At 51.8% G+C, this 121,896-nt stretch overlaps 2 protein-coding genes across 2 annotated transcripts; one reads left to right on the top strand and one right to left on the bottom strand.

Moving 5' to 3' along the window:
* The first annotated feature begins 12,900 nt into the window (after positions 1 to 12,900).
* On the top strand, positions 12,901 to 60,979 carry ASB2 (ankyrin repeat and SOCS box containing 2). The gene is made up of 10 exons (XM_052659566.1): positions 12,901 to 13,141; positions 26,622 to 26,898; positions 35,253 to 35,351; positions 38,836 to 39,002; positions 39,835 to 39,990; positions 42,182 to 42,427; positions 46,201 to 46,372; positions 53,158 to 53,722; positions 54,891 to 55,044; positions 60,297 to 60,979. Exons 2-10 carry the CDS (start codon positions 26,693 to 26,695, stop codon positions 60,431 to 60,433), a joined length of 1,902 nt encoding a protein of 633 aa, XP_052515526.1. The 5' UTR covers positions 12,901 to 13,141; positions 26,622 to 26,692; the 3' UTR covers positions 60,434 to 60,979.
* A 5,115-nt stretch (positions 60,980 to 66,094) lies between these two features.
* On the bottom strand, positions 66,095 to 68,040 carry FAM181A (family with sequence similarity 181 member A). Its single transcript, XM_052660175.1, has 2 exons — positions 67,798 to 68,040; positions 66,095 to 67,063 (listed from the first exon to the last, which is right to left on the bottom strand). The coding sequence occupies exons 1-2, from the start codon at positions 68,038 to 68,040 to the stop codon at positions 66,095 to 66,097; spliced, it is 1,212 nt and encodes a 403-aa protein (XP_052516135.1).
* Positions 68,041 to 121,896: the final 53,856 nt, after the last annotated feature.

Genomic DNA, 121,896 nt, shown 5'->3' with positions numbered 1-121,896 from the left:
GTGGTCCCCCACCCACCGCTCCCCCCATGTACAGGGCTGGTCCTCTACAATGCCCTCCTCAGCCGTCTCCTTCCTGAGTCCATGGCCTCCTCTCTCTGCTGTATGGAGTTGCGCCCTAACTCTGAAGGCCCAGAATGAAGTGGGAGTCACACCCACCCCAAAATTTCATCCAAGTATTTCCCAACCAAGACCCTCTTTCTCTGTCTCTCTTCCTCCCTCACTCCCTCCATCTCTCCCCACTTGCTCCTCCCAACACCTCCCTCCCACCACCATATTCCTTGCTCTAGGCTGTAGAAAGGAGAGAAACTTCCCCAGTTGCTCCTTGCCATGGGAGAAGACAGCCAGCCACCCACAAGCCACCTCACCAGACACTGGGTCTGCCGGCACCTTGATCTCAGTCTTCCCGGACTCCAGAATCCTGGAATCTGTGACAGCCCCGCCCCAAACCTGCCAGACTTTAAGGGGTGTCAGCGCAACCTGGGAACCTGGGTCGCTGACTGAGAAGCAAGGTACCGATCCCCTGAAATGCTGACCTTGGACCGATATAGGAGAGGAATAAAGGCCCATCTTGGCAGCCCCAAAGGAAACCAAAGCATCTCTCCATCATCTCCCCCAGAGTCCAAGCCCTCAAGCGTGGCCTGCCCAGCTCTGCTGGCCCAGCGCCTGCCTTCTCTTCCAGCCCACGTCTGCCCTTCCCCACACCCTGCCCTCTGGCCAGGCCCAGCTCCTGTGGTTGCCCAGCTGGCCACCGGCTTCAAGGCCACAGGCCTTGGCTCACACCTCCCCCTTGGCCTGGGATACTCCGCACCCACCCGTGCACCTAGACACTCTGCAGAGACTCAAGGCGGCCTGTTCCTCCTTTGTCGGATGGCCTCCTGACCCCATGCTAACCCCTTCCCCTCCTTCCTGCCCTACTCCTCTCCCACTCTTCCTGACTCGTCTCCCTTCACTCTCCCTACTCCAATTCCTGACCCCTGCTCCCTGCCCCGCTAGGCTGTGTCTCCCCAGGGCTCAGATGTAGCACTTCTACCTCCCAGCAGCTTCTGGCTCCTGGTGGGGCTCATGGCATTTAGTTTGTGCCTCGAGAATAAAAACAGAAATAGTTGCAGTCACTGAGCTTCACACAGCCCTGCCCTGTGTGTGTGTTAGCTGCTCAGTCATGTCCTACTCTTTTTTTTTGTTTTTAGTTTTAGGTTTTTTAAAAAATTATTTATTAATTGGAGGCTAATTACTTTACAGTATTGTAGTGGCTTTTGCCATAAATTGACATGAATCAGCCATGGGAGTACATGTGTCCCCATCCTGAACCCCCCTCCCACCTCCCTCCCCATCCCATCCCTCAGGGTCATCCCAGTGCACCAGCCCTGAGCACCATGTCTCAGGCATCGAACCTGGACTGGCAATCTATTCCACATATGATAATATACATGTTTCAATGCTGTTCTCTCAAATCATCCCACCCTCGCCTTCTCCCACAGAGTCCAGAAGTCTGTTCTTTATCTCTTTGTCTCTTTTGCTGTCTTGCATATAGGGTCTTCGTTACCATCTTTCTAAATTCCATATATATGCGTTAATATACTGTATTGGTGTTTTCTTTCTGACTTACTTTATTCTGTATAATAGGTTCCAGCTTCATCCACCTCATTAGAGCTGATTCAAATGCACTCTTTTTAATAGCTGAGTAGTATTCCATTGTGTATATGTACCACAGCTTTCTTATCCATTCATCTGTCAATGGACATCTAGGTTGCTTCCTAAACAACAGTGACTTGTGACCCCATGGGCTCTAGCCTTCCAGGCTCCTCTGTCCATGGGATTCTCCAGACAAGAATACTGGAGTGAGTGGCCATGCCATTCTCCGGGGGATCTTCCCGACCCAGGGGTTGAACCCGAGTCTCCTGCATTGCAGGTGTGTTCTTTACCATCTGAGCCACCAGGGAAGCCCAACCCTGCCCTAGACCTACTCGTTTAAGGCTTATCCCAACCCCATGAGGAAGGTGCTCCTTATGGTTCTGGACTTGCATTTGAGAACCTGGGGGCCCGAGGGGGCTAAGCCTCCTAGCAATTGCAGGGGGGTGGGGAGGGGAAGACAGACCCTCAGCAGACCACCCAGACAGCACCTACTCTAACGTCTCACCAGCCGCTCTACAGAACCTGCCTGAAGGGTGAAGGGACAGACCACCGCCAATCCTGGAAGGTCCAACACAGTCACGTGCAGACAGGTGGAGTGGGAATGGGGCACAGAGAGAATGAGGCTGCAGAAGGCATGGGAGAGGGGCTGCCCGCAGGGGCCTTGGAGAGCCCACCAAGGCGCCCAGGCAGCACGTGTCAGAGGCAGCCTGTTTTGATTCTCCCAGGATCCACGTGTCCCCGGGGGACGCAGCACCCTCACTCCGACAGGTACCTGACGGCAAGGGTCCGGAGCCAGGCCACTGGGCACTGCAGCCTGGAGACTATCTTCGGGCCCCAACAGTCCCCTCTCCCAGGACGCGTGGCATGGCAGACACCTGATCCTGCTGTTTAGCATTGCTGCTAAATAGAGGGCGGGAGGCCCAGAGAGAGGGACGAGCCTGAGGGGCCAGCTGGCCAGCTGGGGCCACCCACAGGCCCCGCATCAACAAGAGGAGCCCAGGGCTTGGCAGACATCCTCCAACCCCCCCTTCCCTGGCACAGCCCTGCTGCACCCAGGTCACACGCTCTTCAGCGGCCAGGAGCGATGACAGTGCAGTTTGGAGGGGACGCTGGCTGACTTGAGTGGCACCAGGAGAACTGGAGGGCAGAGGGGAAAGGAAAGAACAGGCAGAGACAGCGGAGAGTTTTCCTTCCGGCACCTGTAATAACTGAGTCAACTTGGACTCAGAGACTTGTTCAAAATCATTGTTTTCCCATTTTTTTTTTAAATTTCTGGTTTTGAAAATATTTACATAGGCTTGATTTTGAATTCCAACTGACTTAGAATTTTTATTCTCGGAGAGCAAAGAGATGTGGGTGCAGCCGCTTATGGCTGCTCCTTCTGGTTTCAGAGGCTCTCGGAGTCTGGAGGGGCCTGGGTTCCTACCAGCTCATGGGGCAGTGCTGTTCTTCTTTCCTCAGGGCTCCAGAGAGAGGAAAGGTCTGCATGAGGTCACAGAGAACTTTCCAGAAGGGCCAAGACCAGCACCCTGGTGGGTGGGCCTGAGCTCTTTTCAGAGTGCTAGCTGCCTCTCATCCAACACGTGCACGTGCACAGAGGCACCAAGAAAGAGAGGGAGGTCCAGTACACATTCTTAGGAAAAAAGAGACACTGACAGTTATTTAGTACTTATAAGACTTGCTGCTGTCCTCATTAGTACAGTGGAGAGTATTCCCACCTCTCATGCGGGAGACCAGGGTTCGATCCCCCAGTGGGAAGGCAACACGCCCTTTGGGGCTTTCCTGGTGGCTCAGCAGTAAAGAATTCGCCTGCAATGCAGGAGACGCAGGTTCAATTCCCTGGAGAAGGAAATGGCAACCCACGCCAGTATGCTTGCCTGGGAAATCCCATGAACAAAGAAGCCTGGTGGGCTACAGTCCATGGGGTCGCAGAGTTGGACGTGACTGATGCAACTAAACAGTTCATTGGCCAATGGCCCTCACAACAGGTAGATTAAATTCAGCTCTTCACTGGAAGAAGGTAAGTTATGTGTAGTGTCCAGATGGTCTAAGCATCATCAGTGTGTGTGAACGCACCAGCTACCAGCAGGGACGCCTGGCCCTCGCAGGGCTGAGTTCCCCCTTTCCAGCTGACTGGCAAACCCCAGGCTTCATGGGGATCACTGAGGCTGTTCCTTCTGCTTTGCTCAAACTACGGCTGAATTTGTCTCCGCTGGTGACCTTCAGGGCCGGTTTATGAGACGGGTTCAATAAGCCTTCTTTATAACAGTCTCAAGGTATTTAAACTCCAAACACCTGGCCCTCCTGGTGGCAATTATTCCTGAAATCCAAAGCCATCCTTGGGGAGCAGGGAGAGCCCTGGTCACTCCGAGCAGACCTCTCCCCACCCCCACAATCCTCTTCCTTCCACACACCATCCCTCCAGCCAGGCTTCTCCACCACTGTGCCGTGCACATTTGGGCTCTTAATTCTATGCTGGGGAAGCTGTCCTGAACACTGTAGGGTGTTTGGCAGCATCCCCGAGCTCTCCCCACCAGACGCAGTGGCACCCCCAGCATCCTCCCTTGTGGCTGCCAGACACGTCTCCAGGAATTGTCAATGTTCCCTAAATGTCCCCAGTTAAGAACCACTGCTTTCAACTAACCATTCCCTCTGTCTCTCTCAGGAAGTTTAAGTTAATAACACCTAACATTTATAAGTCTTTATTCTAAAGAATATATACAGTTGTTGTTCAGTTGCCCAGTTGTGTCCGACTCTTTGTGACCCCGTGGACTGCAGCACGTCAGGCCTCCCTGTTCCTCACCATCTCCCAGAGTTTGCCCAAGTACATGCCCATTGGACCGGTGATGCCATCCAGCCATCTCATCCTCTGATGACCTCTTCTCCTTCTGCACTCAATCTTTCCACAGCATTAAGGACTTTTCCAATAAGTTGGCTGTTCACATCAGGTGACCAAAATATATATAGTAGCTCCCTGTTAGCCAAGGAGGATACATTCCAAGGCTCTCAGCGGAGGCCCAAAACCATGGATAGTACTGAATCTCTATGTACTGCTTTTTCCTGTACATGCGTGTGTGCGTGCTAAGTCGCTTCAGTGGTGCTCGACTCTGTGCAACGCTGTGGACTGTAGCCCGCCTCGATCCTCTGTCCATGGGATTCTCCAGGCAAGAATCCTGCAGGGTTGCCACACCCTCCTCCAGGGGATCTTCCTGACCCAGGGATCGAATCCGTGTCTCATGTCTCCTGCATTGGCAGGTGGATTGCTAACCACTACAGCCACCTGGGAAGTGCACATACATTCCTAAGATGAAGTTTAAATTTATAAATTAGGAACAGTAAGAGATTAGCAACAATAAGCAATAATAAAACTAAACAATCATAGCAATAAAGTGAAGTGAAAGTCGTTCAGTTTTTTCTGACTCTTTGCCACCCCACGGACTATACAGTTCATGGAATTCTCCAGGACAGAATATTGGAGTGGGTAGCCTATCCCTTCTCCAGGGAACCTTCCTGACCCAGAAATCAAACCGGGGTCTCCTGTATTGCAGGCAGATTCTTTACCAGGTGAGCCACTTGTGATAAAAGATATGTGAGTGAAGTCCCTCTCTCTCTCAGAATAACTATTGTACAAATTTAATGCCCTTTTCAACTTAACTAAGTACTTGTCACACGCTGTGATGTAACTTCTGCAATTTGAAGTTTGACAGCAAAACTAGCAGCAATTCCTTTATCCTTCTTCACAATTTCACAGATTTATTCTCACCCTAGATCTTAGCAACCTCAGTATACAATTTTTTTTCTCTCCTTATTAATTTGTGTGTTTTCACCATTTCACTTAAAAGAAGGGCTTCACAACTTCTCTTTGGCAGATCCAAATTGCCAGCATCAATGCACCTGCATTTTGGGCTCATTATTAAGTAAAATGGTTACTTAGTGAACACAAGCACTGTGATACCTCGACAGTCAATCTGATAACTGAGATGGACACTAGGTGACCGACGCCCGGATGCGATGGACAAAGGGATGATTCAGGTCCCACGCAGACAGAGCAGATGTGGTGTGAGAGTTCATCTTGATACTCAGAACAGCTTGAAATTTAAAACTTATGAATTGTCTATTTCTGGAATTTTCCATTCAATATTTTCAGACTGCGGTTGACCGAGGGTAACTGAAACCATGAAAGTTGGAACTGAGGGTAAGGTGGGGGCGCCCACTATATATAAAATTTAATCTTTGCAGCTTTCCTGTGAAGCATAGGTACTATCATTTTTTCTCCCACTTTATAGATCAGAACTCCAAGGCTCAGAGAGGTGAAGTAAGTTATCCAAGATCACACAGCTAGAAAGTTGTGGAGCTGGCAGATGACTCTGGAGTCTTGGTTCTTAGCCACTTGGCTCTGCAAGGGAGACCTGGGGCAGTCACCTTACAAGCGATTCTGTGCTGAGTGGCCCCTGCCTGACCTCCTGGAGCGGGAACAAGGAAGCACAATGACATTGACACCCAAGTTGCCTGTGCTTAAGCCTGCAGCTCTTCACTGGAGCTTGTGGTCTGTTGCAAACCACAACCTCCCCACCCTGAAGCACTTTTGGGAGCCTTCAGCAGGTAGCAGGCATTGTAAATGTGCTCAGGGGACGTCCAGCCTGCCTTCTGTCATCTCCCTCTGATGCAGTGGGGTTCCTGCCCACTTGCCCAGCAACTTGGGTTTTTGTGTCCAGGGCATGATGTGATTATCAACCTCTATGGCCACACCATAAGCTTGAGAGGGAGCTGCGGAGAAGCAGAATGAATTTCTGGAAGCTGTGGTTTCTGCAAAGCCTCGCCCTCTCTAGCCTCATATTCCCTTCTCTCAGAAAAAGGATGCTGGTGCAGATGAACCCTGAGGACCTTCTGCTTCGGACATTTATTCTTCTGATCTGTCAGTTCTCTGTGGCACAGAGGTGGTGTGGGTGGAGGTGTCACCGTCACCAGGAGTGGGTGAATCCCTGGAGGGTCTCAGTTCCTCCATCAGGATTATATGCCTCCCTCTTGGATGGCCATTCAGGTGGCTGGACCCCTGGAGGGGCTGCTCAGTGGGGGTGTCTGCATCCCTCCCCAACCCTGGGATGTCAGGACACCCGATCCACTGCCTGCCTCCTCATCAGCCCTGACTGCCTCCCAGAACCCAGGTGCCCCCTCATCACAGCAAGCCCAGAGCCGCCCTGATGACACCTCTGCAATGTCACATCTCTGGCCACTTTGCATTCCCTGAGGAATAAGGCAAAGGTGAAGCGGTCAGCAGCCCTACAGCCAGCTGCCCGGCAGAGATGCCAGGCTGTGACAGCTGCGTTTCTGGAGTGGAGACTTTGTTCCCTGCAAGCTCCACCTCCACAGTGGCTGACCAGGGACCAAATGCAAGAGGTACCTGCCCTCCCTGCTCCATTGCAGTGGTGGAGGGAACGGCCCAGGGCCTGGCCTCAGCTCTGTCTGCACGGTGCTGGGCTGGCCAGGAGAGGCTGGACACGGCAGGAAACGCATCGTCTGACACAGCCTGGCTCACCCCTGGGCAGGAGGGCCGGCCGGCTGCAGGCTCACCCTGGTTGGGAGGTGGGTTGCCTTCCCTCTCACCAAAGGGCGATAGAGAGCTCCCAGCTCCACTCGAAGCATGTTTATGTTCATGGAAAACCTGTTCTCGGCAGCTAACAAAGCTCACTTGAGCTCCCAAGGGTGATTCAGGCATGATGAAATCAGACCCTGGAAGGGGCCAAGGGCCCTGGCCAGCGCAGGGGCCAGCAGCTTCCAGGATGGATCCGTCTAAGGCCCACTCGCTGGTCACCTGAGCCTGCCTGGCCCGTGGGAGATGCCCTCCCGCTCTGCACACACAGACCCTCTGCAGGGGGCAGGTGGGGTGGAAGAAGTCCCATGGATGAGCGTCTCCTGCGTGTGGGGCCTGAGGTGGGATGTTTGAGTCCTGGGATCTCATCTAATCCCCTAATAGCCACAGGAGAGGAGAATCAGTGCTCTCCGAGCCTCAGAAGATGAAAGTGAGATTCGGCGAGGCGCCGGGCTGCGGGCAGGTCCCACAGCAGGCAGGGGTTAACCAGCCGTAGTGCCCATGCTGGGAACAGGACAGGACGATGATAATGGGTTGCGCCAGTGGAGCCCTTTCAGTCTCCGCAAGGAAGACACTGTCTGCACGGGGCTGACAAAGCATGTCCCCACCAGGCCCAGGACCACCCTCTGTTAGGACATCCTCCAGAGCCAGACACTCCCTGGAGAAAGAGCTCACAGGTGGATGGGCCTGGGGCTGCAGGGCTTCTCCTGCAGATGGTTGTGTATCCGAAGGCTGAAGCCTGAGAGTTGAGGTAGAGGCCCTTCCTCTGTGTCTCTGGGCAGGGTAACTCAGTGCAGCCCGCCAAAGGGGACTGGCCATTTGTACAACGGCGAGTGAGGTTTACAGCAGGGAGCTGTGAAGCTGGCTGTCTTGCTGGCCTGTCCTGGCCACTCTTGTCTGAGGGTCAGTCATGGACGATCATGGCTCCAGGAAGCCCCGGGCAGCTGAAAAGAGCCCAGTGTTCCACAGTGGAGTCTGTGTCTTGGATCTGCTCACTGTGATGGAAACCCTTACAAGATCCCGTTGTTCCTCCCTCACATGCCCACGGGCTGTAAGGGGAGGAGGGTGGGATCGGACAGCCCTTCTCCAGTCCCCAGGGGTCCTGCGGGGCCATGACCCCTCATCCTTGGGGGTGTCACCTCCATATCTAGGGTGTGAAGGGGTGTGAGGCTGACCTGCCCTGCTCTCCCATCTGAGGGGTGAGGTCATGCCCTTACTCTGCTCTCTGAAAAAAAAAAGTGAAAGTGTTAGTTGCTCAGTTGTGTCTGACTCTTTGGGACCCATGGACTGTCAGGCTCCTCTCTCCATGGGATTTTCCAGGCAAGAATACTGGAGTGGGTCACCATCCCCTTCTCCAGGGGATCTTCCCAACTCAGGGATCGAATCTGGGTCTTCTGGATTGCAGGCAGATTCTTCACTATCTGAGCTGCTCTGCTCTCTATAAATAAGCAAACGGTCTTCTCTCCAGGAGCCTGCCTTGGCCCCCTGAGCTGGGAGATTGAGGAGGGTCCCGATTGCTCTGGAGGAAAGGAAGTGTTGGTTAGCCACAGCCCAGAGGGCACCGTGCTCATGAGGAAAGGAGGAGGTGGGGGACTTCTCTCTGCCTTCTCCTCGCCCCCTCCTTCCTTTCTGTAGATGCACCTCCCCCCTCCCCCCCAGAACCTGTGGCTTTCGTCTGCCCTCCCCACCCCTGCCGTCTGCCTTTCATCCTCTCCACCCCAGCACTCTGCCCAGGGTGTGGATTTGACTCTTTCTTGTCCCTCTTCATCCCTTGAAACCAAAATAAACTGATATCAAGAGGCAGCCAGGGCTAGGGGCCAGCGCACCAAGACCTCAGGGGTGCTTATTTTAGCTGGTGATGTGCTGTCGCTGGGTCCAAACTGTTCCAAGACTCGGCACTGAGTCCCACATCCCAGTCCACAGCACCCTCCCCCTCTTCTCTCTCTCTCCTTCCTGAAAGAGGTGTCACCGTCATACGGAGAACATGCTGGACTGGCTCCCTCTCTGGTCTTTACTAGGCTGGGGCTCTATGAACTGCCTCCCTCCCCCCAACTTTACTCATCGAATTCAGATTAAAATAAACACAGAGGGAAGCCTGAAAGGCCTGGGGTGTATGTGCATGTGTGTGTGTGTGAGTGTGAGTGTGAGTGTCTATGCAGCCATGAGCCAGGATGAAGCTGCCAAACATGACACAGCCTTTCCCAGTTTAGACCCAGGAGCTGTGTGGCTTTCATGTGAGCCCATATAGCAACAGTCATTTAATGAGCACCAACGATGCACCAGGCATCATTGTAAGCCCTGATGCACAGCAGTGAACAGAAATATTATTCCAGACGGGACAGGCAGGCAATAAATAATGAGTGGCAAATAAATACATCATAACTCTGGGGGAGGGTGATAAGTGCTATGGAGATAAATGAAGCAAGGTAAGGAGCTAGAGAGGGAGGGAGGGGAGGCTCTGTGTGGGATCAGGAGAGGACCCTCCTGGTGCCATCTGTGAGCCCCGGGGTTTTCTCTTGGCCACCAGGCCTTCTTTCCGTTGCCCTGCAGGTTGACCAGTTGTTTGGTTTCTGCTTCTGCATCTGTGCCCCTATTGACTCCTTTCTGTTTCCATATAAACCTTCCCTGGAGGACTATTCCACAGGACCATCTATAGGGCCTTGCACAAAGGCTCTGAATATCCCCGGAGCCAAGACTTTTCAGAGGTTTGTGTAATTTGTAATCTGAGGCACGTAAATGAAAACCTCAGTGAGTTAACAGTGGTGCCCATCAGAGTGGATAATGTGAGAAAAGGTGGAAAATGCCAAGTGTTGGTGAGGACATGGAGCACCTGGAACTCATGCACACAGACCGTGGGAGGGTAAGCTGGTACACCGCCTTTGGAAAACTGTGTTCCTGCAGCTGAGCATACACTGATTTTATGACCTAGCGATTCCTGTCTTAGGTGTTGGCCCAGCAGAAATAGGCATGGATATTCACCACAGACATGTTCTAGAATGTTCACAGCTACAATATCCATTGTAGTTTAAAACTAGGTACCACCCAAAGGACCAACAGCAGCAGAGTGGACCAACTGAGATACATTCAGAGCATGGAAAACCACACAGCAATGGGAAGGAACAATCTGGAACTACATGAAATAATATGGACGGACCTCAGACTACACTGTTCAGTGGGGGAAGACTCTGGTGTGACTCCACTCGTAGGAAGTTCAAAACAATGTGAGCCACTAGCCGTCAGGAAGAGTGGTCACCCTCGGCAGGAGGTGGCAGATGGTTGCATTGAAAGGGCAGGTAGTATTCTCTCTTTGATGTAGGTGTTGGGGCACCTGTGAATTGATGGGATATATACTTGTGATAAGTCTGCTTTTCTGTGGGCATATTGCACTTTAATGAAATGTTTTAAAAAATCAGTGCTGTTCAGGCCTTGCCTCGGATGAATTAAATTAGAATCTCTGGGGTAAAGGCAGGTATGGCTAAGTTTAATAGGATTCTAATGTGCAGTTTAGCTTGGGAATCAACAAGTTAGCCCAACTTCATTTTGGAGATGACTGACCTGTAATGTGAACAGATAGGCCAACCTGGGTCTCAGACTCTGTGGACCTTTATCCATAGCATCAGGCCTCCCACGTGGGATGAGTGAAGGACCAGGGGAATAGCAAATGTTCACCGATTTATAGTCAAAGCTTTGTGGCGCTCCTTGTTCTCCTCCAACATTTGATTTCCTCATTACCTGGGGGATAGGGGCTTCCCTGGTGGCTCAGATGGTAAGGAATCTGCCTACAACAATGCGGGAGACCCGGGTTCAATCCCTGGGTTGAGAATATGCCTGGGAGAAGGGAATGGCTACCACTCCAGTATTTTTGCATGGAGAATCCCATGGACAGAGGAGCCTGGCAGGCTACAGTCCATGGGAGACATGACTGATTGACTAACACTTTCACTTTGGGGAGATAGAGCTACAGCTAAAAGCATCAGTTTTTGCATCGGGCAGACATGGTTCAAATTGCTAAACCATCACTTATAGATTCTAAATCCCCAGTCTCTCCAAGCCTCGGTTTTCTCATCTGTGAAATGGGGGTAATGATAGCACTTGCTGCAAGAGTTGTCCGGGTGCAGCCAGAAGACATTGTCATACATGAGTCAAAGTGTGTCTGGCCAGCCCCCTCCCATTGCTGTCCACACTCAATGCACTTTCTGTTCCCTGTGATGCTTGACCCACAATTCGGGCTCTTAATTTTCAAAAGCTGAGTGCAAGCACAGGCAACAGGATTTGGAGACCGAGTTTCTCCAGCTTTCTTCTCTATGAGGTTTGTCTGGACTAGGAGGGAGAGGCAAGACAGAGGGCCACCTGAGAAGGGGCCCTGTCCCTGCCCACAGCCCAGTCCTCCCAGGCAGGCCAGATCTGGGATCTGTGACATAGAAAGCAGTGGCATCTGTGCCCTTAATCTGGCAGGGATCCCAAGGAAGCAATAGGACTCCAAGGACGCACTCCATGGAACCTGCTAGAACTTCTTCCTGCCAAGAAAAATCCCCAAACAGTAAAAAGCCCTGGACAGCCCCCTCTCCCCTTGCATCCCTATCATGGCACATGGCCTAGGGGTGCTATGTGTGAACTGACCTTTCGGGGTCATCAGCCACAGTGGCCTGGAGGGACTGTTCCAAGTGAGGGTGAGGCTAGTAGCTGGGAGACAGCCTGGGACTCATCATCCCCTCCTGTCCTCAGCCCCAGGTCAGCCTCTAGAACACTGACCCGACTACAGGGCTCCCTGAACTCGCTGAGACTAATTTCCAGATGGAATATGCAAAGTGAGCCATGCTCTGGGGTCGCAAGTCCAATATCCTGCAAGGGGAAGTGGTCTCTGAAATGGAAATTATTTTCCATTTAGAGGAGTGGACCAAGTGACATTTCCAGCTTTCCCGACTCCGTAACCTGAGATCTGAGCGCAGACATGGGCATGTGGGTGCCTGGCATCGTGCATGCTGAGGGCGTGTGCCCATATGTGTGCAGTCTTTGCCACCCGAGGCTAACATTTTGGGCTACTCCATCGAGTCCAGAAGCAGAGAATTTCTTCCCTGGGCCTGAAGGAAGGGCTCCATTGCCGCTGCCCGGGGCTTGCCCACAGGCTTATTTGTTCATTTGTTCCCCTGCCCACCCCACAGACTCCAGCAGCTGGATTCCCACCCTGGGACCCCCAAATATCAGGCTCTGCCACCTGCTAATCACAAAGGCCCCAGCAGTGAACCGCGCATCCTCGCTTCCCTCTTGCTCAGCCCTTCTTCCTCCCTGCCTTCCGGCCTGCTCTCAGTCTCCCTCCGTCCCCTCTTCCTTCCCAGCCTCCCCGACTCCCCTCCTTCCTCCTCTCTTCTCTCCATCCTGTCTTCCCGCTTTTCCGCTTTTCTCTCTCTTCTCTTCCCTTCTCCTCTCTCCCACAATTCCCTCCTTGCTCTTGCTTCCAGCTTTCTCTCCCAGCTCTGTGTCTTACTTTCTGCATCTCTCTCCTCTCTCGCTCCCTCCTGGGGAGTTCCAGAAACATATCCATATATGGCCTCCGTGTCAAGGATCAGAAGTGATGACGTCACGGGAGAGCCAAAGCTCCGAGATGCTCTCCGAAGTCAAGTCCGTAATTGACGCGGCCTGGAGGAGACCAGGATCGTGGCTTCCTCGGTGCAATCTTTAAACAGGAAATCTGAGATTCATAACATCTTATAGTTTGGCTTGCCATCATTGGTCATGCGATGGGCCCGAAATAAACTCCCTGCTTCAAAGGAGAGCGTTTCAGAACTGCCTGGCAGAGCAGTCAGAAGCCCAGGGCCAGGGCTGAAGGCAAACTCAGGGAGCATGTTCTGAATTAAGATACTCTCAGGAAAAATCCTTTTTCTTACCCCTGAATTTTACCCTTGTTTCAGAGCCTAACAGGTAACGCATGCTTTCAACTTTCTTATGCAGAAAGACTGCTTGTCGGGCTGGGACTTAACCGCTGTGGTGTCAAAGTATGTTTGTGTGTCTCCCTCTTTCTCCTATTCTCTTGAGTTATTAAAGCAGGCTGGTGACTTTTATTTTGGATTGGAGGCACAGAGAATCAGCCGTTTGCATGTACTTGTCCAATCTTCCGGAGGATTCTTGCTCAGAGTATCATTCTACTGTGTACTTCTAAAAATGGCAATGCAAAAGGAGTTATCAATGATGCTATTGTTGGTTCTATAGGCCTTGGGCAATGTCTGTATCAGACAAATGACTTTCAGAAATGCTTTTAGGTTGAGGGAGGAGATATTTTCATGCATGGGGGCATTAATTGCATGTGCCATTTATGGAGAGTCTATGGAACATCTATGTATGGGCAGGATTGTGTGTATGTGTGTGGGGGAGTGGTGGTGGTGATAGCAACCTTGGATGCCATGAGCTGTATTTGCAATAACTTGGCATTTAGGAAAGGAAATAGAATCTGCAAACAAAACTAAGATACCACGTAAAGAATGAAAAAGGGTGTGGGTGTAAACACGAGGACACATTCAAGGAAGTGCTGGCCTTTGAAAAGATGGATGGATGTCTCAGATGCATGGAGGGTGGGTGGGACAGGGACCTCCAGCTGGAGGATCAGCTCGGGCAAAGGCAGACAAGCTGGGGTGGGTCTGTGGAGATAGTAGGGAGAGCCGTGTGGTTATAGCAAAGGGTCAGGAGGTGAGAAGTGGTGGTGATGCTAGAAGGGGAAGCTGGGAATGGGGGTAGGCGTGGGAGATACTGCTGCCACCAGACCAGCCAAGAGGATGGAACACATTCTGATCATTTTTGAGCAGAGGAGCAGTGGGGAGGATCTGACTTCAGGCAGCTCCCTGCAAAGCCAGGGGAACGAGGAGGCAGGGAGGCAGAGACCCTTAGGTAAGTCATTAAGGCGTGAGTCAGGGCAGAAGTTGAGCCCCCAGCACAGGATAGAAGAGCTTGCCTCGACAACGGGAAAGTTTATGCACGAGGCAGCTGTTGAGGGAGTTCACAAGCACCCAGGCAGAGCCAGCGGGGCCAGTGCACCAGCCACAGCCCCTGACCTCTGCGGTCTGAGGCCCGGGGCAGAGCGCAGTGGGGCAGGCAGGGGCAGACTCCAGTCACTTCTGCAACAGTCAGACAGGTCCCAACAGCTGATGGCAGGCCTGTTTACAGCACAGCCCCCTCCAGGACTGGCGGCTGCCACCACCTGGCAGCCTTCCAGGTTGCATCATCCATTCTTGCACAAACAGTCCAGCCCACGAGGGCCTGGTAGGAAGGGAGGGCGTCAACTTCTTCCTCCTCCTTGGGGTGGGGACCATGTGTGATCCACCCCTGGTGACCTGACAATGAATAAGAGCACTCGTACCCCTGAGCCTTCACTGAGCATTCACCGTGAGCCAGGTGCTGGCCCAGCGCTTGTGGTAGTTCCTCTCACTGACTCTTCTCCTGGGCAGCATGAATTAGAAATGATGGTCACTCCCATTTCCCAAAGGTGGAAACTGAGGTCCCGAGAGGTTACGGGTCTCATCTAAAGCCAGAGAGCTAGGAGGTGTTGGAGATGGGACTCAAATCCTGGCCTCTTAGCGGACGGGCCTCCAGTGCCCACAGCCTAAGCCATGGTCTCTGAGGTCCCCCAGGGAACCGGCCCTGCAGTAAACAGACCCGTCCTGGCACCAATGAACCATCATAAGGTGCTGTACAATGTGGACAAGCTGAATCCAAAACAGTCTTCCCAAAGGAGGCACAAAAATATCCCTGGACCCGCCCACTGTCCTTCCACTGCTGAGCAGAAGAGGGTCAGGCTTCCCGGAGGGGGCAGCTGTCACAGGACTTGTTTATATCTTTACTTCTCATCCTCAGCACCTTCTTTTGAACCAATTAATGCTTGGGAGTATAAATGAATTGTTAAGAGCTTTGTGGCCGAGCAAAACGTTGTGGGGAGGTGATGGTAGTACTGAACTCATGCTCAGTCGCTCAGTCGTGTCTGACTCTTCATGACCCTATGGACTCTATAGCCCCCCAGGTTCCTCTGTTCATGGGATTTTCCATACAGAAGTCAGGTGATTCCTAACCTGCCTGAATTGTTTAAAGAAAAGCAGACAGAAGAGAAGGGTAGAAAAGACAGAAAAAGTAGAGGGAGGAGAAGAAAAAGATTTAAGCAAAGGCAGGAGAACAAGAGCAAGCAAACAAACAGAAACAAAAAGGAGAAGGATCCTAGCTGATTTTGGAGTGATCTCGAATAAAAGATTTCCAGCCAGCCCTGCATGTGGTTAGGCTGGGTGAGGAGAGAGAGAGGGCTCTGGGAGAGCACCCCTGCCCCACCTGAGACTTTCTCTTCTGGAGCCTGGAGTTAGAGCTTCCAGAACATTCTACTACCCAGGGGGCAAGATGAGAGAGTCCATATTCTCCGGGTGCCCAGAATAGGGCTGGGCAAGGCCATACTTGGGCTTCCTGGGTGGCGCTAGTGGTAAAGAACCTGCCCGCCAATGCAGGAGACATGAGACGCGGGTTCGATCCCTGGGTGGGGAAGATCCCCTGGAAGAGGACGTGGCAACTCACTGCCTGGAGAATTCCGTGGACAGAGGAGCCTGGTGGGCTACACTCCATAGGGTCGCAAAGAGTAGGACAAGACTGAAGCAACTTAGCATGCAGGGCCATACTTGGCCTGCATGTGAGGGCTGGGGCAACAGTGATCAGAGGCTCAGACCTACACCGGGGAGCCTGACCCCTTCTCATCCCCAGCCCAGGCTTCTGGCACAAGGCAAAGCCTGGCATTCGCTAAGCCCTGGGCAGAAACTGGGGCAGGGGTCTTGAGTACTCCGTACATGCCAGACCTGTATGTGCCAGGCTGCTGCTGTGGGAAAAAGTGAGGAGGTGGGCCAGGAGGGGCATGGGAGGGGGCTAGCTGTGCCAGGAGCAGCCCCTTCAGGGCTGGGAGGCAAGAGACACATCCTCCACTTGGGAGGCTGAGCAGAAGGTGACCCATGAGGCCTGGGGACTCAATAGCATGGGACCCAAAGATATGAAATGGAAACTTGGCATTCACTGACGCTTTCCTTAGCTGGTGCTCATGGCCCAGCCTTAGACTGCGGGCCTTTGGGCCTGTGCAGAGTACATGCTTCTCCTTGGAAAATGGAATATTTTCCAACAAAAAAGAGGAAAGAGGTTTTTCCCCCTTGTTTTTTCTTCTTCCCTGTCTCCCCCTCTCCCTATTTCTCTCCCCCTGTTTTGGGGGTAGTCTCTGCCCGCAGTTTGCAACAATCAATACCTAATCTTCTAAAACGTCATCAGGGTCCTAACCCCTGGTGATCAATTCATCCTGATTCAGGCTGGCAAGTGGTACTCAGCTCATTTAGGACAGTCTTGGACTCTTCTGCGTACGCTGGGCACAGAGGGCCTGGGGCGTGGTGGTGTGGGAGCAGATGTAGCTTTGGGCAGGTTCAAATCCCTGTTCGTCACCTCCTCCCTCAGTGACTTGGGCCCGTTGCACCCTGTCTCTGGGCCTCAGTTTCCCCTCCTGGGCTATGGGTCAGCAGTGGTCAGGTAACCTTCAACAGGGTTACTCAGTAACAGGTCAGCTCAGTAACCTCCAACAACACTCGTGCAGCCTCAGAAATCTAGAGTCCTAGCTCCCGAGGGAAGCCGGCAGTGTGTATGTCACCAGCATCAAAGTTTCTGAGATCAGAAGAGCTGGGAGGGGCTTTAGAGCTTTAGAGTCTGAACAAAGGCTCAAATCCTAACAGCTGTGAGGCCCCAGACGCCAGCAGCCAGAGGCTTGTCAGCACAGGTTGCAAAGGCCCACCTTGGGGCTCTAACCCGGGCCCCTCTGGGGGCCAAGCAAGATGGCCCGGATTCCACTCTTCCTCCCCCCAGGGCCAGGTCAGCCCTTAGCAGAGACTTCCAGACTAACCCCTGCCCATTGCCCTAAGCGTTCAGTGTCAGAGTCTGATGAAAACAGGAGCAGGGGGGCTCTCTACTACTTACTATCTGGGTCTCAGTCTCCCCATCTGGGCAATGCGAAGAATCCTCTCCCAGTTTAGAGGTCTTGAGAAGTCAAAAGGTGCAGTATGTGAAATTGTCCAGGAAATGGTGCAGGGACCCATAGCACTGGCTTTTTTTTTTTTTTTTTTTTTATGGAGTGTAGTTGATTTATGATGTTTCAGGTGTACAACAAAGTGATTCAGTTATACACGTATATTGGGTTGACCAGAAAGTTCAGTAGAGTTTTTCCATAACATCTTACAGAAAAATCCAAACGAACTCTTTGGTTAACCTGATGTATGTATTCTGTTTCAGAGTCTTTCATTTACAGATCATTACAAGATATTAAATACAGTTCCCTGTACAAGGTCCTTGTTCATCTGTTTTATACATAGTAGTATGAGCCCCAGCCTTTTCTATGGTTTAGCTTTTAAAGCCTTAGGACCCAGGAAGGGGAGAGATGCTTTAATGTTTTACAAACAGGAGTCTCCAGCTAGAAGTGTTTCCTCAGATTTCCCAGGACCCCTCTGGATCTGGGGCAACAGCAGATCAGAAAGATTAAGCTTCATAAACTTATTGGGCTTCACAAGGAATGGGGTTGAGAATCCTGGGGGCCAAGAAACAGTCCAGGTCAATTCCTCACTTCCTCATATGGCCCCAGGCTCGCCAAGCAGTCAGAGGTTAGGACTCCCTCAGACTGTCATGGCATGTTTGGGAGGCCCTGGAATACATCAATAGACAATTATATGCTTATATAACATGTATGTATATACATTTATAATATATTAATATATGAAAGTGAAAGTGTTAGTTGCTCAGTGGTGTCTGACTCTTTGAGGCCTCATGGACTGTAGCCTGCCAGGCTCCTCTGTCCATGGGATTCTCCAGGCAAGAATACTGGACTGGGTTGCCATTTCCTCTTCCAGGGGATCTTTCTGACCCAGGAATTGAACTCAGGTCTTCTGCATTGCAGCCATACCCTATCATCTGAGCCAAGAAAGCCCCCTTTGAATGTATACGTATGTGTGTGTGTGTTTATATATATAGTCTTCAGTTTAACCTGGCCTTTTATTCAAAGCTTACAAAATGACTAAAATCTGTTGGTTACATGGGATGAGGACTAGGTGTGAAGTCAGAAGATGTAGCCTCTAGTCTCTGCTTTGTCAATTTTGCCCTGCTGTTGCCTCAGTTTCCTCATCTGTAGAATGGGAAAAACAACACCCTCCTCATAGATCTACCACGTGGCTCAAGCGGACAGCATTCAGGAGAGTGTAAATTAACTGCAAGGGCAAGCATTAGGGCTGTGGTTCTCCCAGTGCTTGTTGCAGTGTGTGAAACACAGCGCTTGGCATAAGAGCTGACTCAGACAGTCCACACTCATACCTAAAACACATAAGTCGACCCTGCCTGAAACACTCATCGAGCCCTTACTACGTGCCAGGCCTATTCCAGGAAATAAGTGCTCACTAGACACCCTCTATTGTTTATAGGCGGTCACCTCACACACGAATTCAAACCCAGGATTAGAAGGAGTGGGACGGGCTGTGGGTCCTTCCAAAGTTCCCAGGACAGCAGGTTGTGTATGCAGGAAGGGAGGAGGCAGCGGGAGGGGCCCTGGGGAGCGAGGGATTTGGAAGTGGTGGGCAGAATCCATCCTGCACCCAGGCTGGGCTTGGGGAGGGCATGGCGATCTTCCTCCTTCCCAAGCTCTGAGCTCGTTACTCACCCCCGGCCCGCCCAACAGGGTCCCGCGGGGCTGCCTGGACTAACGTCCCTCCTGATCACAGCTGAGGGGAAAGCGGCTCACACGGAAACTGCCAACCGGGAAGGAGTTCTGGGTGACAGCATCCCGGCAGGAACGAGTCAGAGCAGAGAATCACAGCATCTCAGGAGCGTGGACTAGAGTTAGCAGGTTTTCCTGGGCCACTGGCCACGTGCTAAGCGGCCTGCCCCATGTTTATACATGTCACCTTGTGTCATCTGACTGTACCTCTGTAGACCAGATGCTACTATGTCTCCATTTTACAGAAGGGCAAAGTGAGGCAGAAGGGGTGGGAGCAGCCTGCTTCCCATGATGCGGCCAGCTGGTGGCAGAGTCGGCTTTGAACCCGGGCAGTCAGACATCTGCGGTCATACTCTCTACCAAAAGCAGGGTCTTCTCATCATAGCTGTGCTTCCAAGGTTTGACCCAATCATTCATTCACCTGCCTGTCTGACATTTATTAAGTACCTACTGTGTACCTGGCCTTGGGTTAGGTCCTTGGGTTATGGCACAAATGTGACACGGCCCTCCTCTATGGATGCCTCTGGACGCCCCAGGGAGCCAGGCCCACAGAGGGCAGTCAGAGTACGAGGAGAGGAGGAGTGCCCTTGAGGCAGCTCAGGGCTCCTCAGCCATCAGATCAGGGAGGCTTCCTGGTGGAGAAGCCACAGGAAGGCATCTGGGACAGATAGTGAGTGGACGAGGAAGGAAAGGGAAGGCAGATGAGCAGAGGGCTGGAAGTGGCTTATCTGGGCTCTTACCTCTGACTCAGGTCCCCAGCAGAGTGGAGCTCAGTGCCCTGGAAGATGACTGCCAGGCCCTTTCCTGTCCCCGACACTCCCAGCCATGCTCCCAGCCCCAGTTTCTGCTAAGACATCACGAAGCCACTCTTCCCACCCCAAACAGCCACAAAAACACCACCCCATCTGTGGGAACCCAGGCCCCTGCCAGCTCCCAGTCAGACCCTGGCTGTCAGGGAGCCTGGATTTGTGGGGAGGGGAAGGGACCAGAGGAAGAAGGACCACTTTTCAAATGCTATTATTTAATCTTCACTTCAGTCTTGCAAGCGCCCATGTTTCTATGCCCATTTTTACAGGTGTAGAAACTGAGACCCAGCTTGGAAGAGCACCAACTGTGGATGGGTCAGGCATTGTGCTGAGTGCTTTACTGTGTTAACAGCGACTGTTACCCCCATTTTACAGATGCCACCTGGGAGAGGTGGGGGTTCCCCTGGAGCCAATGTTTGGGGACCCACAAAGGAGGAAAAAAGGGGCCCCTGGAAGCCTCGGTCTCCCCTATTCCAAGCTGGCTTTGGATGGGCCACACGCAAACACTGCTCCCTCTGCAGGCCCCTAGCTTGACTGGCAGGGCCCACTGCACTCTCACTTTCCCTAGGAAAGGGCTATTTTTATCTCAATCAGCCTCCCAGAGGGTCCTGTGAGACTGCCAGCCTCTTTCCTGGACTCAGGCCCAGAAGGTGGCCCAGCCGCCAAGCCGAGGCCTCAGAAATCAAGCTGAGCAGCACGAAGATGAGGAGAAGCTGAGGACAAGAGAGGGGCAGGGCATCACCCAGGATCTCACCTCCTCACCCCACCATCACTCTGCCATGAAGTAGGGATACCACCCTCATGGCAGAAAGCAAAGAATAACTGATGAAGGTGAAAGAGGAGAGTGAAAAAGTTGGCTTAAAACTCAACATTCAGAAAACTAAGATCATGGCATCCGGTCCCATCACTTCATGGCAAACAGATGGGGAAACAGTGGCTGACTTTATTTTTGGGGGCTCCAAAATCACTGCAGATGGTGACTGCAGCCATGAATTTAAAGACACTTGCTCCTTGGAAGAAAAGTTATGACCAACCTAGACCTCACATTTAAAAGCAGAGACATTACTTTGCCAACGAATGTCCATCTAGTCAAGGCTATGGTTTTGCCAGTAGTCATGTATGGATGTGAGAGTTGGACTATAAAGAAAGCTGAGCGCCAAAGAATTGATGCTTTTGAACTGTGGTGTTGGAGAAGACTCTTGAGAGTCCTTTCGACTGCAAGGAGATCCAACCAGTCCATTCTAAAGGAAATCAGTCCTGAATATTCATTGGAAGTACTGATGCTGAAGCTGAAACTCCAGTACTTTGGCCACCTGAACTGACTCATTGGAAAAGACCCTGATGCTGGGAAAGATTGAAGGTGGGAGGAGAAGGGGACGAAAGAGGATGAGATGGCTGGATGGCATCACCAACTCAATGGATATGAGTTTGAGTAAACTCCGGGAGTTGGTGATGGACAGGGAGGCCTGGTGTGCTGCAATCCATGGGGTCGCAAAGAGTCGGACATGACTGAGCAACTGAACTGAATTGAACTGAACTAAACAGGTAGAGAAACTAGACTTCTAAGGATCACATAGCTAATAACCGGCAAAGCTGTGATTTGAACCTAGCCAGTGTCCCCAGAGGCTGTTCCCTAACAGCCCCTCAGGCTGAGGCTGAGGAGTCCCATCCACCTCGAGGAGACACCCCCGTGCCCTTGGCAGCAGCCCTAGCCTGTGACGGGGAAGCAACCGGGCATCGCAGGCTCCCACGCCAACGGCCAGGTCCGGTGCTAGGCCCGCTACGCCTGCGCCCTCTGAATGCTACCGCCACCTCCTCACAACAGTCCTTCCCAGTGTCTCCGTTTTTGCACTGAGGCTTCTAAAGGTGGGGAACTTACTCAAGGCTGAGGATCTCCCAACCAAGTACCAACCAGGCCGAGATCAGATGAGACTGGGCTTGTTCAGGGTGCTGTGGCCGCAGACAGACTGAGGATCTCAATGGGAAACTCAAGAGATGTCAGGTCCCACACCAAAGGGAAGCTCTTCTTCAAGAACCTTCAAGGTCAACTCCCATCTGGGAAACTTCCCCTGCATGGGCTGAGAGCCTGACACCATGCCCACTGTGCAGGTGCCAGGCTGGAGGAGGATGGCAGTATTACCCCTGCCTGCTCAGAACCCCATGAGTGCTGCTTACCTGGATCCGTGTCCCTGAAATTCCCAGAAGGAGCACTGGATTTGAGGTAGGAAGCTTGGGCTCCAAAGCCCTATGTTCCAGCTGCCTGTCCTCATGCAAACCTTTCCCTTCCCCTTTCTGAATCGTAATTGCTTCATCCATCACACCCATGTGTGGGTATCAAGTGCATAGGGACATCAAGTCCTTGTGGAAGGCTTGAGGATGCAGAAGATTTAGTAAGCTAATTCAGCAAAAAACGTTCTTACTTTCTAGGGCTGTTGTCAGGGCAATGCCATGAGATAAATGATAAAAGGGAAAGTCTCTGGATGCGTCTCACCCATGGGGGTCGGGGATGGGGGGTTGGGGAGTCTGGCATTAGCTGCAGGAGATGGCATCACCTAGCTGCCCTCGCCTTCCTAGAAATCTGGTCAGGAAGGGGTGCTCGCTGGAGCTGGGTGCTGTCCAGGTGCCTCTGAACCACCCACACCAGGCTGCAGAGCCAATGGCTATCTTGGGGTGAAGGACTGGAGGGGTCTCCTCCCCACTGCCCGCACCTACCCACCATAGGTAGGGCTCCCACAGCGTGGTGAAGTGGGTTGTTTCATTCCCATTTTTACTGATAAATGAGCTGAAGCCCAGAAGGGGAAGTGACTTGACCAAGGTCACAAAGCTAGTGAGTTGCAGAATTGAAACTAGACCTAGAGTTCCTGACTCTCAGCTCTGAGATCCTTCTACTCCTACCTGGGTCCCTATTCCCCCTGCCTGGAGAATCCCAGGGATGGGGGAGCCTGGTGCGCTGCCGTCTCTGGGGTCACACAGAGTCAGACACGACTGAAGCAACTTAGCAGCAGCAGCAGCAAGCTCCATAACGATGGAGAATCTGTTGACGTGGCCATAGGGACCCCCAGGGACAGAGAGTTTGGGCTTCACTAGCACAGAGCTGACCAAACATCTCAATGAGTTGCAGAAAGTTTAGAACAGGAAGAGCCCTGGAAACCTTCTAGCCAAAACCCTCCTTTTACAATGGGAAAACCGAGGCCCAGAGAGGGACAGGGATGTGGCTGAGGTCACACAGCACTTGAGCGTCAACTTGGAGACTATAACCCAGGTCTCTGACTCTAAGTCCAGTGCTCTTCCCCCTGCCACTGGCCTGGAGCAGAGGGATGCCCTCAGGTGGAGGCATCAAAACATTAATGGCCAGGCACTGGGCGTCAGCACTTCCGGTCAGGGTAGCACCACAGGTATTGAGTCTCTGCCTTGTTCCAAGTCAGGGGTAGAGCTGGACTTCAGGCCTGGAAAAGCCAAGGCAGGGACCTTAGGCACAGGGTAGCGAAGGAGGTGTGGGAAGCAGGGTCTGGCCCAGGCGGCTGTGGGGACCACCTGGCTACATGGTGCCAGTGACAGAGGGCATGATCTAGTCCATCCCGCCATTTAACAGATGGAAAAACCAAGGGCCCAAGAGAGGAAGATGCTCATGGCTGAGCTGGGAAATGAACCCAAGTCTCTTGATTCCTAGTCTTGAGCTATTTATACAATAAGCAAAACCGATGTTGTTGCTGCTGCAAAATAATAACGGTAGAGGTAGGAGATCAGGCGGAACTTTCTAGGCCAGCGGTTGTTACTCTTAGGGCCGTGACAGTAATTGTGTGTGGGGGGTGGGGGTGGGGGTGTGTGTTCAGTTGCTAAGTCATGTCTGAGTCTTTGGGACCCCATGGTCTGTAGCCTTCCAGGCTCCTCTGTGCATGGGATTTCCCAGGCAAGAATACTGGAGTGGGTTGCCATTTCCTTCTCCAGAGGATCATCCCAGGTCAGGGATTAAATCCAGTCTCCTGCATTGGCAGGCAGATTCTTTACCACCGAGCTACCAGGTAAGCCCCGGTAACAGTCATGAGAAGAATATCTACCAAGGACTCAGCCCGTGTCCTCATCCCTTGCCCCTCCTCCACCCCGGACGATGCTCCCCTGCCCCACTTGTGCTTTATGACCGGTCATTCTGCCAAGTGATGGTACCCAGTCCCCTGTGGAGCTCTCAAAAGAAGTGTGATACCCAGGCCACACACCAGAATCCAGAGATTCTGACGTAATGGGTCTGAGATGGGGCCCAAACACAACCCTTTATAGAGAACCAATTTTATATACTTTAAAAGTAGATATATTATTGTGGTATAATGTACTCACAGAGAAACATACAGATCACTTGAATGGCTCCAAGGATTCAAAGGGAACCAACCAATAGTAAACCACTTGGATCAAGAAATACAGGGGACTTCCCAGGCAGTCCGGTGGTTAGGACTTCCCCATCCAATGCAGGGGGTGCAGGTTCGATCCCTGGTCAGGAACTAAGATTCCACATGCCTCAGGGCCAAAAAGCCAAAACATAAAACAGAAGCAAAATTGTAACAAACTCAATAAAGACTTTTTAAATGGTCCTCATCAAAAAAAAAAAAGTCTTAAAAAAATACCGTGTGACTGGCCCCCTTCAGGGTCCCTCTCACTTTGCTAACTCCTAAAGATAACCACTCTCCTTGCCTGTTCTTGAACTTTATACAGATTGAATGGTGTGTGTATATTCTTTATTATCTGGTTTCTTTTGCTCAGTTTGGCTCATGAGACTCCTCCTGTTATTGTGTATAGCGGCAATTTGAGTATTTCAATGATGTATACTATCTGTCACGTGAATATACCACAATGTAGTAATCCATTCAAATGCTGATAGACATTTGGGGAGTTTCCATGGGGGTTATTACGAACAGTGCTGCTATGGATATTCTTGAACTTGACATTTTGTATACAAGTCTCGGACATAGAGCCTGGAGTAGGGATTTGAGGGTCAAAGGAAATAAATATGCTCAGCATTAGCAAATGCCATCCCATTTTGACACTCCTGCCAGGAGTAGGGAGCATTCTGGTTGCTCCACATCCTCTCTAACCTTCATCATTTCCCATCTTCTTCTCTTGAGCCATTCTGGTGGGTATATAGTGGTATTACATCAGAGTCTCAATTTACATTCTCCCCAGATACTTAGGAAGTGAAGTGCCCTTACCTTTGGTGGTTGGCCATTTAGCTGCTTTCTTTGTGAAGTGCCTGGCATAGTCTTTTGAGTATCAGTTATCTAGAGCCACAAGAATCCTACATAACACAGTACCCCCAATAAGAATTCATTCTCAGGAATTCCCTGGTTGCCCAGTGGTTAGGACTCCATGACCTTAATGCAGAGGGCAGGGGTTCAATTTCTGGTTAGGGAACTAAGATCCCACAAGTTACGTGGTGCAACCAAAACAAGAAAAAAAAAAAAAGAGTTTATTCTGGTGTTCTGTGTCTGCAGGTCCATGGGCTAATTGATCTAGGCCAGGCCAGGCTGGGCTACTCAGCTTCAGGCTGCAGGCCCACTGGACACAGCTCCTCTATGCGGGTTGGGCTAAGGCTGCTCCAAGTGGGTTCACTCTGGGGCCCAGCTAAAGGGCAATGGCTCCGGGGCGGGGGGCAGTCCTGGAGCTGGCAGAGGAGTGAGTGTCACTGCACACACGCACGTCAACCGGCTGCTTTATCATGTCCACCAACGTTCATTGCCAGAGCAAGTTACAAGGCCAAGCCCAATCTCCGTGGGGAAGGACAGGGGAACAATCTGCCTTCGAGGGGAAGAGGAAGGTGAATATTTGCTGAGCAAACCAAATTACAGCCCTGGTATTTTGCATATTTTTTGAAAAGACCTTATATGACTCTAATCTTCAATCAAGGCTCAGAAGCACTGACCTAGAGTCACACTGCATGTCAGCCAGTCAAAACAAAAGTCAGGCTTAGCTGATTTGGCCTTATTTCCTTAAAGCAGTTGACTCAAGCAAAGTCCATTTCACCTTTAGGCTTTTTGTTTTTTGAGAAGACAGTCCCTGGAATGAACATGGCAAGTGATTTTAACAACTGATTTTTAACTACAGCAAATGATTCATCTCTAATAATCTCAACTCTAGGACAGGGCAGAGAAGTGGGGAATAAGGTGTTGTGGATAACTGGAAGGAAGGAATGTGAGCACAGTTGTGTAAGTGCCTTGACGGCAGGGATTCTGTCTGTTGGTATCGTTATGTCACCAATGCTTAGAAGAGTGCTCAGTAAATAATCTCTCAATTAATGATACATGCATGCATGCATAGATAGGCTGTCTGGGATGGAAAAATAAACCATGGATGAGTGGATGGTTGGTTGAATACACAGATGTATAGGTGGCTGAGTGGATAAATGACTGGGCGAGGGACAGGCAAATACATCAGAGGTTAAATAGTGGAGAGACGGGTGAATGACTGGATGGTTGGATAGATGGATGAGTGGTTGGGTAGGAGCATGGATGGTTGGATGGATACATTATTAGAGGGTTGGACAAATGGATGGTGAGGTGAACGAATGGGAGGGCGAATGGATAAATGAGTGGATAAGTGGACAGCTAGATCCGAGAGAGGATGAATAATTGGACAGGTGGGTGGTTGGTTAGATGGATAGTCGGGCTGGCAGACTGATGAATAGATGAGTGAATGGATGGATGGATGTATAGATGAATGGGTGATTGGGCAGATCATATGACAAAGTGAAAGGATGAAACATGATTGTGTGATTGCTACAAGAAAGCGTAGCCTTCCCTGTGTATAAACACAGCTGTTTTCCAAACTCTTAGTTACCAGGATGGCTTTGATCTCCTCACAGAGTCTTCTGGTTTGATGCTGGCTCCTCCCTGCTGAGTGTCTCCTGGAGGTGGAGGTGAAGGGTGGAAGAGGATGGCCACGGAGATCAGTGCTCGGGGCAGACCACGTGCCATTGGGCAAGAGGAATACAACCTGTACAGCAGCCTGAGCGAGGACGAGCTGGTCCAGATGGCCATTGAGCAGAGCCTAGCTGACAAGACTCGGGGCCCAGCCACCACTGAGACCACTGTGCCCACACGCGTCAACCGTGAACCCGCCCACTTCTATCCATGGACCAGGTGAGCAAGGGGCATCCAATCGGGTGCAGATCCCAAACACTGTTAACCCAAGACCAAAGTCGCCTGGTCTCTAAGCTGTATTTTCACACTGTAATGACTTACAGTTGTTATCTAAGCTTACTGAGCTCTGAAGGTGCCAGGTACTGCCCTGGGTGCTATACGCACTTTGCCTCATTTTATCCTCTTAAGGACCTTCTAGGAATCTCTATGCTATATTCCCATTTTACAGATGAGGAAACTGAAGCTCAGGGCTGAGTAACTAGTGCAGGGTCACACAGCTGGCAGACTGTGTTGCAGACATTGACCTGTCTGGTTCCGAAGCCCATAGGTTAGTCTTGTATCACTGGCTTTATGATTGGATGCAGTGGAACTGAGGTGCTGACTCTGGCCAGAGTTTACAACCCTCTCTATGCTGTCTCCCTGGAAATACATGTCTGAGAAGCAGGAATATTTGTCTGGCAAAGCTATCTTGCCTTCTGCTCTGGCTCCCCCATCTCGGTATGACCTCATCAATCCCATTAGCCGGACCATCTACAGCAGCGCCAGGTTGCATCAGTAGAATTATGGTGTGGGCCTCAACTGTAATTTCACAGGTGCAATTTGAATATCCCAAGAGCTACACTAAAAAGTAATGAGAAACAGATGAAATTAATTTGTATCTAAAATATTGTCATTTCCAAATGTCATTAATATGAAGCTTACGAATGAGATATTTACATTCCCTTTCCTATCAAGTCTCTGGGAGTCAGTGTGCATTTTCCATTCACAGCCCATCTCAATTCAGACTAGCCACATCTCAAGGGCTCAGTAGCCGTATGTGGCTACATGCTGGACATGTAGCATGTCCAGAGACAGGTCTAGACACCTACCCCCTTCATAGGAGATGAGAGGCAGGGAGGCAATTGGGATCTTAAAACGGCACTGGATCTTATAATGCTCTTAGAGAAGAAGCATATCCATTTTAAAAAACGCTTTTGCTCAGCATGGAGTCCAAGACAAGTGTGTATTTGCAGGAATTCTTTAAAATTTTATTTTTATTATTTTTTTAACACCAGAAACATTTTATAATGGGGTATAGCCGATTAACAATTGGGATATAGTTGTGATTGTTTCAGGTGAACAGCGAAGGGACTCAGCCATACATATACATGTGTCCATTCTCCATGGGAGTAGGAAGTGATATAACAGTTGTGTGGGTGTTACCTTGAGTCATAGGCCTCAAGTCTTATTGTCTTCAACAGCCAGTTGACTTCCTGTGTGACCTCGGGCAAGTCACTTAACCTCTCTGAACCTCAAACAATAATAGTAATAACAGCAGCAACAATAAACAGACTTTCTGATGCTCAGAACCAGTGGATAGGGATGAAGGTGGGTGATGGTACACCTTGACCCTGTCCCCTGATCAAAGGGTGACTTTGGCCCTTCAGAGACTGGACCACTTCTGCCAGGCAGGCTGAGCAAAGGCCTGGGATGCCCACCACTCAGGCATCCCTTCCCTAAAGGGGCAGGCAGGCAACCTCCTCAGATGGAGGCTCCAAGTTACTGAGCTGTGCATAAGGAAGTCCCATTCTGGGACTCAATCTGAAATGCAGAAGTCCAAAGCCAAGATCGTGGTAGCTCATGTTCTAGAAGCCCTGGTTCCTGTTCTGGCTGGTTCAGCCTAAGTCAGACCACAGGTTCCTCTTCCTCAGGGGGATCAGATAGAAAAGCATCCTCCCATCATCCTAGCTGCAGCTCAAACCATGTATCCTGGGGCCACCTCTGCAGCCTTCTCCCCAGTGTGGGAACCACCCCCAGGAGTCCTGGGGACCCTTGAAAATATTAGCACTGGGCCTTGACCTCCTCCTTCTTCTCAGGGTAGAAAGTAGAGGTCCACCATGGGGTGTAAACATTTATCCTGAGAAAAACCTCTCACACAGCAGGGAAAGGGCTTCTGCGGGGCCACGTGGTCCTCACCTAAGACCCAGGCAGAGTCGTGCAGGGCAGGAGGACTGAGCCTGCCTCTCCGCGCCCTGGAGGTGACCTGCGGCCGCCTGAGTTCTGTTCTGCCCTTTTGTCTCTGAAAGGAGGCAGAGCTGCTGGGAAAGCAAGTCCCTTTCATGGGATTTTTAATGAAATTCTCCTCTCCTGCCCTGCAAGCTTAGCCCACAAGCGTTCACCTGACCCTGAGAGAAGCCACGGAAGATGGATGTCTCAGGGTCCGGTTTACATGTGACAACGCAGGCGCTCCGCAGGGCCAGGACCCAAACCAAGGTCTGACCCGCCCTGAGTTTCAGACACTTAGCCAGCTGTGCTGATGCTACAGAGGCCTCTGTTTCCTGTCCCTCCTCCAAAAGGGCCTCCTCCCCACTGAGATTTAGGGTCCCACCCCCACAGGAGACATATGGACTTGCATTCAGACACAGCCTGAGAGTAAGTATAGGGCCCAAGAGAGTCGTTGAGCACATTTATCCCCGAATATCACCGTGTCCGTCTAAGTGCACCCACAGCAGTCTAGAAGGCGGGCATCACACATGCCCTCAGAGGCTCCCCTTGGCCAGCCTCTCTTCTTTGAGCAGGCTCCCCGATCAAGCAGGTTGCATTCTTACTTTCCTGGCTGCTTACTTCGCTGCCCTGACAATGACTTACAGCTTCTATCTTTTTATTTCTGCCGTTCACCTGTGAACTCCATGAAGGCTGGAGCCTCACTCGTCTTCCTTTCTGTGAGGCCCCATGTCTAGCACATGGGGCCTGATCTGTGGCAACACCACAGAGCTCTTTGTAGGCGGATGAATGGGTGAATGCAGACCCGAGTGAGGCGGTGGCTGATTAGACCGGAAAGGGAAGGGGGTGTACAGTGTGTCTTCCCTCTGTCACTAGTGGCTGTGTGACCTCAGGCAAGTGACTTGACTTTTCTGAGCCCCAGCAGCCTTATCCCTAAAATGGTAATAACAAAACTTGCCTAGGCTCACCTGGCACCTTTTCTTACGAAAAGCAAATCAGATGAGGTAGGTGTTGAAGTCCCCCGCAACATCCTGCCACCTGAACGACTTCCCCCCACTTCCTCCCTGTGTACCCTGACTGCTCATCTCATGACAGCCTCCGTTTCCTGGACAAGCTTTTGTGTCATTATCTGGCCTCCTGAGAGTGTTCCCAGTGACACTGTGTGACCTCTTTGGGGACAGGGAACAGATATTACTCACTTTTGTATCCTCAGTTCAGTTCAGTTCAGTTGCTCAGTCGTGTCCGGCTCTTTGCGACCCCATGAATCGCAGCATGCCAGGCCTCCCTGTCCATCACCAACTCCCAGAGTTCACTCAGTCCATCGAGTCGGTGATGCCATCCAGCCATCTCACCTCTGTCGTCCCCTTCTCCTCCTGCCCCTAATCCCTCCCAGCACCAGAGTCTTTCCAGTGAGTGCCTGGCAAAGAGCCTGGATCACTATAGATGCCCAGTGAATGTTGTTATGCAAATCAGTGTACTTTGAATCCAATAAAATTCTCTGCTGCTACTGCTGCTATGTCGCGTCAGTCATGTCCGACTCTGTCGACCCCATAGGCAGCAGCCCAACAGGCTCCTCTGTCCCTGGGATCCTCCAGGCAAGAACACTGGAGTGGGTTGCCATTTCCTTCTCCAATGCATGAAAGATGAAAGTGAAGTCGCTCAGTCGTGTCTGACTCTTAGCGACCCCATGGACTGCAGCCTACCAGGCTCCTCCATCCATGGGATTCTCCAGGCAAGAGTACTGGAGTGGGGTGCCATTGCCTTCTCTGAAAATTCTCTAGAAATACAATTTATTGTTACCTGCTTGTGACCAAAACGGCAAATGAGGGCATAAAGGTCAACTGGCACTTTGGGATCCTAGAAATGAAAGCCAGCTCAGCATTTCAGAGAAAATATAATATTCCCTCTTAAAGTCATTTTCCAATTTGCTTCTCCTCTACCAAAGGGTAAAGGGTTGAACCCTGATCCCTGAACCCAAGGTAAAGGATTTGGCTTGAGTATGTATGACTATCATTTGCCAAACCTTGGCCCACTGAGGACTCTGAATGGAAGACGAACTTCCTATCCAATAAAAAAACAGGATTCATGCTCTCATGAAGCAGGGAGTCCAGGGTTACCGATATGAACCAGTTCAAATGGGTCTAGAAGCCTGGGTCTTCCAGTTTTCAAACTTCTGCATTTTATTTAAGGTTACATTTCTAAGAAGATGAAAGCATGAGGCAGGAACTTGCTTGAGCTGATGTATGCACAGCTGCAAACAATTCAAAGAAGCCACTTTTACTGTACAGTTATGATGTTCCAGCTTCATTCTTGGCACTTGTATGTGAATCAGGCCTGGTCCCTGCTTTCCCTAAGCTTGCAGTCTAACGAGGGCAAGGCTCAGAGGTACACAATGATCGAATAGGATGGATGCAGCAAAGAGGCTTGCTTCAGTGTCAGAGGGACACAAGAAGAGTTGATTTATTTCTTAGTCTAGGAGGTGGGCTTTGCAGGATGAATAGGAGTTCGTCAAACAGGCTAGAGGAAGTGAACCTCTTTGAGCCTCAGTTTCCTCATCTGCAAAAGGGAGCCAATTATATTGCCTTCACAAAGTGGTCTAGAGGATGAAATGAAGTAGTTTGTGCCACGTGCCTATCATAAGACTCAGTACACAGCAAGCTCTCAGTGAATCTTAGCCTTCGATGGGAAGGCAGAAGTTGCTGCAGTCAGAACTTGCGTTCTCCTCTACCTGTGAGTCCTCTCTGGCCAGCCCAGAAAGGATGAGTTGGCCAGCGGATGAGAGGGGACAGAGCTCATGGGCAGCCTGGGCACGGAGGTAGTGGGCTCATGTGAGCTCTCCCTCTCTCTAACCATGAGTACAGAGGGCTGGCTCTCCAGGAATCTGAGGTCTTGGCCTATAACCGCACACCACCAAGACTGCCATAGAGGGTATTACCCTTTCAAAGGTTTTTGTTTGCTTGTTTTGTAATATTCATTGAAATTTATCAAGCATCTACTGTGTACTTCCCTGGGGGCTCAAACAGTAAAGAATCTGCCTGCAATGCAGGAGACTCAGGTTCGATCCCTGGGTCAGGAAGATCCTCTGCGGAAGGGAATGGCTACCCACACCAGTATTCTTGCCTGGAGAATCCCACGGACAGAGGAGACTGGCAGGCTCCAGTCCTCGGGTTTGCAAAGAGTCAGACACGACTAAGTGACTAACACTTGACTGTGTGCCAGACCCTGTACTCGTGACACCTGTGCTGGACGCAGGGTTCGTGTAAGGACCAGATGAGAGAGCAGGTATCAGACGCTGCTTGGTAGGGTGGCAGGCACAGGGAAGACTCTTGTTATCAGCTCCCTCCGCTACTAAGATGCCTGCTTGACACCTGCGTTCACCCAGGTCCAGGCCAAATTAACACCCTTCCTGGGACTGGCCCGAGCATCTTGTAAACTCCGCCAGGACTCACTGAGAAATTAGGGGACCTTGTCATCACTGCCTGGTTCCCCACTCTCACCGAGTCTGACCCGTGTCTGAAGCCAGGATCGGGATGGGCTGGATTCCAGGACAGGGACCTGGCTATGCGGACACACCCCAACCCCGACCTGCCCGCCCACACAGAGGACGGGGGACCCTTCCTGGGCCCCTTCCAGGTCATGACCTGTGCCCACATCCTGTCAGGTCCCTCTCACCTCGGATGACTCAGCCCTGGTGGTTTTCTTTGCTGGGAATTTCCCTGCTCCAGACCTGAGGGGAAGTGGGGTCGGCAGGCTTGAGCAGAAAGAACACGGAACCCAGTTGGGGGCCCCGCATGCTTTCCAGCTCTGAGCACTCACTCTATCTGCCCCTCCAGCCCAGTTAAGGCCTGATTTCAGAGCCCCCAGAGCGAATCCTCCGGCCTCTCTCCCAGGCCCTCCCCTGCAGCCCGGTGGCGGTGGGTGTCCTGGCCCCCCAACACTGTAGGTCTCTGAACATCTTGAGGATCACATCAACGATCTGCACTGCCCGGGGCCTAGTGCACGGCGTGGGACCAGCAGGAGCTGGGAAGGTCTCCTTGAAACAAGCCTGGTCTGTCTGTTTCCTCCTCCACCTGTGGGAGCAATCTGCCCCCTGCCTCCATCCAGGGAGCCGGGAGGATGGAAAGAAGGTGCTGCCCTGAGGCTTCATGAGGGAAAGTCACCGTCACCACCTCGCTACCACCCCCACCAGCCTCACTGTCCCTTTCTTGCTGTTACTTTCATGCCATCAGTGAAATGTCCTCATTTCAGGGTGAGAGTGGGCTGCTATCAATGCTTTTTACCTGGCTAGAATCAGTCTAACAGCAAAAAGTGATGAGGCCACACATGGACCCATGATGAGAGTGACTGGGTCCCCAGGACCTTGCAGATGTAGAAGCCCAGGGCTTTGTCATGACCCCTGGGCTGCGGACTGCCGCTGTGCCCAGAAGTCTCCCCTTTTCAGGGCCAGGAGTAAAGAATATACCTGCCAACACAGGAGACTCGAGCTTGATCCGTGAGTCGGGAAGATTCCCTGGAGGCAGAAAAGGCAACCCACTCCAGTATTCTTGCCTGGAGAATCCCCTTGGACAGAGGAGCCTGGCGGGCTACAGCCCACAGGGTTGCAAAGAGTCAGACACGACTGAGCAACTGAGCACATATACACGCAGCAAGTGCAGCAGTGATGCTGAAGCAGCAGGTCTTGGGGCTGGGGGAGGGGACCCTGGCAGGCCAGGGCTCTGAGCCCCTCCCCAGGACATGGCCTTAGATGTGTATGACCTCCTGAGTTCCCACGTGAGCTCGCTGCAGTGAAAGCTCCACAACCACCACACCAACGAGGGGACCCCCGGTCTGGTCCCGCCTCCTCATTTTGCAAAAGAGGAAACTGAGGCACGGAGTGGGGGGGGGCTTGTTCCCAGTTGCAGGGCCTGTCAGTGTGGTGGACTGAGGGCCGGAGAGGGGCTAAAGGGGTGGGAGAGAGGGAGAGACCAAGCCTCTGGGGAATAGAGCCCATCGTCCGAGCTCCACGGACAGGCAGGCAGCGACTTCGCAGCTGCGTGTGGGCCTGGGGCAGTTTCTCACTTCTTGGAGCCTCAGCCTCCATGTCTAGACAAAGCAGTGGCATCGGCACCCACTCTAGCGTTCGTGGCATCACACTCGGCCTCGTGGTGCTCAGGAACAGGTCGAGGAGAAGGAAGGCGGGAAGTGACGACTGTGCTGCAGTGATGAGCCACGCGGGACAGGTGCTGGCGTCCTGCCCGTCTCTCTGCTCCTCACCCTTCCCCGTGTCCCCACCTGGCTGAGGGTGCCCACAGAATCTGCCCGGCCTACAGTTCCAGCACCTCCGTGGCCCACAGGGGGCTGGTCACCTGTACCAGCACCCTCCCCAATCCTTCAAGGCACCCCAAGAGGAGCGCAGGAGACCAGACTGGGTCCTCTGGGGTGTCCATGGCCCCAGGGCCCCCAATCTGCTGGAAGAGGGGCCAGCAAGCCCTGTTCCCATGCCAGCTCCAACCAATTCAGATCTGTACAGAGGCCACCACCCCTTCTTCGGACCCTCCTGTTCTTACAACAGCCCGGGGTGGGGGGTGGGAAAACGGAGCCCAGAGAGACGAAATTGTGATATGATCAATGGTGGACACGTGTCGAGCCCTGTGCCCGGCCCTCTGATAAGCCCTTTACACCGTTCATGCACTCAGGCCTCACCAGCCTGAATCCCAGAGAAGGGGTACCCGTTCAAGGTCACAGAGCCAGGAAGTGCCAGAGCTGGATTTGAACCCATGTCAGTCTGACTCCAAGCCCGGCCCTCGGGACCCTCATGCATCCTTCTGATGTGCCCTCTGCACTGTTTGTTCTAACCCTGGGATGGCAGGACCCTCTAATGAGGAGCCGGTGAGGTGGGGGTGGGGCGCCGACCTGGCTTGGCGCCCCAGCTTTGCTCTCCTCATCCCCCATCCCAGTGAATTTCTTGTCCATCTCTTGTTGGGACCCAGCCCAGCCCACCCCAAAACTGAGTGCTTTTCATCCTGGGACCTGCCACTGACTACTTCTCACATCTTCTGGGTGAAGAATGTCACCTTGCTTCATATCTGCCTCCCGCGTGGTTGGCTGGGGACGGGGGACCTGGGGCGTGGGGTGAGGTTAACCTCATTGTTGTCTTATATGGTCATTTAAATCTCCCAGGGCTTCCTCCAAGGGCCAAAAATAATCTGGAGACACAGCAGCTGCGTCCAGACACAGGGAGGACCCGGCCATCTGCTTTGGTTCAGAGCCCTGTGTCTGTCTGTCAGTCTCCCCCTCGCTCTCCCTCCATCCCCGTTCCTGCCTCCGGCCATGACCCGCTTCTCATACACGGAATACTTTTCCCTCTTTCACTCCTGCCCTGCACCCTCCAGGTCCGCTGTGTCTCCTGAGAGCGCCCCGACCTCAGCCCCCAGGGGCCTGTTCCAGGAGGTTATGCAGAAATACAACCGCAGCAAGTCCTCCCAGCTGGCGTAAGTGCCCCCCGCCGTGGCCCCCAGACCATCCAAGCTCACTCTCCTCCAGACTGGGGTTGGGGGTGGAGGGCAGGCCCACCGGCCCCAGGATGGGACCCCCCCTCCCAGACACACACCTCTTCCAGGTATGTCCCCCTGAGACTCAGAGGCTCCAGCCAACCCAGGCTTGGTGGTCACAGACTCTATCCTCAAAGACCTGCCAGCCAGGCTGAGCTTGTGATTATCCCCTTGGTGTGCCGCCCCCTCAAATGGGCCCTGTGTACTGGAGTCACCCCACAGGGCTCTGAACCTGGGGACCCAGTGAGAGGGAGACTGGGGAGACAGCCCCAGGACCCCAGAGGCTCAGAGCTGAGGCTGATGAATCTGCTGCTTGTCTGTCTCACTTTCCCCCTGTCATCAGCGTGGGTCTGTCTGAGCACATCCACAAAGCCCACACCCACAAGTTCGGTTTTGCTTTGTTGCTTTTATTTATTAAGCGCCAGGTGCTAAAACGGAGAAACAATCCGAGCCACAGGAGGGGCTCTCTTTGCCTAGTACTAGGATCTGAGCTAGGTGTGTCCTTGAAAATAGCTCTATGCGAGTTCTGTCTCTGCTCCCCGACATAGACCCTAGAAGCAGCTAAAAGACAAAGAGGGGTCCCATTGCTGGAGCCCCTGTATCCTGGATCAGTTACGTTGTGAGGAGGAGGCAATTGGCCAATGCTTTACTTCTTCTTCTCAGCCCTTCGCAAGCCCTGCCATCCCACCTCCTCCTTGGTGCTGCAGGTAGGATTCTGATCGTCTGGAAGAGCGAGACCCAGCTTCTGGTCTCTGCGTGGCTGCCACTTCCTGTGCAACTGTCCACGAGTTGCTGTCCCTCTCTGAGTCTCTGTCCTGTGTTAGGACAGAGTGGCCTCCAGGGTCCTGTGTGGCTTCTTAGTCTCTGATGGTCTAACACCCCAACAGTTACCCCCACCCTCGAGGCGGGCACTTTGGCTGAGCTCACAGACAAGCCAGCGGTGTGTGTGCCTGAGTGCTCCAGGGTCCTTACACCACAGCTGGACAAGACCCAAGCTGGACGGCAGATCCTCAGAGTGTTCTCATGACACTACACACCACCGAGGCCACAAAAACAGCCAGCCCTCATCCTTTCCACTTCAGCCGGGTCCCACAGGAGACCTTCCGGGGGAGACGGGACACCTACCCCACCGGGGCCTTTCCTGACACCAACAGGGGCTGCTCTGGCCGCTCGTAGGAGGAGCTCGTCAAGGTGGCAGTGATGGCGTTGATGGGGACTCCAGGGCTTATCTGGTCAGTTACCCATCGTCCTTGCTGGATCTGTAACTTAACCGGCATCTGTGCTCTGAAGCTATTAATAACCAGAGAGGCTGAGAGCCGGGAGGAAGTGCTGCTCTCGCTGCAGGAAGCAGCTGGGAGGGTAAAGGGGTTGGCCCTGCAGACGTTCCGGGCCTATCCAGGCCCCTGACAGGGATGAGGGTCCTGGGACCAGGCTGGCCTCTGGTCTCACCTCCTCCATCCGGGAGATGGGGACATTCATGCAGCATGTTTCCCAAGGGTGGAACCACAGCAGTCGCGGTCCTCACTGACTCTCTAAGGATGGAGGAAGTCAGCTCCGAGAATGAATGAATGAATGAATGAACAAGTGAAGTGGCTCGGATGAGTCAAGCTAAGCAGTTACCTTTCACCTTAGCCCTGGAATCTTTTTGACGTTGACGAGTTTTAAATTGTGAAGACTTCAGATGTATTAGTCCTCCAGGCATTTAAATCTTGTAGCAGCTGAAAGTTCTAGGGGTGAGGAGAAGGATCTGGAGTAAGGAAAAGGGTTGGGCAGACCCCAGGGAGACACTCACTGTGAATAGTCCCACTCTGCGGGGTCTGTGCTTCCATCTCAGTGCAAATAGGCCCTGAGGTGGAGGTGTTTGGTACACTCTGGAGCGCTATGTGCAGGGAAGGTGTTTAACTATCATTAAAACTCCCATGGGGCTGGCTGCCCATCACTTTGGAGGCCAGCGCTGGATGCCCGAATCCTCTGGTACGGGTCTTGGTGCAGCAGAGCCAGGCACTGAAAGCTGCAGGGACAGAGGGGCGCCCTAATTCTCTGTTGGCCACCAAGGAGCTCCTTGTAAAAGGGACCCTTGGTTTCCATCTGTGAAGGTGAATGAGCTTGCCGTGTTTCTCGTAGAGTTTCCCCCTGTGGTGCCCAACTCAGAGGTAAAGACGTGGAAACGCTCCAGGTTCAAGGGGCTCACAAGGGCATGGAACACAGGCGAGGCCTGATCCAGAGCCCGCATATTTATTTTCATAGATTGATTTGCCTCCAAATAGGGATTCCCCGATAGCCAGTTGATAAAGAATCTGCCTGCAATGCAGGAGACCCCGGTTCGATTCCTGGGTTGGGAAGATTCCCTGGAGAAAGGATAGGCTACCCACTCCAGTATTCTTGGGCTTCCCTTGTGGCTCAGCTGGTAAAGAATCTGCCTGCAGTGAGAGAGACCTGGGTTCGATCCCTGGGTTGGGAAGATCCCTTGGAGAAGAGCAAGGGGACCCATACCAGTATTCTGGCTTGGAGAATTCCATGGGCTATGTGATCCATAGGATCACAAAGAGTCAGACACGACTGAGCAACTTTCACTTTCATGCCTCCAAATGCTCAAAGGAAATCATTGCAAAGTTGTTTTGAATGAGATGCAAATAAAATTCCCAAAGAAACAATAAAAATTCTAACAGGGAAGAAACTGTCTTTTGGGAAATAGAAGAGATGAAGGAGTGAAAGAATTAGGGGTCTGTTTGGTTGGTTTGGTTTTTTGTTTGTTTGCTTGGTGGCAAGGTATGTGAGATTTTAGTTCCCTGAACAAGGACTGAACCTGTGCCCCTTGCAGTGGAAGGGCGGAGCACTAACCACTGCACCCTAGAGAATTCCCTGTTACGGTTCTTAAAATTCTGAATTCTTCTTCCTCTCTCCCTCTCTTCCTTGTATGTTCTTTTTTGCTCTTTCTTTCAAGCAGCAAATATTTATTAAACACCTGTTAAGGACCAGCCACTGAGCTGGGCCCTGGGAATCAAATCATGAGGGATAAAAGAAAGACACAGGCCCTATGGTCTTGAAGCTCACAGTCCAGTGAAGGAGACAGACAGATGGTGGGCGAATGATCAAAGACATGTAAAGACAAGTGATGAGTCGATGGCTTATGACCGGAGGCAGCGAGAGGCTGACACGGGCAGGCAGGCCAAGGAAGCTGTGATGGGGCTGAGAGCTGGAGGGCCAAGGTCAGGCCTGAGGTCAGGGCAGGCTTCCCAGGGCTCGCCTGTGGGGGTTAGGAAGGATTATTCTCCTCATCAAGAGGACATGGCTGCAGGGGCTGAGCACCTGTCCCAGAGCAGCGGGGACAAGCAGGGCTGTGTGATCCCATGGCCAACCCCGCTCCTGGCCCTGCCTCTGTCCGCCCCGGTCCTGAGGAATGACCCGCCCTTTGCTCTTACAGGCCCGTGGACCCCCTGCTAAAGGCCATCAAGGAAGGTGATGAAGAGGCCTTGACGGCTATGATCAAGGCGGGCAAGAACCTCTCAGAACCCAACAAGGAGGGCTGGCTGCCGCTGCACGAGGCGGCCTACTACGGCCAGCTGAACTGCCTGAAGGCCCTGCACCGAGGTGAGGCGGCGGGTTGGGCTGCGGCCACAGGTGGGATTGGGACCCATGGGTGGTGGCACTTTCCTTCTGGAGCTTCAGCCCACAACAAGCATGGTGACCGGGGGCAAGGCCGAGGTATCACCCTGCCTTGCAGAGTTGAAGTCAGCATATTGGAAGGGAGGAGGTGACGTGTCCCCTGTCTCCCCAACTCCGCCCTCCCCACCCCATCCTGCCACCTCTCCAGCCCTCCAGGACAGGAGAGTCTAATTCCCAGAAGAGGACTGAGGGAGGGCTGACTTCTGAGAGTGCCAGCTTGTCCCAGAGTGTTCCAGGGTTGATCTGGTGTGGAAAATACCACAGCTGTGTCTGTGCCCTGCCAAGGCCGTCTCCAACATCTGTGAGATGCTGGGCAACTCATGCCTCCTCTCTGGAGCCTTGACCTCCCCCCAGGCTAGATGCGGGTGGGGAACACTGGCAAGCAGGATCTACCTCTGCCCTCGGGGATCCAGAAAGGGACCCCAGGCAGCCCACCACACGCCAGAGCAGAAAGAGCGGCAGTGGCTGGTGTGAGTGTGAGGGAAGGCTGGGTTCAGAGAAGGAGGGGGTTCAATCAGGGAAGGCTTCCCAGAGGAGGTGGCATCTGGGCTGGATTAATATGACCGGGAAGCTGAAACAGCCCTGTTGTAAGTGGCTGAATCCAGGACCAAGAGGAAGAAGGCAGTCTGGTTGGCAAATTCAGGCGGAGGCCACAGGTGTCTGTCCTCAGAATGGGAGGGAATCGGGACCAACTCTGTGTTGGAGGGACAGATGGGTATCTTCCTCCTTCATGAATTTCCTGGTCTGTCCTCCACAGCGTACCCGGCAGTCATCGACCAGCGCACCCTGCAGGAGGAAACGGCCCTTTACCTGGCGACCTGCAGGGAACACGTGGACTGCCTCCAATTCCTGCTCCAGGCTGGTGCTGAGCCCGACATCTCCAACAAGTCCCGGGAGACACCACTCTACAAAGGTGAGCCCAGGGGCATGGACTTCCCCCAGGAAAGGTCCAGAGGCGTATCAGGAGAATCTGCTTGCAAAGTGTACAACCCTCCCCACCGGGGTCTACTGTGATGGCACAGCCTCATTCAGGTGTATAACTTAACATACCTGAACCACTCATTCGTGCACGTATTCAGGCAATATTTCCCAAGTTCTCCCATGGGCCTGGCACACTGAGGACTCAGAGATGAAAAGACATGGCCCATCCCCGTGTGATCGTCCGTGTGACTCACAGGCGACATACATTGATTCTGTCAGCCACTGGCACCGAAGAGCTTGACACAAGGGAGCATGGGGGAGGGACCAGGATGTGGGAGAGGGCATCCCCACAGGAGGGGGTCCCAGAGCTGAGCCTGAACAGGAGGGATTCACCAGCTGGATGAGCAAGGGGAACAGCATAGGCAAAAGGGAAGAGGCATGAGAAGGGATTTGTTGCTCCAGGATTTTTGAGAAAATGAAAACCTCCAACTCACTCAATATGTCATCCCAGGACAGTCACCAGCTGCCCTAGCAGTGCCCAGAGTCAAAATCCGAATAATCATAACAGCTGGCAATTATCAAGCGTTTACTATGCACCAGGCTCTGTTCTTTTTTCTAACCCCCACACCCATCCACATACGAAGCAAGCACCGCTAGCTTCCCCAGTTTACAGATGAGGCCTTAAGGCATAGAGAGCAGACGGGAGGCACCCAGGATCACACGGCCAGGAAGGGCAGACCTGGGATCTAACTCTGAGGGCTGGATGCCAGCATCACGCTCTGGTGATGTCTAGTCCATGCCTATGCATGTAAACAATCAGCTCCGGGTCTTGCAAAAACACCGGACCTCTACACTTTGAAAAACAACAGAAATTCCCAATTTCCCGTGTGTCTGGTCTCTAAAACCTGGAATATCCCATCGGCAGCAGGAACCGGATCCACTGCAGACCTGCAGTGGAGGTGTCTTCCTTAGAACTCATGTCCCCTGGGCACCGGAGCCATCACCCAGAGCCCCAGCTGTCCCAGAAAGGGCTCCCAAGACGCTGAGTGATGCACAGCTGAAGCCTGAACCCTGATCCTGCATGAGCTCCACCCTAGAGCCTTTGTACCTTGCCCCACTCCATTCTCCACAGCATCCTCTCGGGAAGGTTTCGTTACCTGTGCTTCACAGGCGAAAGAGCCCAAGGCTTAGAGAAGCCGTGAGGACTTGGGGTCCTGTTTGAAACACTACACAGGCAGCCCCTCTTCCTTCGTGTGCATGCACGTTCAGTCTCTCAGTCGTGTCTGATTCTTTGCCACCCCATGGACTGTAACCCACCAGGCTCCTCTGCCCATGGGATTTCCCAGGCAAGAACCCAGGGATCGAACCTGTGTCTCCTGCATTTGTGGGCAGATTCTTTATCACTGAGCCACCTAGGAAGTCCCTCTTCCTTCTCCCTACCTCCCTAACTGACTTAAAGAAGTTTCCAGGGGTGGTTAATTTGGACAAGTTCTCAGTCTCCCTTGGAACAGCTCTGCCAGCACTAAGGGTACATTTAGAGTCCAGAGCCAGATAAGCTTAAAAGGGAGGTTTGGGCAGGTTGAGAAAGACTTGATGAGCTGCACTCAGAAGACAAATTTTAACTGAGCAGCCTTTGAGGAAGTGTTTTGAGCGGGAATGTGACACTGCCCTCCTCTTCTTCTGGCCTCGTGGAGGACTGAAACAGGTAACACCGGAAAGGGAGATGAGTTAGGGGCCTTCTGGAACCTTCCAGGGGACAGAGACTCCAGACCTGACTACCTGGATTTGAATCCCAGTTCTGTCACTTACTGTGTGACCCTGGGCAAGTCACTTAACTTCTCTGTGCCTCATTGTCCTCCTCTGTGAAAAGGGACAACACAGCATCCTGTAAGGGTATTTGGGAGAACTAAATTAACCACGTGACGTGCTTAGAATAGAGTACAGGCGCATAACCAGTGCTATACACACATCAGGATATTATTGCTAAGTACTATTACTATAGTTGTATATCCTAGGTTTAGTGAAAGGACTGGAACTTAGTGGAGACTCAGCAGATATTTGTTGCATGAATTCACTTCTGGCTGATGAATGAATGGTTGGATGGACAAATGAATGAATGAAGGCGTGGCTGCCCAGGTCCTGCCAGGGACCCCGCTGACCATCTTGCTTCTTGTTGGGCACAGCCTGTGAGCGCAAGAACGTGGAGGCAGTGAGGATTCTGGTGCAGTACAAGGCGGACACCAACCACCGCTGTAACCGAGGCTGGACGGCTCTGCACGAGTCTGTGGCTCGCAATGACCTGGAGGTCATGGAGATCCTGGTGAGCGGAGGCGCCAAGGTGGAAGCCAAGAATGCCTATGGCATCACCCCCTTGTTCGTGGCTGCCCAGAGTGGGCAGCTGGAGGCACTGAGATTCCTGGCCAAACACGGTGAGTAGTAAGGGTCCCTGGGTCATGAAGTTCCCAAGGAGCACAGCTGAGAAGGACCTCAGATTAACTCTAAGGGAAAGCAAGTTTAGGTGTCATCTATGGACATACTCTGATTGAGGGACAGCATCTTCCGGGAGTGCTGTGTTAAGAAGGATTCTGAGGTTGTTCCTAGGCTCAGCTGGAAACAAGTTGAGATCCACCAGTGATGCCTACAATTAGGAACACCCTTGGAGGGGTGTGGTACACCTGCCCCGTGTTAGCCTTCTCTCACCTAGTTCAACATCCTCATTTTACAAATGAGGAATCTGAGGCCCAGAAAGAGGAAGTGATTTATCTATCAATAGTCACGCAGCAAATTACTTATGGACTAGCCAGAATCTTAGCCTCCCAACACCCCAACAACTTCTCTTTCCATCACATCACCCTTCAGGGCCAGAAGGAACTTCAGACAACATTTAGGTCACCTCCTCGCTTTATATGGAGAAGGAAATGACAACCCACTCTAGTATTCTTGCTTGAAAATCCTATGGACAGAGGAACCTGGCAGGCTACAGTCTATGGGGTTGCAAAAGAGTCAGACACAACTTTGTTGTTAAAGAACAGCAACTCACTTTATAGGTGATGAAACCAAGGGCAAGCATGGGAACGTGATTTGTCCAAAGTCACACAACAAATTCGTGGCAGAACTTGGATTTAGACCCTGGTCTTTGTACTCTTTGCCTCTTAAAAAGTCTTTGATCACTTAATGGGATAAAATAAAATAATATTGCCCGGATTATTCCCAGTAACAGAAGACTCTGAGATGATGGCAGACGTTCTTTCGGTTAAAAAGATCATAATGTTCTGATTTTCCCCAATAACTCTTTTGATTTCTCTTCTCACTCCCATGGAAATGACCTTTCTGCTAGAGAAACAGACACCAGAAGCAAGCCAGACCTGGGGGCTGAGCTGGAAGAAGCTTTCAAGGACCTGCTGCGTGACAGGCCCTGCACTAAGCAGGAACACAGAATAGGCCGGAGGGGTTTTCTCTGTAGCCTAGGAGGCAGGGAGTGGAGGAGACTGAGGCTCAGAGAGATTAAATGGTCGGTCACAATCGGAGCCTGGATTCTGACTGCCATCATCTGACCCCAAACTGCATGCTCTTTGCACTCCACCACCCTGCCCCAGGGCTCGAGAATTTCCATCCTGGGACTTGGCCTGAATAAGCATCCATTTACTCAGCACGTGCCCAAGCTGTTGGGAAAACAGACCCAGGGCACATCCTTGCCACTGGGGACAAATCTGGACTGACCAGCCAGAGGCGAAAGAGCACAGGCAGGGTCCTGGGAGCCAGGCAAGGAGGCTGGACAAAGGGCCAGGCGCTCCGCGGGTGAGAGGAGCAGGCTAGCACTGAACATCTGCCCAGCTCTCCTGCTGACACCCTGAGTCAGAGTCTGTTCCCGTTGAGGGCTGAGTCCATTTGCAAATCCAAATATTTTTCTTGTGTGAGCAGGCGGCTTTGCTGGCAGGGGTCCAGGCTTTCGGAGAGCAAGTCTTCCGGAGCTCAGGGGTGTTGGAGCCACTTGCCAACTCTCCCTCGGGTGGAGGCAAGAGCAGTGCCTGGGTCCCAGCCCTTAGTCCTGGGGGAACTCGCGCCTGCTGAGCACCCTCTCTGTGTCAGGCTCCGGGCAGGGAGGTTGTCTTAATCCACTCAGGTGGCTGTCACAGCATACCACAGACTGGATGGCTTATAGACAACAGAGGTTTATTTCTCATAGGTTTGGAGGCTGGGAAGTCCAAGATCAAGGTGCCATTGGACTCAGCGTCCCATGAGAGCCTGTTTCTACCTCCTAGACATCCATCTTCTTCCTGTGTCCTCACATGGGGGAAGGAGAAAGGGAGCTCTCTGTGGTCTCTTCTATTAGGGCACTAATCCCATTCATGAGGTCCCCACCCATATAACCTAATCACCCCCCAAAGACTCCACCTCCTAACACCATCACACTGAGGATTAGGTTTCATATGAATCTTGGGGGGACATACATGTTTTTGTCTATAGCAGATATTTAATTCCATTATCTTACTTAGATAACCTCACAGTAACCCTGGTTGCTAGGTACTATTTTTCTCAGTCAACAGGTGAGAAAACTGAGGTTCCTAAAGGCTGAGGCCATAGAGCTTGTAAAGCATGAAACAGAAACTTCAGCTGCTGTCTGTCAGGAAAACCTGTGATATTTCCACTAGACCAGAAAGCAGTCATCAAGTATTAAAATTACCAGAGAGCTTGTGATAAGCTGACTGCCCAGAGGGGATCTGTGGTTTAACAGATACTTCTGATTTCAGCCCTTGCTGATATTTCACTGCTATCTCAGTTCCATTTCCTATCAGAATAGGGGCTGGGGAACAGACTGCACTTTTCTCTGCAGAGAAACCCCTGCCTTCCCTCTCCACCACCACCAGGAGATGGAGCAGATGTAGGAGATTGGGCTGAAGGGAGACCATCACCAGACTGATGCCTCCTCCTGGCAGTATGGTGTAGTGTTTCTTTCAGATGAAACAGAAGCCATGGCTGTTAATAAATTCCTCTCTTAATCTTTGAAACGGAAGGCATGCTGCATGCATGCTCAGTCACTTCACTCGTCTCCAGCTCTTTGGGACCCCATGGACTATAGCCCACCAGGTTCCTCTGTCCATGGAGTCTTCAGGCAAGAATACTGGGGTGGGTTTCCATGCCCTCCTCCAGGGGATCTTCCCCACCCAGGGATTGATCCGGGGTCTCCCACATTGCAGGCGGATTCTTTACCATCTGAGCCACCAGGCAGAGAAGAGCAAATAAATCCTAATTAATAAAGTTATTGGGGTTTTTTCTTTATGAGGCGGCTCTGTGCCCCCCTAGAACTGTGAGGGCCTTCCTCAGGGCAGGATCTGGATCATTTTAGGTGGAATGAGCGTTAGGAGCATTGTCTGTGCCATCAGAACATCTGCCAGGACTTCTGCAGACCGTCTAGGTTCACGATTTGGCTCTTCCCTTATGAGCTGTGGGGTCTGGGGCCAGTTGCAGGGGTTCTCTGTGCTTCAGTGCAAGAGACATAAGAGATGCAGGTTCGATTACTGGATCAGGAAGATCCCCTGGAGGAGGGCATGGCAAGCCACTCCAGTATTCTTGCTTGGAGAATCCCATAGACAGAGGAGCCAGGCAGGCTACAGTCCATAGGGTCGCCAAGAGTTGGGCTTGACTGAAAGGACTTAGCACACACACGCGCGCGCGTGCTTCAGTGTTCTTGTCTGTAACGTGGAGATAAAGTTGTTTCTGATGGCATGGGGTTAGCATATGTTGTGGCCTCAAAGAGTCAGCACATGCACAGCTCCATGTGTGTGTCTTAGTAGCTCAGTCGAGTCTGACTCTTTGCAACACTATGGACCATTGCCTGCCAGGGTCCTCTATCCATGGAATTCTCCAGGCAAGAATACTGGAGTGGGTTGCCATTCCCTTCTCCAGGGGATCTTCCCAACCCAGGGATCAAACCCAGGTCTCCTGAAATGCAGGCAAATTCTTTACCACATGAGCCACCAGGGAGGGCCCGGCATAGAGCAAGTGGCTGGAAAATCCCAGCATCACTATGGCAGTTCAGGCTGGCGGCCCGGGGTCTCAGTGTAGCAGAAAGGAGCTGGGGGTCCTCCGGGTGATCCAGTGTGTCAGGGTGGTTACGGCAGCAGCACCCAGCCCGAGGTGGGCGTTACATCAAGGACAGTGACCGGCCTGATCACTCACCAATCTGCCTCTCCTTCTCCAGGCGCTGACATCAACACACAGGCCAGCGACAGCGCGTCCGCCCTCTACGAGGCCTGCAAGAACGGGCACGAGGAGGTGGTGGAGTTCCTGCTGTCACAGGGTGCGGACGCCAACAAGACCAACAAGGACGGCATGCTCCCGCTGCACATCGCCTCCAAGAAGGGTAACTACAGGTCAGCCCAGGCCCCGCCCCCAGGCCCCGCGGCTCCTCCCATTTCCCCACCCATTCCTCCGAATGCCCCGCCCACTGGGGGGTAGGGAGGGCCGGAGAGTTCAGGGCCCAGGTCACGGTTTAGGTGGAAAAGTGGAACACCACCAAGCAGTTAGCAAGCTAGAGTGAACGCTTACAACAATGGCAACAACAATAATAACAGCAAACTCCTATGAGACACTTACCAGCACTTTACATTATAAACATGTTTAATCCTTTTAACAACTCTACTGAGGTAGATATGATTATCTTCTTTTTTTTTTTCAAAATGAGGAAGCTAAGACACAGAGAGGTTGAGTGACTTGCCCAAGATCACTCAGCTTGTACATGACAGGAGCTGACTTGTTCCGAACCTTATGTCTACCAGATTCCACACAGGAAGCCGGATAGGAATCCAGACTAGGGGATATTTCTATTAAGGATGCAAAAATAGCCTCTCAGGCAGTAAGCAAGGATACAGGGAACATCTACAATAATACAAATAGTACCATTGGTATTAGCTAGTTTTTGTTGAGCTCTTATTATGTGTTAGGTACTTTGAAAGAGATGAAAGAAGCTAAAGCTCTCAGGGAGCAGGCTGGTGAGAGAGAAGATGCATGCATGCACACAGAGAGAAACACGCTCATGAAAATGAAAAAGCACGCAGGGCTGAGTCGCATGCTGGTCCTCGAGACTAGCGTGGGCTGGAAGCAGAGGTGTGCTAGACCTGGCTTGTGCAACTGCTGTGAGCTGATTGATCACCTTGGTAGTCTGAAATCGGCCTTGGTGAGAGTATTTACTTCATGGAAACTGGTGATTGTTAGAAATCAGAGCCCCCTCCTTCCCCCGAAGAGCAAGCTGTTAAACTTCTACCCGCACCACCACTAGCTGGAGGGTCAGGAGAGCCTTGCCCAGGGGGTGGAACTCCAGCTAACCGTGAAGGATGCATGGGCCCAGTAATTTCCACTTGACCAGTGTTCCCTAAACTGAGCATTCACAGACTTTCTTCCTGCTTTTAGATGTCTATACCTTCACTTCTTAGCATGGTCCCTTAAAGACATTTTCATTTTAAATGAATTTATTTTCAAAAGGAAACATTAAATTGTTCAAATTACCAATTAATAATAATAATAATAAAAACCTTCTCACCTATAATCCCATCTCCTGTATCCCAGATGACACACTTCAGGAAATTCAGCCCTGTCCCCAACAGGAAGAAGATTGTGCATGCTGGGGGGTGTGGGTGGTCTCCACTCAGGGAGATGGGGGTGAGAATGACACCCTGGGGTATGGAACAGAGACACAGGAGACAGAGCTGACCCTCAGGGCTCCAGGCCCTGCTCTGCAGGTACCCACACAAATGACCAGCCAAGGATGCCTCCCCACCCCATCCATGCACACAGGAGACCTCACCTTCTCTGGGCCACATAGCAGGCTATGAGGAAGACAGATGTGGGTTTCAATTCCTACTGAGGCCTTGGGGAAATTATTTAACCTTTCTGAGCCTCAATTCCCTCCTCTGTAAAATACGAAGTAGCCGGACTGCCTGGGGGGGCTATTGTGGGGACTGGATGCACGTGAAATGGATGCACGTGTGTATAGAGTAGAAATAAAGCGCCCAGCAGAGTGCAGCACACAGTAGGTGCTTGCTGGGTCTGTGTTCTCTTATGTAGGAAGGGTAAATTCCATCATTTTTCAGTGAAGCCAGTGGAAGGGCAAAAGCAACTCAAGTTAGGCAGAGGTGATGGGCAAGATAGCATCTCTCTCTCCAGTTGCAAAAAGATCCAGCAGCAGTCAACAAACATGGTTTATCTTAGTCTGACTCTAGGAAGATCCAGAGGGAAAGAGAGAGAAGGGTTGACCCTCGAAATCTCCTGGTCCACTGGCTCTCCAAACCTGCCTGTACAGCACAGTCACTCTGGGCTGTTTTTTAAATGACGCCTCCCAGACACACAAAACCAGAATCTCCAGGAGAGAAGGAGCCCATGCCTTTATCTTTGAAAAGCTCCCAGCCAACCAGATACAGCCCAGTCAGACCTTTAGGGGGAACACTGATGTAATCAAGCATGATTTTGCAGAGGAGGGACCCGAGGTCAGAGACGGGAAGTGACGTGCCAGAGCGTGGCAGAGCTGGGAATGTCACTTGGCATCGTTCAATCACACCCAATGCCTTCAGGTAGGCCCAGGAGCCAGCAGTCTGGCCCTAGCTAGTGGACAGTTTGACGGAGCACTGGGCATGCCTAAGGCTGGCCAGGGAGCAAGGCTGGGCCTCTCTGGAACCACCTATATGAATGATGTATGCTCCTGGAAAGTCTCCTGCCTGAGACTCGTGCTGACCCCCAAAGCCATTTCTCTGGTTGTTCACCCTCCATTCTCAGATCCCAGGTTCTTCTGGACCCCAAGAGTGAGAGGGATCTGGCCGCAGTTTGAGAGCTGCCCTACAAAGGGGTAAAACCAGGTTCCCACGAGCTTCTGTCACCTGGCAGGGCCCCCGCCAGGCAAAGCCCCAGTGCTGCACTCACCCCGGGGCGTGTGGCATGTGGCCCTCTTCATGCTGTCCTTCCTTGGCTGCTCGGGGATCTGCTGTGACATTCTCTAGGCTTTCCACCCTCAGCTGCCCGCCAGGACACCCTGCCCGTCCATGACACGGAAAGTGGCTCCCGCAGCTGGGGTCCATGTTCGCCAGATGGTGAATTCAGTGCATTTACTGCAGAGCGTGACATTTAGGTGTGGCTGAGAAAGAAGCCCCCAAGACCCCAAAGTCTTAGGCACCTCCAAGATACACTTTTTTCTTAGTTTTCATTTCCAGTTTAGCAAACGCAACTTTTGAGATTAAAACTCAGCACCAAGTGAAAGAAAGTGAAGTCATTCAGTCGTGTCCGACTCTTTGGGACCCCGTGGGCTATAGCCCGCCAGGTCCCTCCGTCCATGGGATTTTCCAGGCGAAAATACTGGAGTGGTTTGCCATTTCCTTCTCCAGGGGATCTTCCCAACCCAGAGAACGAACCCAGGTCTCCCACACTGCAGGCAGACTCTTTACCATCTGAGCCACCAGGGAAGCTAGCACCAAAGATAGATTTATTAAGAAACTGTTGGTATTAGACAAGAGCAGATGGCCCAAGGTTCCTTTAAACTGAATTTAGAATAGCACTGGAACCACTGGATCGCAACCTTGGCTACACACTGGGACCCTAGCGAACTCTTAAAGTCCCAACGCTTGGGCCCCAGCCTCAGAGATCTCACTGAAAGCAATCTGGGTTGGGGCTGAGGCTGCAGATGATTTTATGAGGCATCCCAGGAGAGAACCAGTATCTTAGACTCAATTTTGTGGCTGACATATAACACAGACTTGCCTTTGGACTTTATTTCTGGCCTCCTCATTTTAAAATATACTTTCTCTTTTACTTCTAATTAATATTACCTTTGCAAGACCTTTAAAACTCTTTCTGGGAAAACTGCTTCCCTGCTCTAGCTCCCAGGTGAAAAGCTGCAGACTTTCCCCTGAGGGACCCCTCATGGGCAGAAGTTCCACTGTGCCCTTGGGGACACCCTCAGGCAGATTCTCCTCTGTGGAGTCTTTTCTGGCTCCACACAGCCTCAGAGAAGAGATAATCCCCCCAACACACACACGCAAATACAGAGCTGGGTTGACACACCGCTGCCCAGTGTTACTGGGAGCGGAGCCATTTGTGGGCAGCTGGTTCCCTTGTGAAAGTAAAGTCCATGGTCAAATTTACACTGAATGCTGGCAAAGGTCACACCACCATGACCTGGTGACCCAGGAGGCTGAGCTGGTGGGTGCAGCCTCTGTGCTGGGGAAAGAAGAAGAGACGGATGGGACACTGGGCCTCCCAGATACCAAAACTTGTACCAGGCAACGGGCACTTTTGCTGTCTACTTAAGTTGCATTTCGAGCTCCTGTGGTCCCAGGGCTCCCTGTGGGAGAAGTGGGAAGGTCCCAGCCTGTCTTATTGGGTCCAGCCCTCACTCTCCTGCCTTCTTCCCACCAACTGGGCTGGGAGAGAGGAATGATGACATGCAGACATGCACTGGGGCCACCAACACCTTCATTCTGCCTGGGCTTTGCTATCTACCTCCAGGCCAACCTCACTCTCTCCCCGCCCCCATATTCAGGTCTCAGTTTCACCCCCTGTAAAATGGGAGGCTGGACACACTGATCTCCAGGCCCCACGCAGCATGACACACTGACTCTCAGCTTGGCCATGTCCTACAGAAGTGTACAACAATTAGATGATTTCACTGTTATTAAGATGATGCTTCTGGGACCTAGGCTGCCTCCAGTCATGTTCCCACATTTCTGCCACTTTGCCTTGGTTCGACAGGGGACCACTGGAGACCAGCTGTGACCTGCCAGATATCAGCCCATCTGGCCAGCGGCCCCGGGCAGTCCCCCTCGCTCTTTTTCCCGTGGTTGGGCATGTTACGGCTGTTACAGAGCATTTGTCAGCGATGGCTGCGGTCCAGGGCGAGGCCCTGGCCCTGCCTTTGACCAGCACCTCTACAGAGTGAGGTCAGGCCTCCTGAGCCTGCACAAATAGAAATTAGGAGGCAATTAGCCCCCCTGGGTGTGTGAATTTCCTTTTGAGGTTTGAGAGGCAGATTTTAAGCAAACACAGCATCACTAACCATAATAATACTTTCCACTGGGATCCTAACGGGAGATCCCTGGCATCAGATTTCCAGGAAGCCAGAAGCCCAGGAAACCCAAATGCCAAGAGGCAGAGAGGCTTGGGAACAGGCTTGGTGCACCTGCTTGCCCTGCTGTGGTCACCTCCTTGAAGCCCACCCGAGGTCACTGGTCAGCAGGGGTTGGGGAAATTAGGATCTGGAATCATGTCAGTGGCAAGAGCTTGGCAGGTGGCAGGGGTTTAGGGGAAGAGAGCAAACACAAGAGGTCAGGGGTCCTGGGGTCAAGCCCCAGAACGGCTTTATGGCCTTTGATCCGTTGCTTCATCTCTCTGAGCCCCCTCTGTCATAAAGAAGGCCACAGACCCAGTTGGGCAGCCCCACTGGGCTGTAGAGAAGGTAAAATGTGTCAGGCAAGTTAGTGCATTGTCAGGAATTCAAAACCCTGTGACATAGCAGCTGTCACCTGACCACTGGCTACACAAGAAGTAGGGGAGTGGCTAAGAGTGTGGCTCACTCTAGGGCAAGGGGCCCCGACCTCTGGGATCTACTGCCTGGTGATCTGAGGTGGAGCTGATGCAATAATAGAAACAAAGAGCACAATAAATAAAATGCGCTTGAATCCATCCCCCCATCCCCAGTCCATGGAAAAATTGTGTTCTGTGAAGCTAGTCCTTGATGCCGAAAAAGTTGGAGACAGCTACTCTAGGGGGAATCAGACTACCTGGGTTCAATCCTTGCCGCCATCACCTACTACTGGCTGGCTTTGTGTCCCAGGGCAAGTCACTTACCCCCTCTGGGTTTCTGGTTCCTCATCTGTAAGTGAAATTAATACTAGTACACACCTCATAGGGCTGTTGGGAGGATATATTATAATAGATTACTGTAGGTTAACTGCTGAGAACAGCACCTGATTCAACAGGAGAGACCACAGTCAGGACTGGCAAGAATCTCCAGCCTCAGCCACAGCTGATCAGCCCTCTCCAGGCCATAGGCAGGGCAGCGAGCCTGGGAGAGGCTAGAATCAGCCTTCAGGGGAAGAGGCATTGAGATCCACAGGACAGGAGAGGCGACCTCATGGTCACTGAGGGCTGACTGTGGCCTCGGGCAGGAGTGGTTGGGACAGACACGTTTGTCCCGTCCTGTTCCCCAGGACCTGGCGGCTCCCTCAAGTCCTTGGGACAGCAAAACAGAGATATAGGACAGCTTAGCCCTGGAGTCAGGGGAGGCGACAAGTCCTGGTTTGTGTCTCCCAACATATGGCCTGGGCAAGTCCCCTAACATCACTGAGCACGGATTTTTCTCATCTGAAACAAATGTGAATGACAAGACACACTTTATGGGTTGTTGTGGAGATTAAACCAAATAATGCGTGTAAAGCCTTTGGACGGCGTCCTGGCACATAGTGAGCCCTTGGAGAGGGCTGTTCCCACCCCCCAACCCCCCTCCTCCTCCACCAACCTAGGCAGGGCAGGGTCTGCACAACTTCATTGTGTTTTCCCATTCTAGGTCTGGGGGCTTTCCAGTCAATTCCTCTAGAAAACTGAATTGGGAGTGGGCAATACCCCTTAGCCTAAAAGAAGTCAGCAAGAGATTCTTGAAACCGCAGTCCAGTCTGGCTGAGATTTTTAAAGGGCTCAGACTTTGGAGGCTTGTGGCTCAGCTTCTAAAGAATCCGCCTTCAATGTGGGAGATCTGGGTTCGATCCCTGGGTTGGGAAGATCCCCTGGAGAAGGGAATGGCTGCACACTCCAGTATTCTGGCCTGGAGAATTCCATGGACTGTATAGTCCATAGGGTCACAAAGAGTCAGACACGACTGAGTGACTTTCACTTCAGACTAACTTTAGGGGTTCTGGGTTTGAAGCCCAGCTCCACTCGTTACCGGCTCTGAGCTTTTGAGAACATGGTGGAAGCTCTCTGAGCCTCAGTTTCCTTATCTGTAAAGTGGACCCCCTCTCCCTCCAGTGTAATTGTTGAGACTGGCCGTCTCCACGGCGCCCCCTGCTGGTGGGCCCTGCCGCTCCCACGCAGTGGTTGCGAGCGTCTGAGCCTGGGCCCCTCGGCGCCCCCTGCCGGCGGGTCCGGTGCCGTGACCCGCGCGTGCCCGCCCCACCCGCAGGATCGTGCAGATGCTGCTGCCGGTGACCAGCCGCACGCGCGTGCGCCGTAGCGGCATCAGCCCGCTGCACCTGGCGGCCGAGCGCAACAACGACGAGGTGCTCGAGGCCCTGCTGGGCGCGCGCTTCGACGTGAACGCGCCGCTAGCGCCCGAGCGCGCGCGCCTCTACGAGGACCGCCGCAGCTCGGCGCTCTACTTCGCCGTGGTCAACAACAACGTGTACGCCACCGAGCTGCTGCTGCTCGCCGGCGCCGACCCCAACCGCGACGTCATCAACCCCCTGCTCGTGGCCATCCGACACGGCTGCCTGCGCACCATGCAGCTGCTGCTGGACCACGGCGCCAACATCGACGCCTACATCGCCACGCACCCCACCTCCTTCCCCGCCACCATCATGTTCGCCATGAAGTGCTTGTCGCTGCTCAAGTTCCTCATGGACCTCGGCTGCAACGGCGAGCCCTGCTTCTCGTGCCTGTACGGCAACGGCCCGCACCCGCCCGCCCCGCCGCCCTCCAACAGGTTCAATGATGCGCCCGCCTCTGACAAGGCGCCCAGCGCGGTCCAGGTAGGGGGGCGCGCCGCGGGGACTGCGGCCAGGCCCAGCGGGCTCCAGAGGCTGGGGGGACTGGAGGCAGGGGGGACCCTCGGCAGGGTGGACTGCACTTGGGAGGCAGCTGGAGACGGTGGTGAACAGGATTTAGAGGCAGTGTGGACTAACGGTTAGTGCACTTTGGAGGGCGTGGGAGCTGGCGTTTAGCACCCTTTGGAGGCAGTGGAAATTCAGTGATTAACCTCCTTTAGAGGCAGCAGGCCTTAGCGGTTCGCAGGAGCACTTCCGCCCTCTGTATTAGGGGAGGGAACAGTTCGGCAGGCGATTAGTGGGGAACTCTGCAAAACTGAGGGGTTCACCACCCCCAGCAAACCTACACCTGGAATATCACGGTGATGGACCAAGATCCGGGTAGAGGTGAGAACAGGCCTAATAGAAGAGCAGGTGAGCTACAGAAAGTCAGTGACCCCAGAGGCAAGACCTGTCCATGGTGTGATTTAATAAGACAAAGTCCAAAGAACAGGAAGTTAGAGGCGCTTGCTTAGTGGTCCAATGGTTAAGAATCCAACACTGCAAGGGATACTGGTTCCATCCCTGGTCCCAGATCTCACATACCACTGAGCAACTAAGCCTGTGAGTCGCAACTATGAAAGCCTGCCTGCCTAGAGCCTGTGCAACAAGAGAAGCCTGCAGACTGCAATGAAGAGTAGCCCCCGCTTGCTGCAACTAGAGAAAGCCTGTGTGCAGCGACAAAAACCCACCATAGGTGGAAAAAACAAATCTTTAAAAAGGAAGAAACACTCTTCTCTTAGAGCTATTAACAATGGCTAATGGCATCACTTAAGGGCCATCTTCTATGTGCAACGAAGTTTATGTTTATATTGCCTTAATTCTCATTAAAAAAAACCCTTCAAGTGAGTGTCATATACCCATTTTCTAGACAAGGAAGTTGAGGCTTAGGGGGCCCAAGCTGCCCACCTCCCACTTTGGGCAGCAGAGGCCTGTGTTGATGAGAGAGAGGTGTGGATCTGGAGAGCTGGATTCTACCCTGGGCTTGCGTGGTGTCTTTGCTCAGACATGTCCCCTGCCCTCAATGGCTGTGGGTTCCCGCCTGTAGGATGAGCTTGCTGAGGCAGCGCTCTTGATGCTCGGCACCCCAGCGCTGGTGTGTGTTCTCTTTCAGTTCTGCGAGTTCCTCTCTGCCCCGGAAGTGAGCCGCTGGGCAGGGCCCATCATCGATGTCCTCTTGGACTACGTGGGCAACGTGCAGCTCTGCTCGCGGCTGAAGGAGCATATTGACAGCTTCGAGGACTGGGCTGTCATTAAGGAGAAAGCAGGTATGGGCTGCCGCTGCTGCTGCTGCTGGCAGATGCCAACTCAGGCCCAGGACTCGGGGCCTGTGACTGCTCCTGGCATTTGATGAGCACCTTCTCATGCCAGGCTCTGAGTGTCTCATCCAGTGTCTCCGTGATCCCTTGTTTTGTAAATGAGGAGACCAACCCCAGAGAGACGTCACTTGGGCAAACGTCTTATCACTAGTTAGTGGCAGAGTGGGTATTCAAATCCAGATTTGATCCACTAACTGCTAAGCTGCCTCAGTCGTGTCCGACTCTGTGTGACCCCAGAGACGGCAGCCCACCAGGCTCCCGTCCCTGGGATTCTCCAGGCAAGAACACTGGAGTGGGGTGCCATTTCCTTCTCCAATGCATGAAAGTGAAAAGTGAAAGTGAAGTCGCTCAGTCGTGTCCGACTCCTAGTGACCCGATGGACTGCAGCCCACCAGGCTCCTCCGTCTATGGGGTTTTCCAGGCAAGAGTACTGGAGTGGGGTGCTGTTGCCTTCTCTGAGATCCACTAAAGGATGTGTTAAACAAAAACCCCAGCTCCCTGAGGGGTGTCAGGATCTTTAGGGTAAGTTGTCCAGTTTGTGGGCCACTGGGAAGCCGTGTGGTGGATGGAGGAGGAAGTGATGGGCTTGGGCATCTCAAACTGTAAAATGCACACGAAGCACCTGAGCATCTTATTTAAAATGCAGAGGCTAGCCTGGCAGGTCTGGGGCGGGGCCAAATGTGTACGTTTCAACATGCTCCCAGGGCACCCCTGGAGCAGCACTGGTTTAGGAGGCAGGCCCCCAGAGCTCTGGAACCAGGGGCTTGCTGGGTGTTCGTGGGCAGGACGCCCCTCGACCTCAGGGCCCCTGTCCAAACAGAGCAAGCTGGACGTGCTCAATGTCCGGCTCCTCCAGCTCTGCCAGCCTGGGGTGTTTGCAGGTGGGATGTGCCTGGCGCAGTGAGGTGGGCTTCAGCCACGTTCCAACAGCTGTGTGCAGCGTAGTTGAGGCAGCCTGGCTGTCAGGCCAGAAATCCCTCTAAGGAATTGTGGAGCTCACCTGTGTAGGTGAGGCGTCAGGAACAGTTGAACTGGGTGCTTCAGCTGATACTGAGGACATGCCTGTCCCAAGGAGAACCAACTGCCCCAGGGTTTCCTCTGGGTCTGAAGGGCACAGTCCCGTCTCCGGCTGCTTGTCGATCACGTGGCACAGAGGCCGACTCGCAGAAAGTTAGTTTTATCCCACCGCTGCTGCTGCTGTCCCCAGTGAGAATGCTGCCTCGTTACCTGTCCAGGTGTCCCACAGCCCAGTGCCCGGTCTTGCCGAGTTCCTCCTTGATCCCCGGGCCCCTTTAAGTCTTAAGTTTCTGGTAGGATTTTCCATTTGCACAAATGCCTGGGAGCACTTGAATTGAGGCCCTTGATAAAGTTACTGGAAAGGCGATGGAGGGGGCATGGAGAGAGAGACCCATGCCAGGGCGACACAGGAAGGAGGGTGGTTTTGACTTGTTTACTGGCTGGGAGCTCCAAAGTCTCAATAAAACATTCATTGAATTCATAAATGGGTGCTGTCACTGGGACTGGCCACTAGAGGCCACTAGAGAGTAGAGCAGTTCTTGGAGAGAATCCCACCTCTCACTTTCTTCTGGACCTGCCCTGCCTGGGAAGGGTAATTAACAGCTAAACTGTCCCTGGGGGAAAAAAATTGCAAAACCTTTTATTGTGCTATAAACATTTATTAACAAGAAGAACAAATAGTTCTTTTCATTTAATGCTGTGTTGTTGATATCAGAGACTCTGAAGTAGGGAACACCACTAGACCATTTAGATATGACCTAAATCAAATCTCTTACGATTATACAGTGGAAGTGACAAATAGCTTCAAGGGGTTAGATCTGATAGACAGAGTGCCTGAAGAACTATGGATGGAGGTTCATGACATTGTACAGGAGGCAGCGATCAAGACCATCCCCAAGAAAAAGAAATGCGGAAAGGCAAAATGGTTGTCTGAGGAGGCCTTACAAATAGCTGAGAAAAGAAGAGAAGCTAAAGGCAAAGGAGAAAAGGAAAGATATGCCCATCTGAATGCAGAGTTCCAAAGAACAGCATGAAGAGATAAGAAAGCCTTCCTCAGTGATCAATACAAAGAAATAAAGGAAAACAATAGAATGGGAAAAACCAGATATCTCTTCAAGAAAATTAGAGATACCAAGGGACCATTTCATGCAAAGATGGGCACAATAAAGGACAGAAATGGTATGGACCTAACAGAAGCAAAAGATATTAAGAGGTGGCAAGAATATACAGAAGAACTGTACAAAATAGATCTTCATGACCCAGATAACCACCATGGTGTGATCACTCACCTAGAGCCAGACATCCTGGAATGTAAAGCCAAGTGGCCCTTAGGAAGCATCACTACTACAAAGCTAGTGGAGGTGATGAAATTCCAGTGGAGCTATTTCAAATCCTAAAGATGATGCTATAAAGTGCTGCACTCAACACGGCAGCAAATTTGGAAAACTCAGCATTGGCCACAGGACTGGAAAAGGTCAGTTTCATTCCAGTCCCAAAGAAAGGCAATGCCAAAGAATGTTCAAATTAACACACAGTTGCACTCATCTCACACACAAGCAAAGTGATGCTCAAAATTCTCCAAGCTAGGCTTTAATAGTACATGAACCGAGAACTTCCAGATGTTCAAACTGGATTTAGAAAAGGCAGAAGAACCAGAGATCAAATTGCCAACATCCGTTGGATCATCAAGAAAGCAAGAGAGTTCCCGAAAAACATCTACTTCTGCTTTATTGACTACACCAAAGCCTTTGACTGTGTTAATCACAACAAACTGGAAAATTCTTCAAGAGACGGGAATACCAGACTACCTGAACTGCCTCCTGAGAAATCTGTATGGAGGTGAAGAAGCAACAGTTAGAACTGGACATGGAACAACAGACTGGTTCCAAATAGGGAAAGGAGTACATCAAGGTTGTATATTGTCACCCTGCTTATTTAACTTATATGCAGTTTATATCATGCGAAATCCCAGGCTGGATGAAGCACAAGCTGGAATCAAGATTGCCGGGAGAAATATCAATAACCTCAGATATGTAGATGACACCACCATTATGGCAGAAAGTGAAGATGAACTAAAGAGCCTCTTGATGAAAGTGAAAGAGGAGAGTGAAAAAGTTGGCTTAAAGCACAACATTGAGAAAACGAAGATCATGGCATCCAGTCCCATCACTTCATGGCAAATAGATGGAGAAACAATGTAAACAGTGAGAGATTTTATTTTGGGGGGCTCCAAAATCACTGCAAGTGGTAACTGTAGCCATGAAATTAAAAGACAGTTGCTCCTTGGAAGAAAAGCTAGACAAGATATTAAAAGGCAGAGACATTACTTTGCCAACAAAGGTCCGTCTAGTCAAGGCTACGGTTTTTCCAGTAGTCATGTATGGATATGAGAGTTGGACTATAAAGAAATCTGAGTGCCAAAGAATTGATGCTTTTGAACTGTGGTGTTGGAGAAGACTCTTGAGAGTCCCTTGGACTGCAAGGAGATCAAACCAGTTCATCCTAAAGGAGATCAGTCCTGGGTGTTCATTGGAAGGACTGATGCTGAAGCTGAAACTCCTATACTTTGGCCACCTGGTGCCAAGAACTGACTCATTGGGAAAGACTCTGATGCTGGGAAAGATTGAAGGCAGGAAGAGAAGGGGACAACAGAGAATGAGATGGTTGGCTAATGTCACTGACTGGAGTGACTTGAGTTTGAGCAAGCTCTGGGTCAAGGAAGCCTGGCGTGCTGCTGTCCATGGGGTCACAAAGAGACGGACACAGCTGAGTGACTGAACTGACTGACTGACTGACTTTCATTTAATGCTGTGTTGTTGATATCAGAGACTCCAAAGCCAGCCAGGATGCTAGCCTTGGAGGCCTTGTGTCCTCTGCCCGCCAGCAGCCTTTTGCCTTCCCACAAGCTCAGCCTTTGCTCTGCTGAGAAAGGGGCTGTGCTTTCCAGGGCAGGCTCTGTCCTGAGATCAGAGGGCAGTGGAAGTGTCAGAAATGCCCTGATGGGGCGGCTGGAGAGGCTACACTGTGGTGCCCTGGCCTCTCCACCCTCCCCATGTTCCCTCTGCATTCCCGTCTCCCCTGGGCGGTCTCTTTGGCTTGGTACTGCTGCTTCCCCTGCTTGGACTGCCCTGCCTCCATCCCTCACCTGGCAACTTCCTACCCACCCATCGAGACCTTTCTCAGATGCACCATCTGGTATGGAAGGCTTTCCCCAAAGCTCCTGAGTGGATACCCCTGTACCTCTGTCCCAAGCACAGGGCCAAGTGCAGTGAAGGGGTCAGCATGTGTGTGTTGAATGAATGAATGGATGGCGTTCTTTGATTCATCAAATGCCTACCCTGTTCCCGGAGCTGAAATTAATTACCGCATTACTAGATGCATCAGAAGCTGAAATTAATTACCCCATTACTAGATGCATCAGGGGGTAATCTTACCCCCTTCTCTCCACCCCCCACCCCTTAGCTGAGAAAGCTCCACTTAATGAAGTATCCCTGGGGGCCTCCTGGAAGAGGCGGCCTGGTAGGATTCTGGGACCTGCTCAGTCCCTGCCTGTTGATCCTGACTTCTCTGCACCTCCTAGAACCCAGGGCTGAACTGGACACATGGGGTCACTTAGGAGGTCGTATTTGCTGAGGCTATGACGAAGGGCGGAGTCTGGGCTGACACGTAGAGGAGGGAGCCCAGGACAAGCTCCAGTGCCAGGCATGATTCTTGCTAAGCCCTCACCTGTGAAATGGGTTTGGTACCTGCCCTCCTTGGGCTTCCCTGGTGGCTCAGTGGTAAAGAATCCATCTGACAATGCAGGAGACGTGAGCTCAATCCCTGGGTCAGGACGATCCCCTGGAGAAGGAAATGGCCTCCCACTCCAGTATTATTCTTACCTGGGAAATCCCATGGACAGAGGAACCTGGTGGGCTACTGTCCATGGGATCACAAAAGAGTTGAACACGACTTAGCAACTAAACAACATCAAACCTGCCCTCCTTCTTCCTTGGGCTGTGCAGATGAATGAAGCATGACACCTTTTCAGTTGGCAGGGACCATGAGCATGGGGGAGTCAGGGCATCTCCTCTCTTAGCCAGCCACATGGGTCAGGTGCTTCCCACAAGCCAGGGGTCAGAGATGCAAACCCTCTGCCGGGTGCAAGCGACCAATCAGCATCTCTCTTTCTGTCCTTTTTCCAGAACCTCCAAGACCCCTGGCTCATCTTTGCCGGCTGCGAGTTCGAAAGGCCATTGGGAAGTACCGCATCAAACTCCTGGACACGTTGCCGCTTCCAGGCAGGCTGATCAGATACCTGAAATACGAGAACACCCAGTAACCAGAGCACGCAGGGGCAGAGCAGCTCCTCAGATGGTTTCGCTGAGTCTCAGGACAGCGGTGTCCCCAAATCCAGGGGACCTGGGGACAGATGTGGCTGGGAGCTGCCGGGCTCTCAGAGGTCTCTGGGCCAGAGCTTTGCCCAGAGCAGAGGACAGATGTGTCGAGCAGGAGAAGAACTGGGTTGGCTTTCACTTGGATGAGGAGATCCCAGACCGGCTCTGCCATTGGGAATGGCAGAAAGCTCCATTCCTGGGGCCGAGAGGCGGGACCAGGGCAGAACTTAAGGTGGTCAGGGGAAGGCAAGGGGGCCGGCAGCGAAGCCCTGACCCCACCTCCAGGCTGTGGCTGGAGAGCTTTCTTTCTGGGGTGATTCTGTCTTTGCTGGGCCACCTCGCTGCAGAGCTGCCCCGTGCCCCTCCCCCTGTGCTCTGTGAAACTCTCCACTTGACTCAGTTCTCTCCCCAAAGCTGTGGCCCAGGGGAGCAGGGTGGGAGACCTCGGGCCCGGAGGGCTTCCTTAGGTACAATAAATGTTGCACAGATGACGCCCTGCCCAGTGAAGTCTCTCACCAGCCCCCTCCAGGGCCTTGAGGTCCTCAGCCCAGCTCCTGGTGGGAGTGAGGGTGGGACCGGGGGCTGGGACAGGGCACGTGGAGCCCTGATCGCGTCACTTTGGTTTGGACTTCTGAAAGGCCCCAGAGCATGTGTCCTTCATTCACCAGAAGAGACCCGATGGCCGGAGGAGAGGGGGCAGCTGGCTGCCCTGTGATCGAAGCTGGCAACGTTGCTTTCTCTCTCCTGGTTCCGTTGCCATAGAAACCAGAGCTTCATCACAAACAGGGTCTCAGAGCCTACAAGTCTCCTGACACCTGGCCTTGTCTTATGCACACGTTCCCTGGCACTGTCTTCACACCTTAACTCACCCATTTGGTGACAAAGGCTGAGATACGAGGGGAAAGCCATCTAAATACTGGCTCCTGTGAGCAGGTGCCGGAGGGAGGCTGTCGTCAATCCTCGCAAAGGCCCCACGCTTGAGAGGCAGGAAGCCAGCCCTGTGCCCTCCGCCACATCCTCCCATCCTCCCATGATTTGGGGGGAGCCGGGCAGGAGCCGCCAGCCCATTTTGGGTGCTGCAGGTGAGAGCACTGAGGATTGGCAATTAGGGCATGTTCTCGAGATCTGAGTCTGTCTTACACCACCCTGTTTTTCCATGGAAGTCACACTCTGGAGAAAGAAATGGCAACCCACTCCAGTGTTCTTGCCTGGAGAATCCCGTGGGCAGAGGAGCCTGGTGGGCTGCAGCCGATGGGGTCGCAAAGAATCAGATATGACTGAGTGAGCCCACACAGTAGCTCATAGGCACTGTCTTCCCCCACGTGATTAAAGCCACTCAGGTGACACCAGAGCAGGTGACCTTGCTGAAGAGCCTGCTCGGGCCTCCTCTAGGAGATGCTTAACAGAGATCAAAGGTTATTTATGGCCTTTGGAGATGAGCAGCTGGGCGGGTTGTGAGAGCACTGGTCCCAGGCCTGGCTTCGCCTGGGCTTGCACCTCTGGGGCCTTGGGTTCCCAGCCTTGTGGCCCTTGGTGGCTCTTACATCTTGGCTTTCCATGGAACCAGTAAGTCCCAGTGCCTTCCTAAAGAGGCCGAGTCTGCCAAGTAACACCTTCCAGCCAGGGGTTTGAGGGATCTGGCTGCTTCTTGCCCCCTCCTCCCTGGTACAGATGGGAAAACAGGCCCAGAGAGGGGAAGGGACTTGCCTGGGTACACATGGCAAATCCCCGGGGGTCCAGCCCAGCAGTGGTCAGCTAGAGTCTCATGGTCTCGTGCGGCAGAGATCCTGAAGCAATCCCGAAGGAAGCCTGCACCCTCCCAGACTGGGGATGTTCAACCCTGGGGTCCAGGAGAAGTGGCCGGGGCTCGGTGCACAGTCAGGAAGACCCTGACTGCAGAATGCCTCCACCGACCGGGAGCCAGAGGGCATGGCAGCAGTCTAGGGTGGGATGGAACAGAAAGATGCTTGGGTGTGTTTGGGATGGGGCTGGGCATCAGGCAGACTCTCAAAACTCCAGCACTTAGGTCACCTTATGTCCTAGGGGGTCCTAACAGACAGGGGCCTTGGGCATCGGGCAGGATGGGGACACTGGTCAGAGGGAGGTCTCCCCTGGAGGAGGTGAGGCTTGAGGAGATGGTAGGAGGTGGGACAAACAGCTCAGCCTCTGCATTCAGCGTGTGTGTGTGTGTGCGCACGCATGCACATGCATGCATGCTCAGTCACGTCCAACTCTTTGCGACCCCATGAAGTATATAGCCTGTCAGGCTCCTCTGTCCATGGAGTTCTCCAGGCAAAAATACCAGAGCGGGTTGCCATTTCCTTCTCCAGGGGATCTTCCCGACCCAGGGATCAAACCCGCAGTCTCTTGCATCTCCTGCATTGGCTAGTGGGTTCTTTACCAGCTGAGCCACCAGGGAAGCCTGCATTCAGCATTGGCACCATCTCCAGCCTGGGAGGCCCCGGAGTCACCTTGGTTCTTAGAATATTGCTATACGTCCATACCAGTCAGTCACAGCCGCTGGTCAGGGTCCTTCCCCTCCAGTGCCTCACCCAGGCATGGCCTTTGCAGGTTCCCCTCCCAGTCCTCCAACCACCTCCACATAATCCAGCAGCTAAAGGGTTAATGTCCCACTGCTTCTGGAGTCAATCCTGATTGGTCGGTGCTCAGACTGTGCCAGGGGTTTCCTTTTTTGACCATATCTGCTGTCAAGAGGACTGTACAGCCGGCACTCCCATGCTTACCCAGCCCCCGGGAAGATTTCAGCCTCAGAGATGTGTAGACAGCCTCACCCAACAGTCAAAGTCCCGGAAGTGGCTCCATGTCGTGGGCAGAAGCACATGTGACCCGGTGCTGTTTTGGTTAGGGAAGCAGCTACTTCTGCAGCTGCAGCTGTCTGTCTGTTTTCATACTGAGAATTTCCAAGATGTGTCTTATCCCCAGCTTGCTTCCACATGGGGAATTACGATGTCGGGTGCTTCTGCTGAGTGGCACCCTGGTAAAGGTTTCTGCTTCCAGATAAGGCTCCCAGGGTGTGACTGAAGCACCACCAGGTATACCCCCTGGGAAAGGCTGAACCCCAGAGGGGCTGTGGGGCCCCAAGCTCCGTGCGCTGGAGCAGAACCCAAGGAAACATGCCTCCCAGAGCGGGGCTCCTTCTCTGAAGGAGTTGGCTGGTTCGATGGCCCCCGGAACCCATTCCTGCAGGCCACCCAGTCTATAAACATTGAAATGTTGGCGTGGAAGGACCTAGAGACATAGTCAGATAACTGGGTGACTTTGGGTGGGTGCAGCTTTTCCTCCTTTGTGTCACACTAGACTGCCTGGTGCTCTCACCATCCCCACAGCTGCCCACGTGGCAGGTCTGTTTTCCTTTTCTCTCTCTTTTTTTTTTAATTTTCAATCACATTTTTCGGATGAAGAAACTCTGGCACAGAGAGGTCAAGTAACTTGCCCAAGGTCACTCAGCTGCTAGGTGGCAGGGCCAGGATTAGAGCGTTTAACACCCTGCTGTACTGTGTGGAGGGGCTGAACCTTATCACAATGGATCCTGCAAGGACCTTTGTAATGACGTGCAAGTCAGGAAAGAGGGGACATGCCTCCTCCAGGGACCCTCTCTGTTCTTTAAGAGTGGGTCAGCCTGAGGTGAGGGTCCTGGCTGAGGACTCCTTACCCCATGAACCAGACGGTCATGCAAAACAACCCTGCTTGTGTCACGTGGCCTCGCGGCTCTGACATCCTCTGAGACCATCAGACATAAAACACCAGAAACCCACCCACTTTCCCAGTGAGCAAGCTGCCTCATCCCTGGGGATGCCTCACTTCAGGGGAACCTGCAGGCCCTTAGCAATCACTGAGCCCTGTGTTAGGAAGGATTCTGAGGCCATATCTGGACCTGAAAAGGGAGCGTCTGTAACCAGTTATGAGGCTTGCTTTGGATGCAGAAGCCGTGGGTGCATCTGATTGCTATCTTTATCTAGTCCCTCCTTTACGGAGGGGCTTCCCAGGTGGTACTAGTGCTAAAGAACCCACCTGCCAATGCAGGAGACATAAGAGATGCAAGTTCAACCCCTGGGTTGGGAAGATGCCCTGGAGAAGGAAACGGTAACCCACTCCAGAGTTGGACACGACTGAGAGACCCAGCAAGCATGCACTCCTTGACAGAGGAGGAAACTGAGGCACAGAATGGGGAATAACCTGTTCAACGTTATGCTGTCGATGTGGGTGTGGAGTCCCCCACCAGGCTGGCCCCCTGCCCCGGTCCCAGTCATGAGAACTGTGCTTTGAGGAAATGAGACGCTCAGCCTCTGTGGCAGCCCCCACGCTCTCAGCCACGGAGCCACGCTGAGGCCTCCAGTGGCTTGACTGGTTTGGGTGCTATCAGGGCCAAACCAAGGGCCACTGCCCACCAGCAGTGCCCCTCTGTGTGCATGGTCGCTGGCAGAGGCCCTCATCTTTCCACTGATGGGTGCCTAGTATGTGCCAAGGGCTGCATCAAGCCTGGGAAGAGAGCCAGCGGCAGGAAACCTAGGAATCTGAATTAGCTAGAGGTGATGGCGATGACAGTGATGATGATGACTTTGCCTGTGGACACAGAACCGAAGAATAAAAGAGAAACAACTTGGTCAGACAACCAGTTATTTTGTCCACAAGAGGCCCCGTTCCTGTTCAGCCTGAACTTCCCCTTTGACCAGGGTTGAACGTGACTGCCTTGGCCCAGCCTCTGCTCTGAGGCTGTGATGGGGTGGGAGGTGCCACCGAGGGGCCTGTTCTCATCTCACCCCTCATCCCGCAGGTGGGGCAGGGAGGCCCAGAGAGGAAGGGTCCAGCCCTACATCCCACAGCAGAACCAGGAGGACAGATTCACCCCTCCCTACCCGCCCCCCCCACACCCCAGTACCCGTTCCTATTCTCCAGAGCAGTTTGGGCCCTCTGGGGCTCCAGGCCTCCCCTGGCCTCTACTTTCTGACATGGGGAACCAGAGCCCCCTTTCCCAGGAATCCCCTCCACCCTCCTTCAGGTTGAGCTGTCGGGCTCCCAGGCCCATTCCAGGCATCACGGAGGCCTCTGGGCCACTCTGGGCACCGCCCCCCGCCACCCACGACAGCCTCTGTAAGCAGCCCTCCACCTGGGCATAGCCAGCATTTCTTAGGCCGGGGGACCAGTCAACTTCATGAACCTGAGAATGTGGAAACTGAAAAAGAAATGTCTTTATTCTCTTAACCTTCTTAGTATTTACAAAGAACAAGAAGAACAAGACTGAGACTGGCTTACACAGTGGGTGGCACGTGAACAGGTGGTGTAACGCTGGCTTCTGGGGTGGCCGGAGGGCCAGGGCAAGGGCCCCGGCCACCTGAGGTCTGCACGGGCACACGGGTGACCTGTCGGGCACTGGCCTGCTTGCGGAGGGGCTGGCCTCCAGAGGCTGTGTGGGCTGGCTGGACGGCTGCCCGAGAAGAAGCCCCTGCCCCATCCTGCCCTGCCCTCCTCCCCTCGATGCAAAGGGATGGTTCTCACCCAGCCCACTCCTCACGAGAAGCGCTCGCTCCTGGGGGTCCCCTATACCCTGCAGGCCAGAGGAGGGAGCCAAGGCCCTCCCCACCTGGCTAGAGGTAGCCGAAGACGTTGAAGATGGGTGGGGGCACGGCCGGCTTGGTGGGAATGGGTTTCAGAACCACAGGTCTGTACACTTTCTGCCCCGGGCCCTCCGTGTCCTTGCAGAAGTGGGCCAGCTCACCGGGGGAAGCTGCACTTTTCCGCCAGAGGCCCAGGCTGGGCATCGGGCTCTGCGGTAGGGCTCCTGGAGGGCTTGGGTAGATGGGCTGTCCATGGTACTGGAAGGGGCAGCAGCTCCAGGCACTGACGCGGCCCACCAGGGAAACCCCGGGCATCTTGAGTGGCTCCTTTTCAGCCGGTGCCCTGGGGGAGGTGGGCACCGGGGCAGTCTCGGGCCCCAGGGGCTCCAAGCCTTTACAGTGTTTCTTACCCTCATAGGGAGGTCCCTCCCGGGGTCCCAGTCCCCCCTCCAGCCCCACGGGGTAGCTGTGGGTGGGCCGTGGCTCTTCCCAGAAGGAAGCAGGCAGCTGTCTTTTCCTCATGGGCACCTGGCCAGGCCTGGCAGCTCCTGGATCCGGCCCATGGAGGGTCCGCTCCTTAGAGAGGCTTTCCTCCCGGTCCGGGTTCCCCAATGCCTTCTCCTTGTAGCCCCCACCCCCGCCGGGGCTGGAACCGTGGCCAGATTCGAGGGGCAGCGGCCTCCCGGGCCGGTCCTCGGGCCCCCTTTTCAGGTGAGGCTCGGCCCCTCTGCCCGGGAGTCCCCGCGGGAGCCGGGAATACTTCTGGGAGAAGCGTTTGAGCTGCTTCTGCAGGTACTTGCGGTGGTCCACCGAGCGGCGGCAGGGCGCAGACTTGTCCAGGGCCGCCTTGATGTCGCTGGACGCCAGGTTCACGAAGTTTAGCAGCATCTTCACGTCACTGTCGGATGCCATCACCAGAGCGCCACTGCACCGGGCTTTCCATGAAGAGGCTGGGTTTTCCAGGCAGCTGGCAGCTCCAGGGAAGAGCACAGAGCCAACCTGGCGAAGGACACAGCAGCCGTTGGTGTCTCTCCGAGCATCCACACTCTACCCTCCCCAAAGGCCACATAGCTGCAGACAGCAGTGGTCCCCACCTCAGCCCCCCCCCCCAGCCCTAGACAGAGTCCCTGGGTCATGGGATACCCATTCAGGCTGCTAAGCATTTCCCAGAGCCTCTGGGATGCAACGGGAAGAAACCCATTTCATCTTCAACAGAGCTCCGCATCTGCAGGTGAGGCTGAGACAGGTCAGGCAACTTGCCCAAGGCCACCTGGCATTGCTGGGGTGGGAGCCCACCAGCAATGGTGCATGTCTCCCCACACACCAAGCTGCCCGAAGGGCATGACTTGCCAGCAAGGTTTTCATTTTCTGAGCCGAGGCAGCCGCTCCACTTTAAGGCAAGGCCAAGCCCCCTGGTTGCCTGGCGGTGCCCTCCTCCTCCCACCCCCGCCCCCAAGTCCTGCTAACAGCCGCCGCTCCCCCCCTTGGTCCCCACGCTCCACCCACAGGTCTCACGCAGGACAGGCAGGACCCCTGTCTGGCACTCAAGCCGAGGTCTGCCTGGCGGGCTGATCGCAGGCTGCGGGCAGCGGGGGCTCCCCCGTAGAAGCATCTGCAGCAATTTCATGCCTCCTCGGCCACCACCCTGCAGCCCCCCGCCCTTCCCCCAGGCCCCGGCCAGCCCCACGCCCCCCACCCAGTGGGGCCTGAGCCGCCTGGGCCTCCACACTGACCGAGGGTGCGGGGGCCCGGGCCCCCGCCAAGGCGGCCCGGCAGAGGTTTCCCCCACGCCGCAGACCTGGGCCAGGCCCGGTGCGGCCGGCGAGCTCCGTGGTCCGGCTGGAGGCAGTTGTGCCGCCCTTGAGTGGGCTGAATGGAGGACGACGGGTCCCCGGAGCTGGGGGGCCCTCAGGCCAATCAGGAGCGCCTCTCCAGATACAAAGCATCCCAAGCAGGCGGCGGCCCCGTTCCCACATTCTTTGCCGTCACAAATTGTCACCATGGGGACCATCACAAAAAAGACAGCTCCCAAATGCAATCATTTCCCGGTAAATTTCTACCCTTCAGCCCACTCTCCCTTCTCGGCCTCCACGCCCCTCCTCCCCTTGACCTCGGTTCCCTGGTTTCTCGAGGGGGCGGGGTGTGTCGTGTGCGTACGCATATGTGTGTGAGTGTGTGTGTGTGTGTGTATGTGTATGTATTTATAAAGTCCAAGATTGAGGAGGGGCTGGACCCAGAAAAGATGGGCTTGCAAACCTACCCCCAAGACTCCGGGCCTGCAGCTGCCATGCTCCAGTGCAGACAGACAATCGGACGAGGTAAGCCAGGGCGGGCTGCTTTCCCCGCTGTCCTTGAGTGTTGAGTGGCTCACTCGCGCTGTCTGTCTCTCTCTCTCCCTCTTTTTCTCTCTCTCCCCACCCCCTTCCCAAGGCATGGGCACTGGCGGGCCTGCGAGGGCAGGCAGCACGCTGATGTTGGAAAGGTGGCCAGGGAAGGGCCCTCTAACGAGGTGCTGGGATATCCATGGGAAGGGGGCCGGAGCTCTCAGGAATCTTGTCTTTATGTTTGCTTCCTCAATTGAGCTGCACAAAGCCTGAATTGCCCATTCAGTGAGGCTGGACAAAAGGTTGGCGTTGCACGGTCCCCTAGCATTTGTAGTCAAACAGTTAGGGACTTAAATCGAGTCGTCATGATGGAGAAAGAGGTGGACAAAGCCCATAGAATTGCCATCAGCAAACATTTTCCTGTGTCATATTAGCCAGTCTCCATGGCTCCCCTTGGCCTGGGGACAATGGCACAAGTTTGCACACTTGGCTACTGTCACCGTGCCAACGCCGGCGGGGCCGCAAGCAGGGCCGCTCCGAGAGAGCAAGGGAACCCGGGGCCGGCCGCTGGCCCTGCCCACCGACTGGCCCGAAGGAAGGTGAGGCTGCAGGCGGAGGGAGACTGCCTGGGAAACCCAGATGGGCGAGGCCTCCGTGCCAGCCAGCTGGGTGGGCCCCCGGCACGCCACCCTCTGCCTCTTCTTTCCTCTCCTCCTCTCCCTCTCCTCTGCCACCTTCCCCTCTTGCCCCCTAGCCAGCCAACACAAGCCCACACCTTGACATCACAAACTAAAATGCCAAGGATGCTCTCCAAAGCCCCCTCCCCATCCCCAGACTGAGAGCACTGGCAGGGCAGGGGGACTCACCCACCGCTGATGCCCCCACCCCTTCCTGCTGGCCAAAGGGCAGCCACTCCCAGCGCCAGGTGCCTGCAGGCAGCACAGAGGCCCCAAGTCACCCCCCTCTGGCCTGAGGGTCCCCACAGACTGAATGAGGGGTTTGGAGGAGACGGTTTAGGCCCTGAGGAGCCCGGTGTAGCGTCTCCAGGCCCTCTTCCCCTGCTGCTGAGATGAAGGCTTGACCCTGGGCTGCAGCATTCCGGACTGTGGGCCCCTATCTGCAGCAGCCTCTGCCTGCCCGAGGGCTAAACCACTGTCATTTTACCCCCCTGAGATGTAGGGGTTATTTGCTTCTGCAGCACCGTCCAGCCCACCCTGACTGGTAGACGCAGGAGACATCCTTTCTGCTCCAAAGTGCCCTGCCCACACGGCTGGAAAAAGCACTCTGCTGCCCCAGGTCACCCGGTTAGGCTCTGGAGCAGCTCTCATCATGGCTTCACACTGCCTGCTGCCGGGGGCACCCAGCCTCGTATGAATTCCAGCCCCTCCACAACCTAGCGCCGGCCCAGGAGCCACCTTCTCCGTCATTCTCTTCCTGGGAGATTGACCTCAAATTACCCCAGCCCCAGTCCCGCCTGGCCTCCGGACCCTCTGTGTCTGCTCCCGCCAGCCTCTCTGTCTGGAAGGTTCCCTCCTCTAGGAGCGTGGGGATGCTCTCTGCACACTCTGCTTGGATCTCAGCTTCCTCAGAGACCAGCCTGCCGTCCCTCCAGCCTACCCGACGCCGCCTGCCCGTGACGTCATCCCCATCCACCAACGATGGACTCCCATCCCCAACAGGTCCCTGAGCTCAGTGGGACTTGAGTCTGCATCCTTAAAAATCTCCAGAGCTCTTGATAGGGGCTGTTCTTCCACTAAATAAAGGAGAGAGCGAGGAAGGAAGGGAGAGAGAGAAAAACAGGGTGAAGATAATGGACACTTGTAGAGCACCTGGTTCCCACTGAGATGCACGCACCTGGCCCAGCTCACGTGGCCCTGGGACAGCTCCGAGGGTGTGGGTGTGGCCAGCCCAGATGGGCAGCACAAGAGGCAGTTAGTTTCCCCAGCGCCCACAGCTACTAACTGGTAGAACTTGAACATGAAGCCAGGACTGTCTGTACACAAAGCCCATGTCAGTCCCGCCAGGCCATGATGCTGCCCTGAGCTGTTGGGTTGGATGGCCTCTCAGACCGGGTTTTCTGTGTCAAGTCCTGGCTTCAGCTCTTCTGTCCTTCCTCAGGACGTGACTCTCAACTTCTGACTCAGGAACATGGGAGCTACGGCGATGGGTGATCAGGCGAGGGGAGGGGTGGCGACTATGGCTTGAACTGTGGCCTGACAACGTGAACCACCACCCTGCATGGACCCAGCCCCACCCCAGGCCTCAGGCCACACCGCTGGGACTGCCTGTGACCCTTGCCGAGGAAGCCTTCTCCATGATTTTCTGATGGCCTGTATACACAGGTGGAAAAACATCACTGATAATACCCGTGCCTTGCTCTGGAGAGAATTTCCACAGTCATTCCCAGTGTGGTCCTGGGTCTGTGCAGGGACGCAATTGTTCTCCTTGTTTACAGTGGGTGACACAAAGACAAGCTTCAGACTTCTGCTTCTTGGGCCCAACTCAGGCAACCCTGTACCTTCAGCACTCTTTCAGGCCCAGCTCAAACATCCAGGAAATCTTTCACCAACGTGCCAGAATTATATATGCTCTCATCCTCCATTTACAGATTCAAAGATGAAGTCTAATCTCCTTGGTTTAACACAGAAGCCTGGCACAGAGGATTATCGTTGTTCAGTCGCTAAGTCATGTCTGACTCTTTGAGACCCCATGGACTGGAGCATGCCAGGCTTCCCTGTCCTTCGCTGCCTCCTTGCTTGCTCAAACTCATGTGCATTAAGTCAGTGATACCATCCCACCGTCTTAGCCTCTGTCAGCCCCTTCTCCTCTTGCCCTCGATCTTTCCCAGCATTAGGATCTTTTCCAGTGAGTCAGCTGTCCACATCAAGAGGCCAAAGTATTGGAGCTTCAACTTCAGCATCAGTTCTTCCAATGAGTATAGAGGGTTGATTTCCTTTAGAGTTGACTATTTTGACCTCCTTGCAGTCCAAGGGACTCTCAAGAGTCTTCTCCAGCACCACAATTCAAAAACATCAATTCTTTGGCACTCAGCCTTCTTTATGGTTCACCTCTCACATCTGTACATAACTACTGGAAAAACCATAGCTTTTGACTGTATGGACCTCTGTCGGAAAAGTAATGTCTCTGTTTTTTAATATGCTGTCTAGGTTTGTCATAGCTTTTCTTCCAAGGAGCAAGAGTCTTAATTTTGTGGCTGCAGTCACTGTCCACAGTGGTTTTGGAGCCCAAGAAAGTAGCTTCTCACTAAATGTTTCATGAATTAAGTACTTTGGACATCCCATCACATAGAATTTACCCTGTGGACTAGAAGCAACTGCTCCCAGTCTAGTATTATTGTTTATAAAGCCCACTCATCCAGCGCCACCTGTGTGAGCTCCATGAAAGCAGGGAGCTTGTCCGCTGGCTCATTTCTGTATCTCCAGTGCCTAGCATGGCCTTGTCAAAGAGCAGGCCTTCATGACGGACACTTGTGGCTGCCATGCTTCCACTTGATGACCAATCGTGTGCTCCGTGTGTCTTCAAACAGGAGGCACTGTTTCCCAATTGCGACCCCCTACACCGCAGCAGGGGCCCTAGAAAGCTCTGTTGAAGGCAAGCCAGCTGTGCTGACTTGGACTTGAGGGTCCTGTCCCAACCATCCGCTGATCTCTGACATTCCAGTCGTGTTAACCCCGCCTCAAATTTATCCACACCGTTCATCACGAGGGACTCCATTCAGTACCCGCCATGTGCCAGGGAGCAGAGAGGCCAGGGTGGGCTCGCTTGGCTTGCTCCTTTCTTCCCGAGGCAACTTACTACAGAACAGATCAACTTTGTCTTGATGATTAAGCACCCATTTTCTGCCCAACCGCCAGCGAAATGAACACTAACTTTCCTCTGTTTCTTAAACAAACTACTAGGGGCCACCCTTACAGAATCTTTAGATGTCATCTGACACGGCCCTCTTCTGGAGTTAGCTGACGCAGGTCCGACCTGAACCTGAAAACTAAAGGAAGCATTTGGCTATGTCTTGTACCAGCCAAGCCAGAGGGAACCTGGGGAGGTGATCTGGGGGCAGTGGGCTTTCAAACTGCTTTTATGCAGAGAAACCCATTAAAGAATATTGTGTGGGAGTCCAATATGTAAAATAGCGGCAGTGGTGTGCAGTGAACACAGATTGATTTTTGCACACACAAATGCATGCTTCCTATTTATTTTGCAAACAGTAGATCAGAACAAGGAAGTTGTTTTGATGACAGGGGACGTTGAAACAAGGGTCTATAGATTACAGTCTGACATCAGCTGTACTGTCCAACCACCCCAGCTCAGGAAACATACAAAGGCTACATGGAGGGCGAGGGCACAGTGGTCCAACCAGCACCTCTGTGGATGTGTGATGCAGAAATCACAAGATGATTTATGTAACCTCTTTATATAATGGGAGTATTTCTATCAAAGACCAGCCTGAGGCTTGCTGTCAACTGTAATCAGAGCAGACAGGCTTCCTGCTTCTTTGGAGTGGGAGGTGTGGGGTTGAAATTTGGCTGCTAAGCTGCGGGCTTCCTGTCTTGGTGAAGCTTGCCTCACAACCGAGGCTGAACATCAGCATGGCTGGGCCCTCAGAGCGACTGGAGACCTCATAATGACCTAGAAGTCACAGCCCAGCTCAGACAGTCCCTGTGTCCCTGGCTGCAGTGGCAGGGACAAATGTCAGTGTGATGAAGTCCCATATTGGAAGCAATTTCACCACTGGCTATGGAGACAAGATCTCTGAACTCTGCCTATAGCTGGCTGTGTGATCTTGGACCAGTCACTCACCCTCTCTGGGCCTCAGTTTCATGGCTGGATTACATAAGCGGTTCTCAGCCTCCATTTCTGCACACATGGACATTGGTGAGGGGCTGGTGTGTCACAAGTCAGCGTTATTTACAAAGGTTCCAAACTTAGCAAATACGCTTTTTCTTAACATAAATTAGAACAATCAGCATAATAAAGTTAGATGTACTCCCTTGCATTCCCCTGTGCTTTCTTGAAAGTGATATGAATGAGCTGGTAAGTCTGACAACCCAACTTTCAAGGAAGAGAGGATGGGGCAGTGAATTTTCATTCATCATGTGGGGCCTCAGAAAGATCAGGGTTCAGGAAAGAATTTTGTGCTGGATGAGGTGAGCACAGACACCTGTGCCTTGCCCTAGGAGTTAGGGGGATGCAGTCAGTCTGATGTTAGCTATAGGATTTTTGTGGATGCTCTTCATCTAATTGAGAAAGTTTTCTTTTATTCCTAATGTGCAGACATTTGTGTGTTTTTTTTAATAAATCACAAATGTGTGTTGAATAGTGTCAAGTGATTTTTTTCCATCAGTTTATATGATCATGTTGTTTTTCTTGTTTGTCCTATTGATATGGTGGATCATACTGATTGATATTCAAATACTGAACCAGCCTTGCACTCCTGGGGAAAATATCCTATTCACTTGGGGTGTAGAATTCTTTTAATATAAGCTGAATATGCTAACATTTTGTTGCAGAGTTTTTTTCTTTGCTTTTTCCTGTGTTTATTGAATGTATTAGTCTATAGGCTTGTTTTTTTGTAATTTTTTTGCCCTAGTTTTGGCTTCATGATAACACTGGCCTCATGAAATGAATTGGGAAGTGTTTCCTTTGAATTTTTTCCCCTAGAAGGGTGTAATATTGATGCTAACTCATCAAATGTTTGGTAAGATTCTCCCATGAGAATATCCGGGCCTGGGGATTTATTTTGAGGGAGGTTTTTAACCATGGATTCAATTTCTTCACTATTTATAGAGTCACTCAGAATATCTCCTTCCTATTGGATGCAATTTGGTAGTTTGTAGTCTTTCAAGAATGGATCCATCTCCTCTAGGTTATTGAATTTATGTGCACAGAGTTGTCCATGTTATTCTCTTATTATCCTTTTGATATCTGCCGGATCTGCAGTACAATCCCATTTCATCCTTGATGCTAGTGATTTGTGTCTTTTTTTGTCAGCCTTGCTAAACAATCTTATTGATCTTTCAAAGAACAAGCATTTTATTGATTTTCTCTATTGTGTTCTGTTTTCAATTTCATTGATTTCTAGTCTTTATTGTTTAACTTTCTTCTTCTTTGGATTTGTTTTGTTTCTCTTTTTCTAGTTTCCTGAACTTAGAGATTTTCTTTCCTAATGTAAAAAGTTAGCACTATAAAATTTCCTCTCAGTGCTGCTTTAGTTGCATCTCACATATTTTGACATGTTTTATTTTCATTTTCAATCGGTTCAGTACATTTTTGTATTTCCCTTGATACATCCTCTTCGACCCTGTGATGGTTAATTTTATGTGTCAACTTGACTCGATTACGAGGTGCCCAGATGTCTGGTTAGTCATGAGTTCTGGGTGTGTCTGTCAGGGTGTTTCTGGGAGAGATGAGAATTTGAAATACTGGACTGAGAAGAAGGCATTGCCCTTCCCAGTGTGGGTGGGCACCACCCAATCTGTGGAGGACCTGAATAAAACAAAAAGCAAAGGAAGGATTTATTTTCTTCCTGGTTCCCTGCTTGAGCAGGAACATCACTCTTCTCCTGCCATTGAACTGAACCAGGATTGACATATTCAGCTCACCCGGTTCTCAGACCTTTGTACGCAGACTGGAAGCACACTACCAGCTTTGCTGGGCCTCTAGCTTGCATTTGGCATACTAAGAGACCATAGGATCTCTTAGCCTCTATAATTGCATGAGTCAGTGCCTCGTAAGAAATCTGTCTCTCTCGCCCATATATTCGTGAAATATGTTGTTTTAATTTCTAGCACCTAGAGATTTGAGGAGATCTTTCCACTATTGATTCTAATTTGATTTCATTAGGGTCAGAGAACATACATAGTGTAATTTAAATTCTTTTAAATTTGTTGAAGTTTGTTTAATGAGCCAGGGTATGGTCTATCCTAGCAAATATTCCGCAAACACCTGAGAAGAATGTATATTCTGCTCTTGGTGGCTGGAGAGTTATATGTCAATTAGATACTGCTGGCTGATGATGTTGTTCAGTTTTTTTATATCTTTGCTGGTTTTCTGTTTCTATCAGATAGTAGTTCTATCAGTTGCTGAAAGAGGGGTGTCTAAGTATCAACTATAATTGTGGACTTGTCTTCTTTTCCTTTGAGCCTCATGGGGTTTACTTCATATACTTTGCAGTTCTGTTTTTTGATGCACAAACATTTAGGATGGCTATGTTTTCTGTTTCTTGGTTGATTGACACTTTAAGTATTACACAATGCTTCTCTTTATCCCTGGTAGTTCTCTCCGTTCTAACATCTACTTTACTTGGTATTAATATAGCCACTCCTGATTTTTAAAAAATTAATGCTTGCATAATATATCTTTATTCATCTTTCTACTTCAACCTGCCTATTACAGTTATATTTGAAGTGAGTCTCTTGTGGGACAATATGTGATTGGATCATTATATTAATCAACTCTGCCAATCTCTTCTAATTTTTATGCCATTTAAGTTACATTAACTGATGAAATGTTAGGGCTTAAATCTGACATGTGGTCATTTGTTTTCTGTTTTTTTTAATGTATCTCTTCATATAGTTTTTTTTTTCTTTTTTAGTGGTTGCCCTACATATTTCAGTGCACATACATAACTTGTTATTTTCAACATGTTACCATCATTTTACTGTTGTCTTAGATCAGTGCTTCTCTGTCTGATGCCAGGCCCTTCCCCAGACCAACACATTCAGAATCTTTTATTGGATGGCATGAGGGAGGTGAGTCAGACCCTGTTTGTTTTTTTTCAACCAGGTGATTCTAATGTGCAGCCAGGCTGGAAGTTCAGTCCCTGGGTGCTCTCTGAGACTCTTTCCAGGACAGATAAATTAGGCAGGTGAAGATTCTCAGAGAGCCTGGAAACATGTCCAGGTCCAAAGCCTCATTATAGTTCCAAGACTAGAAGTCACTTAGTACACTAAAGCACTACCCTTATGGCAGAAAGCAAAGAACTAAAGAGCCTTTTGATGAAAGTGAAAGAGGAGAGTGAATAAGCAGGCTTAAAACTCAACATTCAGAAAACTAAGATCATGGCATCCAGTCCCATCACTTCATGGCAAATAGATGGGAAAACAATGGAAACAGTGAGGGACTTTAATTTGGGGGGCTCCAAAATCACTGCAGATAGTGACTGCAGCCATGAAATTAAAAGACACTTGCTCCTTAGATAAAAAGCTATGACCAACCTAGACAGCTTATTAAAAAGCAGAGACATTGCTCAGCCAACAAAGGTCAATCTAGTCGAAGCTACGATTTTTCCAGTGGTCATATATGGATGTGAGAGTTGGACCATAAAGAAAGCTGAGTGCCAAAGAACTGATGCTTTTGAATGGCGGTGTTGGAGAAGACTCCTGAGAGTCCCTTGGACTTCAAGGAGGTTAAACAGTCCTAATCAGTCCTGAATATTCATTGGAAGGATTGATGCTGAAGCTGAAACTCTGGTATTTTGGCCACCTAATGCGAAGAACTAACTCATTGGAAAAGACACTGATGCTGGGAAAGATTGAAGGCAGGAGGCGAAAGGGACAACAGAGGATGAGCTGGTTGGATGGCATCACTGACTCAATGGATGTGAGTCTGAGCAAGCTCTGGGAGTTGGTGATGGACAGGGAAGCCTGGCATGCTGCAGTCCATGGAGTTGCAAAGAGTCGGACACGACTGAGTGACTGAACTGGACACTAAAGCAAACTTTCAGATGAGGTTAGGAAGAATAAGACAGACACGTGTCTGCCTCACCAAGGAGGGCTCTGCTCTTTGCCCATGCTCAGTTTCTCTAAAATCAGTGCTCCCGATTGTTCTGGAGGCTGGCCATTCACAAAACACCTCAGTCACTGAGTGAGCATCAGGAGATAGAGGAAAGGCTCAGGACCCTTTGCCACCAGGCTTGGGGCCAGATCCCAGCCAAAGAACCAGCCTTTTATCATTTCCTTTACAGATGGTCGTTGGACGCCTGTTGTTCACTTCCATCCCCATTGGTCACTTCCTTCCCCATGCAGACATCACTAATAGATCACAACACCCTCTCCTGCTGACCCCTGCAGTGGCACTGTACCTTTCAGCAGACTCGACTAAACAAATAAGGTAAAACCTGTGTTCAATCCCTACCCAGCTTAAGGGCACCTTGAACTCTCTTAATCCACTTGATATCATATTCACTTTTTTAATGTCCACTTGATATCATATTCATTTTTTTTACATGCCACTGCCTGGAATCAAAGTTAGCTTGGAACACACTTATCAAACACCTCATTTTCTTTGTAGATCTAGCTTTCAGACTTCACTGGCTAATGAATTCCTTCTGGCCAGAACCACTGTCCACTTGTGCATCCTCATGTCACATGGTTATATATCCTCTGTTCAGGGGCTGAGCAGCAGGTGAGACTTAGAGACATTTTAAGGAAAAAGTGAAGGGTAAAGCCCCTTAGGGAAGCACTCTGGGGGATACACCTGGAGTGGAGGCTGGCTCCACCACTTGTTAACTCTGGCACTTTGGGCAGGTCAGCTAATCACACCGAGCTTCAATTTTTCTCTCTGTGAAATGGAGACATGGAGAGTTATGCAGGACTCTTCTGAGGATAGTCAGAGCCCAGTGGTTTGGTTCCAAAGTATTTAATGAGCACCTACTATGTGCAAGGCATTCTATGAAGCACAAGAGATGTCAAAATAAATAAGACATCCATGCTTACAGCCTAGCAAATAGACCTCTTACTTTACGCTGTAGAGAATGTTCCAAAAATGTTATCTGTATCAACTCCTTCATAACAAGCTGGCTGTTGCTATCCTCCCCACTTTACAGATGAGAAGACTGAGCCACAGGCTGACTAGGGGACTTGCCCAAGACATCACAGCTAGAAGAGGTGAAGCTGGAGTTCAACCCCAGCAGATTATCATAGTTTTATGATAATAAGCTCTGAGCCTTCAGGTTCTTCATCTTTAAAATGAAGTTCCCTGGCAGGGCAGATAATGGGAAGTAAGAAATATCATCTTGGAAAAAGACTAATGAGGTGCCTGGCTCATAGTTGATGCCCTTCCCTCTCCTTTGCTTCCCCTTTGTGCTGGGTCCAAAACTGCCCAGGTGAAGTCCACCTTGGGCTTGTCTCACCCATAGAGGGGCTGATGTGACAGGACTGACATGGAAGCAGCATCTCAGTGCCCCTGCGGACGCCCCCAATGGACCAGGGTTCCACTTCTCACCATGAGAGATCCCATTCTGGTCCCTGCCACCCTTCGCATGCCCCATCACCTTGATTGTACCTTCTGGCGCCTTTCTGATGTGTCTCTTCACCTCACCCAGGACACTAGCCCGGGATGAAAAGTCCGTTTAATCTCAACTGCCAACTCGGATTTGATTGGTGGTGGCTGGCGGGTGCCCCTGGGAAGATTCCGAGGGCCCCTCGGGGCTTAGCAGTGAGAGTGCCGCAATCAGCTGGTGATGTCTTCCATGGGCCTGGATTAGCTAGGTGTCCCTGGATCCGGTTTGAGATCACAGGATGCAAAACTCGGCATTCTGGTAACCCATCACAGGATGCTAAGGTTGACATGCTGGTAACCCAGTCTCTGGGGTTTTCATTAAGGGAACAGGGCAAAGAGAAGGGAAGCGACTCCCCAAGGACTCAAGAGCTCCCACGCTCCAGGCCAGAGTTCACTGATTCAGTTCAACAAACTGAGACTGGGGTGTTGGGAATGTTGGAGAATGGAGCCAGTAAGAACTTTAGTGCAATGGAGTGGGGAGGTCGCCCCAGGGAGCAGGGCAGGGTAAGGCGAGAAAGGAAGTTGTCCTCCATGTATATTTGCATGCGTGTGTGCTAAGTTGCTTCGGTCGTGTCCTACACTTTGTGACCCCATGGACTGTAGCCCACCAGGCTCCTCTGTCCATGGGATTCTTCAGGCAGGAATACTGGAGTGGGTTGCCATACTCTCCTCTAGAGGATCTTCCTGACCCAGGGATTGAACCCGCTTCTCCTACGTCTCCTGCACTGGCAGGTGGGTTCTTTACCACTAGCGCCACCTGGGAAGCCGTATTTGCATGCAGTAGGTGCATAATAAAGCCTGTCGAATATGGTTCAGTGAACAAACTAGAATATGGGGCAAAATGACTGGTTGGCTTCCAAGCCATCTTGGAAAACTCAACAGTCGCCTCCCAATGTGTAAACAGCAGGTGCCTCTGCAATGCTTGGCCCTCCTGGCCACACCTCTCCCTCTTGGCTGCTTTGCACAAACAACACACTCTCAGCATCAAAGAGGAGCCTTTGCCCCCTGGGAATGGGATTTCCCCAGAGAAAGGTGGTGGGGCAGGGGCCTGACGCCCCTCGAACCCCACAATGTGCTGAGAGTTTTATACCTGCTGTCTCATTTAATCCTCAGTGAACGAATGAATGAATGAAACTTTCTAAGATGAGAGTTAGCTTTCCCATTTGACAGGTTAAGAAACTGAGGTTTGGGGAGTTCGAATGCTTTACTGTCACCGTACTGAGCAGGAGAAGAGCTGGGTCTGACCTCAGTCTGCGTCTACACCACTGCACCCCTCAGAGAAGTTGGGGGGCATTGTCCCCTCTTGTCTTGTCTGGCCTCTTGGATTTCCAGCCCTGTACTTCCCACCTGGGGCATCTGCTCCTCTTTGGTCCTGCACAGTGGACTCCTTTTCATCATCTAACTTTCGCTTCCTGACCTCTGATTGCAATTCTGTATGTCACCCAAATCCAACCCAAAATATATCTTTAAAGGATCCTCTGAACAAAGTCTTGCCACAGGAGAGGAACAATTACGTAACTAGCAAACGGTCTCTTCAAGCCTGCTTCGTGCATTCCCTTCCCAGGGTCCTTCACGGGTCCTGACTAGGTAGGAGGGGAGGAAGAAGAGTTACCACGGGACTTCCTCGGTGATCCAGAGGTTAAGAATCCTCCTTGCAATGCAAGGGACACAGGTTCAATCCCTGGCCAGGGAACTAAGATCCCCACATGGAGACCACACACCACAACTGGCGGATCCATACTCTGCAGTGAAAGATCCCACACGCCACAGCTAAGACCCCAAGCAGCCAAATAAATGAACAGATAAACAAATGAGAAGAGTTACCATGCTGAACGCAGTGCCTGCTCACCTCCGCCCCCACGCCAGACCTGAGCTCTTCCGGCCAACATCACCCCCCTTGTACCGTGTTCCTGGGTTTGTTTCATGGAACCACAGTTCTCCTTGCTTTTCCTCAATCACTAGGCACTCCGTCTTTGCATTTGCTGTTCCCGCTTTCAGGAACTCCCTTCCTGCCACCTAGTTATATAAATAAAGTTTTACTGGGACACAGCCATGCCCTGATCCATCTATGCCGCTTAGGGGCAAGAGTGGCTGCGACAGACACCAGAGGGCGTACAAAGCCAGAAGTATTTACCATCTAGTCCTTTATAGAAAACTTCATTTATGTCTTTATCCCCCCTATCCTCCAGCTGCATTCTCTGCTTCATTCTTCCCCATCGCACTCACCTCCATGAAAACCCTGTGGATATTTACTCACCTGCTTTGCTGCCTGATGCCACTAGAGGTCAGCCACACGGAAGGCAGGAACTTGGACTCCTGCTAACTTGATTGTCCCAGTGCCTATAACAGTACCGCACACGTGGTGCTGGAGAAGTAAGTTCTCAATGAATGAATGTCTCCCACACTCTGGGACACTGATCTGGCCCATACCTCTGGGCCTCTGACTCAGTTTCCTTTGCCAGGTCTCTCCCCAGGGAGGCTGAGTCCCGTTATAAATGGTTGCAGTCCCCAGGGAAACAGCCTGAGTTCAGGCAAGCCCTGTACCACTTCCATGTCATGAAGTTCTCATCATATTAAAAAAAAAAATATTAACACATTCTAACTTAGAGGGAGATGCAGAAATGGTGATGTTTGAAATGTTTACATGTGACAGAATAATAATACTCTCCTAACACAGAAGACAATGGCAACCCACTCCAATACTCTTGCCTGGAAAATCCCATGGACGGAGGAGCCTGGTAGGCTGCAGTCCATGGGGTCGCTAAGAGTCGGATGTGACTGAGCAACTTCACTTTCACTTTTCACTTTGATGCATTGGAGAAGGAAATGGCAACCCACTCCAGTGTTCTTGCCTGGGGAATCCTAGAGACAGGGGAGCCTGGTGGGCTGCCGTCTATGGGGTCGCACAGAGTCAGACACGACTGAAGTGACTTAGCAGCAGCAGCAACGCAAAAAAGCTTTGCAATATAATGGTGAAACTTACACGATAGTTACAGAGTTTATTTTTGCTTTTAACTCAATTCAGTTAAAATATTAATTGACATCTATTACAATAAGGTAAATAATTAATTTTGAAATAGTTAAAGTGAAGGTTAACTTAGATATTAATGAACAGTGCCCGGGAGGACACAGGTGAATGATGTTAGAGAGTCACTCTTTCTTTTCTTCTTTCCTCAAGCCTATGAAATGGTCATCTCATTGAAGGGAATGTCCAAAGCCTGGACCAGAAAAAAACAAATCCAAAACTTCAATGCTGGAGCACTTCTAACTCCCCTTAAGACACCTGGAGCAGTGTAGGAGGGTCTCTGCCCTACCATCAGCTTCCCCTCCATTCCCACTCAACCTGCCCCCCTGGGTCCCTATGAGTCCCTATCAGACGCCCCCTGTCGGGAGCTTCCCTTGAAACCAGTAAGCCCTTGTCAGAGCACTACATCCATCTATAAGGAGACACACACAGGAGCTCAGGTTCACTCCCCAAATCCTCCACCATCACAGGGCAGAGGATAAGAGCTGAGCCCTGGGGCAGCTGGATCTTCTCCTGGGTAAGCAGTATGCCCGGAGAACATAGTTTTTTGATGGCTAGTTGAGTGGTGGTCATAATTTCTTCTGCAAAGACAGTACATTTTGGTTTTTTTTTTTTTTTTTTTTTGGGGGGGGGGGGGGGTCATGCCGTGCAGCCTGTGGGATTTCAGTTCCCTGCCCAGAGACTGAACCTGGGCCGTGGCAGTGAAAGCCTGGGATCCTAACCATAGGCCACCAGGGAACTCCCATAGATAGTGCTTTAAATTTTTGGCCACACCATGTGGCATGTAGGATCTTAGTTCCCTGACCAGAGATTGAACCCAGGTCCTCTGCATAGGGATGGTGGAGTCTTAACCACTGTGCCACCAGGGTCCTGATGGTGCATTTTGTATATGAGCTTACTTAGGGCTTCCCAAGAGGCCCTGGTGCTAAAGAACTGCCTGCCAATGTAGGAGACATAAGAGACGTGGGTTCGATCCCTGGGTTGGGGAGATCCGCTGGAAAAGGAATTGGCAACCCACCCCAGTATTCTTGCCTGGAGAATCCCTTGGACGGAGGAGCAGGCTATGGCCCACAGGGTCGCGAAGAGTCGGACACGACTGAAGCATCTTAGCACTGTGGCCTGAAAGCCTGGCCAACTGATTCTTCACTTCCTGTCTTAGCTGCCTGCCAGGACCCTAAGGGCTCCTGCGAATCTCTCTCTCCAGCTACACCTTAAACCACAGGACAGAAATAGCAGGGACCTTGGAGGCCATGAGAAACCATGGGAGTTGGGGTGGGGGGCGTGCCCAGTCCTGCCCCTTACCAGCTGGGTGACTAAAGACGAGCCACTCAACCAATCTGAGCCTCAGTTTTTCCTCTGTCGCCTACCAGCCGTGCCCTTGGAGAAGCCCAGATAACACAGGCCTGTGCTTAGCCCACAGCTGGCTGGTGGTCAGCATTTCCCATTCATTTCATCAGTCCAGTTCAGTTCAGTCGCTCAGTCGTGTCTGACTCTTTGTGACCCATGGACTGCAGCACGCCTGGACAGGCTTCCCTGTCCATCACCAACTCCTGCAGCTTGCTCAAACTCATGTCCATCGAGTTGGTGATGCCATCCAACCATCTCATCCTCTGTCATCCATCCCCTTTCATTTCATTTCATTTTCTCCTTATTAATCAGGTGAGGAAACTAAAGCTGAGAGGTGAAACGGCTTGTCCAAAGCGCCCTGGTGAACTAGTGGCATGTGAGGTCAAGCTTCCTGACTCCGAAAGCAGAGCTCCCACCCTCTCTTTTGAGCCTTTTTTTTTTTCTGCACTGTTGGTTGGCTAAGAGAGGAAAATGCGGGGTTCGTCTGTGGGTGCTCGGCTTTGGCCTCAAGTGACCACAAGGGGGCGCCCTCTGAATTGTTCAGAGTCTCCTGAGTTCCAGGTGAGGGAGACTTTAGGTCCTTCTGCTCCAAGGTTCATGGTCTCCCGGGCCTGCAGCACAAGCTCCCACCCCGTCAGGCTTCTGAAGGGAGCCCTTCACGTCCCACCCCATCCAGCACCTTCCAGAGCCCCTGCCCACCTCCTTCCTGCCCCCACCTCCCACCTCCCACCCCAGGAAGATCTAGTCTCCATTTCTGAATAGATCTGGGATCCGTGGAAGCCCCTCCTTGTTTCTGCTGAGCAGGGGGTTCAGGATCACATTGATGTTTGTTCATTGCTTCCACCCACACCCCCAAACATCTACCCACTGACATCTGCTCAGCACTTGCTGGTAGGAGGGCGAGGCCAGGCCTGGGAGATGGAGCAGGGCCCAGGGGAGTCACCTGCCTCTCGGAGGGAAAGTTCCAGGAGGGGAGGGGGACTTAGTTACAACACTGATGACAAGGTGTACTTCATCTCGTTACTGGGGATGAGGGTGGGACCCCAGGGCAGTTTCTGGAGGCCGGTTCTCCTGATTTGCATTCTCAAAGAAGCAAAGGAGTTGTCCAAGTAAAGAAAGCCCCTGGTTCAAAGAAGTCACAGGGGGACACCCATGCCTTTGGGTGAGGATCCCCGCTCTGGACACTTCTCCCCATCGGTAAATGGGAATAACAATTCATGCCTACTCTACCTCCTCTTAGAATGAAAAAGGATACAACAACTAACAATGGAAGCAGGCTGGAAATGCTAAAAAAAAAAAAACCCTACACCAACACGGGTATTAAACAATATATTGCAACACCAGAGTTTTCGTCTCTCACGAGGCTCTACTCAGTGAGCCTCCAGGTCACGGTCTCCAGCATGCAACCTTCCTTCCTTGACCTGCATGCAGATGCATTTCCTGGGTCCCTAAGGACAGTCCCTGCGGGGCTCCTGCTGCTGACCCCACCAGGGCCGCCCTCCCCTTTTCCTTCCCCAGCTTCCCCTGAGTCATTTTAAGTTTCTCGTATAAGACCTATTAGAATAAAAGCAAGAAGAAAGACAAGCCAGGCTCCCTGGAGACCATCCTGCAGCTCTTAGAAGATTAAAGTCTATGGAAATGATCCCAGGTGGCTATGGGTACCGTGCCCCCTGCACCCTGAGGCTGCCGGCCAGGAGGACCCGACTCTGGGATGAAAAGCACTGTTTGAATGTTGGCATTGCCTCATCACCCCTTTTCCATCATTTTAGACTCACAGATGACAAGCTAGCTTCAGATTTCATTTTTCCAGAGTCCTTCTGGTCTGGGGCGGGAGTGGAGTGAGAAGGGAGCCCCTCGATACCGTAACCACACCCTCCTTGGGTTCAGTGGACCACTTTCAAGGAGCCCAAAAGCATGCTTACATTCCAAAGCCTGTGGTTCACTTTGCTTTGCGTTCTCTCCTCGCCTGGCCAGGCATCACCAAGCGTGCTAATTTCCACTCCTCCCAAAGGCATTCTCCTCCTGGAGGGCAGGATGGAACCATCTGAGATCTCACTCAGATAAGTGGGGAAGCATTATCAGAGACCAAGCGGCCTCTCTGGGGCTCTGATTGACCCGGGAGTCCCCGCCTCTGCCCCGAGATGGGAGGCCTGCTGAGGGTCCTGGGCTCTGGGTCCAGGATCAAAGGCTCAGCAGGATTTGGGGAGGGCCTTTCTCTCCCTGGTCAAGGAGGAGTGGGACCACCACCCACTACTATGAGAAACTGGAGGCTCGTATACCTATCAGGCACCCTTCCCAGACCTCTTCCTAGGGAAGCCACCTTAAATGCCCATTTTAACCAGATTTCAAATGGCTTTGAAAGCTGAGATGACCACATCTCATTCAGATGTATGTGACTGTAAAGGAGTGTGGACCTGGGGACTTCCCTGCTGGTCCAGTGGCTAAGAGTCTGTCCCAGATGCTGCAACTAAGAACTGGCACAGCCAAAAAAATAAAAATAGTTTTCTTTAAAAAAAAAGAGAGTGGACATGGACGCGTGTGAATCAGGAAGTGAATGGCTGGAGTTGACAGCGCTCCGGGTCCTGGGCCAGGGTCAGCCTGAGCGTCAGCTGCCTCTCACGCCGGCTTGGCCACGACCTCCTCCCCATCCTCTCTAAGCTTCTTCTCTGCTCCTCCCTCCCAAGAATACATGCCAGATGCCTGAGCCCCCAGGCCTGAGGACTTTTGGGCCATTCCGCCAGACACCCAGCAGAGGCGCTCCGAGGTGTTACTCTGTGCCCTGGCTTCCCCGGGAGGCTGGGACACAGCAGACACCTAGGAGAGCCCAGCCCATTCCATCATGTGCAAAAGACAGACCCTGAACACATCCAAGCTTCTGGCCTTGATTCCCAAGCAGGGAATAACAGGGGCCATGAGACAGGTCAGGGAGGGCCTTTCTGGGAAGGGGACATGTAATCTGGGACCTGAATGTCAATGTGAGAGTAGGTATCTCCCAGAGAGAGCCCCTGATGTGGGGATGCATGGGCTTTCAAGAAAAAGGGAGTGATCTTTGACCTGAGCAAGCAGATGAACAGGAGGGATATTTTCTGGGAAAAGAAAAGCAGAGGCAGGAGTGAGTTTGTGGGAGGAAATCCAGAGTTCAGGTCTAGCCACCATAAACCTGATATATCACTTAGACATGGATCTGGAGTGTCGTGAGGGCAGGTAGAAACATGAGCTCGGATTCTTAGGGAAAGCGCGAGTGTGGGAGAGCCCCATGGACCAGTGTCTAAGGCCTGGGAGTTAGAGGAGATTGCTGAATTGTGCCCAGGTCTTAGAATTTAAGAATCATAAAAGTGACTGAGGCACCACACAGAGGCCGATGCCATCGAAAGAAACTTTAATATACTCATAGCTCCCCTAGAAACAGGAGGATAGCATGCTAGGCACGGTCACAGGGAAGCACCAGGGCTGGTGGGTCAGAGGCAGAAAAAAGCAAGGGGAGGGCCTGGGCCGCTGCCTTCATTGGTGTTTCTGCAGACAAGGCAGGGCCAGGCACCAAGAACAGCTGGGGCCTGGAGAGCTTGAATAATTCGGGACGGGGTAGGGGACTCGGGGCACAGGGGAGATCTCTAGCTGTAGGCACTGGGCCTAGGTGCTGAAGTGGTGGGGGAGGGGAGACCAAGAGGGCGGTTGGGGATGTGGATGCAGACTGGGCTGGAGAGTTTGTAATATGACTTCCACACACCTTGGAGAGCTGGATTGCAGGGCAGATGGGAACAACTTTGGAGGTGAGTTTGGCGCTTGGGTTTATGGATGCCACAAACAAGTGATTCCACCAGGAAAGTCAACTGGGGCCACATAGAGGGTGGGTTTTTAAAGGGGACCCCACTGAAGCCAGGGGACCAGCAATTAGATGAGATTTGCAGGGCACCGAGCAGGATCAGCAGAGGTGAGGGAGTCAAGAGCGCCTCCTTTGGGGATTTGAGTTGACAGATTCTTTAGCAAATTGAGGCTTGGACGTGGAGTCTGGGAGGGAGCTAGACTGCAGCCTGAAGGCTGGTGGCAGCAGGGAGAAGAAAGGGGGCACTCTTGTCCCTTCGGGGCTCATTTCCCTCCACCATCCCCCACCTAGTGTCCAAGCGCTAGTTCTCTGAAGTCATGTGGGGCAAGAGCCAAAGTCTGCACTCCAGGACTTTGAAGTCTTCATGCTGCCCTTTATTTTTTCTCCTTTGCAGGTATCATGCCCTCCACCTGTTGTACCCCGACTTCTTTCTGGAAAACTCCTACTCATCCATCAAGACACAGCCCAAGTATCACCCCCTCCAGGAAGTCTCCCAGTACTCACCATTCACGATTGATTAACTCCTTGGAGCTCCCACAGCACCCACTTGGGCTTCTCTCTGGGTTTCTATTCTATGCTTGCCTCCCCTTCTCTTCCCCTCAGGCTGGGGAAATTACTTCCTGCATGCTAAGTTGCTTCAGTAGTGTCTGACTCTTTGCAACCCTATGGACTATAGCCTGCCAGGCTCCTCTGTCCATGAGATTCTCCAGGCAAAAATACTGGAGTGAGTGGTCATGCCCTGCTTCAGGGGATCTTCCGGACCCAGGGATCGAACCCATGTCTCTTACATCTCCTGCATTGGCAGGTGGGTTCTTAACCACTAACACCACCTGGGACTTCCCTAATTGCTTCCTAGGTGCCATAAAGGAGATCACATGTCCTGCCCTTAGTCCATCCAGGGGCCTCAGGCCCCCTTGAGAAGCAAGGTAAACAAAGAGTGAGTTAAGCTGTCCCAGCCCCTCCTGACTGCAGAGTGTTTCTAAGCATTTTAGGTAGAAAGAGGTTGTCACTACTGGAGGGGAACTTGACAATTAGAAACCCAGGCAGTGCCTAGATCCCCATGGACAGGCAGGGGGATATTTCTTTAGTAAAATCTCATGTCTGCAGTGTCAGGCAAGATGACAAGAAGGCCTTTGCATGACTGCATGAGTCTTAGAGAAGATGCTTCCTGATCTTTTGTTTTACAGATGGGGAGGCTCAGAGGTGGGAGGGGCCTGACCAGGTCACCAGGCAGTGCCCTTCCTCCCTGTGCTGGGGATGGGCTTGGCTCAGAGCTTGGAACTGGCGCGTCATGGCCCACAGTGGCTTACTGACAGCAACTCAAACTACAGAGCAGCTAGTGGGAACCCTGGCACTTAACACTGGGGGTGCAGGGTGGGCAGCTTTGAGTGTCAGCTGGTCACCCTGCGGTCCAGACAGGTCCAACCCTGTATGGCCCCCTTGCTGGCCTGGGCAGTGGGAGATGGTGCCCCAAGGCGCCCCCTGCTGGAGGAGCAGTTAAAGGACTCGGCCCCCAGAGCCGGCAGGACGCAGGCTTGCCACTCTCATCGGCTTCCAGCCCCGCCTGCATGGATTGCAAGTTCAAGGTGTGCGAGTGGGTGTAAGAGATTATCCTGGAAGAGACTTCACTGGTCCCTGCGACAGAGTAGGGCTCTCCAGGAGGGTGCTATCACCCAAGTGGGGAGAAGTAAAGCTTGTACCAGGAGCAAGGATCCAGGCGCAGCAGCAGCAGGCCTGGTGGGAGAGGACAGCCAGCGGGTGGGGCTGAAACACCCTGGGGGGGCTGGCACACAGGGGCCGGAGACCAGAGCCCAGAGAGGGGGCTAAGGCAGGCAGGAAGGCCAGGTCCTTGCTCCTTCACTGCACACTGTGCGTCCTGTACAGAGTCCCACTGGGAGACACGGCCTCTCCCCCTGGCCCCCTCTGGTTGGTCAGGAACCCAGCCCTCACCTGCCAGTCTGGGCCTCGGGGTGCTCCCATCCAGGGGCTGGAGCCTGTCCTGGACACAGACTGGAAGGAGCACATGGCAACCCAGGATCGGGAAGATGCAGGGCATTGTGGAACCTGCACCTCCTTCAGAGAGACGAGCAGACAGCTGTTCTACGGCAGCTTCAGAGAGAGGAGGGAGCGTTGCCCAGAGACAGGGCTGGAGGTGGAAGCAGAAGGCGTCCCTGTCTGCCCACCTCCTCGCGCTCCCCAGACTCCCAGGCAGGGTTCCTGGTGAGCTGGCGACACACGACAGATGCTCCAGTGGGGCGTATCCATCATATGAGGAGACACAGCAGTGATTTTCCGCTTCTTTATCAAAGACCTTGGGTCTCCTTGGGTCGTCTCCGACTTGGTGAGAAGCCAGGTCTCCCTGGCTCTAGCAGGAAGGACGTCACCATGAGTGAAGATGCAGAAGAAAGGAAGGCAGTGCTCGTCGGCTTCTGGACGGATCATTCATGATACGCATGGTCCAAAGGGTGAGCCTCAGACTCCAGACTTGAGCCCACCCTGCTTCTGGAACCCCATCATTCCCCGCGGACAGTAGAGTTACACACATGCCTGGTCCCCTAAGGATCTAGAATAGAGCGTAAAAAGTGACTGTCACTTCCTCCCCTACCCCAGCCTCCAAGGTCCCCTCTCTGTGTTATTGCGGTTGTTCAGTCACGAAATCGTGTCCGACTCTTTGAGACCCCCATGGACTGCAGCACGCCAGCCCTCCCTGTCCCTCACTGCCTCCCGGCGTTTGCCCAAGTTCATGTCCATTGAATCCGTGATGCTATCCAATCATCCCCCTCTCCGTAGGTAGCCACATTTCCACAGAGATAGTCTAGGCAGCTCCAGCTGCTTGTGTGGACAAGAATATTTTCCAGCTCCTTCTATTTGTGTACCCTATCCGCAAAGGGCAGCACAATCCTTCTGACCATGAGTCTGTGCTAACTTTTTCTACTGACTTGACTTTAGTGATCAGTCCACAGCAGTATGTAAATGAGCTCCTGCATGAAGAAGGCGCTTAACTGGTCTCCGCAGGCTGGTCTTCCCTCCCTGAAGCCACAGTTGTGTCCGATACTAACTAAGATGATGTGTTACATACTAACAGTGGTTAATTCAGAGTAATGCAGGTATGTAATGTCATCATTTTCCTACGAGAATTTTTCTCTGTTAAATTTTCCGAAATTAAAATGAGGCCCAGGGCCCAGGGTCCAGAGGACCCCAGCATTTGGGAGACAGACTTCCCTGGTGGCTCAATGGTAAAGAATCCACCTACAAATGCAGGGGACTCAGGAGACCCAGGTTCGATCCCTGCGTCGGGAAGATCCCCTGGAGAAGGAAATGGCAACTCACTCCAGCATTCTTGCTGGAGGATCCCATGGGTCACAGTCCTTGGGTCACACACTCAGACAAGACTTGGCGACTAGACAGCAACAGAGTCCAAAGCAGTCGTGCCAGCTTCTGTTTGTCTGGGGCTTGGTGGGGCCATTGTCAAACATGTTGGGAAAGGAGCAGCTGAAGAGGAAGGGATGCTAAGGATACGGAAGGGGGCAGAGAGTATGAAAGAGTCAGAGAGAGAGAGGAGGAGGAGAGGGAAAGGGGTGCCTTCTCCAGGGCTGGGCCGGGGCCCCTTGCAGAGTCTCCCTGAGGATAAACCATCACTTCTTCCCAGGTTACAAACCAGGCAGCTTTTCCTGCTCAAGCTTTCAAAGAGAAGCAGACACGACTTAGTGACTGAACACATATATAAAAGTCCATCTTGGCCCATACGTTCATCTCACTCCAGGGAATTCTCCCGAATGGAGAAAGAACCCAAGTGGCATTTGCCTTGAAAGGCAGCAGAAGAGAAGCCCCGTCAGCTGGAAAGCGTCCGGGCCCCAGCGAGTGGCCCCCTCCCGCAGCCGCGGCGCCTCTTATTAACACAGACGTAATGACATTAAGCCGCCTGATTAAGTCAGCAGCCCTGGGCCCTGCCACCCCTCATCCCAGAGCTACAGCCTCATTTTTCAATTATATTTTAATTTGAACATCTACAGAGAACGCCTGGTGAACACAGGAGTCCCGGGGGAGAGCTGGGCATGGTTCAGCCTGTCTTTCCCTCCTTCCTGGAGTGGACAAAACACATTTCCCAGCTCTGGGATCTGGGTCCTCTTCCCAGACCTCATACTGAAGAAAGTCTGAATGCCATCTGTTGTCCTCAGTCATGACATAGGAAATGTTCAAGCCAAGAGGATTCCTCAGAGATCAAAACCAGCCTTTTCACTGACAAGTGGGGAAACGGAGTTCCCCAAGGGCCGGGAGTTGCTTGGAGCCCAGCCAGACCCAACTCAAAGACTCTAGATTTCTAAACCAGAATCCAAAGGAGCAAACACCTCAGATGGATGTTGGTCCCTCTGTAGAGCCATCTTGCTGCCGTGATAAATGGAAGGGCCTCTGCCACCCAAGGGTGCACAGATTGGGGGTCCAAAGGCTGGTGCTGGTCAAGCCCCTTATGGCCTCCTGGGTACCTGTCTGCAGTTCCCAGGGCCGCCACCAGGTGGCCACAGGCATCGCTAACCAGCGCTTCAGGGTCCAGTAGGTTTCCACCCACAGGGTCTGGAAGAGTGCAGAGCGCTCATGTTGGTCTCCATCCTTCCCTCTCCTTGTAAACTGAATCCACCGAACAGCGAAAGTTCAGGTCCTAAATTTTCAGCAGGTGCAGAAGCACAAGGACTGGAGGGAGAGGCCTGCTCAGGTCTCCTGAGCATGTCCCCTCTTATCTCTGAGTCTCCCTTACGCTTCCTTACTCACCTTACACACCTGTGAACAGGTGTGTTAATAGCCTCCTACCTCACAGAGTTATTATAACAATACTGAGTGTGGAGCCCCGTGGGAATGGCAGCCCCAAAGTTCCGAATGCCAGACCAGAGTCGCATCCTCTGGGAGACGGTTGACAAGCACCGCCTGGGAGCCAGAGTCAGAAGCAAAAGGTCTAGAGCAGGCAGATCCATCGGTGACGGTCCTCCCGGCTAGCAGGCAAGCAGGTGGAGGGGAGTACGTCTCGACACAGAATGCTCACGAGGGCGGGGTCCTGACCCTCAGCACTGGCCCAGAGCTCGCCCCTTGCACCAGAGCCGTCTTCCTCCAGGGCAAAAGAAAGGTCACCAAGACACCTGCACCACCCTGCACTCATTCTGGTGGGAAGCAGACCATGCAAACAGTTACAGCCCTGCCTGGGACGTGATGGCCTCGCAGGACACCTGCTGGGGTGCGGTGATCCACTGTGAGCTGCTGGGCAAGGCCACGGCTTCCAACCACTTCCAGAAGCCCGGTGCGTGTCCATGAGGCACTCGACAAATGAAAGCAGATTTCAGGCTATTCCCGTACAGACATCACTCTCATGCAAGGCAGGCTTTCCAGAATGTTCTGGGGGTAGATATAGCATGACCGTGCAGAGAGTTCAGCCCCAAAACCTCAGGCCTGTGTCCTGCTGAGATGCCTTGGGGTAGTGGATAAGGTGGGGAGTCTTTGTGCTTTGAACACTACCCTTACCAGAAAAGTGGTTTAGGGTTGATGTGTGGCGGAGGGGACTCTCGAGCTGAGTCCTCGAGGAGGTGAGAGGATGCCCCGGAAGTGAGAGCACGTGTGAAAGGGACAGAATAATGCCAAAGCCTGATGGGGCCACAAACATCTGATAAGGCTGGAAAGAAGGGAGCAGAAGGTGGGCAATGGGTGGGGTAGTCTCACATGGGCTGGACATGGAAGGGCTCCTGAGCCAGGATGAGCTGTTCAGATTTTACACAGAAATTTACAAGGACCTCTGAAGGCTTCTCACTTCCTTGAGGGCATGGGCTGGGGGACAGGGAGACCAGATGGCAGGAGCAGCAGGGGGATAGAGCAGTGGAAGTGACAGCAGAGGGGGGAGGCAGGGCCAGATACTGGAGAGGTTTAGGCTGCGGGATCTACGGGACATGGGTCCACAGCAGCAACGGACGGGCCGAGGACTGCAGAAAAATCAGAGTGGTCAGACGGAAGGAGGAGGGGGCAGGGGACCGGGCGCCCGACAGCTGGTGGCATCTGGGTGTGAGAGGCCCTGAGAGCTTGTACTTATATGAGCCTGGCTTCAGGACGGCCCCTTAGGAAGATGGATCTGGAGCAGAGGGAGCAGGAAGGATTGGCAAAAGGACCCAGAGAAAGGGTAGGGAGTCAATGTTCAGGGAAAGTTCCCTCTGCAGAGGCGCACAGAGCAGATGGACGAGGATGTGGAGGTGAGTACACAGCCGGGACTGCAGGGGACACAGGTGGAATTCCAAGGGAGAGAAACCAAGGGCAGACTCACAGAAACTTCCAGGGCCCCAGAGGGGTCTGCAGAGGAGTCACTCAAGAGTAATTGGGACCAACTCACTGTGTGATCATATGCAAATCACTTCTCGCCTCTCAGCCTTGTTTTCCTTATTTATGTAGTAAATAAAACGGTGGATGAGGTAAGGTCCTGAGAGTGTGGACCTTCCTGAGTTGTGTAACTAGAGTATATTCCTACTTCTTAAGGAAAACATCAGCTAGCAAAATTGATGGAGATGTCTACACGGCAAATAGGCCACTTCTGGACATGCCCTCTGACCTGTCATAGAAGTCTATTTTGTGTAAGTCCAGACAGGGTTGCTATATACAGTTGCACAGGCTACGCACTGCACAACTCCAGGCAATGCCATGTCTTTAGACTAGAGCATGAGGGAGGCATGCAAAGCAGCCACTCTGCTGAGAGCATCCTGGCTGTTCCATGGACATGCCCCCCATAGAGCAGCTGCAGTGCCTACCCCCGGGAGCCTGGAAACTATTCTCTAAAGTCACTGGAGAGACTGGGAAAGGCCATGTATCAGGAAAGTGAGGACCTGAGTTCAAGGCTGACCTGCTGTGTTACATGGCAGGCCTTCCCCTTTCTGGGCCTCTGTCTGTTTCTCTGCAAAGTACCTGGGACAAGTGGGTCTTCAAGGCCTCGTCCAGCTGTGTTCCTTTTGCCAGAGTTCACGTTTCTCTGTGGAGCTTGCAGCAGCCCCCACATGGCTGATGCAGAGGTCATGATCCCTGCCAGGGTCCATGACAGCCTCTCCCAGCCCCTCCCTGCTAGTCTTGGAAGCTGAGACTTTTCCGCGGGTCTGCATGCTGCAGAGCAGACCCTAGGCTGGGCCCAGTCCAACCCACATGGTCCCAGGAGCCCTGGGAACTCGCCGCCAGCATCAGTGGCTTCCTCCTGGCTGTGCCTGTGAACCAGGGCTTCATGACCGCCGTGGGTGCCAGGCCGACATGAAATGTCCGGACTGAGCAGTTGACCAAGAAGCACGTGACAGCTGGGCGGTTCTTGTTTAAACCGTCAGTATCGCCTTTACATCCCATGAATAAAACGTCTGGATTTGCTGCTGAGAAAAGCACACAGGACCTTCATTTTGGGGACCCTCTAGCCCATGGACGGGGTTGGTGAGATTCACTGATTTGCAGAAACCCAGCCTCATTACCGAGTACCACTTAACCTAATGCATAGCATGCACGCATACTGTGCAGTCCGTAGAGCCCTTCCCATGCTCATTAAGTCACTTGACAAACACCAAGGGTCTTTCTGGGTTAGCTCACAGGGGCCATGGACATGAATCCGCATTGCTCAAAATCATTCACAGAGCACCTGCCTCAGAGCTCATTGGAGTCTCATGAACAATGAGCTTGGAATTATTTGCAGCCCCATTTTGCAGAGATGGAAACTGGGACAGGAAGACTGAGGGACTTATCCAAGTGCTCGTGGCTAGGTCTTGAACACAGGCAGCAAACTCTAACCCTCGGGTTCTTTGTTCCACCCCAGGTACTGGCACCTGGGTCCAGCACCTTCCCTTTCTGGGCCTCAGTTTCCTGGCCTGTCCAGTGACAGGGAACCTGCAGTGATAACACAGCTGTGATGTCACAGATCCTTTGATCCTATATCGGCCATGGGTTTGACAAGCAAAAGAGTTAGCTTCCAAGATCAAGTTGGCAGACCGAGAGCTCTAAATCAGAACAGACTCTGCCTGGCAAGCCAACCGGGCCGGCAGGTGTTGAGGCCAAGACTGAGACACGCTCAACTCACTTTATAAACTATAAACATCCCGCAGTCCGAGTTCCAGCTGCCCACTGCCCTACCTGCGAGCTGACGTCCGCCAGCCCTGACCCAAGTGTCAGCCCCGAAGCTGGCGTTTCATTTTTCCCCACAGTGTCTCACATTGCAAATCAGATGCTGGGCTGTGGAGGGGAGCGGGGAGACTGTCAGAGGCCACACCTGGCCATGCTGTGCACAGGGCGGAAGTGGCAGAGCCTGCAGAGGGTGAAGGAGAAACAGTGGGCCTGCTCACAGCGATGGAGCTCAAGGCTCCTGTGCACCTGGTCTCTGCCCATGAGGCCTCAGCACAGGGCCCCAGGGTGAGAGCAGTGCGTGGAGTTAGAAGCAGCTCATTGATAAACCATCATAGAAAAGAAAATATTTTTTTAAAAGGAAAAGGGACTTCCCTGGTGGTTTAGTGTCTAAGAAGCTGCACTCCCAATGCAGGGAACCCAGTATGGATTCCTGGTCAGGGAACTAGACCCCACAAGCTGCAACTAAAGATCATGCTTGCCTCAATTAAGACCCATGCGTGCGTGCTAAGTTGCTGCAGTTGTGTCTGACTCTTTGCGACGCTATGGACTGTAGCCCATCAGGCTTCTCTGTCCATGGGATGCTCCAGGCAAGAATACTGCAATGAGTTGCCATTTCCTTCTCTAGGGGATCTTCCCAACCCAGGGATCGGACCTGCATCTCTTATGTCTCCTGCACTGGCAGGTGGGTTCTGTACCACTAGCACTAACTGGGAAGCCCAACTAAGACCCAGCACAGCCAAATTAAAAAAAAAAAAAAGGAACGTACACATATATGTAAGTATATAACTGAATTACTTTGCTGTACAACAGTAATTAACACAACATCTTAAATCAACTATGCTGCTGCCGCTGCTAAATTGCTTCAGTCCGACTCTGTGCGACCCCATAGACAGCAGCCTACCAGGCTCCCCCATCCCTGGGATTCTCCAGGTAAGAACACTGGAATGGGTTGCCATTTCCTTCTCCAATGCATGAAAATGAAAAGTGAAAGTGAAGTCGCTCAGTTGTGTCCGACTCTTAGGACCCACCAGGCTCCTCCGTCCATGGGATTTTCCAGGCAAGAGTACTGGAGTGGGGTGCCATCAACTATACTTTGGTATAAAAACAATTTGTGAAAGCAAGTTCAACTTTCTCATTAAAGATTATTTGCAAAAAAGTAAAAAATAAAAGTAAAATAAAAAATAAAGCAATTCAGAAACTTTTAAACTTTGTACAATAAAGTAAAATCTAAAAATAAACAAAAAAGAAGCAGCCTCCACCTGATGATTTCCGCGTGCCCATCCAGAGCCACGCCCACTCTCCCCGCCATCCTGTTTCCAGCAGGGGAATCTCTGGATGCATTTAAATGACACTGTGCATGCCTGGAAAATCCCATGGACGGAGGAGCCTGGTAGGCTGCAGTCCATGGGGTCGCTGAGGGTCGGACACGACTGAGCAACTTCCCTTTCACTTTTCACTTTCATGCATTGGAGAAGGAAATGGCAACCCACTCCAGTGTTCTTGCCTGGAGAATCCCAGGGATGGGGGAGCCTGGTGGGCTGCCGTCTATGAGGTTGCACGGAGTTGGACACGACTGAAGCGACTTAGCAGCAGCAGCAGCAGCAGCAGCAGCAGCAGCGACTGCCTACACAGGAGTAGGCATGCGCATAGGATCAGGGGTGCCAGACAGCGAGGATGGGTGTTCCTTCCCCTGGCTCTTTCCTGCAAAGAGGGCAGCATGAGTCAAGCCATTCTTCCCTATGGCCTCTCCCCAGGTTGTGGTAACTGCTTCTTCTTGCCCCTAAGGCTCCCAGCTGTGGCCAGCCAGAGACCCTGCACCACCCTGGTTGATTTTCCTTAGCCCTGCCCACAACTTTGTAAATGTCTCCTCAACTAAATGCACATTCTCTTCCACATATGCTACATACGCTATGGGATTTCTACCAGGAGGCTCACAGATACCACCGTTTATTGCACATCATAGAATCTAGGGACATCAGCTTTAAGATGCACTATTACTTCTATGTCCCACTAACAAAAAATAGACCTCCGTCACAATGATGACACAAAGGAGACTCGTAAATTACCACACTTCTTTGTCATCTTAAAATGTTTTTGTTTCATATTTGTTGAAACTTATTTAGACCTAGAGTTTTTTTTAATCGTATATCACCCGTGTGCATACATTAAAAGGAAAATATAAGCAAAATAAATCAGTCAAGGTATTTGCAGAACTTCTCCACACTCAGAGCCCACCTTTGCCTCAGAATCATGACATTCGTGTTTGTCCACGTGGTGCTGACTCAGGGCCATCGTGGGCACCGGCGATGCAGCACTTCTTAGAGGGGTGCTCCACTCTTGTCCCTAGCATTTTTTCCAAACCACTACCTGCAATATGCAAATCTTCATGTGCATATGTGAGCAATGGAATCTACATTATGATGCACACCTATTAGCATTAACTGTACATTTATAAACGGTACACTGGTAGCTTGGATGGTAAAGTGTCTGCCTACAATGCAGAAGACCCGGGTTCAATCCCTGGGTCGGGAAGATCCCCTGAAGAAGGAAATGGCAACCCACTTCAGTATTCATGCCTGGAAAATCCCATGGACCGAGGAGCCTGGTGGGTCCATGGGGTCGAAAGAGTTGGACAGGACTGAGTGAGTTCTCTTCACTTTACCCAACTTGATTTGTACATTCAAAGAAATACCAGTAAAAATCCCAGCAAGTTATTATTTGCAAATCACCAAACTGGTTCTGAAGTTTATTTGGAAAGATCAAAGACCCAGAACAGCCGACATAACACTTAATAAGAACAAAGTCAGAGGACTGACATTACTCAACTTCAAGACTTATTATAAACCTACTGCAATCAAGACAGTGTAGTATTGATGGGAAAAAAAAAAAACCAAGTAGATCAAAGGAACAGAAAAAAGAACCCAGAAAACAGACCCATACATGTATAGGCAAATGGTCTTTGACAAAAGAGCAAAGGTGATAAATGGAAAAAGGATGGTCTCTTCAACACATGATGATAGAATAACAGTACATCCACATACCGAAAAAAAAAAAAAGAAAACACACAAAAGGATCTAGATAATGGCCTTATGCTTTTCATAAAAATGAACTCACAAGGGATCACAGACTTAGTGTACAACACAAGACCATAAAACTTCTAGAAGGCAACATGTGTGATCTTGGGTTTGGCAGTGAGTTTATAGATACAACACCAAAAGCACAATCCATGAAAGAAAAATCAGTAACCTGGATTTCATTAAAAGGAAAATTTTTGCTCCGTTAAAAACACTCTTAAGAGAATGAAAAGTAAACTACACTCTGGTAGACAATATTTGCAAAGCATATCTGATAAAGGACTAATATACATAATACATAAAGAGCTTAACAATAAGAAGACAAAACAACCCAATTTAAAAATGGGCAAAAAACCTGAATAGACATCTCTCTAAGGAAGAGAAACAGATAGCAAAGAAGCATATGAAAAGATGTCCAACATCATATGCCATTAGGAAATGCAACTTAAAACAACGAGATACCACTACACACCTACGAGAACGGCCAAGGTCTGGGACACTGACATCAAATGCTGACGAGGATGTGAAGCAACAGGAACCCTTGTTACAGGGGGGAATGCAAATGTTACAGCCACTTTGGAAGACAGTTTGGTGGTTTCTTACAAAACTAAAAGTGTTCTTACCATACAATTAGGCATTCTCACTCCTTGGTGTTTACCCCAAGGAGGTGAAAATTTATGCTCACACAACAACCCACGCACAAATGTTTATAGCAACTTCATTCCTAATTCACTGAAACTGGAAGCAACCAAGATGTCCTTCAAAAGCGGAAGGGATAAATAAACGGTAGTACATCCAAAAATGACTTATTATTCAGTAATAAAAAGAAATGAGCTTTTTGTTGGCTCTCTGACCTCTGTCAGCGGCCCCGGGTGACCGTGCCTGACTGATCTGCTGGGGAAGAGGGAATAGAGTGTGGCAGAGATGAGTCATGCTTTTGAGGCCAGTTCAGACCTCCAGCCAAACCTCAGGAAATCAGCCAAGACTGGCCCAGTCAACAGAACAGCCCTGCCAAATAAAGACTTGGGAGAAATAATAGTGGTTGGCTTAAGCTCCTAAAATTTAGATTTTTTAATGTAGTCATAGCTAACAAATTCAGGTATATTTCTTTCTCTCATATTTGCTATTGGTTTCCTTTGCATGGTTATGTTTATAAACAATTGGGTAACCTGCTGTTTTTCACTGAACTTTATATCCAAAGTATGTTTCCATGAAAGTACATGTCTTTATGACCATCATTTTAATAATTCAACAATAAATAGGTAAAACAAAGGACTGGCAAGCCATGGCCCCTGGGGCAATTCCAACCTATCACCTGTTCTTATAAATAAAGTTTTATTGGAACACAGCCTTACCCACATCTATGGCTGCTTTTGCACTATAAAGGCAGGTTAAGTAGTTACAACAGACCCTGTATGATTCAGTCAGCTGAAAATATTTATTATCTGACCCATTTCAGGACACATTTGCCCACCCTGCTTTAAACATGCTTTTGACAAATTCTTTTTGGGTGGATTGTCATGGAAGAGCATGCCTTTCTATGTCCAGGACAGCACTCAGTGTTTGGGTATTTTTGTTTGTTTGCTTTTGTATTTACACATTAAAAAATGAGAATTGAAAAATAGTATTTTCTTATTTTCACTTGAATTTCTTAGACTATTGGTGAGTCTGAAATATTTTTTCATTTTTAAATTGTTTCCTAAATCACTTATTTAGAGATTTCTCTATTGCTCATTTATTTACTGAAAGATGTTTTTATTTGTTCTGTTTGCCAATTTATGTGAGCTCTTTCTGTAACTGAAGTATTAATACTTTCTCACTTATTTGTCATAAATCCTAAAAAAAAAACCCTTGCAAAGGCATTTCTGTGATTAATCCCTCAGGTGTCTGTGCAATTCTCTTAACCTCACTGAGCTCCAATTTCCTGATCTACAGGTAGAAATGGTTGGGTTTTTTTCACAGTGTTCTTCTGTAAGCGTGATGAAACCTGAAAACCACTGAAGAACTGAGAGTTATTGGTATCATTATCCATGAAAACAAGTTGGCAGAAATTTTAAAACATCCAATGCATTCTGCCTGATTTGAAGGTTGATACAGAACAGTGGTTCTTCAGCTGTATTCCGTGAACCCTAATATAGCAGTCAGGATTCCTTCCGTTATAAGTGAGAGAAAGCCAAGCTCAAACAGGCTTAAGCAAAGTAGGAGATCTATAAGCTCAGGTAACTGTAAAGTGAAGGGTTGCATTTGTGCAGGCAGAGCCCGATCCCGGAGTCCAGACAATGTCATTAGCCCTTGTTTACTCTTTCTCCATCTCTTGAGTCTGCCGTCCTCTGACTTGGCTATATTAGGAAGGCTCTCGCCTGTGGATGCCCACAGATTCTGCCTTCCGCTCAACCAGCCAAGCAACCCCAGAACAAAGAGCAGACTTCTTATTTGATGCTCCTAGGAAGAGTTCCAGCTCTAGACCCTGGACCAACCCAGGTCACATGTCTTTCCCAAGCCAATCACTGCAAACAGACTGTGGCACTGGCTGATTGGCAAGGTAGGGTGCATGGAATTCCTGTCTGAGAATGAGTGAGGGTGGGTCCACAGAAGAAAATCAGAGTCTGTTACCAAAGAGGGCACAAGTATGGCCAGGCAGAAACTAGGTATCTCTGCAGGTGCCTGGGGGGCCACACTGGGAACAGGCAGGCCAAGGAGTATGGGGACCCTGTTCTCCTCCCCGACTTCGGCCAGATTACCTTCCTGTTTATCTGTTTTATATAGTGGGCCTGCTGCTAAGATTTCGTTTGGAGAACAGCTGCTGCTGCTAAGTGAGTTTGGACGTCTGTGATTTAGACAAAGGGAAACACGTCCAGAGAGGGGGCTGTAGATGTGAGGGCCCTGAATCCACTTTTGCAAGGGGCCATTGAGGAACCAGGGGCCAGGAGACTATGAGGACACAGGTACCACATTCTTGGAAGAAGCATTAATTGAGCACCTACTGTATGCTAGACCTGAGATAACAGTGGGAGCAAGATAAAGACCCATCCTGGCAGGGGACTTGCATTCTAATTTGGTAGACAGCAACGTGTGACTAGGTAAATTTTGTATTAAACAGTCAAGGAAATCAACCCTGAATATTCAGTGGAAGGACTGATACTGAAGCTCCAATAATTTGGTCATCTGATGAGAAGAGCCAATTCATTGGAAAAGACCCTGATTCTGGGAAAGACTGAGGGTTGGAGGAGAAGTGGGTGACAAAGAATGAGATGGTTGGATGGAATCACCAGTTCAATGGCCGTGAGTCTGAGCAAACTCCGGGAGGTAATGTAGGACAGGGAAGCCTGGTGTGCTGCAGTTCATGGGGTCACAAAGAGTCAGACATGACTTAGCAACTGAACAACAGCAATAGTTAAACAACATTACCTGCTCTGGAGGAAATGACATAGGAGTGACGGCTTTAGAGGACACCTTACCTAGGACGGTTGCTCGGAAGAAGTGACATTTGAACTGGGATCCTTGAGAAGGAAGCTTTCAGAAAGTATCCTGGTAGAGGCAACAGTAGTGAAAAAGCCTAAGATGGGTGTGCATTTGTGCATTTGAAGGACGGACAGCTTTGGAGCAGAGGAAGTAAGGGGAGCGCACTGGTGAGGGAGCAAAAGGAGCCAGGGCCAAGTGGTAGAGGCTGTTACAGGCTTTGGAAGGAGATAGGAGCCCTGGCCCCATATATGGCGGTGACCAAGGGGGCAGCTGGTTCTGAGAGGCCAGAGCAGTGTGGGGCTTCCCTGGTGGCTCAGTGGTGAAGAGACTGCCTGCCAATGCAGGAGTCTCAGGTTTGACCCCTGGGCTGGGGAGGATCCGCTGGAGAAGGAAATGGCAACCCATTCCAGTATTCTTGCCTGGGAGATCTCATGGCTAGGGGAGCCTGGTGGGCTACAGTCCGCGGGGTCACAAGAGTCGGACACGACTTAGCTACTAAACAACAAGACCAAGGTGTGGCTCAGGGGGCAGACACGACAGCTACCAAAAGAGAATTTCCATCCCAGTGCACTTTCCCATTACCCAGTCCTACCACGGAATGGGTGGCTTGGAGATGAGCTCCCCAGCCCCAGAGGGAGGCAACCAGGGTGGACAAAGGCAGAAGAGGCAAAAACGCAGGGAGTGGGCAGATTTCTGCGACATCGGTGGAGGAAAACAAGGGAACTCGATAATAGTGCTTAACAAAGTTTACGGTGGCAGAGGACCCACTTCAAACATTTTAGCAGCAGCCCCGCTGTGATCAGAGCAATCTCTGGAAATGATTTATTTACATATAAAAATGAGACATTTCCCAACAGCCTCGCGACAGCCCCTGGGGTGAAGCTCTCATTGGACGCGCCTCCCCCAGGTCCGGAGACTTTGCCCCTCGTGGGCTCCAGCCTCGGCGGGGGGCTGATTGCCTCGCCCAGGGGAGGCGGCGGCGCCAGCCCAGCTGGTGGCAGTCCGGAGAGTTACTTCTCCAAAATAAACCCCACGTAAGCATTTAGATGTGCGGCTGAGCATGAAGCACAGTCACATTTTTATTCCAAGAATGCAGATGAATCCCTGAGGGGCCTGGAAGAGGCAAAAAGGCCTTGACCCAGAAGCACTTTTTTTTAAAAAAAAAAAAAAAGCCTGAGCTGGAACCAGCTGGTTCCACCAGCTCAGGCCAGACTTGGGGAAACTGAGGCTCGGGAGTCAGTTCAGGGAGTCACAGAGTGAGAAAAGGGGCAGACCGGACTGGAACCTGGCTGCCCGATGCTTCCCACCCAGCACACAATTGCCCCATCAGGGCTCTGTTTCTCTGCCCCAAGGATGCTCCTCAATGCAGGCAAATAGCAGCCTGGAAGGCCAGGCAGTGCGGATTGTCCTCTCAAAGGGAGGCACTCAGCCAACTTCCTCTGAGTCCGGGCTGGGTACCAGGGACCCAGCGGAAGAGGGCCAGCTCCCAGCCGCCTGGCAGCAGCATCTGCTGGGAGCTCGTCTGGATGCTGCAGTCTGGACTGGGTCCCTCCTGCAGCTCAGGAATTAACAACTGACCCAGTGGGGGACGAAGAGGCCGCTTCCATCCTGACTGTCCTCCCCCCAGTGCCCCTCAATACCCTCAACCCCACAGCATTAGGTTCTCTGCTGGGTTCCAATCACAGCACAATCTTGTCGCTACCCAGAGCCTGACACGCAGCAGGTGCTCAAAATGTGTTGCAGTGACCTGAACCTAGCCCACACAGACCCCCAGTGATTCGTCCTGGCCTGGTGGGCCTGTGAGCAGAACCTTCTGGTTGCTCCCCTCAGCCCAGACTTCCTCCACCAGGAGGGTGATCTCTTCTCCTCCCTCCCTAGAACAGAAGACACCCCAAACATTTCCCCCTGGAGCATCACAGAGGCCCCCAAGGGTGAGGGATGCCTGACCATGAGGGTGAATGGGAGCCTCTCCCTCTAGGGGGCGGTCTCCTGCTCTCAAGTGGAGGAGGGCTCCTCATCAGACAGCCTTCCTTTCCCAAGACACATCTCACGTTTACTCTGAAGTCTGGTCTTTTCTGTTTGGAGTTTCCTTGGTGGCTCAGATGGTAAAGAATCTGCCTGAGATGAAGGAGACCTGGGTTCGATCCCTGGGTGGGGAAGATCGCCTGGAGGAGGGCATGGCAACCCACTCCAGCATTCTTGCCTGGAGAATCCCATGGACAGAGGAGCTTGGTGGGCTACAGTCCAAGGGATCACAAAGAGTCGGACACGACCGAGCGACTAGTACGTACTTTTCCATTTAGAAGAAACACAGTTAGTGCACCCCAGCCCCCTACTCCACTCTCCCTTATTATTATCATGCTGAAAATTATCTAACCTCTTTCCCTCAGGCCTCAGACCCCAAAGCCTTTTCAATATTTCACTATTAGGGCTTACATTCTTTATTGTCCATGAGGGAGGCACTCTCCTGACTGGATCCTGTTCATCCTGGTCTTTTGCTGATGGAACCGGGCAGGCAGGGACTTGCCCACCTGTCCCCTCCTCGCTGCACCCAGGGCAGAGAGTCCTGGTTTCCCCCAGGGACCTGGCACTGGGCTAGGTGTACCCCCGGGGGGCCTGCTCACCGCCCCCGCCTGGTATTGACGACCTCAGGGAACAGTCAGATGCTCTGCCAGCCCTGCTTGGCCTAGACGTTCCCATTTCTCTTCTTCAGCCAAGTGCCCTCTTCCCTATTCTCTGGAGAATAATAACTCACTTTAAATGAGGAGGAGGATGACTTTGCGGCCACCTCTCCCAAGCCTAGCAGTTGAGCACCATCTGGATACCAATTTGCATCATCATTTCCCCTGACGCACGCCTCCTTCCAGTTGTAAAATGTTTGCTCAAGGCCAAGGCACACTTGCACGTTCCTGCGTCCATTCATTGAATATACATTTATTACTACCTCCTCTGAGCCCAGTTCCTGTAAAAATAATCGTTACCACGAGGGCCAGGTGTAACCTCCCAGCCCACAGATGAGGAGACCATTTCAGGGCTCTGAGAAGCTCTGAAACCAGTGCAAGTCCACCCACCCTAGGAGCCCAGGATCTGAGGTTTTACCCAAGACTGATTTCAAAATCTGGGCTGTGACCAGTGACAACATCACCACGGCTGCACAAAAAACATTGCTCTGGAGGCGAAGCGAGATCATCTGAAGGGCAACTGGTCAAGGGTCTTGAACTGAACAGATGCTGGCTGCCCCCTTTACTGGAGAAGCAGGTAAGGAGAAGCTGTATCAGGGGACAGCCCTCCAGAGCTGACTTAGGGACTGACAGGGAGGTGATACCATGGCCTGATGGAATTCCAGCCAAAGACAGGCACAAATATCATGCCCCGGGAATTAGAGGAAGGATGGTTTCTGTTAGCTGAGGGAATCCAAGAAGGCTCCATGGAGGAGGGATCACTGACTGGCCTTGAGGAGTGGGGAGGATTTCAAGGGGAACAGATCCTATGTAACCCTAACGTGCAGAGAAATAATCCTGGGCCACCATCCTTCCTTTCCAGTCCCTGCCCTTTCAGTGAGCAGGGCGTACCACCCAGGTAGCATTGGGATCAATCCTGTTTATGCCTGTAACCTGTTGCTGTTCCTTCCCCAAACAGTCCCAGCACGCTCCAGAGGCCAGGCCTAGCTCTGCAGGACTAAAGACACCCAGGCCAGACTCCCTGGGCCCTGCTCTTTCCTGGGGTGCTCATAGTTACCCCTGCCTTCTCTGTCTCTCTGCCTTTGACTGTGAGCCTCTTGAGGGCAAGAATCGGTCTTGTCCCATGGCTTAGCCAGGCCCTGGCATTTGGCCAAGCACTGAGAGAGTGCCCGTGAGTGTTTGCACCATCTCACCTCCTTCCTGCCCTCCCTACTCACCAAGATGCCATGTTACCCCAAATCCAAGCCACAGGGTTCTCAAGCCGGAGCAAGTCACATGGCAGCTCTGACCCTCGGGTTCCTCATCTGCAAAATGGGGATAAATCATTCCTGTTCCGCCTCCTGTCCAGAGTTCTTGTAGGTATCAGAGTGAGATTACTCAGGTGGGAGGCCCTTTGAAAATTAAGCAGCCCTCTCAGTCTCTCTCTCTTTATATATGCACACAGGAAAGGTTTATATATATATATATATAATTTTTAGATATTAGAATCCTTTGCTCATTTGCCTATTGAATATTTTGTTTTGCCAGGTCCTTTAGAGCGTGAACTCTTGGATTAATTTTAGAATTTTTATAAATCTCTGTACATGATCAAGTGTCTTCACATTATTATCTCCCCTAACCCTCCCTACAGGGCAATGGTTCACATTACCTGGATATTACAGCTGAGACCACAGAGGATCAGAGAAGTTAAGTGACCTACCCAAGGTTACACAGCAGAAGGCAGACTTGAACCAAGGTCTTCCTTTTTGCATTGTTGGGTGAGCTTCCTTACATCCTACTGAGCTCTGAGCAGAGTCCCAGCTGACGCCTCAGATCAGTAAGTACTCCTGTAACAAGAATTCTGACTTTGCCAAGTCTCAAACAGAAGCTAAACTGAGGGTAAGAGGGTCTCCACAGCCAGCCTGTGTGTAGGGGTCTCCTCTCACTCATTAGGTAGGGAGTGATAGACGTGCCTACCTGTCTCTCCTGGCTGGAGTCCCTGAGGCTCAGGCTGGGCCAGTGAAGGGAGAGCTGCTGCAGACCCCTTGGGAGTGAGGATGAATCAGCTGACCTGGACTGAGCATCTTCTCCTTGTGCTGGGTCCACCAGCCTTGGACATGACTTCAGTGCAGCCCTGCACCCTTCAAGGAGCTCAGTCTCAAAGGGAGGGGCAGCTGGCCATGAGGGTCAGAGAGGAGGGTCTCATTTATCCTGAAGGTGGGAGAAGGCAGCCAAGGGCAGGGATGTCTAGGCAGAGCGCTATTTTAGGATTTCTTTTCTTTTCTTTTCTGACCGGTGGATCTTCGTTGCTGCACGCAGGCTTTCTCTGGTTGGTGAGCAGGGGCTACTCTTCGCTGTGGTGCACGGGCTTCCCGTCAGAGTGGCTTCGCTTGTTGTGGAGCACAGGCTCTCGAGGAAGGGCTCAAGAGGTGCGGCACACGGGCTTAGCTTCTCCTGGACACGTGGGATCTTCCCAGACCGGAGATCGAGCCTGGGTCCCCCGCATTGGCAGGTGGATTCTTAACCACTGGATTACCAGGGATGCCCCAGTCTTAAAGAATGAGTCAGAGGCATCTAGTGAAGAGGACGGAAAGGGGTGGCTTCAGCTCCTCCCCTGCATGGAGCCCCTTCCCTTTGTGATACTTGTCAGTCAAATAAATATATACAATCATATCACGTATTTTAGTCATCATTTGGTTCCTTTCCTTAAAGGAACTCTCAAGTTAAGAATAGCATTGAAGCATGTATATTACCATACGTGAAATAGATCGCCAGTCCAGTTCGATGCATGAGACAGGGCACTCAGGGCTGGTGCACTGGGACGACCCTGAGGGATGGGATGGGGAGGGAGGTCAGAGAGGGGTTCAGGATGGGGGAGACATGTACACCCGTGGCTGACTGATGTCAGTGTATGGCAAAAAACCACTACAGTATTGTAAAGTAATTAGCCTCCAATTAAATATATTTTTTTTAAAAACGGAACTCTCTGATTGAATAAGTTTCCAGTCCCCATCTTGACTGGGAACATGCGTGGACTCACCCGTGTGGACATCTTGTGTCACACCTGAAACCTGGATTTGGGTGGCACAAGGTAGGAAGTAGTAGTGAAAGAGTTTAAAGAGAGAAAAGCCCAGCGATGTCAGGCATCTCAAATTTGGCACATCCCGAATCAAAGCCTCCATCCACCCTCCAGAACTCTCAACCAGCTGGTCCCTGCCTTTCCAGTCAATGGGACCTCTGTACTCCCCGGGGCTCAGGGCAGACCTCCAGGGTCATCCCTGCTCCCTCCCTCTCCCCCTATCCTCCCCAGAGTCAAACCACCAGAAAGTCTGGTCTGTTCTGCACTCCAGTAACCTCTCTTCCATCCATCTCTGTGCATCCCCATGGCTCTCACCTCCAATTTCCTCCTGCCCAGGCTGAAATTCTGCTCTAAATAAGTCATGCATGGAAAGCCCAGTACATCTCCCATCCAGTCACCTGGCTTCTTCCACACTCCCACTGCTTGTCCCCCAGGACTGACCCCTCCCTGCAGGGCCCTGGATACCTGGCTTCTCCCAGAGCCCTGTCACCTGCCCTCACCCAAGGGGCTCTTCTCATCACAGCAGAGAGAAACACCTCCTCCCTGTCCCCCCTGGTATCCAGACATGAGATAAGACGGTAGTTATAAACTCATGTGTTCGCAGTGTCCAAACAGAAGGGACGGAGATTCAGGGACATTTGTGAGGTTTAGGGGGCCCTCTGACACCGCAGCAGGCTGAGTGTGGCCAGCTAACCAGCCCTGTGGTTTTCAACATTTCTGAGCCTACATTTTGCCAGGCCAGGTACAGGGGACTACGATGAGGAAGGCAAAGTCCCACTCTCAAGGGACTCCCAGGTGACCACCACTGAGGCCAGAGCTCCCAGACCAGCAGTGGGAGGGGTCAGCTGGAAACACGCCCACCGCTAGAAGGAGTGTTGCTTCTGCATCAGTGAGGCCCTCAAGGAGCAGGAATTGATCTTCCCCCAACGCAGGAGACTTCAGAGACGCGGGTTCGATCCCTGAGTCGGGAAGATCCCCTGGAGGAGGGCATGGCAACCCACTCCAGTATTCTTGCTGGAAGAATCCCATGGACAAAGGAGCCTGGCGGGCTATGGTCCATTGGATCATAAGGAGTCGGACATGACTGAAGCAACTCAGCGTGCATGCCCGCATGAACTAATGTGAAGTGAAAATCAAGAGCCTTTTATTCACAAAGTTGGCTTGTTTGCGCTTAGTTGAAACAGGGCATGGCAACCCACTCCAGTATTCTTGCTGGGAGAATCTCATGGACAGAGGAGCCTGGTGGGCTACGGTCCATGGCGTGTAAACATTTACTTGTCAACTTGTGCCCAGGACAAACGCAGGGCAAGCCACCTGTGTGTCTCCAGCACCAAGCCCAGAGCCTGGCAGGCAGTAGGTGCTCAGTGAACATTTCATGAAGGGCTGAAGGGGTGGGTGGGGAAGCACCGCCACCAGCTCTGCCCGGGGTTGTCTGTTGTCACCTCGTCACCGCCACACCTGTCTGAGGCTGGGCACGGTTGTCCAGACTCCTCTTCCACTGTGGGTTAAAGTTTGCTTCACCCCACCCCAAATTCACACATCAAGTTCTAGCCCCCAGGACCTCAGAATGAGACCTTATTGGGAATAGAGTCCTTATAGATTTCTCAGCTGGGCTTCCCTAGTTCTCAGACAAAAGAATCTGCCTGCAATGCAGGAGACCTGGGTTCGATCCCTGGGTCGGGAAGACCCCCTGGAGAAGGGAACCGCAACCCACTCCAGTATTTTTGCCTGGAGAATTTCAAGCAAGAGGCGCCTGGCAGGCTACAGTCCATGGGGTCACAAAGACTGGGACACGACTGAGTGACTAACACTTTCATTTTTCATACGGGAGTAGGGTGAACCCCCAATCCAGTGTGACCCATGTCCTTCTGGAAAGGGGACATTTGGATACAGACACACACACACAGAGGACACCACGTGAAGATGAATGTGGAGGGTTGATCTCAGCGATGCTTCTACAGCTGAGGCTCCTCAAAGATTGCCAGCAAACCCCCCAGAGCCAGGGGAGGGGCCTGGAGCAGATTCTCGCTCAAAGCGTCAGAAGAGCCGGACCTCCTGTCTCCTCGATCCCAGACTTCTGGCCTCCAGGGCCATGAGACGGCACATCTCTGCGCTTTAAGTTGCCCAGCCTGGGGTACTCTGTTACTGCAGCCCCAGGAACTAATACCCCTCCTCATCAGTATGAGAAACTCCTGAGATTGGAAGGGTCGTTAGTCTCAAAAAATCTTGAGGTTGGGGCAGAAGTCTTCCTCACTCAAGGGCTCCTCACATGCCCTGAGGCCTGTATGGGTGGCCCTCCTTCACACTCATAGATATAGGTGCCCCCCAGAGGTCCCCTGTCTGGGGCTCCCCAGTCACTCCACCCTTCTTGCCCTCTGGGCTCATGCTTGGTGGCATTGCTCGAGCGCCTCCCCAGCCCTTCCCACACCTTGCAGGCCTTCCCTCCCTCACTGCCCCTCGGAGAAGGGAATGGCAACCCACTTCACTATTCTTGCCTGGAGAATCCCCATGGACACAGGAGCTTGGTGGGCTGCAGTCCGTGGGCTTGCAGAGAGCTGGACGCGACTGAGAGGCTAACACACACTCCTTCCCCACTGCAGCCCTGATTCCCATGTCACCGGCACCGACTGTGGCTCCCTGACCAAACCCAGGCTGATTCAAATCTCAGAAGCCACGATGCTGGGTGCTCCTGCTGGGCCTGATACCTGCCTAATGCCACCCTCGGCTTCCGAGGTGACATGGTCTTCTTCAAAAGGGCAATAAACAGGACTTTCCTGACAGTCCAGTGGGTTAAACTCCTCGCTTCCAATGCAAGGTTCAATCCCTGCTCGGGGAACTGAAATCTCACATGCCAACGTGGTGCAGCTAAAAAATAAATTAAGAAAAAAAAGAAGAAGAAAAATAAGATATTTCTTAAAAACAAACAAAAAAAAGGAAAAACCAAAAGTGCAATAAACAGGCCACCGGAAGCAGCTGGCAGATCTTTGAGCTGTTCCCTCACGGTGACAGTCAGGGTGACGGGCACACTGACAGGTGAATTTCCATCTCTCAGCTGTTACGATGACCCCTGGTCATGCCCCTGCCTTCCCGAGAGAGCCCTCTTTCAGGGGCGACCTCGTCACTCACTGGACAGAAGCAGGGGCTGCATCCTAAGACACCCTGGCTGCTACTCACAAGCTGGGAAGGGTGGGAAAGCTTTCTTAGCTGTGTGTGTGGCCACAGACGCCACATGGGCTGGAGGGCCGCGAGGGAAGCGAGCTCTCAGCAGGTCCAATGCACCTTCTGCCACTTGTCCTGGGAGAACATTCCAAGGAGAACCAAGTCATGAGGTAAGCCACCCAGCAAGGAAGGGTCAGTGCTAAAGCTTCTACAGATACCTCAAAGGTCTGGAAACCCAGAGGGAGCCTGTCGGACCTAATACAAGGCCCACAAGGGATCCTCAGGCTCTGAAAGCGCCCACACTTGCCTTTGGCCTCCCCCACCACCCTGAGAGCCACTGCTCTCAGTGCATCTCAGAGCACCTGGTACCCCAAGCCCTGTATCCCTTGCTTACCCTTTTGCTCTTGGCTAGCTGTTTGCCCTTGCCTAGCCATGGGCCAGGGGAAAGCATTATTATCCTCATTTCCCAGAGGGGAAGCTGAGTCCCACAGGGGCTAAGTGATGTGCTTGGCATCCCCCAAGGAGTAGGTAGTGAAGTTGGAGACAAGACTCCGCTTTCATCATCAGAGCGGTGGTTTTCAAGCTTTGGTGAGTGGCTGCTCATGAGCAAAATGCAGATGCCTGGGGCCCACCCCCAGGGGTTTGACTCAGCAGGTCTGGCTGAAGCTCAGGAACAGGTGAATCTCTTGTAGCCAGTCCAGGGTCCACATCTGGGGAAAGGCTGTGCTGTAGGTGGTGGTCTCCACAAGGATGTCCGCCTGCACCTGGCCGCCTTCTTCAAGAGGTTTACTGGCAGGAATCTCTCCCTCTGCACACTCCAGCAGAGCATTCTAGCTGAGCCCCCAGTTGCTGAAAGTGGTTCAAATCCCACCTGCTCCACTTACCAGCTCTGTGACATTGCCCTGACTTTCTTGTCTGTAAAGTAGAAAAAACACCACGACCTGTCTCAGAGTTGTTCAGTTCAGTTCAGTTCAGTTCAGTTCAGACGCTCAGTCGCGTCCGACTATTTGTGACCCTATGGACTGAAGCATGCCAGGCTTTCCTGTCCATCACCAACTCCCGGGGCTTGCTCAAACTCACTTCCAGGAGTTAGTGATGGACAGGGAAGCCTGGCGTGCTGCCGTCCACGGAGTCGCAAAGAGTCGGACACGACTGAGCATCTGAACTGAACTGAACTGAACTGAACTGATGTCAGTTGAGTCAGTGATGCTATCTAACCTTCTCATCCTCTGCTAGCCCCTTCTCCATTTGCCTCCAATCCTTCCCAGCATCAGGGTCTTTTCCAGTGAGTCAACTCTTCACATCAGGGGCCAAAGTATTGTTATGGTTAATGGCTATTATTAATACAGAATGATTTCAAGTGTCTCTGTATTGTCTACATGATAAGATTCCAAACTCCTGAAGAGCACAGGACTTAGCACAGCCTGGGATATGCAGTAGATATTCAGTAAATATACTCATCGAGTGTATACAGTCATCATTAAATGCCTAAGTAATAAGATCTTATCATTAATGTATGGCAGAATAGATAATAATGGTTACTGAAACAATATAATAAAAAGAATATTATGGATCAATTGTTGATTGCTTAATATATAACAGGCTTCCCACTAAGTACTTTACATGAATATCTCATTTAATCGTTATAATTACTCATGAGACGGGCACTACTTGCAATGAGAAAACAGAGGCACAAAGAAGTTAAGCAATTTGAGCTACTAAATAGTTGGGCTGGTATTTTACCCCAGGTTTTCCTGGGGCAACAGCTCATTTATGTAAGAGCACAGTGCAGTGTGTTGCTTTTTTTCTTTCTAGACTGGAAGCTTATTCAGGAGAGCAATAGAATCTTGTTCATCTTGTTTCCCTAGGGTCAGGCAAAGGACTTCACATAAAGTAGATGCTTAAGGAAATGTCTGTTGTCTGTGTTTTCATGCATGGATGAGTGGATGCATGGGTGGATGGAGAGATGGGTGGATGGACTGATGGAGTGGATGGATGGACGGATGGGTGGATGGGTAGATGGATGGAAGAATAGATGTGTGAATGGATGGATGGATGGGTGGAGGAGTGGATGGTTAGATGGATGGATGGATAGATGGGTGAATGGATAGATGAGCGGATGGATGATGGATGGATGGGTGGATAGGTGGATGGATGGATGGGTGGATGGATGGATGAGTCGGATGAGGTGATGGATGGATGGGTGGATGGGTGGATGGATGGAAGCATAGATGGGTGAATGGAGGGATGGATGGATAGGTAGACGGATGGATGGGTGAACAGATGGATGAGTGGAGTGATGGGTGGGTGACGGGATAGGTAGCTGGGTGGGGGGATGAGTGGGTAGATATGTCTTTGGGAGAGCAGGTGGATAAATGAGTGTTCAGACAAAAGAGTGGATGAATGGATGAATACGTGGGGAGATAGGAAAATGAGTAAGTGGTAGAATGAGAAGATGGGTGAGTAGATGCAGAAGTGAAAGAATATCCTCCCCATGTTACTCTGCAGAGTAACACTCAAAGAATCATGAGAAAGGGAGATGGAGGAAACAGGTGTTCATTTTTTGGATAAACGAAGCTGAGAAATAGTTGCTGGCAGTGCTATTCCTGGAAGGGTGGTGGAGGCAGGGAAGGCACTCTGGGTTACAGGAAGACGCGTCCCTCCTCGTTCAACATCTTTAGTCTGAAAGGGCCCAGGGCTCCACAGTGAAGGCACTAATTAGATTTCATTAAAGTGAAATAGATTTCCTACCCCTGGAAGAGCTAGTTCATTAACTGAATACACTTTCTACTGGCAGAAGGCACAGGGAGGGGCGACCAGCCCCAACTCACCTGGGCTAAGGGGAGAGCTGGGAATGCTGCAGTCTGTGGCATCACTGGGGTTCTGAGCCCCTGCTCTATGCCAGTGCCTGGGATGGCCACTGGGTATGCAACGATGAATCAGATGCCATCGATACCTCCAGAAACTCACAGGCTCAGAAGGAGGCAAAAACATAACAAGGCAGGACATGCCCAGTGGCAGGGCACTGGACAAGGACAAGCAAAGTAGACCGTCTGATCTATGCCTCGGGGGTCCTGGGGGTCGGGTGGAGATAAGGCATGGAGAAGGATGAAGCTGGCACAGGATAAAGGTCATGGGCCATGATTTGCAGAAAGAAGGCTGCTTATTCAAAGTGGTGATGGTACAAAACCAAGGGAAAAGAGAAATGGAATGAATTGGGGGGTTGTGTCCATCCAATTGTTCAAAAATACTTACTCAACACCCACTCTGTATTAGACATATTGTAGATACTGGACATACGATGGAAAAAGCTGACTTGGTACTAGAGTTAAAGAGAGTGGTCTGGGTTGAAATTTAAAATTGGGGAGTTTTGAATATACAAAGGATGGTTAATGCCCCAGCCCAGATGCAGTCTCCTGGGGAGAAAGAAGGAGGAGAGGTTCATCTTGGTTCATCCTTCCTCCTAGAGCAAGAATTACTTCCACGGCCTCCCTGACAAGTGGCCACTCAGCCCCTGCTTGCATGCTCCAGGGACAGGGAGCTCACTACCAGTCAAGGCAGCCCTGCCTGGCTTTGGAAGTTCTGGTTGATAGCAGATCCTTTTGTCTGTGAACCGAAACCTCCCTCTTGATCTCACTCTCCTGTCCTCTTTCTGTCTTCTGGAGACCAGCTCATCCAGTCACCTCCCACACTGTCATGACCTGCTAGAATAAACAACATCTTCCTTCTGTTTGTCTCCTAATAGCAGGGCCCAGGTTTCTTCTGAGGGTGCAATGCCTTCCCCACTGCCACCTCCCATCTCAGAAAGTGGGTGGGTGGATAGGGGGAGTTCCATTTTAATATCCAAGTCGTGATCTCAGAGACAACAAGAAAAGATACTTAACAATAAGACTTTTCCTTCTTGTTCCTTCACTAAACATGCAGTTCTTTCGTGTGTGCACGCTAAATCGCTTCAGTCGTGTCAGACTCTGTGCGACCCTCTGGACCATAGCCTGCCAGGCTCCTCTGTCCGTGGGATTCTCTAGTCTCTGTGCATGGGACTCCTATTCACTGAAGCGGGTTGCTGTGCCCTCCTCCAGGGGATCTTCCAGGGATCAAACCTGCATCTCTTAGTATCTCCTGCATTGGCAGGTGGGTTCTCTACCACTGGTGCCACTTGGGAAGCCCTATCCCTCTTAATTGTCTGAGGAATTACTTCAGCTTGCTTTTTCCTCTGGGTTGGAAATCAACTCACTAAGGTCAGCCACATCTACACAACTGATGTGGACCCCAAAACTCAGGTGGATATCTTCTGCTGTCACATGTTGCTACATGAATTAGCTCTGTCTGTAAGACTCTGCTGGGAGATGACAAAGGGAAGCTCATGCCTGGTCTCTCCTGGCCCCCAGCCTGTGCCCCTTAACCCCTTAATTGGTGTCCCCTCACTGTTATAAAACATAACCATGGATAAAAACTAGCTCTCTGAGTCATATGAGTCCTATTCCTAAACCTAAACATGACCTTGGGGACCCTTGACTGTGTCTGCTGCCACAGCATCCATCCTGCTTCATTAGGAGTCTGTGCCCTTCCTCCACCCCCTCAGCCCATGAGCTAGGATCTTCATCCCAAGTTCCCACCATCCACACTAATCCTTTGTCCCTTGAGCTGAATTCAACAGACAAGGCTCCAGCTTACCATAGTTTTTCCCTGAACTACCTTCGGATTTTTGCTTGACACATAGTAAACCGGGGTTTCTCAGGCCATCACTGTACATGACTGGCAGTTACACTCAAGCATTGTAGATTTCATCCTGGGATAACAGCTCTGTTGGCAGCTTTTATGGACAGCTCCTTGGTCCTTGATTCTGGATGGAAATCCACAATGAACTAAGCTGCCCAAGCTCAGCAGAACCTTGAAGCCTCCTTGCCCCCATCCCTGTCCTCATTGCTGACTGAGCCACCTCCCTTCACCTCACAGCTCTGATCCCAGAAAAAGTCAAAGGCCCCTGGGAGCTCTGAGCAGCACTTCCATTCATATCCCAAGCCATGGAGGGCCAAAGTGACCATGGCCCTCTCAGCATGGGGGCCCTTGTGTACCCCGCCCCTCCCAGAGAAAGGCCAGGACTGCCCCCTGTAGGATGGGAAGAGTGCAGAATCTTCCAAGATTTGGTTTCCTTGGCAAGATGTAAAAAAAAAAAAAAGGGAAAACAGCCAAGTTCAAGAGCAAAGAAAATCCTATTTGGTGATTTCATAGCTGGGCCAGAGCCTGGCCTGGCCCCACCACAGGACTGGCTGGAAAGGGCCACTGTCCTTACGACCTGCAGCTGTGATGAGGCCACCTCGTCTCATCCCACCCCACCCCTTCTCCCTGTGTCCCTAACTTCTCAGGAAGGAGACGGCCTGAAAGAATTTTGCCAGCTCCTTGTTAATGGAGGTCTGGGGATATGAGAGGGGCATATTCAGATTCTTTTTTTTTTTTTTTTTTTAATTTAATGTTTCTGTTCAGGCAACTGGCTCAGCCTCTTGAAAGAAGACAGGAATTTGAATAATATTTATGTTTTATGAAACACTTTTCCAACCATTATCCTACTTGATCTTCATCATGATCCTGGAAACTTGGCAGGGTACGAATTTTCCCTCCTCCCCCACACTCCGCCCTTTTCCAGACAAGAAACAGGATCAGAGAGATGATGTGGCTGGAAGGGCAGAGTCACGCTAGAGTCAGAGTGTCTGTATGCCAGCGCCATGGTGGGCACTCTCGCCAGAAGCACTGGCTCTGGGAGGAAGGGAGCTAGAGGGGGAAACAGGCCCCAGCCCCCCGGAGAGCGGCGCTGGGCTCTGCCGCTGTGCAAAGTTTGCTCACGCTGCCCCCTCTGCTGGGACCCCTTTCCCTGTTTGCTAGTGGGGCTCCTACTCCTCCTACAAAGCCCCACCTACATATCACTCTAGATAAAAATTCCTGGGTACTTGTGGGCCGGCTGGATTGTGTAGTTCCCTCGGCTGTCACAGCTTCTGGGACAACTTTATCACCCTGGACTGCCATTTTTTGTTTGCCATTTACCTTTCTCATGGGATCCTAAGCTCCATCTTACATCTCTGCAGCTCCTGTTCCTAGACAGGGCCTGTCCCAGAGGACACACAGTCTTTAATGTCTATTGGCTGAGTGGGCGAATGAATGAGTGAATCAATCAACCAAATCAAGCTGCCACTCCATGTATTTATTATCCACAAAGCAGATTTTCCATTTTTTTGTTGCTTTCTTATGCATCTACTTTTAACTACTAAAGAAGCATATGATTATATTTTTTCTTGTAAGCAACTCAAACATCACAGAGAAATCCCAATTTCCCCTTGTCAACCTTCACTCCAGCCATATCCTATGCCCTTCTCCATTACAGTCCTTTCCCTAGAAGGAACTCCATCATTGGTTTGGGGTGTCTCCAGACTGCTTATGCATTGACAGACATTTATAGCTACATAGGAAAGCATAAGGCATTGTGTATCTTTTAAGATAATTTTTATCCCATTTTATATCCTATTCTGCAACTTGCTTTCAGCATAAAATATTATATCTTGGATTTGCTCCTCGGCAGTCTCAGAGAGCTTCCTAAGCCTTTTTTTTTTTTTTTTTCGTCTGCACTGGGTCTTCATTGTGAAGTGAGGGCTTTCTCTAGTTGCGATGTGCCAGCGTAGTTGCCCCATGGCATGTGGGAATCTTAGTCCCCCGACCAGGGATCGAACCTGCTTCCCCTGTGTTGGAAGGCAGATTCTTAACCACTGGACTACCAGGCAAGTCCTGCCTTAGGCCTTTGTAGTTGCTGGTCTATTGTCTACGTATCTAGATCTTTCTAGATGTATATCTATGTGTCTAGATGTATTCTAGATCTAGATAGATCTAGATGGGCACTTAGGCTTTCCCCAACTCTTCTCTCAGGGCCTTCCCAGGAAGCACAGTAGTAAAGAATCCACCTGCCAATGCAGGAGACTCATTCCCTGGGTTGGGAAAATCCCCTGGAGTAGGAAACGGCAATCTACTCCAATATCCTGGCCTGGAAAAATTCCATGGACAGAAGGAGTCTGGTGGGCTACAGTCCATGGGGCCTCAAAGAATCAGACATGACTGAGTGAATGAACACACACACACACACACACACGCACACACACACAATTCTTCACTCTGACAAACCAAGTGACAGTGCCACGTTCAAGACGTATAATTTCCTTTCCCGGGTGAGTCCCTCCCAGGTCTGCCCTGGAGCCCCAGGTAAACTCTGGTCTCCCTCCAGCCCACATGCACAGCAGAGCACTGAGCTCCGGCCACAATGGTGGAGGATGGTCCGAGACCAAAGGCATTTAGCCCAACCCTCATCTGAGGTTTGTTGCCATACAACAACACGAGTCACTGCTTCCCAGGAATGAAGCCCTTGTCACCTCCCATGGGAAAGTCGCTTCACTGCAGGGCAAACAGACATGCTAGGCTTTGGGGCCTTAGGAAGCTGGGGGCCCAGTCTCAGACCCCTGTTCTAAAGATGGAGGGTGGCACCCCCTGCTTCCAGGGCTGCAGTGAGGATTAAAGGAGATGAGACATCCACTGTGCCTTGCACTTCACCAGCTCTTCCCAGATGCTCACCACCATCAGCTACCAGATCCACACCCATCTTCTGAGGCTGCCCATCAGAAGCCCAGCTCAGCCCCGCCCTGAGCCGCCTTCCTTTCTGGCCTGTCCTGCTTCACCCACTCATCCTTCATCCTGCCCCCATGACCTGATGTAAGGTCATAGCCAAGAAACGGTTTTCTGGGAAATTTGGAAATATGAGGGCTTCTCTGGTGGCTCTGTGGTAAAGAATCTGCCTGCAATGCAGGAGACCCAGGAGACACAGGTTCTATCCCTGGGTCAGGAAGATCCCCTGGAGAAGGAAATGGCAACCCACTCCAGTATTCTTGCCTGGGAAATCCCATGGACAGAGGAGACTGGGAGGCTAGAGTCTATGGACTCACAAAGAGTTGGAAGCAACTGAGCTCGTACACATGTTGGTTGGTTGGAAATATGAGCTTTGCATTTCCTTATGTAAGACAGGGTTGGAAATTCAGCTGCCACCAAAGTCGCTGACAGTCAGTGTTCCAGGACTCAGAAAGATCTGTACTGGGGCCAGCTCCTTCCCTCATCTCCTCCCAGCATAATCAAGCTGAGCATGGAGGAAAAGGAGACAGATCAGCAAAGGCCCTGCCAGGGCCAGAGTGCAGACTCCCACCCCCACAGCCTGGGCCCCGACTCAGCGCAGGGGGTTCTGGAGTCACATGGGGAGTTGTCCAGAGTCACCAAGCAAGGAGTACCAGGGCCAGGAGGAGGGTGAGGGAAGTGGTACGTTCCTTCTGGAAGGAAAGGTCCCTCCCTGGAGGAGGCTACAGGTGTCCCAGGGCAGGAAAATGCGGTCAGGCTGAGTGACAGGAGCTTCACTAGTTTACTATGAGATTTTAGGCAAGTCAGTCACCCTCCCTGAGTCTTGGTTTTCTCATCTGTGAAATGGGAACAGGCTGTTCTCTCACTGGCTTGTTGCAGGAGCACGTGTCAAGTTCTTGATGACCTCTAGAGTCTATAGCATCAGGCAGATGCTAGATTTTCCTGCCAGAACACCCTCAGAGGGCAGAGACAGCTTGCAAAAGACCGAGATAACAGAACTGGTCCTCAGTCAGAAGATAAGAAGAGGAGTCACAGGGTGAGTGACAGGAGAGAGGGGAAGTAAAAACGTGGGCAGGGAAAAGAGACAGCAAAGTGCTTGCTGAAGCCCGTTTCCACTCTTCCTCCCTTCTATGTTGCTTATGTTGATCCTCGGCTCCTGTGGTCTGGGCTGATCTCTGGTGGTGTTTTGGGAAGCTGGCGGGGACTGGCTGCCGCCCCAGGCAGCCTGGCCCCACGTAGCCTCCCCCGCACTTGCCACCGGAACTTGGAAGTTCACCCTGCTAGGACTTGGAAGCTCACTCCAGCTGCGGCATCCTGATCCTCTGGCTGTCTTCATCCTCCCAAGGAGAGTCCCCTGCTCTCCCCTTCACCCCCACACACAGCTTCCCACATCACCCCCCAGCCCCCTGGCTCCTGGGAGAGGCCAAGGAACCCCCATCCCACCCTGGGCCTCAGGCCAAGGAGGAGGGGACATGAGATAGAAAAAGAAAAAGGGAGAGAGACAGAGAGATGAGGGATGCGGGTTGGGGTGGAGATGGGGGCGCTGGCTGGAAGAGAGGTGGGTACCCAAGGAAGAAATAAACAGAGACACAGAGATGCAGGAAGGAAAAGAGAGAACTGGAAAGACAAAAATACCAAGGAGTAGGGTTATAGCCCATCCTACAGGAGATCAGTCCTGGGTGTTCATTGGAAGGACTGATGTTGAGCTGAAACTCCAATACTTTGGCCACATGATGCGAAGAGCTGACTCATTGGAAAAGACCCTGATGCTGGGAAAGACTGAGGGCAGGAGGAGAAGGGAGCGACAGAAGATGAGATGGTTGGTTGGCATCATCAACTCAATGGACATGGGTTTGGGTGGACTCCAGGAGTTGGTGATGGACAGTGAGGCTTGGAGTGCTGCAGTCCATGGGATCGCAAAGAGTCGGACACGACTGAGTGACTGAACTAACAGGGCTCCAGCACTGAAAGTCTAAGGTTATTCTGCCGGATGGTCCCAGGTGTTGGGGATGGGGTGGGGTGGGGTGGGATGAGTGGTTCTGTCGTCAAGCAAGTCAGGTGGAAAGCACAGGCTACATGAGGACCCAGAAAGGCTTCTCCTCTGCAGGGCAGACCCTGTGGCCGCTGACATGGATGTGGTGAATCTCCAAGAGGGGGCTCTAGGGCTCCCCAATGACTGTCGCTACCAGGGACAAGGACCAAAACCCAGCACTGTGACAAACGCTGACTCAGATTCAGAGGAAAACGTGGACACAGAGAGACGGAGGCGTAGAGATAAAGGGACAGGGGCAGACAGAAGGACATAGAGGGACAGACATAGAAAAAGCAGGGACCCAGGGAGAGACAGAGACAGAGAAACACGCAGTCAGTCATTCAGGTTTCAACGTAAAGGGAGAAGCAGGGACAAGGCAGAGGCGAAGGCCAATGTGGACAGAGAAGGGCAGAATCCCAGGGACAGTGGAGCAATAGAGAGAGACAGGGAACCAGAGTGAGGGACGTGTTGGGCAGTGCCCCTCTGAACCTCAAACCCAGAAGAGGCTCTTGTTTGTTCTGAAATGTGGAGCCCCACAGGCTCGGCCCCTCCTGTAGCTCGTCCAAATACCCCTCCTCCCTCGGCAGGCAGCACAGCGTCTGCCAGAACCCGAGGACAAACTCTCCGGGGAACATCACTTGACCTGCAAGAAAACAGATTCAGCCACCCCTGCACAGAAGGGCTGAAAGAGGCATCAACACCGCAGCAGACTGAAAATCATTCCCAGCTTCTGGAGAATTAAGACAAGGCATTAATAGTTGCCCCCTGCAGCCGTGGCTTGGCTTCCAGAGGGCAAGGCTGAAACAAAGCTCCGAGAGTTAACTGAACCGATTTTAAATGGTTTGCCATTAATTTTATGGGTTTGCGAGAGCTTTCGAGATGAGAGATGGACTGGGCGACTTCAGAGACTGTTATTTCATGGGTGTTAACGCCCACTCAGCCCAACAGGCCATCGGCTCTTTTAATCCCTTGAATTTGTGCTTCTTCTGATGGAGAGCAGTCCTGAGGGATTTCTGTGGACACAAGTTCCCGCCACGGCTGATCTATGTGGATCTTTGTCCCCGACAGCCCCACTGGTCTCAGTTTATGCTCCAGGCAAGATGTACCAAGAAGTCTGCTGCTGCAGGTGGTGATGGTTTGTGGCCATCACGCGGCTGCTCTCTGCTTCTGCTCAAATGCCTTCCATGGCTCCCACTTACCACTCTGCCTGCCTGATCCCCTTTCAGTCCTGGGGAGATGTTCAGGCCTCTCTTCTCTTACCTCTCTGAGGCCAGTGTCTCCCGTGCTCCCCGGGAACCCTGGATCTTTTCTGCACTGGCTTCACGTCCTGTGTTATGGATTGGCCTGTGTTCTCTCCTCCCTTGTTTTCCGGCCGTCTCAGGCTGGCCCTGCTTGTCTCTTGGACACCTGATGGGCAGGGTGAGACAGTCTAGCTATCTGGCTCTGGACTGCAGGCTCACCCTTCAGGGTTCTCTGATGCTGACGGCCCTGGTGGGTATACACAGGGTCTTCTTGTATTAGACTACAGGCTGAGCTATTGTAACACAGCATCCCAAAGGAGTGGTGGCATATGGTGAGCACAGCCTTCGCCCTGGAACTCAGTTATGCCTCACACTCTAAGCCTTTACACAAGGTCAAACACACTAATCACTAAGCAGAGACAAGGACCTCTAGTTACTTCTCAAGAGTCATAGATGATGTTCTGAGCCATATCCTGTGAGCTATTTTTCAGGCACTGAAGCCCCCTCACCAGGTGGAAGAAGATGACTACGTGATG

The sequence above is a fragment of the Budorcas taxicolor genome, chromosome 21, assembly GCF_023091745.1.
Source record: "Budorcas taxicolor isolate Tak-1 chromosome 21, Takin1.1, whole genome shotgun sequence".
Classification (NCBI taxonomy): Eukaryota; Metazoa; Chordata; class Mammalia; order Artiodactyla; family Bovidae; genus Budorcas; species Budorcas taxicolor.
This window is presented reverse-complemented; position numbering and strand designations above follow the sequence as displayed.

Bases quoted from the DNA above. Each gene is read 5' to 3' on its own strand.
- ASB2 (XM_052659566.1), top strand. From the start codon at position 26,693: ATGGCCACGGAGATCAGTGCTCGGGGCAGACCACGTGCCATTGGGCAA. The intron at 46,373-53,157 runs GTCAGCCCAGGC...CCCCACCCGCAG, and splicing joins TCCAAGAAGGGTAACTACAG to GATCGTGCAGATGCTGCTGC. The intron at 53,723-54,890 runs GTAGGGGGGCGC...GTTCTCTTTCAG, and splicing joins AGGCGCCCAGCGCGGTCCAG to TTCTGCGAGTTCCTCTCTGC.
- FAM181A (XM_052660175.1), bottom strand. From the start codon at position 68,040: ATGTGGGAACGGGGCCGCCGCCTGCTTGGGATGCTTTGTATCTGGAGA. The intron at 67,064-67,797 runs GTCAGTGTGGAG...GTCCTTCGCCAG, and splicing joins CCCGGGCCCCCGCACCCTCG to GTTGGCTCTGTGCTCTTCCC.